Source organism: Eschrichtius robustus, chromosome 3 (assembly GCF_028021215.1).
Source record: "Eschrichtius robustus isolate mEscRob2 chromosome 3, mEscRob2.pri, whole genome shotgun sequence".
Lineage (NCBI taxonomy): Eukaryota > Metazoa > Chordata > Mammalia > Artiodactyla > Eschrichtiidae > Eschrichtius > Eschrichtius robustus.
In genome coordinates, this window is record NC_090826.1 from 106,921,753 (window position 1) to 107,034,127 (window position 112,375).

General features: G+C 38.6%; 2 protein-coding genes, 1 long non-coding RNA gene and 1 pseudogene across 5 annotated transcripts; 1 reads left to right on the forward strand and 3 right to left on the reverse strand.

Moving 5' to 3' along the window:
- Positions 1-7,037: 7,037 nt before the first annotated feature.
- Positions 7,038-7,909, reverse strand: LOC137760638 (ER membrane protein complex subunit 2 pseudogene; annotated as a pseudogene).
- Positions 7,910-21,769: 13,860 nt separating this feature from the next.
- PRKAB2 (protein kinase AMP-activated non-catalytic subunit beta 2) lies at positions 21,770-38,853 on the reverse strand. Of its 3 annotated transcripts, none has more exons than XR_011073585.1 (9): positions 38,663-38,853; positions 38,220-38,402; positions 34,517-34,683; positions 33,628-33,721; positions 33,271-33,391; positions 29,159-29,292; positions 28,426-28,494; positions 24,687-26,347; positions 21,770-22,201 (listed from the first exon to the last, which is right to left on the reverse strand). XR_011073585.1 is itself a non-coding variant. In XM_068540624.1 (7 exons), the coding sequence occupies exons 1-7, from the start codon at positions 38,373-38,375 to the stop codon at positions 26,270-26,272; spliced, it is 819 nt and encodes a 272-aa protein (XP_068396725.1). In that variant the 5' UTR covers positions 38,376-38,625; the 3' UTR covers positions 21,770-26,269. The 3 variants fall into 3 exon arrangements, 1 of the variants encoding a protein (XP_068396725.1); XR_011073586.1 differs by having other exon boundaries at positions 21,770-21,961; positions 22,055-26,347; XM_068540624.1 differs by lacking the exon at positions 38,663-38,853 and having other exon boundaries at positions 21,770-26,347; positions 38,220-38,625.
- Positions 38,793-46,239, forward strand: LOC137762558 (uncharacterized). The gene is made up of 4 exons (XR_011073587.1): positions 38,793-39,188; positions 40,994-41,047; positions 41,124-41,233; positions 46,073-46,239. It is a non-coding gene; the product is annotated as an uncharacterized lncRNA (long non-coding RNA).
- Positions 46,240-57,784: 11,545 nt separating this feature from the next.
- Positions 57,785-88,648, reverse strand: FMO5 (flavin containing dimethylaniline monoxygenase 5). The gene is made up of 8 exons (XM_068540625.1): positions 88,495-88,648; positions 77,634-77,822; positions 75,510-75,672; positions 73,299-73,441; positions 70,314-70,513; positions 66,792-67,144; positions 61,055-61,127; positions 57,785-59,457 (listed from the first exon to the last, which is right to left on the reverse strand). The coding sequence occupies exons 1-8, from the start codon at positions 88,627-88,629 to the stop codon at positions 59,112-59,114; spliced, it is 1,602 nt and encodes a 533-aa protein (XP_068396726.1). The 5' UTR covers positions 88,630-88,648; the 3' UTR covers positions 57,785-59,111.
- Between the last annotated feature and the right edge of the window lie 23,727 nt (positions 88,649-112,375).

Genomic DNA, 112,375 nt, shown 5'->3' on the forward strand with positions numbered 1-112,375 from the left:
CAGGATGTCTTTTCAGTATTCCAAAGACTCAGGTATCATAAAATACCATTTTAACAATGTTTCATTTCAGTTTGTACAAATAGACCCTGTTAAATTGAGGAGTCAAGGTATATTAAAAAGAAAAGGGGTTTTCTCATATGCACACTAAAGAGAGAATATTAACCACAATTTGATTAGTTCTTTTGGTACATTTTTTTTTTTGGCATTCTCCTTTATTTTATTTTATTTTTTTCCACACACACACACTGTATTTTATTTTTACAAGAGATAAATAGACTGACACCAAGCATTGTACATGGATGACCACAACAAAAGCAACAATGATTGTAATTACCAAACATGAAACACACTCATACTATGTCATAATATTGACATTCAGTCCAGTAATCCTCCACTGTAACAGCTCCTTTACTTTGCAGTGCAAAATTGATTTGTATATTCTTTGCCTCTGAGTCCTTGTGGGATTTTTTTTTTTTAATTCAGACAGAAAGTCACAAAAATTATACTCATCCTCATCAGTTCACTCAGTCCCATGTAATCAATTTTTTTTTCCATCTTGATCTTTTGTTAGCACTTTTATGAGTTCATCAGTTTTTCATTAGAGTTCTGAAAATGCTTATTCATTCAGTTCAGCAGTACAGTCAGTTACCAGAAACCTGTACTTGTCAGAGTCTTTTCCATGAATTTCTTGAAGATGAAACCCTTTTATAGGAACATATTTGCAAAAGCATCAGAGTACACCCAGAACTGTCTGTAAATGACAAAAGACTTAAAAATGACCACAGTTAAAGATTTGATGAAAGTTCATAATAATGCAGTTGACAAGAAAATTAGTTATTTCTGAGATATACATTTTAAAGTAATAACTAGGATTATTACTTATAACATTATACCAGAACATATAAGATTTTTAGAAATTTCATGTAATGTCTGAAACACTTATATTAACATATTTCCATACATATTTCCATACAAATACAAATATAAGATTTTTAGAAATTTCATGTAATGTCTGAAACATTTATATTAACATATTTCCATACATATTTCCATACAAATACAAATATAAGATTTTTAGAAATTTCATGTAATGTCTGAAACACTTATATTAACATATTTCCATACAAATAACCCAATGAAAGTTTAGTATTAGTTATTTTGTTTGTTTTTTTTTTATACTGCATGTTCTTATTAGGCATCAATTTTATACACATCAGTGTATACATGTCAATCCCAATCGCCCAATTCAGCACACCACCATCCCCACCCCACCGCAGTTTTCCCCCCTTGGTGTCCATATGTCCATTCTCTACATCTGTGTCTCAACTTCTGCCCTGCAAACCGGCTCATCTGTACCATTTTTCTAGGTTCCACATACATGCATTAATATACGATATTTGTTTTTCTCTCTCTGACTTACTTCACTCTGTATGACAGTCTCTAGATCCATCCACGTCTCAACAAATGACTCAATTTCGTTCCTTTTTATGGCTGAGTAATATTCCATTGTATATATGTACCACATCTTCTTTATCCATTCGTCTGTTGATGGGCATTTAGGTTGCTTCCATGACCTGGCTATTGTAAATAGTGCTGCAATGAACATTCGGGTGCATGTGTCTTTTTGAATTACGGTTTTCTCTGGGTATATGCCCAGTAGTGGGATTGCTGGGTCATATGGTAATTCTATTTTTAGTTTTTTAAGGAACCTCCATATTGTTCTCCATAGTGGCTGTATCAATTTACATTCCCACCAACAGTGCAAGAGGGTTCCCTTTTCTCCACACCCTCTCCAGCATTTGTTGTTTGTAGATTTTCTGATGATGCCCATTCTAACAGGAGTGAGGTGATACCTCATTGTAGTTTTGATTTGCATTTCTCTAATAATTAGTGATGTTGAGCATCTTTTCATGTGTTTCGTGGCCGTCTGTATGTCTTCTTTGGAGAAATGTCTATTTAGGTCTTCTGCCCATTTTTGGATTGGGGTGTTTGTTTCTTTAATATTGAGCTGAATGAGCTGTTTATATATTTTGGAGATTAATCCTTTGTCCGTTGATTCGTTTGCAAATATTTTCTCCCATTCTGAGGGTTGTCTTTTCGTCTTGTTTATAGTTTCCTTTGCTGTGCAAAAGCTTTGAAGTTTCATTAGGTCCCATTTGTTTATTTTTGTTTTTATTTCCATTACTCTAGGAGGTGGATCAAAAAAGATCTTGCTGTGATTTATGTCAAAGAGTGTTCTTCCTATGTTTTCCTCTAAGAGTTTTATAGTGTCCAGTCTTATATTTAGGTCTCTAATCCATTTTGAGTTTATTTTTGTTTATGGTGTTAGGGAGTGTTCTAATTTCATTCTTTTACATGTAGCTGTCCAGTTTTCCCAGCACCACTTATTGAAGGGACTGTCTTTTCTCCATTGTATATCTTTGCCTCCTTTGTCATAGATTAGTTGACCATAGGTGCGTGGGTTAATCTCTGGGCTTTCTATCTTGTTCCATTGATCTATGTTTCTGTTTTTCTGCCAGTACCATATTGTCTTGATTACTGTAGCTTTGTAGTATAGTCTGAAGTCAGGGAGTCTGATTCCTCCAGCTCCGTTTTTTTCCCTCAAGACTGCTTTGGCTATTCGGGGTCTTTTGTGTCTCCATACAAATTTTAAGTTGATTTGTTCTAGCTCCGTAAAAAATGCCATTGGTAATTTGATAGGGATTGCATTGAATCTGTAGATTGCTTTGGGTAGTATACTCATTTTCACAATGTTGATTCTTCCAATCCAAGAACATGGTATATCTCTCCATCTGTGGGTATCATCTTTAATTTCTTTCATCAGTGTCTTATAGTTTTCTGCATACAGGTCTTTTGTCTCCCTAGGTAGGTTTATTCCTAGGTATTTTATTCTTTTTGTTGCAATGGTAAATGGGAGTGTTTCCATAATTTCTCTTTCAGATTTTTCATCAATACTGTATAGGAATGCAAGAGATTTCTGTGCATTAATTTTGTATCCTGCAACTTTACCATATTCATTAATTAGCTCTAGCAGTTTTCTGGTGGCAGTTTTAGGATTCTCTATGTATAGTATCATGTCATCCGCAAACAGTGACAGTTTTACTTCTTCTTTTCCAATTTGTATTCCTTTTATTTCTTTTTCTTCTCTGATTGCCGTGGCTAGGACTTCCAGAACTATGTTGAATAATAGTGGTGAGAGTGGACATCCTTGTCTCGTTCCTGATCTTAGAGGAAATGCTTTCAGTTTTTCACCATTGAGAATGATGTTTGCTGTGGGTTTGTCATATATGGCCTTTATTATGTTGAGGTAGGTTCCCTCTATGCCCACTTTCTGGAGAGTTTTTATCAGAAATGGGTGTTGAATTTTGTCAAAAGCTTTTTCTGCATCTATTGAGATGATCATATGGTTTTTATTCTTCAATTTGTTAATATGGTGTATCACATTGATTGATTTGCGTATATTGAAGAATCCTTGCATCCCTGGGATAAATCCCACTTGATCGTGGTGTATGATCCTTTTAATGTGTTGTTGGATTCTGTTTGCTAGTATTTTGTTGAGGATTTTTGCATCTATATTCATCAGTGATATTGGTCTGTAATTTTCTTTTTTTGTAGTGTCTTTGTCTGGTTTTGGTGTCAGGGTGATGGTGGCCTCATAGAATGAGTTTGGGAGTGTTCCTTCCTCTGCAATTTTTTGGAAGAGTTTGAGAAGGATAGGTGTTAGATCTTCTCTAAATGTTTGATAGAATTCCCCTGTGAAGCCATCTGGTCCTGGACTTTTGTTTGTTGGAAGATTTTTAATCACAGTTTCAATTTCATTACTTGTGATTGGTCTGTTCATATTTTCTGTTTCTTCCTGGTTCAGTCTTGGAAGGTTATACCTTTCTAAGAATTTGTCCATTTCTTCCAGGTTGTCCATTTTATTGGCATAAAGTTGCTTGTAGTAGTCTCTTAGGATGCTTTGTATTTCTGCGGTGTCTGTTTTAAATTCTCCTTTCTCGTTTCTGATTTTATTGATTTCAGTCCTCTCCCTCTTTTTCTTGATGAGTCTGGCTAATGGCTTATCAATTTTGTTTATCTTCTCAAAGAACCAACTTTTAGTTTTATTGATCTTTGCTATTGTTTTCTTTGTTTCTATTTCATTTATTTCTGCTCTGATCTTTATGATTTCTTTCCTTCTGCTAACTTTGGGTTTTGTTTGTTCTTCTTTCTCTAGTTTCTTTAGGTGTAAGGTTAGATTGTTTACTTGAGATTTTTCTTGTTTCTTTAGGTAGGCTTGTATAGCTATAAACTTCCCTCTTAGAACTGCCTTCGCTGCATCCCATAGGTTTTGGGTCGTCGTGTTTTCATTGTCATTTGTCTCTAGGTATTTTTTGATTTCCTCTTTGATTTCTTCAGTGATCTCTTGGTTATTTAGTAAGGTATTGTTTAGCCTCCATGTGTTTGTCTTTTTTACGCTTTTTTTCCCTGTAATTCATTTCTAATCTCATAGCGTTGTGGTCAGAAAAGATGCTTGATATGATTTCAATTTTCTTAAATTCACTGAGGCTTGATTTGTGACCCAAGATGTGATCTATCCTGGAGAATGTTCCGTGCGCACTTGAGAAGAACGTGTAATCTGCTGTTTTTGGATGGAATGTCCTATATATATCAATTAAATCTATGTGGTCTATTGTGTCATTTAAAGCTTCTGTTTCCTTATTTATTTTCATTTTGGATGATCTGTCCATTGGTGTAAGTGAGGTGTTAAAGTCCCCCACTATGATTGTGTTACTGTCCATTTCCTCTTTTATAGCTGTTAGCAGTTGCCTTATGTATTGAGGTGCTCCTATGTTGGGTGCATATATATTTATAATTGTTATATCTTCTTCTTGGATTGATCCCTGGATCATTATGTAGTGTCCTTCCTTGTCTCTTGTAACATTCTTTATTTTAAAGTCTATTTTATCTGATATGAATATAGCTACTCCAGCTTTCTTTTGATTTCCATTTGCATGGAATGTCTTTTTCCATCCCCTCACTTTCAGTCTGTATGCGTCCCTAGGTCTAAAGTGGGTCTCTTGTAGACAGCATATATAGGGGTCTTGTTTTTGTATCCATTCAGCCAGTCTATGTCTTTTGGTTGGGGCATTTAATCCATTCACGTTTAAGGTAATTATCGATATGTATGTTCCTATGACCATTTTCTTAATTGTTTTGGGTTTGTTTTTGTAGGTCCTTTTCTTCTCTTGTGTTTCCCACTTAGAGAAGTTCCTTTAGCATTTGTTGTAGAGCTGGTTTGGTGGTGCTGAATTCTCTTAGCTTTTGCTTGTCTGTAAAGCTTTTGATTTCTCCATCAAATCTAAATGAGATCCTTGCCGGGTAGAGTAATCTTGGTTGTAGGTTCTTCCCTTTCATCACTTTAAGTATATCATGCCACTCCCTTCTGGCTTGCAGAGTTTCTGCTGAGAAATCAGCTGTTAACCTTATGGGAGTTCCCTTGTACGTTATTTGTCGTTTTTCCCTTGCTGCTTTCAATAATTTTTCTTTGTCTTTAATTTTTGCCACTTTGATTACTATGTGTCTCGGCGTTTTTCTCCTTGGGTTTATCCTGTATGGGACTCTCTGCGCTTCCTGGACTTGGGTGGCTATTTCCTTTCCCATGTTAGGAAAGTTTTCAACTATAATCTCTTCAAATATTTTCTCTGGTCCTTTCTCTCTCTCTTCTCCTTCTGGGACCCCTATAATGCGAATGTTGTTGCGTTTAATGTTGTCCCAGAGGCCTCTTAGGCTGTCTTCATTTCTTTTCGTTCTTTTTTCTTTAGTCTGTTCCGCAGCAGTGAATTCCACCATTCTGTCTTCCAGGTCACTTATCCGTTCTTCTGCCTCAGTTATTCTGCTATTGATTCCTTCTAGTGTAGTTTTCATTTCAGTTATTGTATTGGTCATCTCTGTTTGTTTGTTCTTTAATTCTTCTAGGTCTTTGTTAATCAATTCTTGCATCTTCTCAATCTTTGCCTCCATTCTTATTCCGAGGTCCTGGATCATCTTCACTATCATTACTCTGAATTCTTTTTCTGGAAGGTTGCCTATCTCCACTTCATTTAGTTGTTTTTCTGGGGTTTTATCTTGTTCCTTCATGTGGTACATAGCCCTCTGCCTTTTCATCTTGTCTATCTTTCTGTAACTGTGGTTTTTGGTCCACAGGCTGCAGGATTGTAGTTTTTCTTGCTTCTGCTGTCTGCCCTCTGGTGGTTGAGGCTATCTAAGAGGCTTGATGGGAGGCTCTGGTGGTGGGTAGAGCTGCTCTTTTGGTACATTTAGACCCAGTAATTAATTCATGTTTTGTTGATCTTGGGTAAGTAATCTACTTCCTTACAAAGTCGTCTGCTTCTGGGTAAAAGAGTCCTGGAAATCCTTGCAGGAATCCTTGTACAAGTTGGAGTCACTTGCACAGTCTGACAAGTGTCTGTCTGAGGTGATGATGTTAGCTTACACTGGAAGCTGTACCCATGAGTCTATTTCCTGTACTATTAACAGTTAAGAAGACTAGATACAGTCTTTTACTGAGGCTCTTTTGATGTTTCTTTCAGAAGCCTCAATTTCTAATCTGTAGTTTGTAGGAGGGACATTGCATAAGGGAAAAGCAAAAATCACTGTGTATGAAAAGACTGAATGGCTCTGGATAATTCTATATTATAACCAATAATCTCAGTATGGCTAAGAGTGCAGTTGTCTATAGAAATATACAGAAAACAAATTAATTAGAATTTAATCAGTGATTACCCTGAGACTTGTACCAATTAAGCCATTAAGTTATGTCTTCCTTGCTAACATAGGGAGTTTGAGAGCATTCATGATTGGGGGTATGCAGGTAACATGGTGTTCAATCTCTCTCTCTCTCTCTCCCTCTCCCTCTCCCTCCCCCCCTCCACCCACATACAACTGCCTTATTTGCACAGATTTACTATAAATAGCTTTATGCATTTAGTAAGTTACAGGCCAATAAATTCAACTGAGCAGTTGTGAAATCTAACATGCAAGAGCTTGACTTAACCTTAGACAGTGATTCACAATGTTTCTGACATGTCTTCAACTGGTGAAAGAGAATATTTGATTTCCTTCTTATTTTCAACCTGTTATTTGACTATCTTCCCAATGAACATATTTCATGTTCTTCTTTTCCATTCTTGTTTTTGCTTTTGGATCAGAAGCAATATGACTTGCATACACTTAAGCCCAAATAAAGCTCTTATATTTCTGTTGAACAGTTTCAATGCCTGTCAACATATTTTGCTGAAAAGTCAAGATTTTCAAGTCTACCTTGGTTATATTTAACTTCAGCTTCCGGCTGACAGCATCCCTAGATCTGACAGGGTGTGTTGTGTGGATTTGTCACCATAAGCTTCTCTAAACTAAAGGCTTCTTTGCATAATTGTGTTCATTGATGTGTAGTTCTACAAGTTTATGCTATGCTTCTTGGTCCCCAACCCAGATTCTTCTAAATACTCATTCATGTTAATTCTGAACAGCTTCCACATTTCCCCAGGGGCTTTTTGAATTTCAATTTTATGTTTTCTTATAGAAGTATCAGCTGGATCTTCTTGTAAAATTGGGTCACATAGCTATATAACATCATTATTTCTTTCCATGGCGTCAGATTTCACTTGACTCTGTGACTGCCAGGAAACTTCAACTCCTGAAGGCAAAACAATGCCAAGGCATACTGACCATAGCCTAGGGCTACAATCATTACCTATTCACATATTGTCCAACTACCATCTCCAACCATAGAAGCATATTCACTAATTAACTCTTAAACTTCTACCATTTGACCACTATTTCAGGAACTTTGTTCTTTCCTTTTTCTCATTTTATCTCACATCTTCTTCCCAAAGCTCAAATCTTCTAAAAGATAAGACCTTGGCATCTTTCCAGGATCTAGAGGCAGCTGTGCACTTTCCCTGGAGAATTTTTAAAATTATAATCTTGTGATCATTTTGTTTTTCATGTCTTCATTCTTTTTTTTTTTTTTGAATTTTATTTTTTTATACAGCAGGTTCTTATTAGTTATCCATTTTATACATATTAGTGTATACATGTCAATCGCAATCTCCCAATTCATCACACCACCACCACTGCCACCCCCCCTGCCACTTTCCCCCGTTGGTGTCCATAGGTTTGTTCTCTACATCTGTGTTTCTACTTTTGCCCTGCAAACCGGTTCATCTGTACCATTTTTCTAGCTTCCACATATATGCGTTAATATACGATATTTTTCTTTCTCTTTCTGACTTACTTCACTCTGTATGACAGTCTCTAGATCCATCCACGTCTCTACAAATGACCCAATTTTGTTCCTTTTTATGGCTGAGTAATATTCCATTGTGTATATGTACCACATCTTCTTTATCCATTCATCTGTCGATGGGCATTTAGGTTGCTTCCATGACCTGGCTATTGTAAATAGTGCTGCAATGAATATTGGGGTTCATGTGTCTTTTTGAGTTATGGTTTTCTTTGGGTATATGCCAGGTAGTGGGATTGCTGGGTCATATGGTAGTTCTATTTTTATTTTTTTAAGGAACCTCCATACTGTTCTCCATAGTGGCTGTATCAATTTACATTCCCACCAACAGTGCAAGAGGGTTCCCTTTTCTCCACACCCTCTCCAGCATTTGTTGTTTGTAGATATTCTGATGCTGCCCATTCTAACTGGTGTGAGGTGATACCTCATGGTAGTTTTGATTTGCATTTGTCTAATAATTAGTGATGTTGAGCAGCTTTTCATGTGCTTCTTGACCATCTGCATGGCGTCTTTGGAGAAATGTCTATTTAGGTCTTCTGCCCATTTTTGGATTGGGTTCTTTGTTTTTTTAATATTGAGCTGCATGAGCTGTTTATATATTTTGGAGATTAATCCTTTGTCTGTTGATTCATTTGCAAATATTTTCTCCCATTCTGAGGGTTGTCTTTTCATCTTGTTTATAGTTTCCTTTGCTGTGCAAAAGCTTTTAAGTATCATTAGGTCCCATTTGTTTATTTTTGTTTTTATTTCCATTACTCTAGGAGGTGGATCAAAAAAGATCCTTGCTGTGATTTATGTCAAAGAGTGTTCTTCCTATGTTTTCTTCTAAGAGTTTTACAGTGTCCAGTCTTAAATTTAGGTCTCTAATCCATTTTGTGTTTATTTTTGTTTATGGTGTTAGGGAGTGTTCTAATTTCATTCTTTTACATGTAGCTGTCCAGTTTTCCCAGCACCACTTATTGAAGAGACTGTCCTTTCTCCATTGTATATCCTTGTCTCCTTTGTCATAGATTAGTTGACCATAGGTGCATGGGTTTATCTCTGGGCTTTCTATCTTGTTCCATTGATCTATATTTCTGTTTTTGTGCCAGTACCATATTGATTAGATTACTGTGGCTTTATAGTATAGTCTGAAGTCAGGGAGTCTGATTCCTCCAGCTCTGTTTTTCTCTCTCAAGACTGCTTTGGCTATTTGGGGTCTTTTGTGTCTCCATACAAATTTTAAGATTTTTTTTGTTCTAGTTCTGTAAAAAATGCCATTGGTAATTTGATACGGATTGCACTGAATCTGTAGATTGCTTTGGGTAGTATAGTCATTTTCAAAATATTGATTCTTCCAATCCAAGAACATGGTATATCTTTCCATCTGTTGGTATCATCTTTAATTTCTTTCATCAGTGTCTTATAGTTTTCTGCATACATGTCTTTATGTCTTTTATTCTTTTTGTTGCAATGGTAAATGGGAGTGTTTCCTTAATTTCTCTTTCAGATTTTTCATCATTAGTGTATAGGAATGCAAGAGATTTCTGTGCATTAATTTTGTATCCTGCAACTTTACCAGATTCATTGATTAGCTCTAGTAGTTTTCTGATGGCATCTTTAGGATTCTCTATGTATAGTATCATGTCATCTGCAAATAGTGACAGTTTTACTTCTTCTTTTCCAATTTGTACTGCTTTTATTTTTTTTTCTTCTCTAATTGCCATGGCTAGGACTTTCAAAACTATGTTGAATAATAGTAGTGAAAGTGGACATCCTTGTCTTGTTCCTGATCTTAGAGGAAATGCTTTTGGTTTTTCACCATTGAGAATGATGTTTCCTGTGGGTTTGTCATATATGGCCTTTATTATGTTGAGGTAGGTTGCCTCTATGCCCACTTTCTAGAGAGTTTTTATCATAAATGGGTGTTGAATTTTGTCAGTTTGTTCTTCTTTCTCTGGTTCCTTTAGGTGTAAGTTTAGGTTGTTTATTTGAGATTTTTCTTGTTTCTTGAGGTAGGCTTGTATTGCTATAAACTTCCCTCTTAGAACTGCTTTTGCTGCATCCCATAGGTTTTGGATCATCATGTTTTCATTGTAATTTGTCTCTAGGTATTTCTGATTTCCTGTTCGATTTTTTCAGTGACCTCTTTGTTATTTAGTAACGTATTGTTTAGCCTCCATGTGTTTATGTTTTTTAGATTTTTTCCCCTGTAATTGATTTCTAATCTCATAGCGCTGTGGTCAGAAAAGATGCTTGATATGATTTCAATTTTCTTAAATTTACTGAGGTTTGATCTGTGACCCAGGATGTGATCTATCCTGGAGAATGTTCCATGTGCACTTGAGAAGAAAGTGTAATCTGCTGTTTTTGGATGGAATGTCCTATAAATATCAATTAAATCTAGCTGGTCTACTGTGTCATTTAAAGCTTGTGTTTCCTTATTAATTTTCTGTTTGGATGATCTGTCCATTGGCGTAAGTGAGGTGTTAAAGTCCCCCACTATTATTGTGTTACTGTCGATTTCCTCTTTTATAGCTGTTAGCAGTTTCCATATGTATTGAGGTGCTCCTATGTTGGGTGCATATATGTTTACAATTGTTATATCTTCGTCTTGGATTGATCCCTTTATCATTCTGTAGTGTCCTTCCTTGTCTCTTGTAACATTCTTTATTTTAAAGTCTATTTTATCTGATATAAGTATTGCTACTCCAGCTTTCTTTTGATTTCCATTTGTATGGAATATCATTTTCCATCCCCTCACTTTCAGTCTGTATGTGTCCCTAGATCTGAAGTGGGTCTCTTGTAGATAGCATATATATGGGTCTTGTTTTTGTATCCATTCAGTGAGCCTGTGTCTTTTGGTTGGAGCATTTAATCCATTCACGTTTAAGGTAATTATCGATATGTACGTTCCTATTACCATTTTCTTAATTGTTATGGGTTTATTTTTATAGGTCCTTTTCTTCTCTTGTGGTTCCCACTTAGAGAAGTTCCTTTAGCATTTGTTGTAGAGCTGGTTTGGTGGTGCTGAATTCTCTTAGCTTTTGCTTGTCTGTAAAACTTTTGATTTCTCCATCGAATCTGAATATGATCCTTGCTGGGTAGAGTAATCTTGGTTGTAGTTTCTTCCCTTTCATCACTTTAAATACATCATGCCACTCCCTTCTGGCTTGTAGAGTTTCTGCAGAGAAATCAGCTGTTAACCTTATGGAAGTTCCCTTGTATGCTATTTGTTGTTTTTTCCTTGTTGCTTTCAATAATTTTCTTTGTCTTCAATTTTTGTCAATTTGATTACTATGTGTCCTGGTGTGTTTCTCCTTGGGTTTATCCTGCTGGGGACTCTCTGTCCTTCCTGAACTTGGGTGGCTATCTCCCTTCCCATGTTAGGGAAGTTTTCGACTGTAATCTCTTCAAATATTTTCTCGGGTCCTTTCTCTCTCTCTTCTCCTTCTGGGACCCCTATAATGTGAATGTTGTTGTGTTTAATGTTGTCCCAGAGGTCTCTTACGCTGTCTTCATTTCTTTTCATTCTTTTTTCTTTATTTTGTTCCGTGGCAGTGAATTCCACCATTCTGTCTTCCTGGTCACTTATCCATTCTTCTGCCTTAGTTATTCTGCTATTGATTCCTTCTAGTGTATTTTTTATTTCAGTTATTGTATTGTTCATCTCTGTTTGTTTGTTCTTTAATTTTTCTAGGTGTTTGTTCTTTAATTCTTCTAGGTCTTTGTTAAACATTTCTTGCATATTCTTGATCTTTGCCTCCATTTTTTTCCTGAGGTCCTGGATCATCTTCACTATCATTACTCTGAATTCTTTTTCTGGAAGGTTGCCTATCTCCACTTCATTTAGTTGTTTTTCTGGGGTTTTATCTTGTTCCTTCATCTGGTACATAGCCCTTTGCCTTTTCATCTTGTTTATCTTTCTGTGAATGTGGTTTTTGTCCACAGGCTGCAGGACTGTAGTTCTTCTTGCTTCTGCTGTCTGCCCTCTGGTGGATGAGGCTATCTAAGAGGCTTGTGCAAGTTTCCTGATTGGAGGGACTGGTGGTGGATAGAGCTGGGTGTTGCTCTGGTGGGCAGAGCTCAGTAAAACTTTAATCTGCTTGTCTGCTGATGGGTGGGGCTGGGTTCCCTCCCTGTTGGTTGTTTGGCCTGAGGCAACCCAATACTGGAGCCTACCCGGCTCTGTGGTGGGGCTAATGCGGACTCTGGGAGGGCTCACACTAAGGAGTACTTCCCAGAACTTCTGATGCCAGTGTCCTTGTCCTCATGGTGAGACACAGCCAACCCCTGCCTCTGCAGGAGACCCTCCAACACTAGCAGGTAGGTCTGGTTCAGTCTCCTATGAGGTCACTGCTCCTTCCTTTGGGTCCCGATGCACACACTACTTTGTGTGTTCCCTCCAAGAGTGGAGTCTCTGTTTCCCCCAGTCCTGTCAAAGTCCTGCAATCAAATCCCGCTAGCCTTCAAAGTCTGATTCTCTAGGAATTCCTCCTCCTGTTGACGGACCCCCAGGTTGGAAAGCCTGATGTAGGGCTCAGAACCTTCACTCCAGTGGGTGGACTTCTGTTATATAAGTGTTCTCCAGTTTGTGAGTCACCCACCCGGCAGTTGTGGAATATGATTTTATTGTGATTTTGCCCCTCCTACTGTCTCATTGTGGCTTCTCCTTTGTCTTTGGATGTGAGTATCTTTTTTGGTGAGTTCCAGTGTCTTCCTGTCGATGATTGTTCAGGAGTTAGTTGTGATTCTGGTGCTCTCACAGGAGGGAGTGAGTGCACATCCTTCTACTCCACCCTCTTGAACCAATCTCCCATGTCATCATTCTTAATGCCAGTCCTTTTATCCTGAATCATCACAAAATAGCTTGCCTGGCTTAAGTTCTAAACAGACTTAAGTGTGTGATATTTTGGACAAGTAAAATGCAGCTTTGTTCCCACATTCAAACTACAATTGAACCATATGAAGATATCATGATGGATTATTTTCTTTATTTCCCAGAGTTACTGACCTAAAACAATTTGTTTAATTTTTCCCACAGTCTTGAGGATCTCTGATAATACAAAATATAGAATCTCCCTAATGCACAGCCTTACCTGTCAAGGAGTTATCATTGAGCTTTGCTTTTTATAGTCTATGTCTTGAAAATAGTGGGCTTTTTTCGAATATCTTTTCTCAAACAATACATGTGCCTCTTTCCCTCCTTCACCCCGATATTGTTTCAACACCTGTCATTTCTTCCTTCTTATTGAGAAACTCTGTCCTAGTTATTCTGTTCCCCATTCCCATGTTTCAAAGCATTTTTCCTTGATGTCACACCAGTCACTAAGCTCCCTGTTCTGAGACTGTAGATTCCTGAGAAACCTAATTTAGGGGCTGAGCTAATCACTGATCATCCAGGAGATAATTCTTCAGATTTTGAACTACCTATTTACTTTGCTTCTTCAGTGGTGGTATAAGAATTACCTAGGAAATTTGTGGAATAAAGAAGGGTCCTGTGCCCTATTCCTATGCCCAGAGATTATTAACAAGTTCCTCATGTGATTTTGGTGTAAATGATCCCTAGGTCTGCAGCCAGTGCACCAAGGATTGGAGAATAAGGAATTCATATTAATTGAGTGACTTCTCAGACACTGAACCTAGTAGTTTGTCTGTTTGTCTGTCTGTCTGTCTAGCCACACACACACACACACACACACACCCATACATACACAAACACATATACATATTTAAAATCATCCAAAAGATCTATACATAATGTTATATTCTCTATTTTGTAAAATGGGATAATGAGGCTCAAAGAGATTAAAGAAATTGTCTACTATTGCATATTTAGTTAGTGGTAGATCTGGTATACAAATCCAATAATATCTTTTCCAAATCCATGGTTTTATTTCTTCAATCCAGCCCCAGTAAAGGATTTTGTGAGGAATACACTTGGAACTAAGGAATATTGGTAAAAATTAGCTGTTAATAAAATAAAAGTTTATACTGACTTTTATTCATTCATTCAACAAGTACTTATTGACTATTCTATGTGGCAGGGACTTGTATAGTAAGGACATGGGGGGAACAAGACAGGTCCTACACACACAAAGATTGTCTTCTAACAGCCAAACATTATATAGATAATTACTAAATATATTGTAATTGTGATGAGTGTTAATTATTATTTATGTGTTCCTTCATCTAGTTTCATCAGCTAGGGATTGAAAGCTGACTGAGCATAAAAAATAGACCCATGGAATCCATGAGAATATATTTTTCCTGGGCAGGAATCTTCTGATTTTTTCATCTTAAAAGTGAGAAAATCACTGTTTATTCCACTCTGACATTCTAATATGAAGCTGTGTGGCACAGTGCAAAGAGCACTAACCTGGAAGTCTTGAGGTTCCCAGATTTATAAAGGTACCTCTGCCACCAACAAGCTGTGGGAACTCTAGCAAGTTTCTTAATCTTTGTAAGTCTCAGTTTCTTCATCTATAAAATTAGGTTATTGTCCTTCATTTTTCCAGTTTTGCAAGTTTCCTATAGAGGAACAGCCCTGCCATGGTGCCCTGGAAACCTTCTTTGTATTCACATAGTTCACACAGGCTTAAATTGCAGCTAATCTGAGTTTTGGCAGAATGCATTTTTATCCTCTGGAATGCAAGAGGATGGGAGGCTTGTGAGAAGTTGCCTTGAAGATCCCACTAGTCTCCCTGTTTCCCCTGCTAGTCTCTCATGAGATAGGTTATCAACACCTACCAGGTTTCGATGAGATATGATGCTTTCTGCCTGCTTTTCTCAAGCTACAGCTGAGACTCATGAGATAGGTTATCAACACCTACCAGGTTTCGATGAGATATGATGCTTTCTGCCTGCTTTCTCAAGGTACAGCTGAAAACCAATTAGTTCCAGTCTAGAATTGGCTCTTCAGCAGTGGGTGTCCTACAACTCACATTGCAGTCATCAGCCCCTTTTGTTTTGGTGTTGTACTTTTTGGTATATAAGACAACGGCCCAGGGAGCTGGTACGTTTGACTACTCTTTTTTCACTGTCTATGTAAGTAATAAACTGCATCTAAAAGTGGCTCATTGTATTTTTGCCAGCTGAGTCAGTCAGGCCTTGGTCTTATCTTGTGTGCTTGACAGTTTCTTTGAGCTGTGATGAACTCGGTGTGTGTTAAACGGTCATTAGGAACTGCAGTCAAGACCAGGCCATAGTCCTTGGTGTATGTATTTGCTGAATAAACATTATGCTTAGCCTATGCCCTGAGAACATATAACTGAGGAACTAGCTGGAAGAGTGTCTACATGTTTAGAGAATTATAAAAGCATGTTGAAGGATGAGCTGATGGTAGTCTCTTGGTAGCCAAAGGGGATGAGAATAAGGACAGTATTCAGGCTAGTTTAGGAAAGTTTGAGGGGAAAATAAGAAATGCCTACAACAATATCCAACTCCTTAAGGGGCAGCCCGAGCTGAGCAGTGTGGCCTGAGTAGCTTACCCCACAGTGAATTGTGCACCTGGCCAAGGAGGTCCACAGGATGGACCCAGGGCTCATCTATACTGCTGGGGAGCATCACCTCCAGGGAGAGGAGGATGTAATCATGAGGCTCTGCTGCATACCTCAGAATTCAACCTTGGGGCTGTCCTTACAGTAGATGCCTACCAAATAACTTTTGGATTAGCAGGAATGAAAGATGCTTGAAGATGTATAATGAATTTTACCTTAATGGATCTTCTTCATAGGATCAGAAGGGGCTAAGGAAAAAGGGCCATTGCATGTAAAGAAATATAGTAATAATCATTTTCTTCTGTACTTGCAGTTTACAAAGGTTTTTATACACATTGTTTCATGAATATTTATTGAGTACTTAATTTCCTGACTCCATGCTAGGCACTGGAGTCACAGAGTCAGTCAAGTTCTCCTTGAGAACCTCAAATTGGTAGGAAATAAGTGCTCAAAAACAGATACTTTTATCAGAATGTGGCAACTGTCCTAACCTTTGGATATTATAGCAGCATAGAGGAGGGGCATGTAGTACAAGACAAGAACATGTCTTGCTAATGGGAAGGTGAAACAGTGAGAATTTTCAAGGACAATCCTATTCTCATGATAGTTCACCACAAGAGAATGTCCTCAAGAATGGATGGTATAAGGCAGGGTCTTTCTAAGGAAGGGTCTTTGCTGCATCTTTGGAGAGTGCAGACAATCCCTCAGAGGGTTCTTGGGATAAAAATGCAGGGAGCTAAAAGCCATCTAAATTTTAAAAGGAGCAGTAAATTATCTCTGTTCACAGATGCCATGATCTCATATGTAAGAAACGCTAAAGATTCCACACCAAAAAAAATTTAGAAAAAATAAATGAATTCAGCAAAATAGTGGGATACAAAATCAACACACAAAAATCAGTTGTGTTTCTATACCCTAACAATGAACTACTTAAAAAAGAAATTAATAAAACAACTCCATTTGCCTCAAAAAGAATTAAATACTTGGAAATTAACCAAGGAGATGAAAGACTTGTACAATGAAATTATAAAACATTGCTGAAAGAAATTAAAGAAGACAAAAATAAATGGAAAGTTGGCCAATGTTCATGGATTGGAAGACTTAATATTGCTAAGATGTCCATACTGCCCCAAGTGATCTGCAGATCCAATGCATTCCCTATCAAAATCCCAACTTTTTTCACAAAAATAGAAAAATCCACCTTAAAATTCATATGGAATTTCAAGAGATCCTGAATATCCAAAACAATTTTGAAAATGAAGAACAAAGTTGGAAAACTCACATTTCCTGATTTCAAAACCTACTACAAAGTGACAGTAATCAAAAAGTGTTGTATTGGCATAAAGACAGACATATAGACCAATGGAATAGAATAGAGGCCAGAAGTAAACTCTTGCATATATGGTCAAATGATTTTTGACAAGGGTGCCAAGACCATTCAGTGGATGAAAGGAGAGTCTTTTCAACAAAGAGTTCTGGGAGAAATGCATATCCACCAGCACTAGAATAAAGCTGAACTCTTATTTAACACCATATCCAAAAATTAACTCAAAATTGATCAAAGACCTAAATGTAAGAGCTAAAACCATAAAACTCTTAGAACAAAACACAGGGGGAAAGCTTCATGACACTGGATTTGGCAATGATTTCTTGGCTATAACATCAAAGGCACAGGCAACAAAGGAAAAAAATAGGTAAATTGGACTTTATCAAAATGAAAAATTTTTGTGCATCAAAGGACTTCTATCATCAGAGTAAAAAGGCAACCCACAGAAAAGGAGAAAATATTTGCAAATCATATATCTGATATGGGATTAATATCCAGGAAATATAGAGAACTCTTAAAACTCAACAACAAAAAACATACAACCCAATTTAAAAATGGGCAAAGGACTTGAATGGACATTTCTTCAAAGAAGAACAAAAATGGCCAATAAGCATGTGAAAAGATGTCAACATGACTGATCATTAGGGCAATGCAAATTAAAACCACAATGAGGTTTCACTTCACACTCATTAGGATGGCTATTATAACAATTTTAAAGATCTCTAAACAAGAAAACAAAACAAAACAATTTCTACTCAGAGGTTGAGAATGTTTCCAGGAAAATTATGTACTCTATAATACCCCCTCTATCTCTTCCTGAGCACATATGTGAAGTTACTTTCTTACAGAATAGCCTTCAAATTAAACAAAATTCTTTATGTTCTCAAGGACAGTGTTTTCTCTTACCTAGTCTGGCAATCTTAATCTTTTAGTTCACTGAAATTTAATATAATTACTACTATAGCTGGGTATATGTCTACCACTTTATTACTTGGTTTCTATATTTACCATATGTTTTATGTTCCACTTTCCCCTCCTTCTTTGCTTTCTTTTTGATTAGACAAATATTTTATGTTATTACATTTTCGCCTATTAACTTATGTTACCATTCTTTAAGAGTTTACCTTAGAAATATCAACATGCAACATTTTTCATTTAGTATATTTTTATACAAATTATTATTTTCACAATACTGCTAGAATTCCAACTAGGATTATTTTCATTCTTTCATAATAAGTAGTTTTAATATATTTGTAATATCCTTTGCTGGTGAGTCTCCTCAGTTTTTGTTTGTCTAAAAACATAGTTATTTCACCGTCATTTTTTACTTCTTAACATTTTTTGATTTATTGAGGTATAATTAACATATAATTAACTACACATATTTAAAGTGCACACTTGATCTGTGAGGCATCACCACACTCATGATAATGAACATAACCATCATCCCCCAGAGTTTCCTCCTGCTCTTTCGTTATCTCTCCCTCTTTTCTATCCCTACCATTGATACCTCCATCCCTAGATAATCACTGATCTGATTTCTGGATCATATGGTATATGCTCTTTTCTGTTGGCTTCTTTTGCTCAGCCTAATGTTTTTGAGATTTAACCATGTTATTATGTTGTGATGGTTTATTTTATGTGTCAACTTGACTTGCCCAAATAGGATGCTCAGATAGGTGGCAAAACATTATTTCTGTGTGTCTGTGAGGATGTTTCTGGAAGAGATTAGCATTTGATCTATTAAGCTCTATCTCTGTGCAGCTTTCTCCTCCTTGGTACTCTACCCCGTGCATTCTGCATTGTTGGTCTTTGCAGACTTACCAGGCTGGAAATGCTCAAGGTATTCAGCCTGGGCAATTAAAGGGCTCACTTCATTTGTTTCCTGTATTTCAGGGATTACTGTCCTTCATTGCTTGTTTTTGAATGTCTAAAAACCATTATTTAATATATTTTGTCTGGATCTTTGGTTGTTTTAGATGTGAGGATAAATCTAGTCCCTGTTATTCTATTTTGATCAGAAATAGAAGTCTCCTGGTAATTTTTGATTGGATGTCAAATATTGTGACTGTTTACACTGTTGAGTGCTGGATATTTTTGTACTCCTATAGGTATTCTTGAGTTTTGTCTTGGCATGCAATTATTTGGGAACCATTTGGCCTTTCAAGAATTTTTAGTATAGTTCTTTTGTGTCCCATCCCACATTAGTCCAATACTTGACAAATGTCTTGGGACCATGTGCTTCAATCAAGCCCCTTTTCTCTAGTTAGTCTTTATTACCTCAGAACCAGGAGACTTTGGGAGATTTCACTCTGCTTTTTATAAGCTCTCATGCTAGCTCTTAAGCCTTCCGTGCAGTCCAGACTTCAGTAAGTGTCCTTTAGGGAAAACTAGCTGTGCATCTGATGCCCTTCAAGTTTTCAACTCATCCCTCTATCACCACATACCACTAAGAGCTTTGTTGGTTTCACTTTACCCCCATCAGATACCCTCTGCCTGGGCAAAGCTCAGTCCTCAGCCCATGCCCAGAATCAGCAAATAGCTACAGCGAATAAGATGGCTGGTGATCTCAGTTCACCTTGGACAGTTCTGCTTTCCCTCCTGAACGTTAGATCATTTAGTCCTGGCTGCAGCCACAGTTCTTTGTTACATCTAAAAATAAGATGCCACTCTCAGAATCCATTCTGTGCTCAGACTGGCTCTTGATCAGGTAGATCCCTGGATTGTCAAATTCCTTTACTCTCCTCAGCTATCCTAACTCTAGGTCACTCTCCCAGACAACCTACAGGAACCAGCTCTGCTAATTCGGGGAGAAAAAGAAACACCATCTTCAGGTTGCAACAAATGTTTCCATTTGTGGATACAACAAAAGACCCCAAACATTCAAAATATCTCCAGTCTGTCCCCTGACCCTCAGAAATATTTTCTGAGATCCTGTTGAATGTAACACCCATTCCACTACCCAATCCCAAAATATAACTTGTAACTGTGACCCAGACTGTTGTAATCAATGACAAAGATCCCTGAAAACAAGAACTAAGTTAGGTCTGTAGTCATAGTTTTGAGGATCAGTTGGCCTGGAGTTAAGACTTTTACCCCTAAGATCCAGGTATACAGGTCTGCAGTAATCTTTGTGGCTCTTTCAGGTGTTTAGACTTCTCACCTGATGTTCTCATCATAAGCTATCACTAGCGGGAGGGCTTTGGAAGTTGTAGTGAAGGGAAATTAGTTCTGGAGTAGTTGAGAATTTGGTGAAAAACTACTTTTGGTTTTAAAATATCATATAGCATATGGCCTTCTGACAAAGAACCTTGCCCTCCTCCCTAGAAAGTCAATGAAGAGAATACTCTCAAGACAGGAGTCTCCTTCAGCATATGACTGAGTGCCTGAAGAATTCTTACTGGTAAAAGAGCACAGAGAAGTTCATCTGTAAGTGCCCTGGAGCCAGGGAACGGGTTAGGGAAAGGGAGGTGGTACTCCAGATCTGCATATGTGCTGCTGGATGAATAGTGACCAAATAGGGCAGCGGAGAGACTCACAATGTCTCCCAACCACCTGTGTCATGGGTAATTGTCGATGCAGGGGAGGAGTTTGGAAGGGATACAACAAAAGACCCCAGTTCAACTGGGCCAGAAGGATGCACTTTGGAAAGCATATGTCAGTGCAAGTGTGGGTCTTGACAGAATTCTGGTGCCGTTTTATTGTTTCAGTGACCAGGGAACATGATGTTTAGGAGACCATTCTGTCAGTGCCTGAGTCCACGTTACACCTACCACTCTCTGCCTCTGGTCTGCAGGCAGTCTTCTGACCTGCTGTTGAGCTTTGAGGTTAACTGTTTTGGTCCATTTCTACTATCACATGTCTTCATTACCTGTCCTTCTACTTTACATCTCCACTTCTCTCTTCAACTCCCTCTATTCTTCTCACCCTCTAGTCACTCCCACAGTGTCATTCTCTTCTCTCCCTTGAGGAAATTTAACTCAGTTGAATCTTTACAGCAGCAAATACAGGGTAGCCTTGTTGTGTTATTTGAAGAAAAGTCCAGAGACCAGCTATGTAAAAACCCCATGAAATAAAGGGATGGAAAATAAAAAGGATATTATAATCATGGCCCTGAACAAAGACATCTGAGGGAAGTGATTGCTGTCACAATGAAGTATATAACCTGCTTTCAAGTACATATCTGACAGAGAAAGAATGAGTAGGGAAGTTCCAGGATAATGGATATATACATGTTAGAATCACCTGGGGAGCTTAATAAATATAGATACCTGGATCCCATAGCAGAGATTTTCATTTAATCGGGGTGGAGGTAGTAGACTGGGCATCAATATTTTTATAGAATCTGTATAGGTAGTATTAATGTCAGCCAGGCTTGAAAATCATTAGACTAGGATCTCAGCTAATCCAGCACAGGATGATAGCTAAGTGTGCAGTTTACAGAAAGTGCTAAAAATCAAATCAGAGTTTGCATTCCTCTAGTTAATGTTGGCATAGCCTGGAACAAAAAGAAGAGGAAAGGTGGCAGATGGAGGGATGACACCATGTGTCCCATATACCTATTACTTTTCTCTTTATTCGAAAGTATCTGTGTGGCAATTTACATTCTTTAGATCCTGAGGCTAACTGAGTGGATAGGTCTTGATAATATAATCAGTAACCAATGAAGACCTCAAATATTATTGCTGTATAATACTTTTATTCAAGTTTTATGGAAAAAAACCCCTCACATTTCTGTATGTGTTATATCACACAATTTTCAGACACTTCAGAGTCCGGTGAAAAATTACATTTGGAGAAAAGCTTTAAAATTCATTCTTGTATGCCACTCCTTTGTGAAATACTGAAAAGCAGCTCTGTATCGCAGCACTAAAGGTTACAAAAAGCACCATTTAAAGGAGGACTCACATATTTAATTCCCTTTATAGTCTTATTCCCCCTTTATAACAGAGCTGTACTCACTCAAAATACTTCAGTGTAGTAACAACCAACATTCTCCAATTTACCAAAATTCAAACAAGTTTCACATATGGGGCCCAGTGTGGAGATTAGGACTAATCAACATTAGTGAGCTTTGGCTGTTCTAAAACCGCAACCTGGGTAGGTGTTCTGTAGATGGGAATAGAAAAGAAATAAGATGATGAACACATAATGTAATACTTATAGTAGGTACCTCCTCGACCATTTTAACCTGACTATAAAATCCACATAGCATTTAGTTTTTCATATCAATCTTACTGCAAAAGCACTGTGCTACACAAAATTTGACTCCAACTAATGTTGGAACTAAAACAAAATTTAATTTTTAACAAAACTTATTCATTCAAAGCACAACTGAGTAAAGCAAATCAAGACAAAGCCCAAATTTGAATCCTAGAGGGATTCCACTGCGAAGAATTGGATTTTGTAAGTAACAGACTCTTGGAGTTTTTTCCTTTTCTTTCTTTTTTCTTATAATTTTTAAAGATTTGGCCTTTTTACTCCAAAAGTTTGAGTTCATTGCAGAAATCACAGCCCTTCAACCTGCAGTTGTGACTGGTGCTTAAGGAGAGACAAATGCCTAGATCCAGAGTTTTAAAAGACCCTAACTCCTATCCCTCCCAGGTCCTCCATCCCATGGGTAACTAGAGTCAGCAGTTCCTAGAAGACAGCAACTCAGCTTTAAGGATGAGTCACAATAATGCAGGGACCAACTGTGTATCTGCTCTTAAGCCTAGGCCCCAAATCACTAGAACGTGAGGATTTAGAAATCTCTGAGAATAGAATGTATTTCAAACATACACAAACATAGACTATTGCATATCATTTTTAGTTGAGGTCAAAAATTTAAAAGCTCTACTTCCCCAATTAAAAGCAGGGGATTCTATCATTAATATGTCTCCTTCATTTATACCCAGATTAATATAAGCCCAGTCTAGAGGTAACACTTCTTTCTGAATTTAACTTCATTTTAGCAGCATATGTGGAGTACCAACACTTCTCAAAGATTTTATCTCAGATCCATTAGGTCTACGAGACTAGAAATAATTGGGGTGAAGTGAGTGGGCCTGGGTTTGTAGGATCCTGTCAGAAACCTCTCTTGGATTCTTCTTTCACAGAGCTTCTTTACCATATATAAGCATTGTTTTAAAAAAAAGCCAACACTGTTGAGGCCAGGTATGACCTTCAGGGGTTTTGCCTACAGTGATTAAATCCCATTCAACTTTAAGCTTAAAACAAGCTAATAACCATGACACAGAAGTTCTCCTTACCAGCAAGATGACTAATATTTGTTTTAGGTAATGTTTGACTTTAGACCCTGGTAAAGTCTGCCTGACACGTGAAGTTAAAGCACAACATAGAAGAAAGTGTAGAAAATAGAAACAAGAAAAAGATTTTTTATACCGTAAATTCTGTACAATGAAATCCAAAGACACCAGTATATGTTTGATTTAATTTAAAAAAGGATATTTTTAGTTCTGAGTTACTTAAGCCTTAACTTACCTAGTACCACTCCTCAGCTCAGTTACTCTTTCTTTTTCCCATAACTCCTAAACCATGAGACAGTTCAAGAGTCAGCCCTCCCTAAGAATTACATTCTTACTCTTTGACTGTGAAACTCTTACAGGCAAAACAAATAAGAAAACCCTAAAAAAATTTTTTTCCTTTATTCATTTTCAAAATCTGTCAAATTCTTCTGCAGAAAATAAACTATCCCTTTAACCAATATAAAAGAATGAGTGAGCTGTACTCTTGGGTACCTTCCTCCCTCCCTCTCAACCTTCTAGAACAGTTTCTAGGGGACAGACTGAGAGTATGATAGGAATTCTCAAGGCCATGGTATGTTAATCAGCAGTACAGAGAAGGGACAGGGCTGAATGAGTCATCATCCAATTCCTCTTACTGGTCCCTTTCCATACCAGCTGGTAGGCTCCACTTTCACATCTGGCTGAAAGATTACCTCAGAATTTGGAAAACTGACACTTTCTACACATTTCCAGATTAGAAAGATCTGAAGGTCACCAGCACCAAAACCTACTGTCACTGGAGACAGACCCATTTCACAGAAGCCTCTGGCCTGAGAGAAATTGAAGGAATCTCTTTTCCTGCCACACTCTAATGATCTATCTGTGCAGAACAGAGATTTTAATACAGGAACACACAGACAATTACATGTCAATACTGCTGACAAGACATATGAGTACAACAAAATCCTCTATGTAACAACCAAGATTTTAAATCCTCCTAAGTGGCCCACTTGTTTAATGGGTAACGGAAAAAACAAAATTCTAATATAACTGAAGACAATGTAGATCCTGAGAGTTGGTAGTAACAGAATTTGGCCTGGATTTTTTAAATGGCACACCATTCTAAAAGTGATTGGAACCATAAAATGTTCTCCACAAAAGCCTTTTGAAGCAGATGGTGGCCTTGAGTGGCTAAAGCAATATTTACTCTCAGCAATTAACCACCAAAGCACTTAGCAATTTGCATTCCCAGCGAGACAACAATCCCATACCCTACTGCCTCACACACAGGATCTAAGAGTTCTACATACCCGAAGACAACTGTATCATCAGCTTTACATGGGAAAGACAGGAGGTAGCTAATTTACCTGTGGGTGCCCTTTCAGTGGGGCTGGGCTCATCTTAGCAGTCAAGGAGCCTCTCCAGCAACAAGTTTAGCCTCCTTCAGTATTGAATGTTTGGCTTGTATTTATCTGTAATGGAAGAGCCACAGAAACTTGGGGAAAAGTATCTTATCTCTGAATCTCAAGAGTGGATTGAGTAGATACTTTTTACTCCGCAAATGGAAATCACTGACCCCACTTCATCAACAAACACTTTCTGGAAGATACAGAAGAACAAGATAACTCTTGTTAGCATTTAGTGCATGAAAGTGATACTTTTCATGGCTGGGAACACGAAGGGTAATTTCTTGCCTCTTGGCCTAATGAATCTTTAAGTTGAGGGACACTTTTAGGTACATGAAATGAGTTTGAATGGGTCTGTATCTAGAGCAATGTTTACTGTAATGATGTACACAGAGTCAGCCTCATTAATGTAAGACTGTAGGGGGCTAGACTAGAGAAGAAAATATTGGGAGCAATTTATCATAAGCCTGAAGTTCTCCAAATGCAGTCTCTTAAGACCAATGAAAAGGCATTTTTTGATAAAAGAAAAATGTAGGCACATAAAAATCTTCCAAGGACGAAAGACAGGAAAGTTTTCCCTGGTTTCACTCCTACCTTCAAAGCTATCTGCTCTGTGAAAGAAAACATGGAAGCAGGGCCAAACCAGGTGGGAAAAAGTATGGGAATGTGCCAATACAGCCTAAACTGTGGCACCAAACCAAAACAAAAAAGTAGACCTGCATTCTGCCTTTCATATAATGCTGAGCCATATTTTCTTCAGTAGAAGTTAAAATAAGTGGTAACAAAGTGTCATGGGCCTGTGCTGAGCTTAAAAAGGAGACTTTCTGGCAGCCGTAGTCTGTAAGGTGGGTCAGGTCTCACACAGCCTTTGAAAGGGGTCACTTACCCACTGAGTTTTGTGTTAGGCAAGGGTCAGATATAGGATCTGAAGGAGGTTAACAAAGCAAGAATGTGAAATGAGAGGAAAAAGGGTTCTTGTGGGGCACCTGGTATCATATAAAAAACACAGATTGTGCACATACTCTGGGAATACAGAGAACCCATGCAAGAAAAGCTGCTCCTGCAAGGAGGCAGCTGTAAGTAGGGCAGCAGTCTGGCACAAGTCCATCCCTTGGAGAGCCAAGGTAGCAGTGATAGAATCTCCACCCAACAAGGATCCTGAGTTTGCTCTTCATTCACTTTAGGAAAAAAGCTTCCTGTTATGGTTCTTCCTGCAGCTCTCCCCAACAGGTCTTGGTGAGTTCCCACAGGCAGAAAGAATACATCTAGCTAGGAGGCTTCCATTAACTTTCCTCCCATGTGCGTGTGCGTGTGCGTGTGTGTGTGTGTGTATATATATGATTTTTTCTTAAAATAAATTCCATGAACTCCTAAAGCTCTCATTTGCAATCAAATGCAAAAGCAGAGCATCCTACTCAGAGGCACTGAAACACACATATTAGCCTCAAAGCAAATCAGCCTTCCAGCCCCAGGTAAGACTGGTCTAGTCCAGAAAGGCAAGGGAGATGCTTCTCCTGAATCCTGTGAGGCAGGAAGGAATCCCTTCAGATGGGCTTGTACAGCAGAGTAGTGACATACTTCTTCTTGTAGCGATGGGTTGCGCTAAGGACCATCACACTGTCCTGCAAGGGAAATAAACATATGTAGTTAATTCACTAGTTCAGGATGTAGGCAGCTGTTCCCAGCCATTAATCCTTCACAACTGCTCACTTTTAACACAGTTAGTTTGATATTATAAAAAAAGGTTGGTTTTGGATTCAAATCAATTTAAGTTTTGATCCTGACTCCAACTGTTACTCTATTTGTGACCTTGAGTAATCTACTTAATGTCTCTAAGTCTTTTTTCTCATCATTACAAAGGATAACACCTACCGTTAATATGGCTCTGATGATTACATGAAAATATCTGACACAGAAAGTAGGTGCTGAAAAAATATTAGTCTCCTACCTCACTTCCTTCCCCACCTCACCTTCAAATATTGGGCTTAAAACTATCATGGAAAAAAAGAAATATCCTGATATCCATTTCTAGAAGGAAGTCTTAAAAGCAATGAGAAAAAAGGGTAGTGGTCCTTTTGAAAAACCATTTCCAAGCCCCATTTAATACCAGGGATGAACTTTAAAAAAAGTCATCTCTGATCAAGAGGGGACTCAGGAATCATCTTCTATCCTTGAACAAAGTGGACCCTAAAATCCTCCTTGGAAAGACACTCAATCCAATGGATCAATTCCAAACAGCTTAAACAATCTGAGAGAACCAGGGATAGGTCAAGGCCAAACTGAATCACAACAATCAAGACCTTAACCTGGGTCAGAACCAGTGTGAAGAGTAAGAGGTACCATTTCCCAAGCGGTGTTACAGACCGTGGGTGTACCATAGAAAGAGATGGCAGACCTGTGGACATCACCTGATAGCCAAAGAGCAGATACAGGAGGCAAAATTCAGTTAGATCACAAAGAATCCAAGCAAATCCAATTAAGAAACCAGTGCCTCTTCCTATTTTCCTCTATATTGTATCATCTACAATGAATACTTCTCAGATTGACATTCTGTGACCACAGTATGCAGATCACAGCCTAAAAATGACAGAAGCAAGGCAGGTAAAAAATTCAACTCCAGAAAGAGTTTGGTGGAAATGAGAAGTGGGTGAGAGAAAGACCTACTTGGAAGAACCAGCCCAATGGTCTCTAGGAAAGGACATGGAATGAGGATGGGAGGACTGGACCTCAGTTCTCTCTCTGGTGCTTACTGGCAATATGACCTTCTATGAGCCTTAGTTTCTTTATCTATAAAACAGGGTTAAAAAATAATACTTATCTCACAAGGTTATTATAAAAATTAAATTCAATAATATATATTTAATAAGTACCACGTAATCTGTTAAAGACAGCTGTATCAGTGATTTCCCTAATCTGGCTGCACATCTAAGAAATATAAGCAGCTTAAAAAAATTACTGAGGCCCATCCTAGATGCACTTATTCAGAATCCCTGGGGATGGAGCCTTTGAATCTATATTTTCACAAACTTTCCCCAAGTGATTCTGATGATGTTCAGCTTAGTTTGGTAACTACAGAACTATATAAAATATTATTCCAATAGCCAGACCACAAAGACATGACAAGACTGAACAGATATTTTCAATCCAGAATCTAAAGCAGCAGAGAAACCAAGAAGCATTCTAAGAGTTGGAACGGGGATGGGGGGGACAGGGCAAGTCTGGTCACATTTCTCCTTTACGAGTGTATAGGAAAGATGCAAGCACTTGGGTATATAGGACTCAGGCACCTGAAAGCAGCTCATGTCCACCTTTAAAAAAGTGGAAGCCTTAATATCACATTCAAGCATTCTTTGAACTGGAAGGTAGACTTGCTTTTTCTGTAAATGAAATCCTAGTACTATGAACTCAAACTTAATTAAGTAGGTGGTGCAAAGGTAATAGCTACCGAAAAAGAAACCAGGAAGCAAAAAAGTCCATTCAATCACAGCGCAATTCAGCTAGCCAGAACTCAGATATTGAGACTAAAACAAACAAACTCACCCACTAGTTAAAAAAAGAAACTTCTTCTCCTATAATTTGACTATTACTGCCAGCTTCAGCTTCAGTGAAGTAGCAGAGCAAGTAGCCACTAGGGAACACGTGTTCAACTCTTCCCCTCCCATTTTGGGGAACTATGTGAAGAACCAGGCCCACCACTTACCTTAATGGACAGTGCATAGAGATGGTTCAGCATAACATGATTGGGCTCGGGGAGCAAGGCTGGATCACACTAAGAGGGGTAAAAAGAAAACAAACCAAAAAAAACCCACTAAATGGGGTTAAATGCACAATCCTAAACCAAACAGTTTATTCCTACTCAGAGATCTTTGGGACTGTTGAGAAACTCAAAACTAGAATGTATTATTTCTTTTAAATAATGCACTCATCCTAGTATATATAAATAATACATTCTCATTACAGAAAATCAGGAAAATTCTGAGTCCAGGGCAGAAACCCTTAGCCTCACTATCTATTCATCCTCTTTAATAGACCTTGCCCACAACACATATAGAAGATTTGTGTAAGAGGCAAAAATAATCTTAGTGGGAATCAAGTGAATTGACTAGAAATGTAAATTATATGCAAAATATACTTCTTTTGGATATCCCCAAATGATAAATACTCCTTATCTTATGTTGGAATGGAAGTCTTAGAAACTGGTTCTAGCAATCCATAGCTCTGAGCCTGATATATTAGGACCAGAAGACAACTATGAATTTTGATAACAGTATTTGGAAAAGTCGCAACTCAGCCCTTTACAAAAGCTACTGATACGTATATGATTTATACTCAACACACCTTTGTAATAATCCCAACCTCTAGGATTACTACACTGTAGCTCAAATGGTCCTAGTAACCCCCAGATGCCCCAGCAATACTCTTAGGATACTCACAGATATATTAGTGTCCTTGTTAAGAATAACTTGGAGAAGGTGAGGAGGCAGGATGGGTGGGGATTTGAATCTCTCCTCTGATCGAAACACATACATTTCTTGACCATAAGGCCCTGGGGGTGAGCTGGAAAGGTCTGGAAGATATTTATTCAAATATAAGGGAAAGTTGGAGAGCTATTAAAGATGCATGAAAAAACTGTCAGTACATGGCAGCTAATATTAAATATGGTAGAAGTCAAGAATCATAAACTTGTGACTTGTTGGGTCTACAACTGTAAGGCAAACAAAGGAAAAGTCTGTGTCACCCTGAACATAAATCATGAAGTTCCTCAACATGGTAACATGACGTGAAGGATAGGGGAGGAGATGAAGGGTAAAAGATGTAGGTTCAGGGAAGAGCTACTCCATCTATCAATTGTATGACTTGGGACAAATCCCTCTACTATAGTCAGTTTCCTCATTCATAAAATGAAAATAACAATCTCTGCCCTATTTCACAGTGCTTTTATAGGAATCAAATGAGACAACAGATGTGACAATGCCTTATAAACTATCAAACAATATGAAAATATTAGATTTGTTCTTTTTTCCAGTCAAGCAACAACAAGGTTATAAACTCTAAGACTACTGATACTACGATGACTGCAACAAAAAGGAAAAATTAATAACAATGCAGTAGTCATTAGGGGAATGCAAATCAAAACCACAATGAGATACCACTTCACACTCATTAAGATGGCTAGAATAAAAAAAGACAGACAATAATAATTATTGGCGATGATGTGAAGCAATTGGAACCTTTGTATTATTCCCATTGCTGGTTGGAATGTAAAATGGTGCACCACTTTGGAGAACAGTTTGGCAGTTCCTCCAAAAGTTAAGCACAAAGTTACCATATGACCCAGCAATTATACTCCTGGGTATATGCCCAAGAGAAATGAAAACATATGTCCACACAAAAACTTGAACACAAATGTTCATAACACCATTATTTGTAACAGACAAAAAGTGGAAACAATCCAAATGTCCGTCAGCTAATGAATGGATAAATAAAATGGTATATCCATACAATGTAATTTTATTCAGCCATAAAAAGGAATGAAGTAATTATATATATTACAACATGGATGAACGCTGAAAACATTATGCTAAGTGAAAGAAGCCAGACACAAAAGACCACATAGTGTATGATCCCATTTATATGGAATGTCCAAAATAGGCAAATCCATAGAGACACAAAGTAGATTTGTGGTTGCCAGAGGTGGAGGGAAGGAGGCAATGGAAAGTGACTGCTAATGGGGATGGGGTTCCTTTTGGGAGTGATTAAAATACTCTGGAATTTGGACTTCCCTGGTGGCACAGTGGTTAAGAATCTGCCTGCCAATACAGGGGACATGGGTTCGATCCCTGGTCTGGGAAGATCCCACATGCCGCGGAGCAACTAAGCCCATGCGCCACAACTACTGAGCCTGAGCTCTAGAGCCTGCGAGCTACAACTACTGAGCCGCATGCCTAGAGCCCGTGCTCTGCAACAAGAGAAGCCACTGCAATGAGAAGCCCACACACTGCAACGAAGAGTAGCCCCCGCTCGCCGCAACTAGAGAAAGCCCGTGTGCAACAGTGAAGACCCAGTGCAGCCAAAAAAAAACCCAAAAAACAAAACCCTGCAATTATATAGCAATGATGGTTGCACAACTGTGAATATACTAAAACTTACTGAATTGCACATCTTATCAGAGTGAATTTTATGGCATGTGAAATTATACCTTAAAAAAATGGAAAAAATGTATGCAGACAAGAATAGAAATACACAAAAATGAAGAGAACTATAATTTTTTGCTTAAAAATTTTTAATGTTTTTTACAGTTTCTAGTAAAAAGGATTTTAATAACCAGTTCAGCATAAGAACTCAGATTTCAATTAAATATATGTGGGACAAAAGAAAAGAGTAGCAAAAGTACTGTTATATTCAACAGTATCTTAAAAATGTATAGAACTTGAAACTTTTCAAAGTACTCTCAGTTATTTTGTCATGGATCCACAAAAACACTCTTTGCAAGTACATAGAACAGTATTTTTTTTTTTCCCTTTCCATCAGAAAAAAAAATGGTTGTCATTTACCCAAAGTCACATACATGGCAAAGATGGTCACTGAGTGCAGATTAAAACCCATTATTTGAAGATTCCTAATAAAATGTATTTAAACCCTACCTTAGTGGATCAGGAAATTGGGTGAAAGTGGGAAGAGAGAAATATCAAAAGTATGCTAGTCCTCTTTCTCTGTAATTATGATTATATGTCTATTATTCATTGGTTGCTTTGCTAGAATCATATAATGCAAAAATTTAGAGTAACTAGTGGCCTCATCATTTAATTCAGTATTTTTTTTTAAAAAATTGAACCATCTTTTCCCCTTTTATTTATTTATTTATTTATTTATTATTTATGGCTGTGTTGGGTCTTCGTTTCCACGCGAGGGCCCTCCCTAGTTGCGGCAAGCGGGGGCCACTCTTCATCGCGGTGCGCGGGCCTCTCACTATCGCGGCCTCTCTTGTTGCGGAGCACAGGCTCCAGACGCGCAGGCTCAGTAATTGTGGCTCACGGGCCCAGCTGCTCCGCGGCACGTGGGATCCTCCCAGACCAGGGCTCGAACCCGTGTCCCCTGCATTAGCAGGTAGACCCTCAACCACTGCGCCACCAGGGAAGCCCCTAATTCAGTATTTTTAAACTCTTTTAAATCTCTGCGCCACCAGTTAAGAACAATGTCCAGCCTTACTTTCTGAGCTTATATAATGAAAACAGTATCTTTGTAATTTTCCTAAACAATTATTATACTATTGATTATTCTTTTAGAAACTGCATAAGCCACTCTTGTGTCCTGAGATTTTAATATGTCTCACTTCAGGTATTGTGTCTTCTCAGCTGTGAATCACTGAGAGTCTAAGCCTCTGATTTTACTGATAAGGAACCAAGAACCAAAAAGGTTGAAGGAGTTGTCCGTGATGGCAAAGCTAGTTAGTAGCATAGGCAGGCTTTGAACTCACAAGGGAGAAGTGTGCTTACTGGAAACAGTTCTTTAGACAGTCATAGCCTTTACTGTAAAACAACAAAATTGGTAACTGTGAGTATGGATAGCAAATAACTTTTCTGGTATTATAGCTAATGTAAGTAGAGATGAAGGCCTTGGAAAAAGCATTGGGAGAAACAAAAGGATACAGGTCTTTTCCTCTACGAAGGGATTTTTTTTTTAACCCAAAACTTACAAAACTTCAGTTAACATATAGACAAAAGAAATGTGAGGTTTTGGAACTTCCCTGGTGGTCCAATGGGTAAGACTCCATGCTCCCACTGCAGGGGGCCCGGGTTTGATCCCTGGTTGGGAACTAGATCCTGCATGCATGCTGCAACTAAGAAGCCCACCTGCTGTAATTAAAAGATCCCACATGCCACAACAAAGAGCCTGTGTACCGCAACTAGGACACGGCGCAGCCAAAATAAATAAATAAATAAATAAATTTTTAAAAGAATTAAAAAAAAAAAAGAAATGTGAGGTTTTTATAACCCTTTTTCCCCCCAAAACTGCCATATATGTAGGGCCCTATAAAATTATAGAACTGCCAACTGAGCTATCAAACTGGCAGGATTAAGCTGAGGCAGCTAAACAAGGCATATGAGACACAGCTAGCCCCTGCTAGTTGATACTCTCAAAGGTCAATGAAAAACTTGAAATATTACTAGAAATAGCTTTTTAAACTATAGACCATAGCCCATTAGTGGTTTATAAAAAGAAGGATAAAATAGAAAATAGAGTGCTTTACATGCAATAAAGGCAAACATTATACTGTAAGACTTGTGTTACTGTTGTGTGTGTGTGTGTGTGAGTGTGTATTGGGTTACAGTGTAAACCTACTGGTTAAAAAGTTTGAAATCAAATACACTAGACAGATTTTTTTCTTGAAGACGGGGACCTAATGTTTATAGGAGAAACATATACATACAATTCATAGGATTCCTAAGGAGAAAATGAAAAAACACAAACAAAAACCACTCTTGGGAAGAAACATGCATTATAAGAAAAACAGATCAAGAAAGAGCAAATACTACAAAATTACCTCGACAAGATGTCTCTGAGCTTTCCATTGAATCTAGCTTTAAAGCATCAAACACCTCAAAATCAGATTTCTTGACATGGATCAAATTGTTAATTGTGCCAAGCTGACTGGTAACCACAGGCTGAAACAATGAATGGAAAAAAAATTCATGAATCCCCATTTCAAATACATCTGTTCTATTCAACTCTCCTCTTTTTAAAAGGGATCATACTTGGCACCACCATCTTTTATCAAGAAAGAAATCCAACAGTATAGGAGCCTATCAATCCTGACTGCAATGATGTTTGACACCAAGGGGAATGATAGTTTAAAGAAGACTGTTAAGTCAGTGGTTATCCTTGGAGATCAAGGCCTTACCTCTGATGGATCATGAACCCACTGTCCATCCACAAAGAACTTGTACTGGTGCTCTCCCTCAGGGAGGTCCAGGATGGCAACAAAGTCATTATGGCTATAGAAGAAAACAGAAAGTTAAATAGGCCAAATTTCTATTAGAAGACAGAATATAAATGTAAAAACCACGAGGCAATCACAATATCATACCAATGATCTCCCACATTCTTAAGTGATTGCAACCCCTGGAGTAAAAAATAATTTATAAACCCATTCTCCTTTTTTATATCACCTTGAGCATGTATTTGCTAGCCCCTCCCAATAACTTTAGTTCTTAACTAATATCTGGAAAAGAACAATAAAGATGTTAATCCTCCCGAATGTTCCACCTTAGTACAACTATTTTGCTTCAGCAAAACGGATCCCTCATGAATGTAAATAAGATAGCAAGTAGGTTCAGGATAAGAAGTGCCTCAAGGTACCCTTCCATATTTTGGGGAGCAGATTCTAGAAAATTACCTTTATACAAAGGGCCATAACCAGTTACATAATTCACTGTTGCTCTGCAAGCAACAAACAACATTACTACCTAGAACTTTACAGTGTGTTTTGTTTTAGTGCAGAAGTCAAGAGCAACTGGACTCAGGCAGTTATGGAAGACTTCCCACAAGCATAGAAAGGACTTGTAGTAACACAGTCCTAAAGAAAATGACATTCTAAGTGGTAAAACATCTCTGACTCACTATGAGGTTAGAAAAAAATGTCACAGATATAGTTATTGGTCACAGAAAATGTTCTAGAGAGAGTCCCTAGCAGGTAGAGAGGAGTAGTCCAGCCAGGTCTCTCTCCTGAGAAAGGAAATCAAGTCTTTACTCCTGGACCCTGTAGACTCAACCAAGACACTTGTCTTCACCTCTTAATCAGTGGAATCTTGGTGCTCCAATTGTTGAAGGACCCAGAGATGAAGACCTCCTTGCCTCCTTCAGACCAGCGGATAACAGTGGGCCGGGCCTGCTGTGTGGGCTTTACGGAGTCCTCCAAATCCTGCTGCCATGATACAAACTCTTTGTCCCCAGGGAGCTGTAAGAAGGATTAGGTCATCCCTAAATTGTGACCCAGGAAATTCTGAAAAGGTCACTCTCCTCCCTAGGGCAGAGAGGGGTGCTACGTTTCTGCTAAGGACTAATAAGCCTTGAAATTAGCAACTAAATCAGATTTTGAACAAACTATAGAAAAAGAACTCATCTAGGACCAAAATGGTCAAATGGCTTATGCTCAAAGGCTACCCAAATCACAGCCTAACTTCTGAGTCTGCATATATCACTCATTCTTTCAGAGCCTTAGAATTTCCCTTAAGAAAGAAACAAACAAAAAACCTTACTTCCTCTTATCAGATTAACTCATAGGCAGACAATTATGATATGCTTCTGAGTGTCTCTTAAGAGAAAAAATATGAAAATAAAGTATGGTTCTACAAAAAATAACTAAGTTAACCATGTATTTTTCACATGCAAATATGAGCAGCTCTCAATTTATCAGTTGTAATAGAAATTAGAGATGCTAAAATTCATAAGTAATTCATAACCTCCACTTTAGTTAATAGGTTACAAAAGGACATTAAAAATGTAAAAATCAGATCATTGGTTTCATAAATTTTGAGAAATGGTTATGAAATCTTACTTGTTCACCTATGCCAGGTTTATACTAGTTATTTCAGGAGTAGGGATGAAAATTCTGGAGCTCAAGAAGCATCATATCAAAAACACAAGTTTCCTTTAAAAAAGTGGTTCCAATATCAAATGCAGTATGTAGGGTTCCAGAAAAAAAACTGACTCCTTACTTAGTTTCTTTTCATTACCATCCTTCAGAACAGGAATTGGCAAACTATGGCCAGTGAGCCAGATGCTTTTACAAATAAGGTTTTATCAGAAAATAGCCACACTCATTCACTTACTCATTTTCTACAGCTGCTTTCATGCTACAATGGCAGAAGTGAGTAGTTGTGACAGAGACCGTATGGTCCGCAAAGTCTAAAATATTATCTATCTGGCCCTTTATAGAAAAAGTTTGCTCACCCCCACTTCAGATTGGCTTACATGACTTTGATAAATAAGACTATATGGTACCAAGCCAAAATATTACCAAATAAAATAATGTGGGTTAAAAAAAAAAGGACTAGTTTATTCATTTGGGCTTTACTTTCAAAATGGCTGAGGCAGACTACCTTCCATACTGTCTCTCAATATTCCTCAAAACTACACTATGAGACACCAGTAGCAGCATAATCCAAAGCAAGCAGAGAAAGAGAATTGAAGGAACTTTCACATTATATAAGGAAGTGGCTTAAGAGAAAAGTTTGATCTCCATTTTCTCAAAGCAATGAACTCTTATTTGTCAGGCTGCATTAGAATTACAGAAATGTTTACATATGCCTAACAATTACATATGCCTCAGATTCTGATTCAGATATAAGGCCTGAGAATCTATTTTTAAAAAGCTTCCCAGACAATAATACTGAAATTATATTAAAAATAAAGAAAGAAACCTCATCTTTAGAGATACATCCTAAAATATTTACAGATAAAGTAATATTTGATATGATGGTCTGGGATTTGCTTCAAAATAATTGGTGGGGGAAGAGTGGATTGGGGTATAGGTGACATAAATTCATTCATGATTTGATCATTGTTTAAACTGGATGACAGTTATATAGGAGTTCATTACACTGTTCTCCTGACTTTGAAACATGGAAAATGTTTCAAATTTTCTATGCAGTGTTCAAACAAATCTCAGGTGAGTCTAATGTGCAAATAGGACTGAAAACCATTGAACTAGTCCACCGAAGAAGGCTGGCATTTGAAGCAATGTAGGCCCGCCTGCCACTGTTTCTATTATTTACTTGTATGATTTAATAGTTTCAGTTTAGAATTTGAAAGCTACAAACTATTAATATGCCTAGCTTTGGAAGAAAGCCCTTCCACGTATGACATGATATTTCTGTGGTAGGCATGAGTGCAGCTGACTAGCAAAAAGATTGTTTACTCCAAGTTAAATAGTCAGCAAAATCATCAGGAAAAGAGGCAAAACAATTAGAATTATAATTGAAAAATGTTTAAGTGAAACATTGAGGGAAGAAATAGATTGAGAACTATAAAATCTTAGATTTGGAAGTGACCTTGGGAATTATTTGAACCAATTTTCTTATTTCACAAATGTCAAGATTGAGGTAAGGGAAAGAATGATCCAAAATAGGCTCCATTTCAGATAGAGCAACCTGGCTTTTATTCAGGATGCCGATTACTGCAGTCACAGTTTGACAAATACACTGTACTTAAATCCTGAGTCATCAATGTAGGAAATTGGTAAAAATACAATCACCTTGAGAAAGCTCTGAAGAAGTAAATTCAGATGACTGAGGAGAGGGCCCAAATGTTGAGGAAGAAGTCCTGAAGTGGGAAAAGGAAGAAAGGAACGAAGAAGAAACCCCAAGAAATCACCCTCACTTCTCTTTGTGATTATGTTCTCAATTGTGATCCAAGAAAATAAACAGTAGAATCCACATTTCATGTGTTATCAACCTGGCAAATTATTCTCTATTTACAAGAGTAAATAAAATAAAACCCCAGATGGGTGGGACAGGATGAGTGATAACATCAAACCTACCCCAATCTCCCCAACCCCTCCATTTTTCTACTTCATTCTAGTCAGACTACCAGGAGGAATTAATGTATTTAATGCCTACAGCTCTGAAAGTGATTAGAAACATTCGAATGGTAATTACATTGCTGTCAGCTCCATCTATCCTTTCTGTAGGGTGAATACAAGTTGCCACTTTCCTGAAAGTCCTTGATTGAGAGCAAGGTCTTCAGGGCAACTGTGGGTTGTCCATTTTCAGCCGCGGTAACATTATGAAGTACTACCGGAAATTAGAGAAATCCTGGAATTATTTGCTCTCCCACTTGAGAAGCAGCTGGATGTGAAAGAAGCAGCTCAGCCAAGACAACTGTAAAGTATGAGATGAAAACTAAGCAGTCAACCAAATAATGTCCTTTATTGATCCCCAAGACTAGAAGAAAGTATTCATATAAGCAAGTGGTTGCTGCTCGCAGCCATGCCAAAGGGGAAGAGGATCTGAAGTGATGAGCTCTCAGAAGGGCAAAAATGATACTGATACACAACAGTTATCAGGAAAAAGAAATTCATTTACCTACCTCAAGGCAGATGTGAGGAAATGCCGCCTATGGTCAGCAACTCGGGTAACCTACCCTCTGAAGTTTTTCACCAGGGCTCACAACCTACAAATTCATCAGTACTCTAGAAGAGGGCACCCGTGCCTGTTAGGAGAACCAAGGGCGACCGGGCGGAGGTTTGTTGGCCTCATCCTAAAAATGTGGCCAAAAGAGTAGTCGAGTAATAAGAACTCCGCCTCTATCCTATTTTGAGACAGCACCGCGAAAGGAATTACCACTCAATATCTCCGTCCCCGAAAAAAGCCTTTAATTCTAAAAACCGTAACCCAGGTCAGTGTGATAAGAAAAAATCAAAATAGGGAGGAGGAGCCCTGACACCCAGACTACTGCAGCATCGCCACCAACTGGGGGCGTGGGGACACTCACCTTGGAATCCGGCAGGCTGAAGACGCTGGGGTCATCGGTGCTCCCCACCATGATCTTATGTTCCTTGCCCGGGGCATGGCCGCCGGCGCCCTCAGCGCGCGCAGCCTTGGCGCCGTGGCGCTCCCCGGCCACCCGGTCGCTGGTGGTGTTTCCCATGGCGGTGCAGCTCGAGTCGGGGGCCACCTGCCGTGGGGAACAACACGGGGCTAGGGACACCCCGGCGGTCGCGACTGGGGAGCCCCTGGCCCCGCCCCTGCGTCTGGGGACCCGGGCAAGGGAATCCCCGCCCCAGGAAAGCCGCGCGCGGGGGAGCCCTCCCTCCCTGGCCTCCAGGAACCCCCGGAACCCCCAATCCCAGTTGCCTGCTGCTCAAGAAACCCGCTTTCGGAAACTCCCCCGCACGCCCCGCGCTCACTGCCCAGGGGCGCTCCCACCCCAATCACCTCCCGCGATGCTCTGCCTTCTCCCGGAACCAATGGTGCGATTGCTGTTCTGCAGATAAGGCCACCAATAAAGTTATTGAAATTGAAGCCACGCCCCGGGCTAGCGACCCGGGTTTCCTCCTAAAATGGCTACAAGGCCAGAGGCGCGGGGTCGCCCCGCGCGCGTTCCCTGCGGCCGCGCCGCGGCAGCGCCCGGGGCCCGCCGGCCTCTCTAGCCACCGTCGCCTCGATGGTGGGCAGCCGCGCGCAGCCTCCAGTGCCAGGCGGGGGTGCCGCTTCCGCAATCCGCCGCGTGCGGGGATGGGACTGCTTCGCTGGCAAGACTGCGCCGAGATCTTCGGTTGCTTGAGCCTCAGGGATTGACATCTGGTGGGGACGGTCACCGAAGGACACGGGGTCCCCTCACGGGCTCTGGTGCTCCGCACCCGGTGGAGCGGCATTGCTTTTTCCCCCGCCCCCTCACCTGGCCTCAGGTTCGCCAAACGTTTTCATTTTGTAGCGTCTTTTCGACAGGCATCCCGGAGAGGTGAGTTCCTATAGGGAATAAGAAAACGGACTTGCAACTGATAGCTAAGGAAGTAGTAGTGGTAATTGCTCGAGGTTAAAACTAAGTGCTATGGGGAGCAGTCAGCCTGACTGGGTCCCCAGGGAAGAGGGAATAATTAGGAGATAAATTTTTTTTTAATTTATTTTAATTTATTTATTTTTGGCTGCATTGGGTCTTCGTTGCTGTGCACGGGCTTTCTCTAGTTTGGATGAGTGGGGGCTACTCTTTGTTGTGGTGCGCGGGCTTATTGCGGTGGCTTCTCTTGTTGCGGAGCATGGGCTCTAGGCGCATAGGCTTCAGTAGTTGTGGCTCTCCGGCTCTAGAGCGCAGGCTTAGTAGTTGTGGTGCACGGGCTTAGTTGCTCCGCGGCATGTGGGATCTTCCCAGACCAGGGATCGAACCCATGTCCCCTGTATTGGCAGGCAGATTCTTAACCACTGCGCCACCAGGGAAGTCCCAGGAGATAAATCTTGACAAATTGTTAAAATTAGTATAAGGAGAAGGAGAAAGCTATTCTAGGCTAAGAAACAGCACTTGCAGTGAGCAAGCCCAGAAGAAATGAAATTCAAGAAAGAGAGCAACAGAAGCATCAGAAGGAATACTTAGGTAGAAAAGGGCAACGACAGTCTTGTTGGAGCAGATTCAGGTTTCTACTGATAATTAATGGGACTTCTGTGGTATTTACTAATTCTTACTTTGTATTATGACTATATGCATGTCTCACTACCTACTAGAAACCCTTGTCACTCAGCATGTGTTATAGTGACCAGCAGCATTGGCATCACCTGGGAGCTTGTTAGAAATGCTGAGTCTGAGGCCCCATCCTACAGAATCAGATTCTGCATTTTAACAAGATCCCCAAAGGAATGTGTATACACATTAAAGTGTAAGAACCACTGCATTGACAACTGGCAGAGAGCAAATCTAGGTTTGATTCTTCTTCATGTTCTTGCATGCACTTTGTACAGAGTAAACTTTAAATTAACATTTGCAGAATGAAGGGTACATGAATACTGTTTACTACATTTATAACAGGATAATTGCACTTAGTCTTAAACACAGCCAGTAATGGGGAACCCCAAGTCACACAAGGCCACCCTTTCTGAATGAGCAGCTCTGTTAAAAAGTTCATTTTATATTAAGTTGAAAACCCATCCGCTTAAGTCCAACAAATCCGCTGCTCCCCCTTTTGTTTTTGCTCTGCCCCTAATAAACTCAGTTATTCTGTAGCTCTTAACCAAAGACAGTTTGCAGAAAAAAAGGTACATTTTTTTTTACTGCAACCTTTTGCTCACCCCTCCAAAATCATTACTGTCTAGTACCTCCTTCTTGGATAATCTTACCCCCCCTTATTCCCCGAGTTCCTTTCAATCTTTCCACAGGACTCTGAAGCAAGGCCCTTGAAGGACTAATACAATAAACATTAACTTGTGTACTGTTCAGCTTTCTAGCCCCAGGGTGGTTTCTCCATGCCAAGTAATATGTCCCTAGTACGTATTTCCTTACAAGCGTCAAATCAGCATAGGAGAAGCAAATCTGCTTTGGGGATTATTCATGACACTGTTCTGCTCTAATAGCATTTATAAATCGGTCAATAGTTAATAATAAAAGTCAACTTGGCATATTGTGTATTTTAGACATAAGACAAAAGTAATTTGACACTGTAGGAAGGATTAATTGCTTCTCCCTAGTCCCATGTTTGTTTGTTTTTTCCTTATACTCAGGAAAGACTAGGTAAAGAAACATGATCTCTTAACCAACACCAGTATAATTTCTCTCTTCAGGCTTAATGCTGTTGCCCCAGTGTCCTTCCTTCTAGAGGGAAGGAAAAGAAGAAGGTAATAGGCAAAATAATTGGTGGGGGTTCTCTTGATGTTACTGTATCTCAGATGTCATTGCCACTTGTCTCCTCAGATAAGCCATTCTGCCTGATAAACTGAGGCGAATAATGGAGAGCACAGGAGGCTTCACAACACAGTATACTTTTATGCATGCTGCTAAAGGTGTCCTACTTCCTCTGAGAGGTGAGGATGGGGGAATGGGGGAAGAATATATCGATTTTACAGAACTGGATGACAGGTTAGATTAGGCATCTGGAGCTGTACTTTCCTGTCTGCTCCCCAGTTTGCATCCCCACTTGTGATCAGGAATGAGTGTGACATCTCATCTTGGTGATTTCCATTTCAAAAACAATCTGATCTTTTTTATAAAGTTAAACATACACCTAACGTGCAGTTTAGTAATCCCACTCTTAGGTATTTATTCAAGTGAAATAAAGACAGGTTTACACAAAAACCTGCACATAAATATTTATTTGTACAAAACATATGTGGCTTCACTCATTTTCACCCCAAAAGGTAAACAACACAAGTGTCTTTTGCCTGGTAAATCTATAAACAAAATGTGGTATAGACATAAATGGAATACTGCTCAGCAATGAAAAGGATTAAACTCTTGATACACACAACATGGATGAATATCAAATGCATTATGGGAAGTGAAAGAAGCCAGAGTCTATTTACATGACATTCTGGAAAAAGCAAGACTTAGGGTCAGAAAACAGATCAGTGCTTTCCAGGAGTTGAAGGTGGGAAGAGGGGTTGACTACAAAGGGGCCTGAGGAAATTTGGGGGAGTTATAGAATACTTCTGTGTCTTGATTGTAATCGTGTTATGCATCTGTCAAAATTTACAGAACTGTACACTAAAAAGGGTGATTTTATTGTATGAACATTATACCTCAATAAAAAATAAAAACAATTTAATACCATTTAAAATATCAGCTTTAGGAAGAGGAATGATACAAGTTTATACACAAAAGAGACTACTCAACCATTGTGGAAAGTAATTATTTTTAAAAACAAATACCATTGATATTAATTTTTTCCAGCTTTATTGAGGTATAATGATAAAATTATATATATTTAAAGTATGCAGCATGATGACTTGATGTATGTGAACACTGTGAAATGATTCCCACAATCAAGGTAATTCACATCTATCACTTCACACCTCTGTGTGTTTGTGTGGGAAAATGCTTAAGATTTACTCTCTTAGCAAATTTCAGGTATATAGCACAGTATTATTAACTATAGTCACCATGCTGTGCTTATTCATCTTATAACTTAAAGTTTATACCCTTTGACCAACATCTTCCCATTTCCCCTAACTCCTGACCCCTGGCAACTATCATTCTACCCTCTGTTTCTCTGAGTTCAACTTTTTTTTTAGATTCTAGGTATAAGTGATACAATACAGTATTTGTCTTTCTCTGACTTATTTCACTTAGCATAATGCCCTCAAGGCCCATCCATGATGTTGCACATGGCAGGATTTTCTTCTCATGGCTAAATAGTATTCCATTGTGTATGTATATGCTACATTTTCTTTATCCATTCATCTTTAGACAGATACTTAGGTTGTTTCCATATCTTGGCTACTGTGAATAATACTGCAGTGAACATGGGAGTGCAGATGTATCTTCATTTCCTTTGGGTATATACCCATAAGTGGGATTTCATTTCCTTTGGATATATACCCATAAGTGGGATTACGGGATCATATGGTAGTTCTATTTTTTAATTTTTGAGGAACCTCCATACTGTTTTCCACAGTGGCTGCACCAGTTTACATTCCCACAAAAGCATGCAAGGTTTCCCTTTTCTCCAAGTCCTTGCCGACTCTTATCTCTTGTCTTTTTGGAAATAACCATTCGAACAGATGAGGTGATGCTATCTTATTGTAGTTCTGATTTACATTTCCCTGATGATTAGCAATGTTGAGTGCCTTTTCCTGTACCTGTTGGCCATTTGTATACCTTCTTTGGAGAAATACCTATTCAGGTCTGTGATATCATGGTTTATAATAGGAAACATATATTTGGTCTTTGTCCCTCTTTCTGAAATCCCAAAACCCTTGGCATTTCCTAAGTGATGAGAGCATTAAAGGTGTTTCTCGTTAGGTTAAAAATGCCTTTTGGACTGAACCTAAGAATGGGGGCTGTTGTCAGGGAAACCAAACACGTGATGAGAGGGTTGGAACTTTCAGTCCCACACCCCGACCTCTGGGGGAGGGAGAGGAGCTGGAGGTTGAAACAGTTGCCAATGGACCATGATTTAATCAATCATGCCTGTGTACTGAAGCCTCCACAAACCCCCAAAAAGGACAGGAATTTGGAGAGCTTCCAGGTGGGTGAACACATGGAGATTCATGGAGAGTGGCTCGCTTGGAGAGGGCATGGAAACTCTGAGCCCTTTCCCCATACTCTGCCCTCACGGAGATGGATCATAACTGTCTACCCCTTAGGTATGGGCGGAGCATATTAACTTCCTTCCAAAGAATACAATATAGAAAAGGGGAAAAAAGGATAACTTTACAGTGGAGAAACTTCATAAACACCACCTCAGCCAGCTTAACATCATTAGTGGGAAGTCAGTAGCAGTACCTTTGATATAAGGTGATGAGAATAGCACTTTACCTCTCTAGTTTTCCTCCTGACAGCCCAAACCCCTAGACTAATCATGAGGAAAAAATATCAGACAATCACAAATTAAGGGATAGTCTACAAAATACTTAACCAGTACTCCTCAAAACTATCAAGATCATCAAAAACAAGGAAAGTGTAAGAAACTGTCACAGTGTAAAGCAGCCTAATGATAAGGAGTAATGTGATACCCTAAGTGGGAGCCTGTGATAGAAAAAACATTAGGTATAAAGTAAATAAATCAGAATAAAGTATGGAACTTAGTTCTTTTCAAATTGTCAAGGTCCTGAAAGAAACAAAACACTGAAGAACTGATGAAGATTAGAGGAGATTAATGATACATAACAACTAAATGCAATATAAGATTCTGGAACAAAAAAGGGAACTTAGTGGGAAAAGTGGTGAAAATTGAATAAGTGATTTAGTTAACAGTTTTATATCAATGTTAATTTTCTTGTTTTGATAATTGTTGTAATGTTATGTGAAGTCTTATATTTAGGGAACCTGGGTAAAGCTTATACAAGAAGTCTTTGTATTATTTTTGCAACCTTTCTGAAAGAATGAAATCAGTTCAAAATAAAAAGTTTAAAAAATTACTAAAGTAATCCAAATAGCAAAACACATGAGGAAGCCCAGTGACATGATCTTGAGTCAGAAGACTTTTTTTTTTTTTACTTTTTGGCTGTGCTGCGCAGCATGTGGGATCTTAGTTCCCCGACCAGGGATCAAACCCGCATCCCCTGCGTTGGAAGCGCAGAGTCTTAACCTCTGGACTGCCAGGGAAGTCCCAGAAGACTCTTCAAATGAGAGCATTTGCACCCAAAGAAATAGAGAAAAAGAATACTCTGAAGAGAGCTTTAAAATAAGTGTATTTAAAATCCTCAAGGAAGCGAAGATGCTAGTTTGAATACACCCCCAGCTCCACACCACTCTCATCCCAGCCCAATTTTCATAACTCAGCATCTGTTGGTTCTGGTAGATAGTAGAGACCTCAGAATCTGTTCAAGTCCTGACAGAAAGAGCAATTACAGGTCTTCCTCACCTTTTGGCTAAATCAGTGGTTCTCAAACTTTACCATGCATCAGGAGGGCTTACTAAAACACAGATGACTGGTGACTGGAACTTCTGATTCAGTAAGTCTGGGATGGGGTCTGAGAATTTCTATCAAGTTCCAGATGATGCTGATGTTTCTGGCTCAAGAACCAAATTTTGAGACACACTGGGGCAGGCAACAGTCTGGAGACCAGTATGGGAGATCCCTAATAAAAGGCAGTGTGAGGAAAGAGTTAGCTGACTCTTGGAACCATAATAGTGCTTCCCATATCTCCAAAAATAAAGAATTAAAACCAACCAGAATATGGGGAACAAATCTCCTATACAGAAAAATTCCACATGTGTGTATATATTGCCTTCTCAAGGAGGTGGAGCATAACCCCAGGCCTGAGGTTGCTTCTCCTTCGGAAGGCCACCTTGCATCTTTGGCCGATGGCTGGTGTCTGGGAATTTGGATTTTGGGAGGGTTCTTACCACCCCAAATGATAAGAGTGGCTCTCTGTGCCTATACTGTGTAACCGTGTGGTTTATACTGAACACCTGCTCTCCTTCTGGGAGTCTGGAATTTTGATATGTGCTGGCAGAGGGTGACTGTGTGACTAGCCCTCATTACAGACCTTGGGCACAGAGTGGAAAGATGTGAAAGTCTTCTGATTGCTTCTATTTTCTTAGAGAAAAAAGAAGCAAGGTTTAGTGGTCATGAATTTAAGACGTCAAATGAGCACAGTGATATTTTTGTCTTGCCATATTTAAGTGTTTTAGTGCAGGCACATAACTAAAGGTAATGCTTAGCCAAGCAAGTATGGAGGAAAGGGCTAAGGAATTGAGAGTGCATGGTAGGATATGATTATAATGTTTGACCATGGCTTATAGACCATGTAGGGTAGGAAGTGAAGATAGAGCAGGTTGATGGAGGGCATGAAGTGGAGTCAAAAAAGTGGAGTTAGAGTACTGGAGTGAATGTGCTGAAAAGATAAGAAAAGGTTTTGGACGGTGGTATGCTTGAAATCGAGATCTTGGTGGTAATGACATAGGTAGATTATAAAATCATTGGAATGAGAAGGTCATTGAAGTGAGAGGCCAGGTGGTAAAGGTCTGCCTCAACACTCATACTCATTCTCCCCTCCTCCTTAATAACAGAACCTTGATTTTATCTGGACACATTGCCTCTCTGTATAAAGACACGTTTCCTAGCCTCCCTGGATATATGCCAGATATATGTGACTAAATACTTCCAATGAGATCTAAGTGGAAATGTTATATGGAACTTCTAGTAATTTTCCTTAAAAGGGGCGTGGCCTTCTATATTTCTCTTTTCTTCTGTGTAGAATGTCCATATAATGGCTGGAGCTCCGGCAGCCATCTTGGACCATAAGGTAGAAGCCATATGCTGATAATGGAGCAGAAAGATGCTGTGGAGCTGTTACACCATTTCAGGACTATCTTCCTCCAGACTTCTTCATATGAGAGGGAAATAAACTTTAACCTTGTTTAATCCATTGTTACTTTGGGTTTTTCTATTATATGCAGTTGAATCTAATCCTAACTAATACATTGGATTGGTGAAAGTATTACCTACACAGATGTGAACTACAGAATAATGCTGCACATCCATGTTCATGGCAGCATTATTCACAACAGCCAAAACATGGAAACAACCTAAGTGTCCATCAGTGGAGAAATAGATAAAGAAAACTGTGGTGTATATACACAATGGTATATTATTCAGCAAAGAAATGAAGGAAATCCTGCCTTTACAACAACATGGATGGACCTTGAAGGCATTATGCTAAGTGAAATAAGTAAGACAGAGAAAGAGAAGTATTGTATGATCTCACTTCTATGTGGAATCTAAAAAACAGAACAAAGCACCTGAACTCATAGATGCCAGAACAGATTGGTGGTTGGCAGAGGCGGGGGGTGGGCAAAATGGGTGAAGGGGGTCAAAAGGTAAATACTTCCAGTTATAAGATAAACAAGTCCTGGGGATATAATGTACAGCATGGTGACTACAGTTAACAATACTGTACTGTATATTTGAAAGTTGCTAAGAGAGTAGGTCTTTAAAGTTCTCATCACGAGAAAAAAATTTGTTAACTATTTGTGGCCATAGACATAAACTAGATTTACTTTGGTGATCACTTCATAATATATATAGAAATTATTGTATGGTACACCTGAAATTAATATAATGCTATATGTCAATTATATATCAATTAAAAGTTGAGGTTAAAAAAACTGCTGAAAAAATTAACTACAGGAGTAGTTATATAGAGAGAGAGGTGGAAAGCTTGGTGCTAAAATCTTCACTGAATGAAGAGGAGTAAACGGGAGGTCCGTAAATAATTTCAAACAAGAGAGGTAGTGGGTGCTTTAAAGAAGCTGGGGAATTTGAGAAAGCAGGGAGAAAGAGCAGTGAGGACCAAGGCAGCAAGGAGGATCAAGGAAGACACGCACCCCACCTTCGTTCCTGCGCTAAGATATTTCCTTTTTAAATCCTGTGTTTGATTGAGGAAATAAGTTATGGATAGGACATGTCACTTGTGTTTCAAACCAAACAATATTAGAGATGACATACTGACTCAGATCAATGATCTATCCCAGAATATTTTCTGGAAGAACATGCTTGCCCCACAGACATTTCAAAATGTTAAACACCCCATAATCTCCTCAATAACTTTTTAATAAAATAGTGAAGTATTATTCACTATTTTATTTACTCCTTTAAAAACTCATCCATATTTTTATCTCCCATGTTGAACTTAATTAATTAATCATTTAATTAATCATTGATTTACTGAGGTCTTACTGTGTTTCAGGTACTATATTAGGCACTAGGAACATACAGATTAATTACAAAGTATCTTCCTCAAAGGAATTTACTAGTTCAAGGAGGAAATAGGTGACAGAAACAATTGACATTATATAGTGTGACAAATGATAGTCACCACATATAATTGAGCAATATACCAGGTGCAGTGTGAAGCATAAAGATAGGTCACCTATTTCATCCTGGAGATTTCTAGAACAGATAACAGATTACGTGACTCTTGAAGGTGAAATAGGTTGGGCAAGTGGAAACATAAGAATGTATGTAGAAACATGGAAAAACACAGCACTTTGGGAAATTCCAAGTAGGCAGCTTGGAGGATGTTTGTATAGTATTATACATTATATTACTACTGACAAAAGTAACCATGCACAGATCCAGTATTGAGTAAAATTATCTCATTCATGAATGTACTTGTTATTAATATACCATACATTTTGCTAGTGGAGACTATTGGCTTAATGTGCTCAGCTATAAGAACTTATTTAAGTATTTTAAGAAAATGTGTCTTTTGACCTCATATTACCATTTTCTCCTCTCTACAACTGTAGTCTATACTTATTCAACAAACGAACAAAATTGCTATAGTAAGTAATAGTATGCTTTATTAGAAGAACTTAATTTGTAGAGTAATCAAGGGAAAAGATAGTAATTTAAATGAATGGTACTATCCAATATTCTTCCTCTTCTGAGAAAATTCCACTAGACTATGCCTCTGGGTCAAATCCTGAACCAAAAGAATACATTTCTTTTTTTAAAAAATAATTTTAAAATTTTAGAATAGTTTTAGATTTAAGAAAAACTAGTACAGAGTTCCTGTATATCCCACACACAATTTATTGTATTGTTCACATCTTACGTTACAGTGCTACATTTGTCACAACCAATAAACCAATCAGTACATTGTTATTAACCAGAATCCATACTTTATTAATATTTCTTCAATTTTTACTTAATGTCTTTTTATGTTCCAAGATCCCATCCAAGGTACATTGCATTTAGACATCAGGTCTTAGGCTCCTCTATACTGTGACAATTTCTCAGACATTCCTTTTTCTTTGATGGGCTTCACAGTTTTGAGATGGTCAGGTATTTTGTAAGATATTCCTGAACCTGGGTTTGTCTGATGTTTTCCTCATGGTTAGACTGGGTTATGGTTTTAGGCAGGAAGACCACAGAGGCAAAGTACCCTTCTCATCACATCATACCAAGAGTACATACTATCCACATGACTTTACTGTTGATGTTAATCTTGATCACCCAGCTGAGGTAGTGTTTGTCAGATATCTCCACTCTAAAGTTATTTTTCTCCCTTTACCGCTCTTTGGAAGGAAGTCACTCTATACAGCCTACACTTAAGGAATGGGGAGTTATGCTCCAACTCCTGGAGGGCAGAGTATTTATATAAATTGTTTGAAATTCTTCCATATGGGAGTTTTCTCTATTCTACCCCACTTATTATTCAATCACTTATTTATACCATTATGGACTGATGGGTATTATACTTTATATTATAAACCAATACTAAGTTATTTATATTGTTCAAATTGTTCCAGCTTTGGCCATTGGGACCACTTTCGGTTGGTTCCTGTGTCCCTGTGACATTCCCCCATCGATTTGCTTTTTGAGCACTTCCTTACTTTCTGGCACTACAAGAAAGCATTTTTCTGTATAATATAATTGGGAAAATGATACAACCTTTTAATATAATTACAAAAGTAAGATGTGGTAAATTGATGATTAATACACATCAGTAACTAGGGCTTTGTATCTTGAGTTGTTTTGAGTTCACTTTCCTATTCACATCTTACTTTTACCTTGGTTTAGAATTTAACCAATGATTTTTTTTTTTTTTGGTAACTTTTCATATTATAAGGAAACTGAGAGAGTCAATGAGCTTAGAATTACATGCTTTTTATTTAAAGAGGAGACTGGGGTACTTATTACTGATAACTAGGAATTACATTATCAAAGGACTTTAATTCAACAGACTTACATGCTGAAAGAGGCAAATTTATATGTTGAAAGAAGGAAATGGAAAAGAAGCGGCTTTCAATTTAATTTTGAACTAGAATAGTCTGCACATTAAAAGATACTAGGTCCATTTTAATAGAGGGTAAATCCCCAGTATCATAAAGATTATGGAAGAAAAAAGACCTTCCAATTCTCAAAAAGCATGTCCACAGGCAAAATTAGGCGAAATAGCAGGGAATTCTACAAATAGTTATATGATTAGGAGGAAGTTGTTGTTCTCACGTTTCTGGTTCTCTTATTTACTGTACATTGGGAAAGATAATGATTTCTAATGTTGTTCTTTCAGTTGTTCGAATTTATTCTTGGGTAAACAATAGGTAGCAATCCCAAATGTATTACACCACAGCTTATTTATTAACACACTTGGCTGGTAAATCCAGTTCCTTTCTTCATGAAATTAGGTGTGCCGGACATCTAACACTTAGTTAACTACTCTGACAGACAAGAACAGAGCAAAACTTCTAGGGATGAGAAAACAGAATCAACAGCAGCACTTGGACATAAACTGGAGTCCTTGGTTTCATTTCATTTGCTTTGTCTTTCATAACTACAGTGTGCGACACAAGAAGAACTATTATAAGCAGAATACCCCTATATTTAGTTGTTATCAATCCTAATTTATTACATAACTGACCTCTTTGAATACTTATTACTTAGACTCTCTGTGTGGGAGGGTGAGGAGGGGAGAAAGTAGGAGTTGGGGGGAGAAAATCCAATCACCTTTGTAGGCTACACCACAGCAGTTGATGACTACTTATCATAGTTCCTAAGATAAAGTCTTGTATCCTATTATAGGAACTAAGAGATCAAAAAAGACTGGACATCTCATTTAAAATCCCAATTTTTCCAGCCAAGTTGAACCTGCTGGAAGCTGCTAGATTGTTAAAATGATCCATGAGCCTAGGAAGTTGGAGGTAGTTTCTTCATTGAGCAAATAGAGATGTGTTGCTTAGAGGAAAAGAGTGAAAATGACCAGGTATCAGACACCCTAGTGAACAGCTAGTGAAACAAAGTGTTTAAGTATCTATATATCTTATCTTAGATATATACAACTGTTATAAGACCATTATTTCTCTTATCTCTGAGGAAAAATACATTTAGTTACAATATTAAAAACAAAGATTAAAAGTCTAGTAGAAAACCAAATCCTGTCAGAAGCACAGTTACATGGAATCTCCCATTTGTTATGTAGATATTGGCTTATGCTCCCCACCATAATATTTGATAAATGACAGCAAACATTTATTAAGCACCTACCACAAGGGTGGAGTCAAGATGGCGGACTAGGAGGATGTGGAATTCACATCTCCGCATAACTAGGGCACCCACCAGACACTGGTGGGGGACCACAGACAACTATGGGGAATGGGAGGAACCCCCAGTGATGGGGTAGGATGTGGGGCTTGGAGGGGGGAGTGAGGGAGGAGGAGAAGTGGAGGTGGGACAGGACTGGTGCCCCTGAGGGGCGGCTGGGGGAAGGGAAGGGATCCCGTGCCCGAAGGGGGAAATTGGGGGACCATTGGAAGGGCAGAGGATCAAAAGGGAGCATGCCCAACTTTCCCCTGCCCTCTTGGGCCTCTGGGAGCCTGCTGAGATCCCAGGCCTGATCCTCTGCCCACCGAGGCCCCCTCCAGCCATGCGGGTCCTGACGGAGTGGGAGGGAGGGAAGGGGGAGCAAAAGTAAAGGCTGGACCTACAGGACCGGCACCCCTGAGGGTTGGCTGGGGGAGGGGAGGAGTTCCTACTCCCAGTGGGACCGACCCACGGTTAGGGGGATGGCAGTTGGGGGGACACCCTAGAGGGTGGTGTGGAGGAATGGAAGGGAACGTGGCCAGCGCTTTCCCTGTCCCCTTAGGCACCAGGGAGCCTGTTGGGCTCCCAGGCCTAATCCTCTTCGGAGCCTCCTTCCTGCCGTGCAGAGCCCAAGCCCGGCCCCTACACCCCACCCAGGGACCTACCTCTACACTCGGAGACCCCCTCTGAGAGCCCCTCCAACCGCACTGGGCCTAAACCGCACCCACACACCCTCACCCAGGGCCTTACCTCCAAACTCCGGAACTCCACACTCCAGACGCTCCCCTTTGGATGTGCTGCCTCTCCCCTTCTGCGCAGACCCTAAGCAGAGCCCCTGCCCCATGTTTGAACGTAGCCCGCCTAGGTCCCGCCCCCAAGGCCTTTTCCAGCTACATGGGTCCTGAGCCTAGGCCCTGCCCCACGCCCAAAAGTCACCCATCTCTCGCCTAGTTTCCCCCCCCCACCCTAAAGCCCACCACTGCCTAATTTCCACCTGCGCCTAAACTCTGTGCCCCATAGCCAAGGCTTTTTTCTTTTCTCTTTTTCCTCTTTTAGATTGAGGTTCCGTTTTACCTTGATTCATTCTTGTTGATTCATGTATACTTTTAGTTTTTCTAATAAATCTTTTATTTAGTTTAATTTTATTCTTTATACTTTGTTATTGTTCTGCTCCTTTCGGCTTGTTCCCCCCTTTTTCTTTCCCTTTCTTTTTTCTGTTGTGGTTTTGTTTTATCTTGTTGCAGTTGTTTCAATTATATTTTTATTTTTCCTAATATATTTTTTATCTAATTTTATTTTGTTTTTTATTCTTTGTTCTTGTACTGCTTTTTTTTTTGCTGCGCCATGTGGCTTGCGGGATCTTGGTTCCCAGGCCAGAAGTCAGGCCTGACCTCCTGAGGTGGGAGTTCTGTGTCCAAACCACTGGACTAAGAGAGAACCTCAGACCCTAGAGAATATTAATTGGAGTGAGGCCTCCCGGAAGTCCTCATCTTGGCACCAAGACCCGGCTCTATCCACCTGCCCGCAAACTCCAGTGCTGGATGCCTCAGGCCAAACAACCAGTAACACAGGAATACAGCCTCACCCATCAAAAAAAAAAAAAACAAAACAAAACACACACACAAAAAGTGTTACAGACGAAGAAGCAAGGTGAAAACTTATAAGACCAAATAAATGACGAAATAGGCAACCTACCTGAAAAAGAATTCAGAGTAATGATAGTAAAGATGATCCAGAATCTCGGAAACAGAATGGAGAAAATACAAGAAACATTTAACAAGTATCTAGAAGAACTAAACAGCAAACAAACAGTGATGAACAACACAGTAACTGAAATTAAAAATCCTCTAGAAGGAATCAGTAGCAGAATAACTGAGGCAGAAGAATGGATAAGTGAGCTGGAGATAAAATAGTGGAAATAACTGCCAGGGAGCAGAATAAAGAAAAAAGAATGAAAAGAATTGAGCACAGTCCCAGAGACCTCTGGGACAACATTAAATGCACCAACATTCAAATTATAGGGGTCGCAGAAGAAGAGAAAAAGAAAGGGTCTGAGAAGATATTTGAAGAGATCATAGTCGAAAACGTCCCTAATATGGGAAAGGAAATAGGTCCAGGAAGCACAGAGAGTCCCATACAGGATAAACCCAAAGAAAACCATGCTGCAACACACATTAATCAAACTATCAAAAATTAAATACAAATAAAAAATTTAAAAGCAGTAAGGGAAAAGCAACAAATGACATACAAGGGAATCCCCACAAGGTTAACAGTTGATCTTTCAGCAGAAACTCTGCAAGCCACAAGGGAGTGGCAGAACATATGTAGAGTGATGAAAGGGGAACACCAACAACCAAGATTACCTGGCAAGGATCTCATTCAGATTTGATGGAGAAATCGAAAGCTTTACAGACAAGGAAAAGCTAAGGGAATTCAGCACCACCAAACCAGCTTTACAACAAAATGCTAAAGGAACTTCTCTAAGTGGGAAACACTAGAGAAGAAAAAGACCCACAAAAACAAACCCAAATCAATTAAGAAAGTGGTAATAGGAATGTACATATTGATAATAACCTTGAATGTAAATGGATTAAATACTCCAACCAAAAGACACAGACTGGCTGAATGGATACAAAAACAAGACCCTTATATATGCTGTCTACAAGAAACCCACTTCAGACCTAGGGACACATATAGAGTCAAAGTGAGGGGATGGAAAAAGATATTCCACGCCAATGGAAATCACAAGAAAGCTGGATTATAGAGAAATGGAAATAAAAACAAAAATAAACAAATGGGACCTAATGAAACTTAAAAGCTTTTGCACAGCAAAGGGAACCATAAACAAGACCAAAAGACAACCCTCAGACTGGGAGAAAATATTTGCAAATGAAGCAACTGACAAATGATTAATCTCCAAAATTTACAAGCAGCTCATGCAGCTCAATAACACAAAAACAAACAACCCAATCCAAAAATGGGCAGAAGACCTAAATAGACATTTCTCCAAAGAAGATATACAGATTGCCAACAAACACATGAAAGAATGCTCAACATCATTAATCATTAGAGAAATGCAAATCAAAACTACAATGAGATATCATCTCACACCAGTCAGAATGGCCATCATCAAAAAATCTAGAAACAATAAATGCTGGAGAGGGTGTGGAGAAAAGGGAACACTCTTGCACTGTTAGTGGGAATGTAAATTGATACAGCCACTATGGAGAACAGTATGGAGGTTCCTTTAAAAAACTAAAAATAGAACTACCATACAACCCAGCAATCCCACTACTGGGCATATACCCTGAGAAAACCATAATTCAAAAAGAGTCATGTACCAAAATGTTCATTGCAGCTGTATTTACAATAGCCAGGACATGGAAGCAGCCTAAGTGTACATCATTGGATGAATGGATAAAGAAGATGTGGCACATATATACAATGGAATATTACTCAGCCATAAAAGGAAACGAAATTGAGTTATTTGTAATGAGGTGGATGGAGTTAGAGTCTGTCATACAGGTGAAGTAAGTCAGAAAGAGAAAAACAAATACAGTATGCTAACACATATATATGGAATCTAAGGGGAAAAAAAAAAAGGTCATGAAGAACCTAGTGGTAAGACGGGAATAAAGACACAGACCTACTAGAGAATGGACTTGAGGATATGGGGAGGGGGAAGGGTAAGCTGTGACAAAGTGAGAGAGTGGCATGGACATATATACACTACCAAATGTAAAATAGCCAGTTGGAAGCAACCGCATAGCACAGGGAGATCAGCTTGGTGCTTTGTGACCACCTAGAGGGGTGGGATAGGGAGGGTGGGAGGGAGGGAGATGCAAGAGGGAAGAGATATGGGAACATATGTATATGTATAACTTTGTTATAAAGCAGAAACTAACACACCATTGTAAAGCAATTATACTCCAATAAAGATGTTAAAAAAAAAAAACCTGGATTAGCAATACTCATATCAGATAAAATAGTCTTTAAAATAAAGACTGTTACAAGAGATGAGAAAGGACACTACATAATGATCAAGGGATCAATCCAAGAAGAAAACGTAACAACTATAAGTATTTATGCACCCAACATAGGAACACCTCAATACATAAGGCAAATGCTAACAGCCATAAAAGGAGAAATCAACAGTAACACAATAGTAGTGGGGGACTTTAACACTCCACTTACACCAATAGACAGATCATCCAGGGAGTAAATAAATAAGGAAACACAAGCTTTAAAAGACACAATAGACCAGATAGACCTAAATGATATTTTTAGGACATTCCACCTGAAAGCGGAAAAACACACTTTCTTCTGAAGTACACATGGAACACTCTCCAGAATAGATAACATCCTGGGTCACAAATCAAGCCTTGGAAAATTTAAGAAAGCTGAAATTGTATCAAGCATCTTTTCCAACCACAACACTATGAGATTAGAAATCAATTACAGGAAAAAAACAGTAAAAGACACAAACACATGGAGGCTAAACAGTGCGCTGCTAAATAACCAAGAGATCACTGAAGAAATCAAAGAAGAAATCAAAAAAATACCTAGGAACAAATGACAACAAAAACACAATGATCCAAAACCTATGGGACGCAGCTAAAGCAGTTTTAAGAGGGAAGTTCACAGCAATTCAAGCTCGCCTCAAGAAACAAGAAAAATCTCAAACAATATAACCTTACACCTAAAGCAACTAGAAAAAGAACAAAGAAAACCCAAAGGTAGTAGAAGGAAAGAAATCATAATCAGAGCAGAAATAAATGAAATAGAAACAAAGAAAATAGCAAAGATCAATAAAACTAAAAGCTGGCTCCTTGAGAAGATAAACAGAGTTGATAAACCTTTAGCCAGACTCACCAAGCAAGAAAGGGAGAGGACTCAAATCAATAAAATTAGAAATGAAAAGAAGAGATTACAAGTGACACTGCAGAAATACAAAAGATTATAAGAGACTACTACAAGCAACCCTATACCAATAAAATGGACAACCTGGAAGAAATGGACAAATTCCTGGAAAAGTACAACTTTACAAGATTGAACCAGGAAGAATTAGAAAATACAAACAGACCAATCACAGGTAATGAAATTGAAACTAATTAAAAATCTTCCAACAAACAAAAGTCTAGGACCAGATGGCTTCACAGGTGAATTCTATCAAACATTTAGAGAAGAGTTAACACCTATCCTTCTCAAACTCTTCCAAAAAATTGTGGAGGGAGGAACACTCCCAAACTTGTTTTACGAGGGCCACCATCACCCTGTTACCAAAACCAAACAAAGATATTACAAAAAAAGAAAATTATAGACCAGTATCACTGATGAACATAGACACAAAAATCCTCAAGAAAATACTAGCAAACAGAATCCAACAACACATTAAAAGAATCATACACCATGATCAAGTGGGATTTATCCCAGCGATGCAAGGATTCTTCAATATATGCAAAACAATCAATGTGATACACCATATTAACAAATTAAAGAATAAAAATCATATGATCATCTCAATAGATGCAGAAAAAGCTTATGGCAGAATTCAACACCCATTTATGATAAAAACTCCAGAAAGTGGGCATAGAGGGAAACTACCTCAACATAATAAAAGCCATATATGACAAACCCACTGCAAACATCATTCTCAATGGTGAAAAACTGAAAGCATTTCCTCTAAGATCAGGAACAAGAGAAGGCTGTCCACTCTTGCCACTATTATTCAACATGGTATTGGAAGTCCTAGCTGCAGCAATCAGAGAAGAAAAAGAAATAAAAGGGATACAAATTGGAAAAGACCTAAAACTGACTTTGCCAATGATATGGTACTATACATAGAAAATGCTAAAGATCCCACCAGAAAACTACCAGAACTAGTCAGTGAATTTGATAAGGTTGCAGGATACAAAATTAATGCACAGAAATCCCTTGCATTCCTATACAGTAACAACGAAAGATCAGAAAGAGAAATTAAGGAAACAATCCCATTTACCCTCACAACAACAAAAATACCTAGGAGTAAACCTACCTAAAGAGGCAAAAGACCTGTACTCAGAAAACTATAAAACATTGATGAAAGAAATTAAAGATAACATAAACAGTTGGGCAGGTATACCTTGGTCCTGGATTGGAAGAATCAATACTGTGAAAATGACTATACTACCCAAAGCAATCTACAGATTCAATGCAATCCCTATCAAATTACCAGTGGCATTTTTCACAGAACTAGAACAAGAAATTTTACAATTTGTATGGAAACACAAAAGACCCCAAATAGCCAAAGCAATCTTGAGAAAGAAAAATGGAGCTGGAGGAATCAGGTTCCTTGACTTCAGACTATACTCCAAGGCTACAGTAATCAAGACAGTATGGTACTGGCACAAAAACAGAAATATAGATCAATGGAACAGGATAGAAAGCTCAGAGATAAACCCACGCACATAGGGTCACCTTATCTTTGACAAAGGAGGCAAGAATATACAGTGGAGAAAAGACAGCCTCTTCAGTAAGTGGTGCTGGGAAAACTGGACAGCTACATGTGAAAGAATGAAATTAGAACACACCCTAACTACAGACACAAAAATAACCTCAAAATGGATTAAAGACCTAAATGTAAGGCCCAGATACTATAAAACTCTTAGAGGAAAACATAGGCAGAACACTCTATGACATAAATCACAGCAAGATCCTTTTTGACCCACCTCCTAGAATAAGGTAATTAAAAACAGGAATAAACAACTGAGACGTAATGAAACGTAAAAGCTTTTGCACAGTGAAGGAAACCATAAACAAGACAAAAAGACAACCCTCAGAATGGGAGAAAATATTTGCAAATGAAGCAACTGATGAAGGATTAATCTCCAAAATATACAATCAGCTCATGCAGCTCAATAACACAAAAACAAACAACCCAATCCAAAAATGGGCAGAAGACCTAAATAGACATTTCTCCAAAGAAGACATACAGATGGCCAAGAGGCACATGAAGAGATGCTCAACATCACTAATTATTAGACACATGCAACTCAAAACTACAGTGAGGTATTACCTCACACCCATTAGAATGGGCATCATTAGAAAATCTACAAACAATAAATGCTGGACAGGGTGTGGAGGAAAGGGAACCCTCTTGCACTGTTGGTGGGAATGTAAATTGATACAGCCACTATGGAGAACAGTATGGAGGTTCCTTAAAAAACTAAAAATAGAACTACCATATGAACCAGCAGTCCCACTACTGGGCATATACCCTGAGAAAACCGTAATTCAAAAAGAGTCACGTACCACAATGTTCATTGCAGCACTATTTACAATAGCCAGGACATGGAACCAACCTAAGTGTCCATCAACAGATGAATGGATAAAGAAGATGTGGCACATATATACAATGGAATATTACTCAGCCATAAAAAGGAACGAAGTTGAGTTATTTGTGCTGAGGTGCGTGGACCTAGAATCTGTCATACAGAGTGAAGTAAGTCAGAAAGAGAAAAACAAATACCGTATGTTAACGCATATATATGGGATTTAAAGAAGCGGTACTGATGAACCTAGTGGCAGAGCAGGAATAAAGATGCAGACGTAGAGAACTGACTTGACACCGTGGGGAAGGGGAAGCTGGGATGAAGTGAGAGAGCAGCATTGACGTATATACACTACCAAATGTAAAATGCATGGCTAGTGGGAAGCTGCTGCATAGCATAGGGAGATCAGCTCGGAGCTTTGTGAAGAGGTAGAGGGATGGGATAGGGAAGGTGGGAGCGAGGCTCAAGAGGGAGGGGATATGGGGATATATGTATACATATAGCTGACTCACTTTGTTGTATAGCAGAAACGAACACAATATTGTAAAGCCTTTCTACTCCAATAAAGATGTGAAAAAAAGAAAAGAAAGCACCTACCACATGTCAGGAACTCTGCTAAGGACAAAACAAAGATGACTAAAAGAGTATCTGAGCTCACAGTCCAGGAATGACTGAAAGGAAAAAGTGACGGGTCCTAAGAGTAAGGGCGGTAAGTCAGTACAAATGAAAAGGTGGGATTTCACTGTAGGGAAAAGAGGAAAAAGGATTAATGCTTTGGAAAGAGAAATAAAAGTAGATTTCTGGGCAATGTGAGGCTGAGAGTTGTTCAATCTTGTCAGGTTCTGAAGGCATCTCCAGATCCAGCTTTCAAAGAAAACTGGGACAATGACAATGGAACAGCTAAAAATAGGTCATAATTATAGCAAAGAAAGCCACAGCCAGCATAAACCTGGCCATTGTTATTGTTGAAGTTGTGGAATTGTTGCTTTCAATTACTCTTGTCATTAGCGGCTTCCTGATACGATCTTCTGTGGTGAGGATAGCTTTTCGAGCTCCATCCCACTTTCCAGGGCCCTGTAGCCGATACTGGATTGGAGTACAGGGTCCCCAAAATAACTGTAATGCCAGTTTGGGGTCAGTGAAGGCCAAGGACAGCAGATTGGGCCTGACGCCCACCAGATCAGCAAGCTCATCCATGGTATCTATATAGTCTCCCTGAATGGTATGGCGTTGGCTGTCCACATACCTGAAGCAGAGAAGACAGAAGGCATGCCTATTAACAGTTCAGTCAATCCATCCATTAGTCAATGCTTTCTATCTGCTCTTGGCTCAATATTGGGCTAGCAGCTGTAGAAAATAGAGAAGAAAGAAAAGACATGTCTCTATTCTTAAGGGCCTTATAATCTACTGAACTAGATAAGATAGATACACGTGAAACAGAAGAATGTAAGACTTCACACGAAACAGACAAGAATATAAGACTTATGGTAAATCACGTGGTTTTAGACTGCTAAATAGAAATGTAGAAGTGGGTAGTTAAAATAGAGCTATGATAAGTCCTTGAAGGATGTGGAAGAAATAGATAAGCTGAGAACAAAGAGGAAACTATTACAAGTCAATATATATAATGTAGAATATATATTGTAGAAGTTTGGCAGTGAAAGGAAGGAGGAAAATAGGAGAGCACCTAGAAAGGGTATCAGGGTTAAGTAAAAACTGTCTTTCTCCTCCTTGCAGAAGGGAGAGTTATGCTGGTATAATCAGTTGAAGAAAACCACATCTTTGGGCATGGGATGATTGTGCCTCTGACTTTTCCACAAAAATTTAGGAACTTCATCTACATCAACTTTGTTCAAATAAAGATCACCAAGTGAATAAGCACAAGTTCTGAAATTCAGATTGCTAAATGTGTCCACCCAAGCACTAAAATACTGGCTGATGGTACCACCTTCCCAGATCCTATAGATTACTCATACCAAGAGCCACTGTGACCTGAGTACGCTGTCACATGACAGCCAGCAAAGTGGCCTCTGCAGATTTGTAAATCTACCTACAGATTTTTAATTTAACCATATCTACCTCTCATTAATTCATCGCTACCCTTCCTTCCTCTGGTAGCTCTAACAGCCCTTCAAGTAATCCTTGCCAAAATAATATACCTGGTTTTCTCTCCATGTGCTTTTTCCTACTTGACTTTTCTTTTAGGCCCTAAACATAGAATTTTCTTAAGCTTTTCTCTCCTTTCCCATCCATATTCAAACCACTTGGTGGTAATTCTCTATTCTATTGTCACAAACTATTATTTCCTTTTCCTTCAAAATATAATCTAAATCCTTAAACGAACACAAGGACAATAAATACAGTACAACATTGCTCTTATGAAGAACTAAGTGGGGGGACTTCCCTGGTGGTGCAGTGGTTAAGAATCCGCCTGCCAATGCAGGGGTCACGGGTTTGATCCCTGGTCCAGGAAGATCCCACATGCTGTGTAGCAACTAAGCCTGTGCACCACATCTACTGAGCCCATGTGCCACAACTACTAACACCCGCGTGCCCTAGACCCACGCACCACAACTACTGAGCCCATGCACCACAACTACAAGCCTGTGCTCTCTAAGGCCCACATGCTGCAACTACTGAAGCCCGCGTGCCTAGAGCCCATGCTCTGCAACAAGAGAAGCCACCACAATGAGAAGCCCATGCACCACAAAGAAGAGTAGCCTCCTGCTCTCCGCAACTAGAGAAAGCCCACGCATAGCAACAAAGACCCAATGCAGCCCCTGCCAAAAAAAAAGAACTAACTGGGAAAAATTAACCACCTGTCTTCTTGGGAGAACTCTTACCTTTTGGCCATATCCTCTTGAACCTTAGCTATTTCTTTTATCATTTCATTTTGTGAAGGCAATGTCTTTAACCCTAAAGAGGAAAACCAAAATTTTAAGTGTAAAATTACCTCAGTATGAACACTAATCCTATTAACAATTACCATGCTATGGAAAATTCAAAGGAATACAGGCTAGTTGTCTGTACCAAGGAGGTTACACCTTCACTTGATCACCTTAGCCTACCACCACCAGAATATAATCATATTAACCTCAGTAGCTTACTCTTTTCTACTTTGCCTTTGGAAGATATTTCTCCTAATCTGCTTTCCAACCAATACCTGCCTCCTCCCTAACATAGTCTTTCAATTGGGAAATGAAATATGGACATGAGGAAATGATAAATGGCCTTAAACGTATACGGAAAATGAGGTACAAAGTAAAAGGGCGGTGGGAATATGGGAAACACATCTGTACTTGTACTCTTAATAACAAAGAGGCTTTATACCACAGGGAGAAGGAAGTAAAAGTAAACTCTCAGTCCTGTTTTATGCCTAAAGTTCCATGGAAGATAAGCCTTACCTTCTAAATTTTTTTATTTACTGAGAGTGAGGGGTAAGGTCAAGGGCAACTCATAATACGCAATCTTAACAGATAAATTTAAGCACCAATGAACAGTTCCAGTAGCAGAAATTTAACTCCAAGGACATGGCTAGACAAAGGTAGAATAGTATTTAAGTCGACATAGACAACTCTCAATTTAAATGATTAGCTTTATGCCCGGATTTACAGGCACTATGCCATGTAGAAAACTTTAGCCACACCCAACTCTAAAGTGTTACTCCACAAAATTCTGGAACGTGTAATTTTAGAATGGGAATATATCTTACCTAATACAATCCTTCTCTCTACAAATACATTCAAGGGGTTATCTCATTCCTCCTTAAATATCTCTGGTGATGGGGATCTCATCACCTGAGGAGATGATTTAATTGTTTGGCTGCTCTACTTGCTGGAACATTATTCTTTTCATTGACCCCAGAACCTGGGTCCATGCAACTGGCACCAGTGGACTTAGCTCTGCCTTCTGGAGCCAAGGAGTCTAGTATTAACAAATGACAGCCTTTGAACCATTTGAGAACCACTGTCATAACTTCTTTAAGTCTTCCCATTATCAGCCTTAAAGCCTTAACAGTTCCCCATATAACAGGTTTCACGTTCTCTGCCCCACTGTTTGCCTTTCTCTGGGCACACTCCAGTAACTATCCTGGTGTGTCCCTCTTAAAACATGAGACTCAAAATTCAACACTCAAGAAATAGCCTTCTGTGTTTTGCCATGTGTTCTTTTCATTTTAGCCTTGGGAATTATTATATACATAAGTCAATGAGGAATCACTGAAACGCTTCATTTGAAGTTAATCACAGGTCTTAAGATGCTCATGAAACACAGTTTGAAAGTTGATTTCCAAATTATTTCTCATAGTAAAACCGTAATTTTTACTTCTCTTAACTAGAAACATTATGGAGGAGGAGGTGATTTCTTGCCTGTGAGGCAGCCAATTCATCCAAAAAACAAAACAAAACAAAAAACAAAAACCCAACAAAACAAAAAATCACTATAAATTAGATAGGTAGATAGATAGGAATATATAAAGATGGGTACTGTATCCGGTGGTGCAGTTCTTAATTCATCGATACTGTTGTTGCAGTGTTTCCTCATTCAGGCACATGTCATTTTTACCATATGTATCTCCCTCCTTCCTATCTTGCTCCTCCTCTTATATTACCAGTTTACATCAATGGCCATAGCCCCTGAGCAGATTCTTTTCTCTCTTTCATCTCCAACCTACATTCCATCCAAATCCTTTCAAATTCACCAATGAAATTTCATTCAAATATTTCTCCTCGTATTCCTTTACCTTACTTTAAAGCCCTCATTATGTCTTTCTTCGACATTTGTCACAGGCTCGAAACTGACCTATTTCCCATTTCATTTCCCTCTAATACATCTTCTGAATTACAAATCTGATTTGACTCCCCATTTCCCAGTTAATCCTTCAATTGTTCTCTATTGCCTACATTGAATGTAAACTTCTGGCATGGCACCTAAGGATTTTTCTTGGTTTTGCCTCTATAAATATCTCCAGCTTCATTTTCTTTAATTCCTATAATACTTTATTCTCCAGAATTCTGAACTCCTTGTAGTTCTCAGGACTTGGTTTATTTTGTCATTTTCTCTAACTTTGCATAAATATTACTAATTGTTCTCTTCTCTGTTATGTTCAAGATGGCCTTGTCCTTTTAGTAAACGCTTATTTTTTATGGTGTATTTGCAGTTGTAGGGAGAATTGGGTACTTGTTCCTTCCTGCTCCCATAGCCAGCTCCTCTACATTGTTATTGGACCCTTGTTTAGGATATAGTAAATATCTGCTAAATGAATGAACACATTAAATGTCTGTTTACTTGTCTGTCTTCCTTGCTTGACTCTGAGTTCCATAAAGATAGGAATTTTCTGTTTGGTCATATTTGCATCTCCAGCACCTAGCAGAGGGTCTGGCATATACTAAGAGGCCAGTAAATGTTAGCTGAAGAATGTTGTTGAAGAACAGTGTGGAACTGAAGTTCAGAGATTTCCTAAGGGTTGCAAGACAAGGTTCAAATGGGGTGAGACTGAATTATAACTCTGTGGAACTAAGTCTTTCAGTCGGCTCTCGGGCCTATGGCAGATTGTATTTATGTAATCCTGACTAGTCCCTGCATGTTTAATGTAAAGATAATGTTACAAGAGAAAGGAGGTGTGACTGCCATTCTGCTCTTTCAGTCCAGTCCAGCCTTTTACCATGACTGGAAATTGAGAAGGTAGTTCATAAGCTGAGATCCTCTGATAAGAACTTTCTACTGTAGAGTTTAGAAAACCTCCACAACTAAACTTGCAGTCATTAAATAGAGATGTATTAGCTACCTCCCATGTGCTAGGCACTGGTCTAGACTTGGAAGACAAAGGCAAATAAACATGATTCTTTTATTTAAAGAGCTTTCAATATACTACAAAGAAAGGGAGGAAATAAACAGGCTTATCCCACACAAATAACGAGTAAAGGGGAGGAATACCAGGCAGAGAGAACAGCAGAAGCAAAGGCACAGGGTACAAGAGTATCTACTGTGTTTGCTGCATAGTGGGTAAGTCATTCAGTGCATCTAGAAGACTGTAGGATGGATGGTAAAGACCTGCAAAAGATGGGCCTGAGAAAGCAGCCTGTATCCAATTTGTGGAGGAACTTGAATGCCATCCTATGACATAATGCCTCCTTGTGATCCAGAGAATTGGTATCATTTCATACGGTTTGCAAGGGAAGAAAGTTACTAAATGAAAGTGGAACACTTGCAAGGGCTCTTGAGAGGGCTACAAGCGAGAAAGAAAACTAGATTTCTGTCAAGGCAAGCAAGTGGGTTCAGTGTTCTATAAAAGGGTGGAATATTTTCTTGACAAGAGAATAGTAATTCTAGAGAACAAAGGAAGTAGGGAAATGGGGCTTGGTAGGGAAAGGACAGGCCAGGGAAGAGGACAGGCTGAGTTGGGCAGGTGTGAAAGAATGGTCTTAAAATTGGCACAGTGAAGGTAGAATTCCGGGATGAGAAAGGCAAGGATTTGGTAGGCAGACAGTAGAACAAAAAACTCAGGGTTCCTTTTGGAAATTTGATAAAGTTATAGGGATTCTCTGATGATTCCTTCCTTTCAAGTGTTAAGAAGAAAGCTAGAGGGATTAGCACTAACTAAGATTTGCTAGCATAGGAAACTGAGCTTTTTGTGCATTTCCCCTAAGATCCCCTAATCCCACAGTCATAATGTGGAATCTTCCAAATACTCATTTTCCCTAATCCTCTCAACGGTTCACTTGGTCCTGGAAAAGAGTCTCGTTTTTGTTCAAAGTGTACTAAGATGATGTGGCCTATTTTAAAACAACTTTTTCCTCTTACTTTATTGACCCAATTAAAAGATCCACTTTATATGACTGGAATTAAGCCAACTTAACGGGTTACTTGCATTGGATTGCTGGTCCAGTGCTCAAGGAGTACATGATCTACTGGATAGAATTAAGAGGAATTGAAAATGAAAGAATGAAGAATGAAGAAATGAAAGAACTTTGGGAGTTCCCTGGCAGTCCAGAGGTTAAGATTCCATGCTTCCACTGCACGGTGCATGGGTTCGATCCCTGTTTGGGGAACTATGATTACCACATGCCACACGGCACAGCCAAAAAATTTAAAAAAAAAAAAAAAAAAAGAAATGAAAGAATTTTGGGGAATTTGGAAAAGTTTTTTATCTATCAACTCTAACATCATTGCTTCTTTTTTCTCTGCTACCATGAGGATCTTCACTAGGGAAGAAGAATCTGTAATTTCAATAAGAACGTTTTTAAAAAATATTTATTTATTTATTTGGCTGCGCCGGGTCTTAGTTGTGGCACGCAAGATCCTCTTTGCAGCATGCATGATCTTTAGTTGAGGCACGTGGGATCTAGCTCCCTGACCAGAGATCAAACCCAGGCCCCCTGCATTGGGGATGCGGAGTCTTAGCCACTAGACCACCAGGGAAGTCCCTCAACAAGAACTTTGAATATTTTTAATTAAACATTAGTAATGGTAGCAAATTTTATTATAGTAACCATAGAATCAAAGGACTTCTTTGTTAGAAGGAACCTTAAAAGTCATCAGATTTCTCCCTATTTTGAGGCTTGAATCTGCTTCATATTGGCCTGGTCAAAGTTTATTTTTAATGTTAAGCTGATACTGTGCAAACTCTCAGAATTTCACTCCTTGCTTCTGGTTCAACCCTTTGAAGTGATACTGAGCAAATATATAAAACCTTCTGCCATGGGGCATCTATTCAGGTATCTGAAGGGAGCTTTCATATCTCCCCTAAATCTTATCCTCTCCAGGCCAAACCTCTCCAGCTCCTTTAGTTGTACTTCAAATGGCACATTTTCAAATCCCTTAACCATTCTTGTCTCTCTCCTTTTAATGTACTCCAGTTTCACTTTTTAAATGTCTGTGGGTGTGGTCTTGCCAGTTCAGGGAAGAACAGTTGTAAATTCCAGGACATTATAGTTTTTTAATGATGCCAGATATAGTTAAGTCTTTTGGAAGCCACATCATTCTGCTGATTCATATTGAGCCTACTATCTCAAACCCCAAAGTTTTTTCTCATGTTTTCCTAGGCAAAACTTTCTGAAAGAGGGAACATAAAGGGGGGAAAGTAAGACTTTGAGTGGCTGAATCTTTTTCATTCTGGACTAGTCTTTAACCAGCTCTTAATTTTTGTCTGAAATGAAATCACAGCACTTCTATATTTGACTTTCTCTAACTATAATGAAAGAAGATTAAATTCTTTTGCTTCACAAATATGTATCTGTTGTCTAAAATCTAGATGAGTGGATTTTAATCTGGAGTGCACGTTGGAATCACCTGGGGAACATCTTCTCAACAATCTTATGTCAGCCCCACTCGAGACTTATTAAATAAACACCACCAGGCAAAGCATGCCTATTTTCAGAAAACTTCCTAGTAGATTCTGCTATATGTCCATGGTTATAAATTACTACTTTATATTCCCTCAAAACTTAATTTTTGAGCACTAATTTTGTGCCAGGCACTGTTACAATCATACATACTGTCTCAGCTATTTATAAGCAAGAACATAAACATAATTAAACAAGCCACTAAGTAATTAGGTAGTCATCTTGCATGGTCACTTACCTTTAAATACTTGAGTGACCCAGCGTCCTTGGAGCTCTGAAATGGGCATAATGGCACCCAAGGGCTGGATCAAGCCTATGATTGCAAGAGTTGGCTTTTCTAGGTTAGGAGGGAAGACCTTTTTATACAGAGATATCTTGTTTTTGACTACTTTGACACAATCTTCAAGAAAAGGAAAGGCAAAGCTATAGCCTGTAGCAAAGATAACAGCATCAATGTCATCTTCCCTGGAGCCATCCTCAAATATGGCCGCTGTCTCTGTGAATTCCTTCACGTTTGATTTCACCTTCACCAAGCCAGAAATTATACAATTTGGCAGAAAGTCATTTACCGTTGGATGCTGACTCAGAGCTCTGTGAATGATGATAAAGAAGGAGAAATCAAGAGAGATCATGGGAGGGAACGATCATTACCATGTAAGTAAAATTCTATTTTGATTGAGGTGGTTAATCAATATGCTAGTAGTCTCCCTTTATTCATGAAATTTGGGAAAGGTCTAATGTATACCAGCTTGATAAAGATAAGGATCTCAGAGTAAAAGTTGGACCCTGGATGACATTTAAAGAGAAGATGTTGGAGAACTGAGGGAAGAATTATTTTATTTGATGAGTACGTGCATGGCTTCTCAAGGACTAATAATGCTCTCAGTGATATAATAAGTCCACAGTCTAGTAGCTTCTATCCATATATCAAGAAATATGCAGAACTGGACTATCAGCATTCTGTTGAGTCTCTTTTCCTCTTCAAAGGCCCAAGAGCTAGGTTTGGACCATCATTTTCCAAAAGGTATAATAAATTACACGTGTATAGTGACTTACAGTTATAAATTGATTTTACATACATTAACGTATTTGAGTCTCACGCAAACCCAACGAAGGAGGCAGGACAATTGTCATTATCCAGGTCTTATAGATGAGGAAACTGAGGCCTAAAGAAGTTAAGTGGCTTGTCCAAGGTCACACAGCCTAGGATTTTAGGATTTATATCAAATGGTTTTTTATGAACTCCCTTGAGATACTCTAGGCATGGTAAGTAGTGTTTCCTCGAAATAGCATAGGATAAGGTGAGAACCTTGGACCTTTCTAAAAGCAGTGTGAATACTTGGATCCTGTGTTAACAGACTCTGAGAATCCTCAGCCCATCATGTTCAGACAGAGCTGGCCTCTTCTTAGGAACAACATATGTTTAAACAGTATTACTTGTTTGCTACATTTAGTAATTCTTTGACGCAAACCTTTAGGTACAGATTCTGTTCTCATTCCAACCTCATCATTTCATCTTTCTCTCCAAACTTACTCCTGTTCACTAACAGTACCACCATCCACATTGTTGCCCAAGCCACAAAACTGTGAGTCTTACATCTGATCACCAAGGCCACCCTTTCTCCTCTTAACATCCCCAGAATAGTTTTACTTATTCTGTTTCACCTGGGCCATTACAGCTGTCTTTTAGGGCCTCCTGCTCCATCCCCTTTCAATCTATCTTCTACATCATTTTTGGAGTGATTGTTCCAAAATGTATTTATTATTATGTCACTCACTTGCTTAAAATCTTTCAGTGGCTCTGGGCTGTCTTCATTCTAAACTTTTTATTTAGCAGAGCATACAAACATTTTCATGTATCTGCCCAGTGAACCAGGAGATGTACTCAGTCACTCTTCCATCTTTGCCTATAGTCCAGCCAAACCAAACTATGTTCAGCCTCAGAGCATAATGTATTTTTTGCTATTCCAAGACCTTGTATTTATAATTAGAATGCTACTTCCTTACCCTGTTTGTTTGACTATGTCTTATTATTCCATAAAGCCTCAATTTATTTTGTGATCACCAAAGTTATGGATGCTACAGTTTCCATAATTGGGTGAAATAAATGGCTGAAAGGTTGGGGAACACAGTCTCAAAGTATCACCCCACTGGTTAGTTTCAAAGGAAGAAACATCTTTACAAAAGAGAAACCTGGTAGACCACCTAATCCAAGTTGTCAAATTTTACATCATTAATATGCTATAAACTGCTATCATATGGCTCCTGATGTGATCCACCAAGAAAGTACAACATAACCTATGAATATTCACACCAAAATTGTTTAACCTAAATATAATAGAGGAAGAACAACTATGAAAGTCCAAATTTAGAGACTTTCTGCAAAACAAATGGCTTCAATTCTTAAAAAAAACAAAAATCCATGTCAAGAAAATGGAGATTTATTTCAGATTAAGAGAGATTAAAGAGATATGACAACTAAATACAATGGTGTAATACCTTACAGGACCCTGGATTTAAAACTATAAAAGCGACAGGAAATTCCCTGGCATTCCAGTTGTTAGGACTCCAAACTTTAAGCAATGCAGTGTGGCCAAAAAAATAAATAAATAAGCTACAAATATTATTGAAACAATTTGGAAAATGTGAATATGCATTATATTAGATAATGGTATTTTATCAATGTTAAATTTACTAAGTGTGATAATTATGTTTATGTAGAAGGATGCCCTTTTTCTTAGGCAATATATGCTAAAGAATGTAGGGTAAAGTGTCATATTGACTGCAGCTTACTCTCAAATGTTTCAGAAAAAATTTATGAATATATGTATGTATATATGGGTGCTATGTATGTATGGATCTATCTATCTCCAGAGAGAGGGAGAGGGAAAAAGCAAATATAGTAAACTGTGAATAATAGGTGAATCTAAGTGAAGGGTATATGGGTGCTCATTGTACTTACTATTTTATAGCAAGTAAATCTAAACATTAAAAAAATTAAAAGCTGGAGGGGAAAACAGCATTTAGAATCAGCTTCTAGAAATGCTGTCACAGTCTACCTTCTAGGCTGTGTGAGAACTCCCATCCTTCTTACTCTCATAGCACTCCATGCATTTCTTTATCATAGTCTATTGTTTGTCTTCTTGTTAGAGTATTAAAGGAAATATCCATTTCTCGAGTCTGTCATTTATTACTTGTGTGATCTTGGGCAAATTAGTTTCTCTAAGTGTCAGTTTTTATATCTGCAAAATGGAGATCAAAATAGTACCCACCTATAGCACTGTTGTGAGGATTAATTGAGATAATGCGTGTAACTCATTTAAAACCATGCTTGTCTTATATTAAGTCCTCAAAAAGGTACGGTGTTATTATTAGTATTACTATTACTATTAGGTCTTTAGTCTCAGTATTCTCATGCCAGTGTAATGCTTGGCTCATAACAGATGCTCAGTTGTTTGTTGGATGAATGAATGAATGATACATTGCCTGCTACTACCATTTTGTTGTTGCTATTGGGCATCATGTAAAAAGAACTGGTACCTCGGGGAATGATAAAATGGTTAATGCCAAGGAGAATTATAGCCTGAAAATTATAGACCAATAGATCTTGGACTTCTGTGGGGGAAAGGTAGAAATCTAATCTCAGATTCTGTGGATTTGCTTAAAGTACAGATAGAGGTAGCTATACTATTAGCCTATGTGAACAGTCCTTATTCTTTGCCTTGGCTGTTACTGCCCACCTCCCAGCCTGGGAACATACCTGTGTTTAGGCTTCAGGCCAAATATTTCATGATCAAACCTTTGGTTCATCTTTTTTTCCAAAAATATATTTGCTAATGATTGACCACAAATCTTCTTCATAAAATATTGAAATCGAGAAGAGTATAACACATCAAAAGGATATCCATAGTCTCCGACACGATTGAAGATCCAAGCCCCTCTTCTGGTGCTGAGGAAAACCTGAGGCATGGGGAAAAAATGTTTGTTTTTGCCATTCCCTGACTCATTTCTCTGAAGGAATGGGAACCCATTTTCTTCAAGATGAATTTCAAACTGATTAGTCTGGCTTTTTATTCCCTGCCAATATATATATACATTTAAATTTCCTGCCATTTTCTTCTCAAACACTAAGCTTACAATTAAATTGGTGTAGTCACTGACCAAGACTATGTCTTGCTCTGAACTACCAGTGCATTTCTGTTTAATGTCATTATGTCTCCCTGAAAAGCCCCCTATCCCCTTCATTCTCCAAAGCCTATTCATTTATAAGATCCAGATCAAGTCTCCCTCCTCCATGAAGACACTACTGACCGTTCTGGCTGATAATTTTCTCCCCATCTTCTGAACTTCTCTAGCACTTGTCACCTGTCCAACTCATTTAAAATCATGGAACAGTAAAGCTGAAAGCAACTGGACATCATTTGATCTGAAATCTTCTGTCTTTTTTTTTTTTGCCTTTGACATTGTTTGCAGTAATAGAAAAAACTTATCATTTATATTGATATTTAATATTATATATTCTTATCTTTTATCTTTCCAAATGTGTTTTCTCCAAGGTGGGAGGTAGAGCATATACACCCTTTAGTCCCCAGCCTATCATCAGCATCACTTACTTTTATTGAGAATTGTAACCTGTCAGTCACTGTACTAGGTCCTTTATCTATATTTTTATTTCATCAATACAACAGCCTCTTGAGGTAGGTATTGTTATGTCCATTTTATGGATGAGAAGCATGGAGAGGACGAATAACTTGCCTGAGATCATATAGCTACTAAATGGTAGAGCTGAATTTCCAACCTAAGTCTAACTGACTCCAAAGCCTGTGCTTAAGTAATGTTTCATTGATTATTTAAGGGAAAAACTGAAGATTGCAAGTAGAACCACAGGGAGCTGGTCCGTCTTTCTGTGTTATCTGCTGGCTAAAGTCCACTTAATAAAAGTTTGGTATTCAACTACCTGGCAAAAGCATCACTTTCTGTATATTATAAAACTCGCTGGAGATAGTTTCCAGGGTTGTAAGCTATATAAGTACATTGTTTTATGGTCTTTTGTCTAAGCCCTCATGTTAAAAGGTGACCTGTCTACAGAGGGATAATCATGTACTTCATAAATATATTCTCACCGATGGTGACCTTAACTGCTATCATAAATAAGCACTTTTACGTGTCACCGTTGAAAGAGCCTGTGTGTAGTCTTAGAAATCAAATGGTTTTGTGTGCAGTGTGTATAACTTTTTTAGTATCGGTTACGAGTAATGTAAATGCTCAGAGCTTCAGTTAAAAAGTTCTCTATGTATAAAATAGTGGCAATAATACATAGGTCACAAAGCTCTCTCAGACACAACCACCTTACCTCCACCCGCTCTTGCTGCCTCGTTCTTTGGCAATTTACAATTCCTCAGTGCTTGTAAGGCCCAGCCCCTCTATAACTGACCATTTAACAAGCCAATGGTATTAAAGAAAGCTCATGCCTTCGGTCCCCACCACATACCTTGTACATTCTTTTATCATAGCACCCACATACATTTTTACCCTTTATTGTTTATATACCTATTTCCTAATAAATGCTTATTGAATTAATTCATGGAGTAATATATGAAATCAGTTTTGTGGGGATAGATGGGGATAGACCTGAGAAGAAGTGTTATTGAATGGAGTTTGTGGGTAAAGTTCATTTCACACAGTTGTGGCATTAAACTTCTATTTGGGGTGGGATAGGGAGGGTGGGAGGGAGGGAGATGTAAGACGGAAGAGATATGGGGATATATGTATATGTATAGCTGGTTCACTTTGTTATACAGCAGAAACTAACACACCATTGTAAAGCAATTATACTCCAATAAAGATGTTAAAAAAATAAATAAATAAAAATAAAGTAAATGCCAACCCTAAAAAAAAAAAATAATAATAATAATAATTTAAAAACAATTTGTGGAGAAGCACAGCTTAATTAAAATTACTGAAGAACAGCCAGACATTTACTTATTGCCAACAAAGTTACAATTCAATAAAGATGTGAATAACAAAATATATCAATGATGTCTTTTTTCAGGAATTTATAATTAAGATACTTTTTTCCCAGTTCAAAAGCTATGATACAAAAAACAGAACAAACAAACCAAAAAAACTCAAGGTCATAGAAATTGCTTCAGAGTGAATGTTATTCTGTGTTACCTAATGGTATGCAAAGGCTGGGGAGAGCTGCTTGCATGTGCTACAGTGTGGATGCTTTTCATACTGATACCCATGTTGTCTGTAGAAGGATTAGACTTCTTTTTTCCATTCGGGGAGTGATGAAGAGTGAAGAGGAAAATTCCCCCACCATCCTATGAGTGAAAAGCTTTCAATGACTGAGTACACTTTCCTTCAGATAAGAGCATAGCACTTCTGCTGGCCAACAGGTGATCCACACTCCAAATGCTGCATTCTAACAAGCTCTCCCAGCAATCACCTGGTCTTCTTCAGAGCCAGAGGCACACTCTGAAGAGACAGCTGAGTGAGGTTATGAGCACAGTCTGTGGTCATGACCAAATTCCTTAGTGTGAGGCCAAATGAATGATGGGAATCTAACTTGTAATCTTGGCTCCATCACATCACCAATCATAATGTTGCCAAATGAGGCAGTGAAACCAAGCCCTGCATTTGCCATTGGCACTGATGGGCTGTGTGCAGGTATCCATACACTCTGTTGGGTCCACCTGCAGCTTCCTTGGTGAAGCAAAGTAAATAATTTACTAATTCAAACCTGCTTGGCTGTATGGCTAATTTCCACGGCCAGATCGCTTCCAGAATTCCCAATGCCAATTATAATGACTCTCTTTCCAGTGAAACTCTCTGAATTCTTATAATCTCGACTATGGAAGTATTGTCCTTTGAACTTCTCAATTCCTGCAAGAGAAGGGAAAATAGTTATTGGGTGATGGTTTATCTGATATCATTTGTTAAATCATTTATTTTTTTGCAGTGTGTAGAGTTTATGCATATATTCTCCATATGTTCTGCTTTTACTCAGGTGCTCTCTTACCTTTCTGAATATTTTGCCTGTTTCCTTTTCCCATAGCCTAAGAGTGGAACCTTGTGATTTCCTTATCATAAGTAGTCTGCTTAACTCAGGATCTGTTAGTATTTTGGACCTGTGGACTCACAAATCCAAACTGCTTCAGAAAATCTCCATTCGCTTTTGTCTTTTCATCCTGTTTATTTTTTTTTAATTGAAGTATAGTTGACATAATATTATATCAGTTTTTGATGTACAACATAGTAACTTGATATTTATATAGATTATGCAACATACAAAGTTATTACAGTATTACAGTATTTTGACTATATTCCTTGTGCTGTATATTACAACCGTGTGACTGATTTATTTTATAACTGGTAGCTTGTATCTCTTAATCCCCTTCACCTATTTTGCCCATCCCCCACTCCCTCTTTTCATCATCTGTAAATACCTACTTACATTCCAATTGGAGTATATATGTTCTTATATACTCTAAACTATACACAGAGTGCTTTTTTCCCCCAAAAATGAAAATCCAGGTCAAAGACTGTAATTAAACTCTTTCTTTAAGCTTCATTTTCTTCCTTAGAAACTCAGTATTTCTGTTTGTTTCCTCGATTGCTAAAAAAGCCCTCATTCAGGTTGAAGAAGATTTGGTAAAAATATACAATGGAATATTACTCAGCAATAAAAAAGAGCAAAATAATGTCATTTGCCCCAACATGGATGGACCTAGAGATTGTCATACTGAGTGAAGTAAGTCGGAGAAAGACAAATATATGATATCGCTTACATGTGGAATCTAAAAAAATGGTACAAATGAACTTACTTAGAAAACAGAAATAGCCGCAGATCAACTGGGCCCGTGAGCCACAATTATTGAGCCTGCACGTCTGGAGCCTGTGCTCCGCAACAAGAGAGGCCGCGATAGTGAGAGGCCCGTGCACCGTGATGAAGAGTGGCCCCCGCTTGCCACAACTAGAGAAAGCCCTCGCACAGAAACGAAGACCCAACACAGCCATAAATAAAAAAATAAAGAAAAATTTAAAAAAACAGAAATAGACTCACAGAGGTAGAAAACAAACTTATGGTTACCAGGGGGGAAAGGTGGGGGGGACGCCTAAACTGGTAGACTGGGATTGACATATACACACACTACTATATATAAAATAGATAACTAATAGGTACCTACTGTATAGCGCAGGGAACGCTTCTTAGTACTCTGTAATGAGCTATATGAGAAAAGAATCTAAAAAAGAGTGGATATATGTATATGTATAATGAATTCACTTTGCTGTACAGCAGAAACTAACAAAACATTTTTTTTAAAATAAATTTATTTATTTTTGGCTGTGTTGGGTCTTCGTTTCTGTGCGAGGGCTTTCTCCAGTTGCGGCGAGAGGGCGCCACTCTTCATCGCGGTGCGCGGGCCTCTCACTGTCGCGGCCTCTTCCCTTGCGGAGCACAGGCTCCAGACGCGCAGGCTCCATAGTTGTGGCCCACGGGCCTACCCGCTCCGCGGCATGTGGGATCTTCCCGGACCGGGGCACGAACCTGTGTTCCCCGCATTGGCAGGCAGATTCTCAACCACTGCGCCACCAGGGAAGCCCTTACAGAACATTTAAAATCAACTGTTCTCCAATAAAAATTTAAAAAGAAAAAAGGCCTCATTCAATCTAATGCAGATCAATTTTTTATCCTTAAAAAAACTAAAATTATTGTGAAACTAAATATAGAACCTTCTAATTTTCCTCTAGTCCCCCAAATTACTGTTATCTCTACATCCTAAATAGTATTAATACAAGTTACCCCAACATCTTTCAGGAGAATATGCAGAATTAAGATAAGCCTTATTTCATCCCAAGGTAGGAATCACTCAGACCACAATCCTCCCATTCTTTAGGGATCAGGTCACAGGCATAGTTCAAGTGTCTTGCTTCCTGGTAGGCTACTTACCAGGGAAGGTTTCCAAGGGTAAGTAAGCATTGGTGTGATGGCCAGTGCAAACCATAACTCCATCGAAGACATTCACCTCCTTTTTCCCTTCAGATTCCGTGACCACCTCCCATTGGCCTGAAGTGGAGAAATCAGGCTGCTTCTTCACACAGCACACGGTGGTCTAAAAAGAAAAGGGGTAGCCACAGGAGACTATAACCACAGCCTATATAGTGGACATCTTCCCTGACAGGAGTCTCCTTGCAGAGGGTAAACAAAGGGCGGATACCACATAACAGGCCTCATGCAGGGGTATTTGGTTTTCATACTCCACAAATCAGAACTTTTTTGTTTGGGGCTGTGGTCAGAGTGAGAAAACTTCCATGAGGCAAGCTAAATAAAACATAGAGTTGGCAGACTAATGTTGCACTCTCCTCTGCGTCTAGAAAAGTGCAGATTACTAGTTCTCTTGGACCATACCCTAAGGCAATGTGATACTTGAATAAAGTTTGGGCTTCTCTTGTGCTTCTGAGACACTCCAGGCACTAAATGCCTATTCCTCCCCATATCCCCATACATCCTGAGACTCTCTGATGCCTTCTTACCTCAAGTCCTGTTCTCACTGTCTGGCCTTAAACTTGTGACTGAGCTAGAGGGCTCCCTTTCCTAATAGAGTAGAAAAACATCTCAGTGGCTCATATTTTATGTAAGTGAACCTCTCTTTGACTGCCATAAATGCCCATTTTACAAGTAACTATAAAGAAAGGAGGTGTGAGGTGGGATAGTCAGTGGCACAATTTTTAGCTTTAAAAAATAATCATAAATATGGGTTACTCTACCCAGCTTAAGGAAACATTAAAAATGTGTTCCTGTGCTTCTAGGGTTTATGACCATAATGTCTTGGTTGACTAGTAGAGATACCCCTCTTGTATACCTGAGACATCCTATACTATTTATAGTTCCTCTCTATCATGTTCTTGTTTTTACACAAGCTGGTGCTTCTGCCTGGATCATCCTTTTACTCTTTCTTCATTTGGAGATACTCACCCTTCAACATTTAGCTTGGTATTATCTCCTCTAAGAAAAATTCCCAGGTGCCTGATGCCTCATGCCCTGATGGGCTGTGTCCCTCCTCTGAGCTGCAATGTATAGATTTCAGTGGCATTTATCACTCTGTAGCTCTTTATTTTTATAATTATGTTTACAATGAAATTTCTTTTCATTATTCTATCTCCTTAACTAGACTGTGAAATCACTGTTTTTTTTGTTTTTGTTTTTGTGTCTTCACTGCTTAGTATGGTAACAAACCTGTTCAATAAGTGTTTAAACAAGTGAAGAGAAGGACCACTAGGCTGTAAATGACTGACTTTGGAAGTCGTCACTGGATATTGCCATTTAAATTTTGTTGTTAAAGAGAAAGTCATGATTTAGTAGAATGATCAGAAGGTAGAAGATTTCAGCTTTTTGCCAGCTGTTAGAAATATCGATTATTTTATGGTCATGGTTTAGAATGATAGAAATAACGCAGAAGACTTTATAGCAGGAAGGAATCACTGACGTGATCTAGTACAATCCTCTTGTTTTACAAATAAACTTAAGACACATCAACATTGAGGAACTTACTTGTCTGAAGTCACAAGTTGATTAGTGGTAGAGCAAAGACTAGAATTCAAGTTTTTGTTTCCCAATTCAATGTTCCTCCCTCTACACCAGAGTTAACTTATTTGTTCCCTCATAACTTTTCAATATCTGCTTTACTGGGTTGTTGTGATCACATAAATAATGCACTGGAAAGTACTTCAGAAAGTATAAAAGGGCTAAGCAGGAAGTTGTGGAACAAGTTGTGGAACCAGAAGGTTTTTAAGTTCCCATACCTGTCAGTTCCCTTCATTGTTTTATTGTAATCAAATGATATAGAATGAAGGCAATGAAATGAAGGTGGCTTCCTGGATCTGCAGTCAAAATATATAGAAGAGGGACCTTTCCATGAATATTTTCAGACACAGAGAAGACAGAGTAGAATCTGTCTGGATAGGATAGATACATGAGCATATCAAACCAATCTATACATGAGCACTGGTAAATGAGAACAGTTATTCATTTACTTGAAACTCTGAACACAGAGATACCCACGAAATTCCCTACCTTAAATCGAATGTACTTTAGAAGGTCAAATTCTTTGGCATACATCCTGAAATACTCCAGGACCTGGGAGTTGTGCATGAAGTTAGGATAGTGATCTGGGATGGGATAGTCACTGAAGCACATCATCTCCTTAGAAGTGTTGATGATCAGTGACTTGTAAATACTGGCCCTTCCTTCTTCAGGTTCTTCCTGCAGTAAATAAAAAGCATTCATAGCAACTTGAGAATTAAGGTCATGGTTTATAAACAGCCAACAAACATTTGAAAATGTTTTCTGAAAGAAATGCCAATTAAAGAAAAGTCCCCTCCCCACAACCCTTCACATCTCCCAGTATTTGTGCCTTCATGCAGTCTCTTCCCCTTGAATCTAAATTGTCTTTATGACTTGCTTTTGACCAACAGCATGCAGTTGGAATGATACTGAATGGCTTCCAAGACTAAGTGATAGGTAGTCTTGCAGCTTCTGTCTGGGTCTCTTAGAAAGCTTGCTCTGGTGGAAGTCAGCAGCCACGTAAGAAGTCCAGCTACCCTGAGACCACCATCCTGTGAGGAAGCCCGAGCTAGCCACATGAAGAGCATGTTTGGGATAGAGAGATGTGTAGCTAGCCCCCAGAAGTTCTAGTTATCCCAGCTGATGTTCTAAATATGTGAGCAGAGAGGTCATAGCACACGTCCAGTCCCAGCTGTCACCTGAGTGCCATGACATAAGACTCCAAGTGAGAACTGCCCATCTGAGTAATAGTCTTTTTTTTTTTTTTTTTTTTGGGTTTGTTTATTTTATTTATTTATTTATTTATGGCTGTGTTGGGTCTTTGTTTCTGTGCGAGGGCTTTCTCTAGTTGTGGCAAGTGGAGGCCACTCTTCATCGCGGTGCGCGGGCCTCTCATTATCGCGGCCTCTCTTGTTGCAGAGCACAGGCTCCAAGACGCGCAGGCTCAGTAACTGTGGCTCACGGGCCTAGTTGCTCCGCGGCATGTGGGATCTTCCCAGACCAGGGCTCGAACCCGTGTCCCCTGCATTGGCAGGCAGATTCTCAACCACTGCGCCACCAGGGAAGCCCTGAGTAATAGTCTTTTAAATAGTATATATATTTCAAAGCCTTGGGAAGTTTCAAGAGTTTCATACACTTGCCACATTGTTCTCCAGGAAACACTGTACTAACTTATATTCTGTCCACTATGTGTTCCCATTTTACCTCGTTTTTACTAAATTAAAAGACAATTACTCAGTGTTAGCAAAAATGAGGTGAAATGAGATCTTAGTACAATGTTTTCTGGACAGCAGTGTGGCAAGAATATGAAACCCTTGCAACTTAGCCTTTTAAAGAAAGATTCAGCATTGTAGACAAAGATTTATGTTAAAGGATGTTAATGATAGCATTATTTATAACATAAAAATGAAATAAGCTAAATGCCTGCAATATTGTGATTTATAGGAAATATATATTTGGTCATCCAGATGGTCAAAATATATTTCTCATATATATTTGGTCTTTCTCCACAGTTCCTAGCTCAGAGCTCCCAAAACTCTCCTAATTTCCTAAGTGTTGAGAATGATAAAAAGTGCCCTTTGTTATGTTAATATGCTGACTTTTAGAAAGCAACTAAGGATGGGGGATGGTTGCCAATGGAGCAAACCCTGTGATTAGAGGGTTGTAACTTTCAGTTGCCTATCCCCTGATCTCTGGGGAGGGGACAGGGGCTGGAAGTTGAATCAATAGCCAATGCCCAATGATTTAATCAATCATGCCTATGTCATGAAGCCTCTATAATAACCTAAAAGAAGGGGGTTCAGGGAGCTTCCAGGTTGGTGAACCGAAGAGATTAGGGGAGAGCGGTGTGCCTGGAGAGTGTATGGAAGCTCAGTGTCCTTTTCCCTATGTATCTCTTTCATTTGCCTGTTCCTAAATTATATTCTTTTATTACAAACCGGTAACCTAGTGACTAAATGGGTTTCCTGTGTTCTGTGAGCTGCCCTAGCAAATTAATCAAACCCAAGGGGAGGGGGTGGGGGGTCATGGGAATTTCTGATTTATAGTCAGTTGGTCAGAGGTATAGGTAACAAACAACCTGGACCTGAGACTGGCATCTGAAGTCCAAATCCAAGGAGGGGGTCGTTGGAACCTCCAATCTGTAGCTGGTTGGTCAGAAGCCCAGGTAATAACTTGGGCTTATGACTGGTGTCTGAAGTGGGTTCGAGGGGGCAGTCTTGTAGAACTGAGCCCTCAATCTGTGGAATATGACGCTGTCTCTGGTTAGATAGGCATCAGAATTGAGTTGAATTCTTGGACATCCTGCTAGTGTTGAGAATTGTTTGTTGGTGTCTGGGGACCACCCGCCACCCACGCACACACACACACATTGGAATTGGTCTCAGAACCATTTAATGCCCAACAAAATTCACTGCAATTTTGAGACCCACTGCTCCAGATCTTTGCTACCTAAAGTAGGATCTGTGGACTAGCAGCAGGGGCATCACTTGGGAGATTGTTAGAAATGCAGAATCTCAGGCCCCACCCCAGACCTACTGAATCGGAACCTGCCTTTTAACAAAGTCCTCAAGAGTTTCAGATGCATCTGAAAGCTGAGAAGCATTGATCTAGCTGATATCAAACCCCAGTTCACTGTTCTTCCCCCATCAAGTTTAACTTCTTTGCTTCCTCAAAAACTTCTAATAACTACCTCATGGGAGTGTTGTAGTGATCACATAAAATAAAGCAGTATCTACCCAGATTGTTATATTAGCCTGTCACTGAGATATCACAAACCATGACTTTTCAACTCTATTAGACTTTTTAAAAACTGTTTTGAGGGCTTCCCTGGTGGTGCAGTGGTTGAGAGTCTGCCTGCCAATGCAGGGGACACGGGTTCGAGCCCTGGTCTGGGAAGATCCCACATGCCGCGGAGCAACTGGGCCCGTGAGCCACAACTGCTGAGCCTGCGCGTCCGGAGCCTGTGCTCCGCAACGGGAGAGGCCGCCATAGTGAGAGGCCCGCGCACTGCGATGAAGAGTGGCCCCCGCTTGCCGCGACTAGAGAAAGCCCCCGCACAGAGACGAAGACCCAACACAGCCATAAATAAATAAATAAATAACTTAGGATTTCTTTCTAAAAAAAAAAAAACAAAACTGTTTTGATTATGGAAAATTACCTTAACCAATTTGGACCCCCTCTTCTCTTTTTGTTCCAGAAATAGATATTTGGATGCTGGGTATTGTTGAACATTAAATGGCCACAAAGGAGAGTGTTCACTGGCTTTGCCCACATTAGAGATGATTTTCCTCCCATATTTAGAGAAGACTTTTTCAATTTCAGAATCCTGAATTGATCATTCCCATTTCTCTGCCCCATCCTTCAAGATCTCATTCCCTTTGGCTGCTAATGATGTTTTTACAAGTCTCTTCTAATCTATCCTACCTACTTCAACCAAAGTGTTCTTTCTAGGGTATGGTTGTATCTCTGTCCTAATTAAAATTTTGTATACTGCCCCATTTTCTCTAGTTTATATTTTTCAGCTTAGGATTCAAAGACCTCCGTAATGTCTTAGAGTCTATTCTTTATCTCCCCAACTAGACTGTAAGCCCCTTGACTTGTATTCATGATCCTTCCTACAGCATATAAAATTATAAATACCACTTAGTAGATATTTAATAGACGTATGTTGAATTATATTGAGAAAGGTACATATAGAAACAGGAAGTAAATTTACATAACGCATAACAAACTAATGAAATACATCAAAATTCATTTAAAAACAGTTGAATAAGATATTTTAATCTTATTCACAAAAATTTGTTGTAAGGAAAATTGCAAAATAATATAAAATCAAATGCATAGAGATATTCATTTTATAGTATTTAAAATACCTATTAATTAGAAACCACTTAAAATGCCCCACTCCCCCAACAGGAAAAGAGTTTAGTAGATTACGGTATCTCAATATGATTCAGAATTTACCTTCTACACCACTCCTTAAGTATCCTGCTAAATTCAAAGCAGACCCTGTCACCCCACTGCTTCATGGGCTCTACTGATTCCATTTGGAAAAGCAAATTTCTTATTTTGAAACTCAGCATATTTCACAATCTATTCCAATCTACCTTTTTATCTTCATTTAGTTAACTTCAAGCTTCTGAGTCATTAAATTGTTGTTGAAACATTCCAGACTCTTTCACAACTTTAAACTTTTGTAACACTACAGTACTGCTTCTTCATTTGGAAAATTCCTATCTATCATTCAAAAGTTACATCAAGTGTCACTTCTTTGGAGAAGTATTTCTTGTTCTCTCCACTGAGTTAAATGCCCCATTCAACCTCCAAGCTGCCAAGACTCTCCACTCATATTGCCATCAAGGCAACTTAGAACACACGATATTCTGCATTTGTTTCTATGACTGTGAGGTACCCAAAAGTAGAATTTGTGTCTTATTTTTTGCATCTCTATCATCAAAACAGTACCTCATATATAGTGGATGCATAATAAATGCTTTGAAATGAATTAATGGGTGAATTATAGAGATTGAATTTGGAGATACTTAAAACTATGATTTTGAAATCTGTGTAGAAACATTGAAAATGGCCTATGATATAACTTTAAGTGGAAAAAGTAATATTACAAAATTCAGGTCACATTCCAATCACCAAGTATATAATATTATGTATGCCTAGGGCAACTGTATACCTATGTCTACCCATATTTATATAATTACACATTGTATAATCTCTCCCCTGTTATTTATTTTAAATCAATAAAACTTGAAAGTAGGAAAAACAAATTGATTTATTAAGGAGGTATGATTTTTTCTTTTATTTTTGTAGAAATGTTGTTTATACTACACCTTCATGTTAAAAACCTTCAGCAAACTAGGAATAGAGGGAAACATCTTCAATTTGATAAAGAACATCTACAAAATACCTGCAGCTAACAGCATACTTAATAGTGAGAAAATGGACAATTTCCCCATAAAATTAAGAACATGTTAAGGATAGTCTCGCTTACACTTCTATTCAACACTGTACTAGAAATCCTAACTAATGTAATAAGATAAGAAATGGAAATAAAAGTATACAGATTGGGAAGGAATAAATAAAATGATTTTTATTCACAGATAATATGACTGTCTATGTAGAAGATTGCAAAGAAGTAAAAAAAAAAAAAATTCCTGGAACTAATAAGCAATTTTAGCAGGGTTGCAAGATACAAGGTTAATATACAAAAGTCAATTACCTTCCTATATACCAGAAATGAAAAATTGAACTTTGAAATTAAAAAAAAAATACTATTTATAATAACACTACCCAAATTAAATGCTTAGGTAAAAATCTAACAAAATATGTGTGAGACTTATATGCAGATACCATAAAACACAGAAGAAGAAAATCAAAGATATAAATAAATGGAAAGATATGCTGTGCTCATAGATTGGAAGACTCATTATCGTTAAGATGTCAATTTTCCCAACTTGATTCGTAGATTCAACGCAACCCCAATCAACATCCCAGCTAACTATTTTGTAGATATTGACAAACTAATTCTAAAATTCATGTGGAAAAAAAAGAGGCTTAGAATAGCCAACTTTGACCTTAAGTGTGGACTGTGCATAGTGACTTTCTTCCAAAGAGTATAGTATGACAAGGGAGAAAAAAAAGAGCAACTTTACAGTGGCAAACCCTGATAAACACCATCTCAAGCCAGGTCGTCAAGGTTAACATCAATCAGTGTGATAAGTTTGATAGTATGTACCATTGATATGATGTGATAAGAATAGCACTTTACCTCTAAGGTCTTCCTCCCCAAAATTCATAACTCCAGTCTAACCATGATGAAAACATCAGGCAAATCCCAGTTGAGGGACATTCTATAAAATACCTAACGAGTAATCCTCAAAACTGTCAGGGTCATCAAAAACAAGGAAAGTCTGAGAAATTGTCACAGCCAAGAGGAGCCTAAGGAGACATGACAACTACGTGTAATGTGGTGTCCTGGATGGGAACAACTGGAACAGGAAAAGGCCATTAGGAAAGAAACCTAAGTAAATCTGAATAAAGCATGGACTTCAATTAATAATAATGTATCAATACTGGTTCATTAATCAGGACAAATGTGTCATGCTAATGTAAGATGTTAATAATATCTGGGCATGGGGTATATGGGAACTCTGTACTATCTTCCTAATAATTCTGTAAATCTAACACAGTTCTAAAATTCAAAGTTTATTTAAACATGTTGTTTGTACATAGCACGTTTTTTTTAAAAAATTAAATTAATGAGTGGTAGTGTCCTTTTGGAACCAAGATGTTTGAGGGGGCAGGGGTAGACACATTCCTAACTATTAAATTTGACTTCATTCATTCATTCAGTAGATATTTCTAAAGTCCCTCTGTAATAAAAACACTATATTAATGCTAAAAAATACAAGTCTGTCCCTGTTTTCCAAGGGTTCAAAGTTTAGTACAAGGAGTAGAGCCATGCTTTCCACAGCAGGTCTGTTGGGGTCACTAAGCTAAATGAATCACAGATCTTACCCCGTGACAATAATCATATATTTGTATTCTTTTTCAAGTAACTAAGACAACGAAGTGTTATTGTGTGTCAACAAAAACCTTCAAGCCCTTCTAAACACCTGATTGGATCCTAGGTGGTGTTCATCACTGTCAACTCACTGCTTTATAAAAGAGAGTGAGGGCAGAGCAGTACTGGGTCAGTGAGTGGAAAAAGAAGCTTCTGCTCCTGCATTTTAGTATTTCCTACCATCAGCGAATAATCTGACCTCTAGAGATGTGCCTTGATTCTATTTCCTGCCTAAGCACATGACTCGCATTGAGTAGGAAGTTCATACGAGAAAAGAGAGAACCAGGGACGAAGGGTAGTGTAATTGGAACTGAAGGGATTGGAGGCAATAGTAAGGGCAGAAGAAAGGAGAAAAATGACTCCCCTTCAGTGGGAGGAGTGAGAAGAGTGTGGAACTTCTGTTGCTTTGACAGACTCTCAGAATCCCGTGGGACAGAAGCTGTCTTAGGACTGTTGTTCACATCATTGTCTTCACACTGGACTCATTTGGGGAACTCTAAAATACTAATGCCTGGTCCTTACTCCCAGAGACCCTGTTTTAATTGCTCCTTGTCTAATGTGTAGACAAGGTTGAGATCTGCTGGTAAGAGGTGGTGTGCTGGCCCCGGAAAGCTCAGGGCACCAGAGTTTATCCCATCCACCTCAGAAGTCCTTTCTCCATACATCCTTAGCTAAACTGCAGAATGCCTGAGGGCAGTGGCAGGAGGTTATATAACTCTGTATCTCCACACCCTCTAACATAGTCTGAGCTTCAGAAATGTTTGTTCAATGAACTGTTATCGATTTTGTTTTAAAGATGCAATGTCATCCTCATTAATCACCTGGGAAAGCTGGGGTAAAAGCTGAAGGGCAAAGGTTTCCATGTTGGCTGCACATTAGAAATAACTAGTGGAGAGCTTTATTGACACCCCAGGCCAATAAAACCAGAATCTGGATGGACTGATATCAGTATTTGTTAAAGTTTGTTAAAGTTCCCCAGGTGATTGTTCAGTGGTGCAGCCAAAGCTGACAACCACTGCTCTACAGTTACCCTCTTTTAAGTATTTTTGTATCCATTCAGTTGTCTTTTTTTGGGGGTGGTGGTTGATATTTAAGAATTAAAAACACCTATTCATCTAAGGGTGTTTATTACTTAATTTCATACTTTAAATAAATGTATTAAATATGCCTCATTTTACATTATATTGTATCCGTGTGGTACCTTTGTATCACATATACACTTTAGAACCTCACTACGTGAACTGTAGTTATCAGATCAGCAGCATCAACATCACCTGGGGCTTTACCTGAAATATAGAATCTTGGCACCACCCCAGATTAATGAATCGCAATGTACACCTCAGCAAAAGCTCCAGTGATTCATGTGCACATTAAACTTGGAGAAGCACTGCTTTGGTATACTTTAAGGATTTTTAAAATTCAGATTGACTAAAGAATATTAAAAATTATTTTCCAGCATTACATACTTCTTAAAACCTCAGCATTTCATAAGGGATTTATCATTTTAAGCTATTTCGTTCATAAAGTAATATTGTAGTATGAAAATTGAAGTGATATGTCTCACGTTACTACCGACTTTTCACCATCAGTCTGGTCTAACATTAATGAGGAGATCAAGAAGAAAGAAATTTATACTGAGTCCCTGAGACCTGTTAAAAGAAAGAGAAAATGGAAGCCTTGAGTTCCCAGTGGCTTACTGGACACCCGGTAGCAATGGTGGAATTCCAAATCGCTTGGGATGATCCTATATATGAAATCCCCAATGAATTACAGAAAATTTATGGGGTGTAGGATGGGGGACAGGAAGACTCCAAATAACAAGCAAGGGGGTCATAGAAAAGCAGATCTCAGAGGCAATTCTTGAGGAAATCAGCATCAGCATGTAAAACATGTTTAATCCACAATTAATGGATGTTTATAATACCTCAGGCTCCACAACTGTGTAACTGTGGAATATGTGAGAATGAAGGTCTCTATTTCCACAAGCATTCTAAGCAGCCACCCAAGATATTTTGCTTCTCTAGGATTCATTTATAAAATGTAAATATATTTGGTGCCTAATATATGCCAGGCATCACCCGTGGCTCTAGAGATATAGTGGTGTTTGTGTGTGTGTGTGTGTGTATAATATATGTAAAATATATGTATGTTATATATAATATATAGACACAGATGTGGTCTGTCTTAACAGAAGTCAGAATGTTATAATGAAATATAGCACATTTATTTTCAAGGAAGCAGTTTATAAGGTGTTGAAATTTTACCAAGGGTATAATCAGAAAAACTCCAAATTGGGTCTTTAACAGAGAAGAAGTTTAAATCACTTTGGAAATAAAACCTGATAATCAGGTAGGATGGTGGACCTTTCACTAATTTCATACCTGGTCAGTAGTTGCCAGACCTGGCTAGGATGCTTACCAGACACCAAATGTGTGGGCCACACTCTAGGCCTACTGAATAATAACTGATGTTTAGCAATTATTGTGCCACTGTTATTAGTCATGACATAATTATTCATTCACTTAATCCCCACAATAACTCTATGAAGTGGGTACCAGTTTTTAAGATGACAACACAGAGGTACAGAGAGGTTTAATGGGTTTCCCCAAGGTCACAGTAGGATTTGAACCCAGACAAAGTAGAGGTGCTCTTAACCTCTACACTATGTTGGGCTGGATTTCAAAAGTAAAATTTTCTATTGATTACAAAATATTTATTAACAGTCTTTTCAGCCCATGCCCAAGACTGATTGTGACCGAGGCATGGGTGGTGTGCTAAGGGGTATCCGCCCTAGATCCGAATAAGGACGATTGTCAAATAGAGTTAGTCCCCAAGGCAGAGCCAAGATGCAAAACAACTGTACTGCTCTTCTACTAAGGAATGCTATGAACGAATGAAACCACTTTTAAGTAGCTGGCCAACACCGTGTTCATTTTGTGAAATATGAAACAAATCTGGACACCTTAATACCATTCACTGGCTTAAAAAGTGAGTTGAAAAGCAAACCCAATGGATGTTGCTTTGGAGATCAGTTAAGGAGGGTGATATTCTTTGACATATAATAAGCTTAACTATCATTTAAGTAAGAAGATACCTTAACTGTTAGTAACAAGTTGCAGGGCTGGGTGTGCATATTAAAGCAACTCAACTTTAAAACTGAGTCTATGCAAGGACAAGAAAACCCAGTTGCAGGTGCCCTCTGCCCTTCCCTGAAGACAGGACTACTGCTTTGATTTCTCAAGTGAAGGAAAAGTGCAAAGCAAGGAAGGCAGCCAGATTTTATATCCTATTCAAGCACTAGAATCATTAGAGAATTGTTTAAAGTAAAGAAGGAAGGAAGCAACAAAGGAAGGAAGGTAAGAAAGAAAAGAAAAAAAACCAGTAAGGTTAGAAGAGATTGAAAAAGGGGATTCCCGGAAGGAGTTGTAAGCAGTATTCTAGATCACTTCCCGATGAACGCAGACCAAGAGCAACCACTTTACATGTCTGCCATTCTGCTACACCCCCCCCAAGATTGTTACCCTTTTCTGGATAGCAGCAAAACTCATTACAGACAGTGCCCAACTTGTGATATTTTGACTTTACAATGGTTCAAAAGTGATACACATTCAATAGAAACCACACTTCGAATTTTGAATTTTGATCTTGTCCCCGGTTAGCGATATTTTGTATCATACTCTGGTGATGCTGGGCAGTGGCAGCTTCCAGTCAGCTGGAAGGATCAGGGCGGTAAACAACTGATAGACTTACAACCGTTCTGTACCCAAACAACCATTCTGTTTTTCATGTTCAATACAGCATTCAATAAATTACATGAGCTATTCGACACTTTATTATAAAATAGGCTTTGTGTGAGATGATTTTGCCTGACTGTAGGCTAACGTAATTGTTTTGAGCACGTTTAAGGTAGGCTAGGCTCAGCTATGGTGTTAGGTAGGTTAGGTGTATTAAAAACATTTGTAACAGGATATTTTCAATTTACGATGGGCTCATCAAGATGTAACCTCATTGTAAATCAAGGAAGATCTGTAAATGAAAATGATCTCTGTGCCATTTTCACAGACATCAGTAAAGGAAAAAACGAGTGATAGCTGAGTCCCATTTTGCTGCCAGAGTAGGGAAAGAGGAACCTGCATAGAACCTGAGGTGATGGCTGCTGAGAAGAGGTCAGCATGTTGAAGTCTGGCAGGTTTAATCACTGTGAAGCCCGTCATACTTCCTGACACGAGGTAAAATATCTTATGCACCTAGTTACGGCGAGAGTTCCAAGTATTAAGGAACCAGGAGATTTACCTGAAACCTCCACAGCCCTCCGATGTCATCAGTCCCTTCAAAGCAGACGGGCTCCAAGCCTTCTTCCAGGCAGCACTTGATAGACGTGAGCCCACTCACTCCTCCCCCAATCACAGCAATTCTTTTCTTAGTCATGGTCTCCAGAGATCTTCACCGGGCTGCGTCAGTGTAACCTGTCCTAAAGAAAGGATGACAAAAGACAGAAAGCACACATCAGTTAACACCTTTCAAAGAAGAGCTTGAATGTGGCATTTAGATAAATGCTGCAACAGCAGGTGCCTTTGGGGAAGCCAGATTCCAGTGTCCTCGTGGACCACCGGGAACTACTACACCTTGGATGGGCGAGCCCTGTGTCTGGAAGACCCAGAGCTGAGACCCAGAGCTGAAAGCTCTGCTGCGGTACCCGACCTCGCTGCCTTTGCCCCAACACTGGCAGATCCTTCAGCTGCGATCTGGAGGGCACTGCACTTTCAGCTCTTTGCAAAGAAATGTAAAGCAACAAAGTACAAACAGCAGCAATAGCCAATGTGGAGGGGCTGTTCAGCTCCACCTCCTTTCAGCCAACACACCGCCCACTCAGCAGCATTCATTACCCCCACAGAGGGGATAAAACGTGGGCCAAACCTGCTCTGGGCAGAAAAAATTAACCCTATAACCTCTCTGTTTTTCACCTGCAGTTGCCCACACTCTGAGCTACTCTCAGGGGAGACCCTAGGGGTCGGAATCTCCATCACCCGCCCTTCCCATTCACTTTTAACTTCCTGGTGTTGTCTTATAGTGACAAACTCCTACTGGTGAAGGGAAACTGTCACCAACAACCCCGAAGCAAGTCTTGCTCCAAAAGCTTAAGCGGAGAACATCTATCTTTCAGGAGATCTGTTAGAACACATCCCGGCCCCTCATCCACCTCTCCAACCCAACCCCCAACCCCACAAATCAGATCGTTGGTTCTGTGCTACGGGAAGAAATTTACTTTAAAATACCCATGCACTGAGCTGGGTGCTGGGGTACAGTGAGGAGTGAGGGGATTAAGTTTCCTACTTAGAGGAGTTTATAGTTTAGTAGAGAAGTCTGAAACACAAACATAATTTCAAAAAAATAAAAATACTGTAAAAAAGAACTTTCCTCACACAGTTACCTATGTGATTACAAACACAAAATATCCACTTTTAAAATGTAACAAATTATTCAGAAAAGACCAATGTAATGGATATAGGATTTCATACACTGGGTCAGAATCAGGTGTAAGGGGTTCTGGGAGAGCTGGGTTGTGACCAGTGCCATACATCTTTGTGCACCTTATACTACTCCCTGAGTCAACCTTGCTGAAGATGATTTGATGCCAATAATTCCAGCACTGGGTTTTGACTTACTGACCTGGTTTTGACTTGGTGACCTCACCCCGAAAGTATCCTTCCCAGACCAATGGGTTATTTCTCAAGGGTTTACCTTATATGGTGCAAAAGATACAATGGGAATGGATCGTATCTTTTGGGAAGGCACACATGTAATCCTCTCGGCAACCCCATGAAGAAAGTACTATCAAGTACTTTCAAGTACTATCAAGTAAGAAAAAGTACTTGTACTTTCAAGTAAGTACTATCAAGTTCGTTCTTACTTGCAATTAAGTGAAAAGGCAGGTAGGTACACCTGGCAGTCTGGCTTCAGGCCTGGGCTTCAATCACTGTATATACTCTCCTTTATGAGAATATTTTAACATCTTATTTAGCCACAAGTCCTTTGTCCATTTCTCATCTCTCTATTGCATCCCTTTTCTTTGCCTAACTCCTGCCTTTACAGTTTACACTTTAGTTGAACTGCTTTTAGCTGTTGCCTTATTTCAACTACTTTAAAGTATGTTTAAAAATAGATCTTTGGTTTTGGAAATCATTTGGCTCCATCAGGAAGACTCCTGCTCAAAATATGGTCTGAATTATATGAACACACACACACACATAAACACAGACACACAGTGGGGAACACAGGACATCAACATAGCCTAATGGGAGAATAAAGGGAAAGAAGCTTTAGGATGGAGTTATATATATTTCTCAGTAATTAAAAAAAGTTTTTGTTTTTCGATGTAGTTCTGTCTTTTTGATATGGTTCTTATTTATCAAAATGTCATTAATCTCTCAATAGTCATCTCAAGACGAGCTAATCAAAAAGTTCGTATTTTTCTTTAAAAAAAAAGCTACTATTTACTTTTGTTCTGGATTCTCTTCTCACTTTGCTCCAGAAATCCCTTATTTAACTAGTGTCCTCACCATCAAATACCATGAAATAGAAAGTCTTTTGCTACCAAATATCTTTTCTGCTGTCTAAGGCTACTTTCTCCTAGAAAGAAAAAGCAGGGTTTTTTGGTTTTTTTCCAGTTACCTCTTGTCTTATCCCTCCCCAAGATTTATGGCAGTGGAAGGGCCACCGAATACTAAAGAACAAGAAGTTCTCATATAACCATCCTGTTTCTATTAGACCATGGTTTATTGGGTGTTGGAGAAGTAAGTGACTTCCTTTGAGTTAATGAGTTGCTGGACCACAAAAAGCCAATCTGAGTCTGAGGGCGATGATTGCAAGTCACCCAGAGATCCCAGAATTTGAGCTGGATGTAGCACCTGGATGGAATTTGGAGTTGTCTCCCTTGGGGAGGGTATGAGCATATCAGGAGAAGGATGAACACAGAATTCTAGTGGCTAGAGGGGTGTCAGACACTGCTAACTCTTCATTAAAATCTGTTTTCCTCCTATTACAGCATTATAGGACTGTAGCTGGGATGGGGCTGCCCAAATAGCAACAGTATTTCCCAGTTTCCCTTGCAGCTGCATGTGGCCATATGACTAAGTTCTCACTAAGTTCTGCCTAACCTGTTTAAAAGACAATGGTTTGCCCTGGACTTCTGCTCACTCTTCTTTCCTGTAGCCTAGAATAATGATAACTAGAGAGGTGTTTGGGAACTATGTATTGAAGTAGGTCCACCATCAGATTGGGGTCCTAAATGACTGGATCTTCTAATATGGATCTATTAATCTTGGACTCTTACATGAGAGATAAATAAATTGCTATTTTGTTTGTGCTATCGAGTTTTTAATTTTGCTTTTTACAGCTGTTTAGACAACCCTAATTAATATTAGTATCAATATTCTTTGGACCTGTAACTTTTTAAAGACTGATATCTTTCATAAAAGTTTTCAGTTATAGGGCTTCCCTGGTGGTGCAGTGGTTAAGAATCCACCGGCCCGTGCAGGGGACACGGGTTCGAGCCCTGGTCCGGGAAGATCCCGCATGCCGCGGAGCAACTAAGCCCGTGCGCCACAACTACTAAGCCTGCGCTCTAGAACCCTCAATCCACAACTACTGAGCCCACGTGCCACAACTACTGAAGCCCACGCACCGAGAGCCCGTGCTCCACAACAAGAGAAGCCACCGCCATGAGAAGCCCGCGCACCTCAACAAAGAGTAGCCCCCACTCGCCGCAACTAGAGAAAGCCCACGTGCAGCAACAAAGACCCAATGCAGCCAAAAATAAATAAATTAATAAAAAAGGTTTTCAGTTATAAATGTGAACTTATACTATGATAATACTTTTAAAAATAAAATTCTGAAAAGAGTGTTTTAATGCAACCATTTTACATATTGGAATTTTAACTTATAAATGAATTACTTGAATAATTTTAATGTATTAGAGATGCCTAGCTATAGGAAAACTGATGAATACTTTTATAAACTGAATATTAATCTCTCCCTACTGAATCAGTTTTACAATTTCAGAACAATACAAGAATTACTTTTAAAACTTAATATTTTAAAATGTAATTTTAATGCTCCACTACTTTAATTGTGTTTTGTAATTAGTTACTTTTAAACTTGGCAAATATGTTTTATGTTGTGTTTAAATTACTTGTAAAATGTTTTAAACCTTGACTCAAATTTTCTCTGTTTAGGCTAACTGCAAATTTGCAAGTGAGTATATACAGGCTCAACTTTGACTAAAGTTTTTCTACAGACAAAAGGCAGGCAGAGGACATGGTGGGTGGGGGGAGGACCATAAGGTCCTGCTCCATTTCAGCTGTGCTTCCTGTGTATCCAGTGCTGCATGCCTTGCTCTAACACACAAACACAAGTAATGGAAGAGCCTACCCCTCGTGATTTTCAAAGATGATTGGAAATGCAGAAAATAAACCCATTAAAAAGATTTAGAGATACTTAAAAATACCATAAAAAACAAGAGGAAAATCTCCAATGAAGAAATGACTGGGTTCTAAAAAGTTAATCAATTTTAACAATTTTAATCAATTGTTGAAAATCAGAATACATTTTCCCATAGAAACATGTCATTTTCCATGGTTAAGGCAGTGGAAATATTGTAAAAACCAACTGAAGCTCAAAAGAAAATCAGTTAAAATTCTGGATCAGTAGGAATGGAAGTCTTGTGGTAATGGCTCTTTCACATAGAGAAGAACAACACTCATATCTGATGAGTCTCTGGGGGCTCTTGACCTCCCATTCGCTCCTCAGGCACAGGGTCCTTCTTGTGGACTGCACATCAGAGACAGCTGAGACTTCTCCTAGGGTGGGGACAGTGGAGATCATGAGAAGGAGATGATTCTAGGTATGGTTCAGAGGTAGAATGACTGTAATGACGGATGTGGAGCAGAGGTGTCATACAGAGGGTTTTCTCGTGCACTTTCCCAGCCAATATCCACCTCCAGAGGTAAGCATTGTTTCCTTTTGTTTTTGTTTGTTTTTTATGACTGAGGTATAACTGACATGCAACATATTAGTTTCAGGTGTACAACACTTGTGCATCTGAATGATATTTGTATATTGTGAAATGATAACCAAAATAAGTCTAGTTAACATCTGATGCTTTTATTTGTTCTCAAACTTCATATAAATAGAATTATATAGTATGTACTCTCTGTGCTTGGAATCGTTACACAATGTAGTGTTTTTAAGATTTATCCAGAAAAAAAAAAAAGATTTATCCAGGTAGTTGTGTGTATCAGTAGGTTGCTCTTTTTATTTGTATGAATATATAATTTGTTTATCCATTCTCCTATTGATGAATATTTGGATTATTTCTACTTTTTTGTGTAATGAAGAAGGTGTTTTATTCTTGAACAAGTCTTTTTTGTGGACGTCTGCTCTCATTTTTATCGTGTGCCTAAGAGTGCAATTGCTGGGTCATAGGGTAGGTTTATGTTTAACTTTAGTTGAAACCGCCAAAAAGTTTTCAAAAGAGGCTGTGCCATTTTATACACTCACCTGCAATATATAAAAGTTCCAGTAGCTTCATAGCCTCTCAGCACTTGGTACTGTTAGTCATTCTTGTGGGTGTGTGGTATTATCTCATGGTGTTTTTGGTTTGAATTTCCCTGATGACTTATGACGTTGAACCTCTTTCCATTCAATTTCTTGGCCATTTGTACATCTGCTTTGCAAAGTGTTTGTGAAAATATTTTGCCTGTTTTTTAAAAGCTGAGTGGTCTTATTATTGAGTTGTAAGAGTTCTTTGTGCAAGCCGGTTACAAATTCTTTGCAGATATATTTATTTCAAAATATTTATTTATTTATTTATTTATTTTTGGCTGTGTTGGGTCTTCACTGCTGTGCGCGGGCTTTCTCTATTTGCAGAGAGTGGGGGTTACTCTTCGTTGCGGTGAGCAGGCTTCTCATTGCGGTGGCTTCTCTTGCTGTGGAGCACAGGCTCTAGGAGTGTGGGCTTCAGTAGTTGTGGCATGCAGGCTCAGTGGTTGTGGCTTGCAGACTCTAGAGCGCAGGCTCAGCAGTTGTGGCACACGGGCTTAGTTGCTCTGCGACATGTGGGATCTTCCTGGACCAGGGCACAAACCTGTGTCCCCTGCACTGGCAGACGGATTCTTAACCACTGTGCCACCAGGGAAGTCCCTCACTTTCTTAATTGTGTTTTTTGATGAGCACAAGTTTTAAATTTGGATGAAATCTACTTTGTCATTTTTTCCTTTACGGTTAGTACTTTTTGCTCTTATTTAAGAAATCTTTGCCTACTCCTCATATAGTCATATAGTCTCCTGTGTTTCCAGCTAGATTTATATTTTAGATTTCACATTTAGATCTGCAATCCATTTTTTTAAAAATTTATTTTCTTTATTTTTTGGCTGTCGGGTCTTAGTTGCGGCATGCGGGATCTTCACTGAGGCATGCGGGCTTCTCTCTAGTTGTTTCTCTCTAGTTGTGGCATGTGGGTTTTCTCTCTCTAGTTGTGGCGCTTAAGCTTCAGGGCACATGGGCTCTGTAGTGTACGGCACGCAGGCTCTCTCCTTGAGGCTCGAGCTCAGTAGTTGTGGCACTCGGGCTTAGTTGCCCCATGATCTTAGTTCCCTGACCAGGGATCAAACCTGCCTCCACAGTATTGGAAGGTGGATTCTTTACCACTGGACCACCAGGGAAGTCCCCTGCAATCCATTTTAAATTAATTTTTTTCTGAATGGTATGAGTGTAAGGGTCAAGGTTTATTTTTTTCTATCTGGATGCTGTATTCTACCAACACCATTTATTCTAAGACCTTTCTTTCCCTATGAATTGCATTGGTGTCTTTTTCATTGGTCAAGTAACAATATACGTGTGAGCCTATATCTGGACTCTATTCTGTTCCATTGGTCTATTTGTTTATCCTTATGCCTATACCATACTGTATTAATTACTTGCCTTGATAGTAAAATTAGAAAATTGGTAGCATAAATCCTCCATCTTTATTTTAAAGATGATTTTGACTTTCTAGGGTTTTTTGCAACTGCATTTAAATTTTAAAATTAGCCTATCAATTTCTACCAAAAAAGCCTGCTGGCATTCTGATTAGGATCGCATTGAATGTATAGACCAATTGGGGAGAAGTGACATCATAACAATTAAACCTTATTCCATGAAATAGGCTATTTCTTCTTTTATTAGGTCTTCTTTGATTTCTCCTTGTTTTATGATTTTCACTGTAGAATCTTCTGCATTTTATTTAGTCCTCTGTACCTTATTATTTTTTAAATCCTATTGTAAATGGTATTATTTTTACATTTTCATATGTCAATTGTTTGCTGCAAGTATAAATAAAGACATATAGCTGATATTTGTATATTGACTTTATATCACATGGCCTTGCTAAATTCACTTATTACTTCTAGTAGTTTGTAGATTCCTTGGATATTCTATGTATACAATCATGTCATTTATGAATAAAGATAGTTTTACTATTTCCTTTGCAACAAAAAAATTTTTTTTCTCTCCTTATTGCACTGGCAGGAACTCCAATACAATGTTGAGTATAAGTGGTGATAACAGACATCCTTATCTTGTAAGGGCGAAGCATTCACTATTTCACCATTAAGTATGATATTATTTGTATGTTTTAGGTAAATAATCTTATCAAATTGAGGAAGTTTCTCTCTATTCTTAGTCAACTAATAGCTTTTATTATGAATGGGTTCTGAATTTTATAAAATGCTTTTTCTGTATCTTTTAAGATGATGACATTGTTAAAATAATATTGAATGACTTTTTAAGTGTTAAGCCAGCTATGTCTTTCTGGAATAAACTCACAAGACCATGATGTGTATGGTTCTTACATAATACTGTATCTGATTTGTTAGTATTTCATTTGGATTTTTTTCCCACATGTATTCTCAATGGATATTACTCTGTAATTTTTTTTTCTTGTAATGTCCTTGATAGATTTTGGTATCAAGGTTATTCTGGCCTCTCTGAAAGATTTTGTGTAGAATTGTTCATCTTTTTCCTTAAAAGTTTGGTAGCATTTATCAGGGTAGCCATCTGGATCTGGTGTTTTTGTTGTTGGAATGTTATAAATTATGGACTTAATTTCATTAAAAGATACAAGATTATTCAAAATTTCTGTGAGTTGTGTATTTCTAAAAAGTTGCCCATTTCATCTAGATTGTCAACTTCATTGACATAAAGTTGTTCATGAACCCTCATATTATTTTTTTAATGTATGTGGCATCTATAGTGATGTTGCCTCTGTCATTCTTGATATTAGGTACATCTGTTTTCTCTCTTACTCTTTTCATTGATCAATTCTGTCAATTTTATTAATCTTTTCAGAGAACCATCTTTTGGCTTCATTGACTTTCTCAGTTTTTCAAATTTTTGATTTAATTATTTATATTTGGCTGCATTGGGTCTTCGTTGCTGTGTGTGGGCTTTCTCTAGTTGGTGGTGAGCGGGGGCTACCCTTTGTTGCAGTGCACATGATTCTCATTGTGGTGGCTTTTCGTGTTGCAGAGCACAGGCTCTAGGCACGAGGGCTGCAGTAGTTGTGGCTCGCGGGCTCTAGAGCACAGGCTCAATAGTTGTGGCGCACGGGTTTAGTTGCTTCGTGGCATGTGGGATCTTTCCAGACCAGGGATGGAACCCATTTCCCCTGCATTGACAAGAATATTCTTAACCACTGCACCACCAGCGAATTCCCTGACTTTCTCTGTTTTATATCTCTTTTCTATTTCATTAATCTCTGATTTTCTTTCTTTCTTTCTACCTTCTCTTTTTTGTACCTTGTTGAGATAGATACTTAATTCATCAAATTTCCATCTAAGAACTACTCTAGCTGTGTCTCACAAATTTTGATATGCTGTATTTTCATTACTGTTACTTTCAAAATGTTTTCTAATTTCTATTGTAATTTCGTCTTTGATGAATCAGTTACTTAGAAGTAAGTTACTTAATTTCCAGATGATTTGGGATTTTCTAGATATGTAACCAAACAGGATCCTATGGGTCCTTCCCCTGAACAGACCTCTTCCCTATATCCTCTGCTTTAGCTCCTCTGAAGTATTGTACTTAGATGATTGTATCTGACACACTGTTCCTGAGTTGTTTTATAGATGCTAAAACCCGCACCAAATGGAGGAAATTAACTACTTGATGACTGTGAGCACGTAGCCCGCAGACCTACTGGAGCCTGAGGATTGATAATGTTAACCCCTGTGACACTGCCCTGTTACCTCACCATCAACCAAGCAGAGAATTCGGCAGGAGCTCATCACATACACTGGGATGCCCCTCCCTCACCTTGCCTTTAAAAATGCCTTGCTGAAACCCATTGGGGAGGTCAGGCTTTCTGAGCACTAGTTGTCCCGGGTTCCTTATATGGCGCGTTACAATAAATGTTGCACTTTCCCTCACCACAACCCACCAGGCGAGTGGACCCACGTTTTGGCTTAGTAACAGATATCTTATTGTTATTGATTTCTGGTTTAATTTTTCTGTGGTTAAAGAACATATTTTGTATAATTTTAATCCTTTGAAATTGATTACTAGTTTTATGGCTCAGCATATGATATATTTTGTTCAGTGTTCCATATGCACTTGAAAAGATGGAGCAACCTACAGCTGTTGAGTATAATTTTCTACAAGTGGCAGTTAAGTTGCTTAGTATTGTTGCTCAAATGTTCTATATCCTTACTAATATTTTGTCTTCTTGTTCTATTGATTACTGAGGAGGTATGTAAAAATCTCCAATTCTAATTCTATATTTGTCTTTCCCATACAGTTCTGTCAATTTTTTGCTTCATAAATTTTGAAGTTATATTATTAGGTGCATATACATTTAGGATTATGTATTTCTCCTATGGAATTGATCTTCCAATTATTATGAATTTCCTTTTTTTCTCTGTTACTTCTTCCTTAACATCTATTTTGACCATTAATAATATAGCCATATCAGTTTTCATATGGTTACTTTTTTCATGGAGTATCTCTTCCCATGTTTTATTTCCAATTACTTATATTTAAATCAATTATGTTTAAGGTGTATCTCTTGTAGTCAGGATATTGTTGGTTCTTTTTTAAAATATAGTCTGACAATCTTTTTCTTTTAAAGAGTGATTAGTCCCTTTAAATTTTTTGTGATTACTGATATGGTTAGCTTTAATTATATCATATTTGTGTTTTTAATTTGTTCCCTCCATCACTTATTTCTTTGTTCCTCTTTTCCAGCTTTCTTTCAGGTTAGTCAGTACGTTTTAGTTCTCCATTTTTCCTCTTTTATTGTCTTTTTACATATAGTTCTTATATATCTAGTAGTTACCCTAATGATTACAGTATACATCTTTAATTTATTACTATCTTGAATTAGTACTTAATTGCTTCACAAACAACATAAGAGCCTTACAACCATATAATTATAATTTTATTTATCTTTCCTGAATTTTCTGTTATCATTGTCACATATGTTACTTCAACATGTTATGAACCCCATAATACATTGACAGTATTACTGTTTTAAACAGCAAATAGTCTTTTAAAAAGAGTATGAAGTGAAAATTTTTAAATTTTAAATTTCTACCATTTATACCATATCAAGATATCAAATTCCTGGGAATAAACCTAACCAAAGATATACAAGTCCTCTATGCAGAAAGTGGGAAAAAATATTGGAAGAAATTAAAGAGACCTAAATTAATGGAGTGAAATACCATGTTTATGCGTTATGAGTCAATATTGCAAGGATGTCAGGTCACTGCAATTTAGTCTTCAGATTCAATGCAATGCCAATCAGAATCTCAATGTGTAGTGTGTGTACACGTGTGTCTGTGTGTGTGTAGGTGATTTTAAAATCTTAGCCAAGGCACCTGAAAAAGAACAAGGCTCACCAAAGAAGATATACAGATGGCAAATTCTAAGACTCACGATTGAAAAGCATATGAAAAGATGTTCCACATCATATGTCATCAGGCAAATGCAAATTAAAGTGACAGTGAGATAACACTACACACCTATGAGAATGGCCAAAATCCAAGAACACTGATGACACCAAATGCTGGCAAGGTTATGGTGCAACAGATATTCTTTCACTGCTGGCAGGAATGCAAAATGGTACAGCCACTTTGAAGGTTTCTTACAAACTTTACATACATCCAGCCATAGCAATCGTGAGTCTTGGTATTTCCCAACGGAGTTGAAACTTATGTCCATATGTAAACCTGCACTCAGATTTCCACGCCCCACCACCCAGCTTAATTGAGGTATAATTGACAAATAAAATTATATATATTTAAAGTGTACACCATGATGATTTGCTACATTTTTACATTGTGAAATTATTACCACAATCAAGTTAATTAACACAGCCATCACCTAACATAGTTATCTTTTGTGTGTGTGTGGTGAGAAAGCTTAACATTTACTTCCTTAGCAAATTTCAAGTATCCAATACAGAATTATTAACTATAGTCACCATGCTGTACGTTAGACCTCAGAACTTATTCATCTTATAACTGAAATTTTATACCCTTTGACCAACATCTCCTCACTTCCCCTACCTTCTAGCCCTTGGTAACCACCGATCTACTCTGTTTTCATGAGTTCAACTTCTTTTTTTTTTCAGATTCCACATATAATAATTCCACATCCTACTATTTGTGATAGCATACAGTACTTATCTTTCCCTTCTAGTTTATTTCACCTAGCATAATGCCTTCTAGGTTCACCTATGTTGTCACAAATGACAGGATTCCCTTTTTATGGCTGAATAATATTCTATTGTATGTATATATAACATAGTTTCTTTATCCATTCATCTTTTGGTGGACACTTAGGCTGTTTATCTTGACTATCGTGAATAATGCTGTAATGAATATGGAAGTGCACATATCTCTTCCAGATACTGATTTTGCTTCCTTCAGATACATACCCAGAAGTGGGATTTCTGGATCTTATCATAGTTCTATTTTTAATTTCTTGAGGAACCTCCATACTGTTTTCCACAATAGCGGTATGAAATTACATTTCCACCAACAGTGTACAAGAGTTCCCTTTTTGCCACATTCTTGCCAACATTTCATTTGTTATTTCTTACATATATTTCTTTTGATAATAGCCATTCTAACAGGTATGAGGTGATAGCTCATCATAGTTTTGATTTGCATTTCCCTGATAATTATTGACGTTGAGCACATTTTTATCTATCTGTTGGCCATTTGTATATTTTCTTTGGAAAGATATCTATTCACATCCTTTGTCCATTTTTTAATCAGATTATTTGTTTTCTTCCTATTGAGTTACATGAGTTTCTTATATATTTTAGATATCAACCCCTTATCAGATATATGATTTGCAAATATTTTCTCCCATTCTGTAGGTTGTCTTCTCATTTCCTTGATTGTTTCCTATGCTGTACAGAAGCTTTTTGGTTTGATGTAGTCCCAGTTGTTTATTTTTGCTTTTGTTGCTTGCGATTTTGGATGATCTAAAAAATTCATTGCCAACACCAATGTCAAGGAGCTTTTCCCTATGTTTTTTTCAAAGAATTTTATCATTTCTGGTCTTACATTTCAGTCTTGAATCCATTTCAAGTTAGTTTTGTGAGTGGTATAAGATAGGGGTCTAATTTCATTCTTTTGCAATGTGGATATCTAGTTTTCCCAACACCATTTATTAAAGATACTATCCTTTTCCCATTTTATATTCTTGGCACCCATGTCAAAGATTAGTTAACTGTATATGTATGCATTTATTTCTGGGCTGTCCACTCTCTTCCATTGGTCTATGCGTCTGTTTTTTATGCTTGTATCATACTGCTTTGATTACTATAGGTTTTTAATGTAGTTTGAAATCAGGACGTGTAATGCCTCCAGCTTTGTTCTTTTTTCTCAAGGTTGTTTTGGCTATTTGTAGTCTTTTGTTGATACAGATGTTTATAGCAGCTTTATTTGCTTGTTTTTCATTTTTAAATTATTTATTTATTTATTTTGGCTGTGCTGAGTCTTCGTTGCAGCATGTGGGCTCTTTGTTGCAGCGTGTGGGCTTCTCTAGTTACGGCGCCCAGGCTCTAGAGTGCGCAGGCTCAGTAGTTGTGGTGCGTGGGCTTAGTTGCAGTATGTGGGATCTTAGTTCCCTGACCAAGGATCGAACTGTGGCCGCCTGCATTGGGAGCATGGAGTCTCAACCACTGGACCTCCAGGGAAGTCTCTATAGCAGCTTTATTTGTAATTGCCAAAACTTGGAAGCAACTTGGATGTCTTTCAGTAGGCAAATGGATAAATAAACTGTGGTACATCTGGACAGTAGAATATTATTCAGTGTTAAGAAGAAATGAACTACCAAGCCATAAAAAGACATGGAGGAAACTTAAATGCATGTTACTAAGTGAAAGAAACTAAAATGAAAAGGCTTCTGTGATGGTTAATTTTAAGTGTCAACTTGACTGGGCTAAGGTATGCCCAGATAGCTGGTAAAACATTATTTCTGAGTGTGTCTGTGAGGGTGTTTCTAGATGAGATTAGCATTTGAATTGGCAGACTGAGTAAAGAAGATCACTCTTTACCCATGTGGGTGGGCATTATCCAATCCATTAACGTCCTGAATAAAACCAAAAGGTGAGGGAAGGACAAATTTGCTCTCTACTTGAGCTAGGACATCCATCTTCTCTTGCCCTCACACATGGTTGCTCCTGGTTCTTGGGCTTTTGGACTGGACTATGACTTAAACCATTGGCTTCCTTGGCTCTCAGGCTTTCAAATTGGGATTGGAACTACACCACTGGCTTTCCTGTGCTCCAGCTTGCATATGGAAGATCATGAGATTTCTCAGATTCCATAATTAGTGAAGAAATCCCGCATAATGTCTCTTACTATCTATCTATCTATCTATATGTATATATATATCCTATTAGTTCTGTTTCTCTGGAGAACCCTGACTAATACAGCTACAAAGTATATGATTCTGATTATATAGTATTCTGGGAAAGGCAAAACTATGAAGACAGTAAAATGATCACCGGTCGCCAGGGGCTTGAGGGGAGGGAGGGATGAATCGGTGAAGCACAGAGGATTTTTAGTGCAGTGAAAATACTCTATATGATAATATAATGGTGGATTTACGTTATTATATTATATTTGTTCAAGCCCATAGAATATACAACACCAAGAGTGAGCCCTAATGTAAATTATGGACTTTGGGTGATAACGATGTGTCAGTGTAGGTTCTTTGATTGTAACAAATGTAACACTCTGGTGGGGGATGCTGATGATGTGGTAAGCTATGCCTGTGTGGGGCTGGGAGTACATGGGAAGTTTCTGTACCTCCTATCAATTTAACTTTGAAGCTAAAACTGCTCTAAAATAAAAAAAATCTTAAAAAATGGAATAAAAAATATTTTTTTCAATAATTCTCTTTGTTAAAAAAACAAGGTGGAAGACTTGCTGTACTAAGCTACAATTGTGTTGTGTTGGTGTAAGAATAGTCAAGTAGATGAATAGGGCACCATAGAGAATCCAGAAACTGGTTCATGCACACAAAGACATTTGATTTATGATGAAGTTGTCACTGCAAAGCACTTGGAAAAATAGCTTATCAATAAATGGTGCTGGGCAGAAAAAACCCCACAAAGCTTGATTCTTACTTAATATTCTACAAAATACTAATTCCAATTTATAGACATAAATGTACTAGAAATCCTAGATGGTATAATAAGAAAAAGAACTGGGACTTCCCTGGTGGTCCAGTGCTGTGGCTCTGCACTCCCAATGCAGGGGGCCCGGGTTCGACCCCTGGTCAGGGTACTGGATCCTGCATGCCTCAACTAAAGATCACACATGTGGCAACGAAGATCCCGCATGCCGCAACTGAAGATCCCTCATGCGGCAACAAGGATCCCGTGTGCCACGGCTGAGACCCGGAACAGCCAAATAAATAAATAGATAGATAGATAAATAAATAAATAAATATTTTTTAAAAAGAAAAAGAAATGAGAGGTACTTAAACTGGAAAGGAAGAAATGTCTCTACTTGCAGAGAACACATTTGTCCATGTAGAGGATTCCAAGGAATCTACACAAAAAGCTACTAGAACTTACAAGTGATTAGCAAGGTCACAGTATAAAAAAGGTCAACATACAAAAATCAACTTGCATTTCTATATATTTGTAATAAACAATTGGAATACAAAAGTTAAAAACGGTACCAATAGCTCTTCATAAATGAAACATTAGGTATAATTATAGTAGGACATGCAGGATCTTTATTTTGAAAATCAAAAAATGTTGATGAAATAAAGCAGAGAAGACCTAAATGAATGGTGAGACATACCCTTTTCATTGATTGAAAAATTCAATATAGTTAAGATGTCAATTCTCCCTAAGATGATATAAAGATTTAATGTAATCCTTATTAAAATCCCAGCAGAATTCTTTGCAAATATAGAAAAGGTAATTCTAAAGTTCATATGGAAATGTGAAGAAACTGAAGTATCTAAAACAATTTTGAAAAACAAGAACACAGTTGGAAGACACATTACACATTAAGATATATCATAAAGCTACAGTAAAGAAGACAGTGGTATTGGTGAAAGGATAGACACATAGATCAGTGGAACAGAATAGACTCCAGAAATAGACCTTCACAAATTCAGCCTATTGATTTTTAATGATGATACAGAGGCAATTCAATGGAGAAAGGACAGTCTTTTGCACAAATGATCCTGGAAAAATTAGACATCCATATGCAAAAAAAAGGTGAACCTTGACCTGTATCTCACACCACATAGAAAATGAATTTAAAATGGATAATAGACATAAGTGTAAGATGTAAAACTATAAAACTATTGGAAGAAATTATAGTAGAAAATTTTCATGACTTTGGGTGGGGCAAAAATTTCTTAATACAAAACCAAAAGCATAATCCATAGAAGAACAAATTTATAAATTAGACTTTGTTGAAACTTAGAACTTTTTCTCCTCAAAAGACATTAAGAGAATGAAAAGATAAGCCATGGGCTGGGAGAAAAGTTTACTAATCATACATCTGACAAAGAACGTTTACCTAGAATATATAAGGAACTCTTAAAACTTGAAAAAAAATACAATTTAAAAAAAGTGGGCAAAAGATTTGAACAGACACTTCACCAGAGAAGATATATGGATGGCAAAAAACACATGATGAACCCATTAGTCATGACGGAAATGAAAATGAAAACCAAATGGGAAACTCTTGCACACATATTAGAATGGCTAAAATAAAAAATAATGATAATACCCAGTGCTGGTAAGGATCTATAGCAACTGGAACTCTCCTACATTGCTTGTAAGAATGCAAAATGGAATAATCATCCTGGAAAACATGTTGATAGTTTCTAATAAAGTTAATCAAATACCTATGTGACCCAGCAATCCTACTTCTATGTATTTAGTCTAGAGAAATGAAAACACATGTCCACACAAAAACTTGTACATAAAGGTTCATAGCAATACTATTCATAACTATCAAAAACTGAAAACAACCCAAAATCGCCTTTGACAGATGAATAGATAAACAACTGTGGTGTATTCATACAGTGGAGTGCTACTCATCAGTAAAAAGGAATAAGCTATTAATACACAAACAACATGGATGAATCTGAAATGCATTATGCTAAGTGCAAGAAGCCAGTCTCAAAGTGTAACATAATGTATATTTCCATTTATATGGCATTCGGGAAAAGATAAAACTGTAGTAATGGCAAGGAGATCAATGGTTTCTGGGGATTAGGGGTGGGCTGAGAGACTGATTAAGGAGTGTTAGAATTGTTCTTTTTCTTGCTTGTGGTGGTGGTTATAAGGATCTTTGCATTATTAAAACTCATAAAGCAGTAAACCAAAAAAAAAAAAAAAGTGAATTTGTTGTGTGTAAACTTTAAAATAATTAATAGATAAATAAGTTGAGATATATTAGTGAAACGGAGCAGAACCCTATGGTCCTTGCCCCACCCCCTGTCCTCAGCCTGCCTTTTGTCTGTGGAAAATCTTTTGCCAAAGAATAGGTTTGATCAGAGAAGTGAGGAAATGCAGAAACAAAGGAAAACAGTCAAAGGAGACCAAATAATAATAGTTTAATCATTAAGCACAGTCAAGGACCTTTAGTTCCTCCTTCAGGGCTATAGATAATATTCTGAGTCATGTCCTGTGAGCTGTTTTGCAGATACTGAAGCCCCCACCAGGTGGAGGAGGATGACTACATGATGACCAAACTGAAGCCGTGACATAAGCTGCCACCGTTCCGAGAAGTGGCCTCAAAGAAATGGGAACAAACCCTGGAACTGAAGATAAACTGTACTTAAAACAACCAAGATGATGACGATCAGACCACCATATTACTGGTTTCAAGATGACTGTCAGAGCTGACTGTGCTGTTCTGCTCCCTCCCTCTGCCTATACAGGCCTGAAACTCCCCTTTAAATCCCCTTCCCCTGAGCAGCAGTTGGGAGTTGGTTCTCGGACAGGAGTCCACCCTCTCCCCGGTTTCCGGCCTCAGAAATAAAGCAACCTTTCCTTCCTACCAACACTTGTCTCTTGAGAATTGGCTTTCGAGCAGTGAGCAGTTGGACGTGGGTTTGGTAACATGAGAGGTTGTACTCATCATCTTGGGTCAAACTGAATGTCCATATAGCCTACAATTTTGTGGCTGGTAGTGCAATAAAATAAGATAGTTGCTATTTATTCTCTATGGCCCCATATATGCCAGTATATTTTAATGGTTATCTGTCATTCTGTTAGGCATTACTGACTCATTCTCACTCTGAAAACACATTTATTTACCTTTTAAGCCATTTACTAAAGGTCACAGTAACATGCAGTAATATTTTTTATAAGTGGAAATTCAAAAAATCTAGAAGAATCAACTGAATAACTATTTGTACAAAAAAGACAGTTCAATAAAGGGGCAGAATATAAGATCAACATACACAAATTGATGTTTTTTCCTATATATCAATTAAAAAAATAAGAGAATAAAAGATCCTATTAACAATAGCAGGAAAGGGGGCTTCCCTGGTGGCGCAGTGGTTAAGAATCCACTTGCCAATGCAGGGGACACGGGTTCGAGCCCTGGTCCAGGAAGATCCTACATGCTGCGGAGCAACTAAGCCTGTGTGCCACAACTACTGAGCCTGCGCTCTAGACCCTTTGAGCCACAACTACTGAGCTCACATGCCACAACTACTGAAGCCCGTGTGCCTAGAGCCCATGCTCTGCAACAAGGGAAGCCACCACAATGAGAAGCCCGTGCACTGCAACGAAGAGTAGCCCCTGCTCGCAGCAACTAGAGAAAGCCCGTGTGCAGCAATGAAGACCCAACACAGCCAGAAAAAAAAAAAAAAAAGAGTCCCTGGAATTCCCTGGCGGTCCAGTGGTTAGGACTCCACACTCTCACTGCTGAGGGCCTGGGTTTGATCCCTGGCTGGGGAACTAAAGTCCCACAAGCCATGCGGTGCAGCAAAAAAAGGAAAAAAAATGAGTCCCTATCTTTGCAGGTGCAATGGAAAAAGTAGCAGCTCAAATGAAAATTATAAAAACAAACCAACAAACAAAAACACCAGAAAAACAATAGCAGGAAAAACTAAACATTTCCTAAGAATAAACAAAGAAGTAATATGCAAGACCTATTTGAAGAAAACAATAAAACCTGACTAAAAGACATAAAATATGACTTGAACAAATATCTTGTTCCCAGATAGGGAATCTTAGTATTGTACAAATTATTAAGTTTGCCAGTCTCCCAACATTAATTGGTAATGTCAAGGCAATCCAATCAAAATTTCAGTTAAATTTTTATGGACCTTGATGAGTTGATTCTCAAATTTATATTGAATACTGGAAAAGAAAATGTGTGAAAAAATATTAAAAGACAAAAATTGAAAAGAAATATTTAAAAACAAAGTAGCAGTATAGTGATTGAAACAGTGTGGTATAGTTGTGTAAAAAGATAGCCTCGTGTACATAAAGGAATTTAGTTTGTAATAAAGGTGCTACTTTTAATCATTGTAAAAAAGGATGAATTATCAATAAATAATGTTTGTTATCTATTTGGGGAAAAAGGTAAAGTTAAGTCCTGACTCTGCATTGTATCAAATTCCAGAGATAGATATAAAAAACAAAACTAGAGAACTACTAGGAGAAAATATAAGAAAATATTTGTATAATCTGGGAGAAAAGGAAGGCATTTATAATAAGTAAGAGACTAAAATCCAAGAACAGTGAAGGAGAAGTCTTACACATGCAAATTCAAAACTTCTGTATATAAAGAGTAATAAATAAGGAATTCAACAAAAGATTAAAATTCAAAATGCATGAAGAGCTTCACACAACTATTAAAAAAAGACAAGACAATAGAAAAATAAGCAAATGATAGGAACAGTCCATTCAAATAGAAGGAACTAAAAATGGTCAATTAGTTTATAAAATGATCTTCAATCAGACATGTAACCAAAGAAATTTTAGGTAATATTATATCTGTTTTCCTCATCAGATTGGAAAACAAAACAAAAAGATTGGTCATATTCAGAACTGGAGAAGTGATGGAAGTGGGCATGCTCATCTACTGTGGGTGGAAGATAAATTAATTAAGCTTTCATGTGTAACAAGTTTATCAAAACTGTGAGTTCCTTTTACCACCAATTCCCTTCCAGGATTTCCTGCAGAAAGTTACATGTGTATAAACAAAGATGTTTATTGTAGCATTGTTTGGGGTATAGCTTAGGTGCTGGAGCCGGACTATGTGGACTCTACCACTAACTACTTTTCTGACCTCAGGCAACTTAATATTTTTGTGGCTCAGTTTTCTCATCTGTAAAATGAGGAATAGAATATTACCTACCCTGTACATTGTTGTGAGGAACAGAGAAAATAATATACATGTAAAGTGCTCAGCACATGGCCTGGCACATCGAGTTCAAGTATCAGGTGGCATTAATAGTGAAAAATTTGAAATAACTTCATAAATGTTCATCAAGATGGTCAAGGATTCTATTATGGGACACCATACTGTAGACTAATACAGTGGTCCCCAACCTTTTTGGCACCAGGGACTGGTTTCGTGGAAGACAGTTTTTCCACGGATTGAGGGGATAGTTCAGGCGATAATGGGAGCTATGGGGAGCGATCGGCAGAGGCAGATGAAGCTTTGCTCTCTCGCCCGCCTCTCACCTCCTGCTGTGCAGCCGGGTTCCTAACAGGCCATGGACCGCTACCAGTCAGCGGCTGGGGGGTTGGGGACCCCTGGACTAATACATACATATATATATATATTTTTTAATTAATTAATTAATTAATTTATTTATTTTTGGCTGTGTTGGGTCTTCGCTTCTGTGCGAGGGCTTTCTCTAGTTGCGGCAGGCGGGGGCCACTCTTCATCGTGGTGCGCGGGCCTCTCACTATCACGGCCTCTCTTGTTGCGGAGCACAGGCTCCAGACACGCAGGCTCAGCAGTTATGGCTGACAGGCCTAGTTGCTCCGCGGCATGTGGGATCTTCCCAGACCAGGGCTCGAACCCGTGTCCCCTGCATTAGCAGGCAGATTCCCAACCACTGCGCCACGCGGGAAGCCCCATACATATATTTTTTTAAAGTATATTTTTAAGAATTTATTTTGAATGAGACGAATTTATTGTACTGACATGGAAAGATTAGGAAAGAGTTTAACCAGCACAGCCCCTGCTTGGTTTCTATAGCTCTCATGGCAAAGGGAAGGAACAATCTAAGCAAGCACATTTAAAGCTTTAGCTCATATAGAGTACATCACATCCACTTGCATTCCATTGACCAAAGCAAATCATATGGACCCTGCCTATTGGGAGGCACTGAAGTCTATTAGCTAAGGGCTGAATGTACAATCATCTTATAGGGGAAAAAGTGAATAGTTGGGAACAGTAATACCATCTATCAAAGCTGGGTATCCACGACCCCACGACCCCACCATTGAGTAGACATCCCACACTCTATGTGTGAGTGTGTGTTTTTATTTACCTTCAGAATCCGTATCTATGGGCCACACATATGAGAAAAACACTATGGAACATTTGCCTGTGGATTCCCCGAGCAAATGAGGTTACAATGGGACCTCAACAATGAGAGATAAATCCTGATTTCTCGTGTCTCCACTGGTAAGATGTAGTAGGTACTTAGGTGATCACCAGGCTCATTCCCAACTTAACTTTTTTGTTCCTTCACAATATCCTGGACATTCAAATTTGTGTTTAGTTCCTTGTAAAAAATTATTTCATTTAATTTTAACAACACCATTATGGGGTAGCTATTTTATCCTCATTATAAATTATTGTGTATCATAGGCCTTCCAGAAGCACTCTCTTATTGTTAAAACTCTTTGATTATGAGTATTAATTGTGCATGACAATTTTGAGTAGTTTGAAGGGATGGTGTTGGGAGAACTCCCTGGCATCAGTGTTATAACAGTGTCTCAGGAATACATGTCTGCAGCAGGTGTGCTCATTTTTCAAACCTAAGACCCAGCTTTGTGGGGTTAGGGCATGAGTTGGCTTTGGGCTCTTGTCAACCACAGCAGAAGGGGGTACTTAAGATTGTAGCCCCTTTCATCCTAGTGCAGTCACTAGGCCACTGACATAGGGCACTGACGTAATCCTAACCTGAGCCCAAAGGTCTAAGTCCATGTACTCAACAAGAAGTCTGTACAAATTTTCACCCATGGTCACAACTTTTACTCAAGCTCCATATCTGACTCACTAGATGCTGCCAGCTAGTGTCCTGCTGTGACCCAACAGAGCAGGGACATAACAGACAGCAAACACAACTTGTTCACTATCCTGTGCTCGATCATGCATGTTTTGGTAGGGTTGGCATATGCCAAAGCCCATCACTGACATGATTTGGATACTATTAATCTTATCAGGTTGCCGTTGGCAGAGGGTGTACCTTCTCTGTGGTGTAATCAAAGAATTAATATGAACACCATGCTTATATAACCTGAGCAATGAATGAAACAGGACTTGGGGTTATACTTTATTCTGGAAGTTAACACTGACTCACTAGAAAACATTGGACAAGTTGCCTAAACTCACTGCACCTTCGTTTACCCATTTGTGAAATATCCTCTCTGTACCTCAAGGTTATAATAATCATAGGTCCTGGATTTTAGAATTGTTCTACAGATACCTCATTCAAACATTCAGCAATACTTATTATGTCAGGCACTCTTCTAGGTACAGCTGAATTTTCAACATATCTAAAAGTGAAATCATTATCTTCTCTTCCTCAAACCAGCTTTTATCTCCTGTATTCTCTGTCTCAGTGGTGGCGTCAACATCCATCCAGTTGCCTGAGGCAGAAACCCCTGGGCGTCTGTCACAGTGTTTCTCTTTCCCTCAGCCCTACATCGGTCCTCTCAAGTGTACCCTCACCAATTAAAAGAATCTATTACTCCCTTGCTAACCCTGCCTCAGTGTTTTCACCCTTGTGGTCTCTCTGCCTTGAACACGCTCCTTCCTGATTTCACATAGCTGGCTTCTCATCATTCAGATCTTAGCTCAAATGTCATTTTGTTAGTGACATGTTCTTCAACCCATCCAATACAGAGCTGCTCCCCAGTTCTGCTCTTAATCTATTACCCTTTTTTATTTTTTACCATCTTATTAGCACTAATACTACCTGATAACTCACTTGTACACCGCCTCCCCACCGCCACCACCATTTTGTCTGTCTCCAACACAGAATCTAAGCTCTGTAAGTGCAGGGACATTTTCTGACTTGTTCACCTCCATTCCAGACACTGGGGATGTGGCTAGCATAACCACATTGTATTCATCTGGAAAAATCCAACCTGGTAAAATCCAGTTCTCTAACTATTCCTCTAACTATTCCTCATTTGCACCCAGCACACACTATGCAGACTGGTCTCGCGACCATAAACCTCAAGTGTCCCTTGCTGCTGTTTGGCATTTTTCTCCAGTCAATTCACTCTCCCACTTCCCCAGAAAATTATTTCACACCTTTCCCTCCTCAAACCTCTAACCCCACTCCCCCTCCTCAAGCTCATCTGATGACTTTGTTACTTACTTCACATAAACAACAAAAACAGAAGAGATCTTCCACGTGCTCTCCCCACGACTTCTGTACATACATTGTGCCTCTGTGTGTTCCAATGTGTGGACTGTCCATGCTCCTATCTGGACCAACCCCTCCACTCGTGCATTGGGTCCCACCTCCTCTCACTCAAGGACATCACTCCTGCAGCATCAGTTTTTCTCTCGATTGTTTTTCCCTGAGCTTTCAATATGCTCTAATGTCACCCATCTGCAAAACAACCCTCCCCTTGACCCTATTTCCCCTTTCAGTTATTGCTCCCAGTTTTCTGCTCCCTTTTACAGCAAAACTCTTTGAAAGAGGCGTGAGACATTATGTCTCCACTTTCTTTCCTCCTATTCCATTTTTAAAACCCACTTTTGTATACAGAAATCATTCTTGTCACAGTCAACAATGACTACCATATTGCCCAATCCAGTGGTTATTTCTCTATCCTATCTTTACTCCACCTCTTAGCTGCATTTGACACAATCACTCACTTCTTAAAATGCCTCATTTGGCTCAGGGACAGCATGTTCTTAGTTCTCATACTATGTCACAGGCTGTTCTTCTTAGTCTCTTCTGCTGGTTCTGCCTCATCTTCTTGACTTCTAAATATTAGTTGTCCAAGGCTTAGTCTCTTTTATAGTTTCAGTCATCTCTTAGGGGGACCCATCTAGTATCAAGGCTTAAGGTCTATCTTAAAATGAGGACTTCCATATTTATACATTCAGTTCCAGTCTCTCCCCTGAATTCCAGACTAATCTGATTATCTATTCAAAATCTATACTTGAATTTCTAGTAACCATTTCATGCTACTCCATCCAAAAATGAATTCTTCATGTTCCTCAAACCTCCTGATTCTCAGTCTTCTCCCCTCCATCCATGGAAACTCCATTCTACCATTTTCTTAGGCCAAATCCCTGAAATCACCCTTTATTCCTCTACTTCTCTCAAATACTTAGTCAGTGTACTTTTTTTTAAACTTAAAAAAAATTTTGGGCTTCCCTGGTGGCGCAGTGGTTGAGAATCTGCCTGCCAATGCAGGGCA

Bases quoted from the DNA above. Each gene is read 5' to 3' on its own strand.
- PRKAB2 (XM_068540624.1), bottom strand. From the start codon at position 38,375: ATGGGAAACACCACCAGCGACCGGGTGGCCGGGGAGCGCCACGGCGCC. The intron at 33,722-34,516 runs GTGAAGACAAGT...TTTCTTCTATAG, and splicing joins AAGATTCCACTGATTAAGAG to CCATAATGACTTTGTTGCCA. The intron at 28,495-29,158 runs GTGAGTATCCTA...TACCCCTCTTAG, and splicing joins ACAAGGACACTAATATATCT to TGTGATCCAGCCTTGCTCCC.
- FMO5 (XM_068540625.1), bottom strand. From the start codon at position 88,629: ATGACTAAGAAAAGAATTGCTGTGATTGGGGGAGGAGTGAGTGGGCTC. The intron at 61,128-66,791 runs GTAAGTGACCAT...TTTCCTCTTTAG, and splicing joins GGTCACTCAAGTATTTAAAG to GGTTAAAGACATTGCCTTCA. The intron at 59,458-61,054 runs GTAAGAGTTCTC...TCTCTGCTTCAG, and splicing joins CAAGAGGATATGGCCAAAAG to GTATGTGGACAGCCAACGCC.